This window comes from Sphaerodactylus townsendi, linkage group LG06, assembly GCF_021028975.2.
Source record: "Sphaerodactylus townsendi isolate TG3544 linkage group LG06, MPM_Stown_v2.3, whole genome shotgun sequence".
Lineage (NCBI taxonomy): Eukaryota > Metazoa > Chordata > Lepidosauria > Squamata > Sphaerodactylidae > Sphaerodactylus > Sphaerodactylus townsendi.
Genome location: NC_059430.1, coordinates 108,417,838 through 108,562,016, shown reverse-complemented (window position 1 = coordinate 108,562,016; position 144,179 = coordinate 108,417,838). Strand labels below are relative to the sequence as shown.

The 144,179-nt window shown below is 44.4% G+C and overlaps 2 protein-coding genes across 5 annotated transcripts in view; both read left to right on the top strand.

The window, feature by feature from the left end:
* The first annotated feature begins 30,247 nt into the window (after window positions 1-30,247).
* Window positions 30,248-132,129, top strand: ARID1A (AT-rich interaction domain 1A). The gene is made up of 20 exons (XM_048499798.1): window positions 30,248-32,021; window positions 57,544-57,756; window positions 58,465-58,950; window positions 61,472-61,585; window positions 105,772-106,012; window positions 107,129-107,218; window positions 108,132-108,299; window positions 109,229-109,547; window positions 111,321-111,466; window positions 111,560-111,669; window positions 117,488-117,697; window positions 118,168-118,372; window positions 122,518-122,650; window positions 122,787-122,959; window positions 123,172-123,313; window positions 124,101-124,226; window positions 124,347-124,443; window positions 126,204-127,074; window positions 127,764-127,894; window positions 129,094-132,129. Exons 1-20 carry the CDS (start codon window positions 30,858-30,860, stop codon window positions 130,819-130,821), a joined length of 6,867 nt encoding a protein of 2,288 aa, XP_048355755.1. The 5' UTR covers window positions 30,248-30,857; the 3' UTR covers window positions 130,822-132,129.
* A 10,028-nt stretch (window positions 132,130-142,157) lies between these two features.
* The window catches only part of PIGV (phosphatidylinositol glycan anchor biosynthesis class V), a 14,354-nt gene continuing 12,332 nt past the window's right edge, over window positions 142,158-144,179 (top strand). The window contains exon 1 of one of the 4 annotated variants that reach the window (XM_048502197.1): window positions 142,158-142,226. The gene's annotated coding sequence lies outside the window, so the exon portion shown is untranslated. Of the gene's footprint in view, window positions 142,227-142,469; window positions 142,571-143,436; window positions 143,633-144,179 lie in introns of those variants that run through there. The other 3 variants (XM_048502196.1, XM_048502198.1, XM_048502200.1) reach the window with 3 other exon arrangements.

Below are 144,179 nucleotides of genomic sequence, written 5' to 3'. Positions count from 1 at the left end.
ATTAATCGCCCATGGGGAATTGACCCCTGTTTTAGATAATAATAGTTTCAGTGTTTCAGAACTTATAGAACACTAAAGTAGCACAATTGCACCAAAATGTCATGAATGTGTAAAATGAAGCTCTCTTCTTTTAAAAATGAAAAACAGGGCATCTTTTACATAATCTGGGCCAGCTGAAAGATAACTGGAGAGTCAAGGATACACTGGGCCCATGTTTTTTTAACTAGTCAGTTAATTTGTGAATTAGTCAGACAGTGAGTTCACCCATTATATCCTGCGTTCAAGTTAGAATGCTGGTTATTACCCGTAAAGCCCTTCATGACCTTAAAGGAGGATCCACATATCTGGAGACCATTTCTCCTCTTATGCTTGGGTTGTCCACGCAAGACCTTTTAAAGGTGCCACCCTGCAATCAGGCAAGCTCAACAGTTGCCCGTACCACAATGTTCTCCACTTGGTGAAGTAACCCACCTGAAGAGGTTAGGAAAGGCTCTCACACTCCTAAATTGTTCAGGAGTGCATTTTTTAAATAAAGAGAATCAGGTTGTTGCCATTTATGAAACTTTAGGTACCTTTGCTTACTGTAGATGTTATCCTGTAAGTATTGCTCTTCAGTTTTGTAGTCCTACATCAGTGATGGCAAACCTGTGGCACGGGTGCCAGAGGTGGCACTCTGAGCCCTCTCTGTGGGCACGCGCACACAGAGTTCATCGGCTCAATGAAGCAAAAATCACTCACCCATTAACACATCTTAGGCTGGCCCTGCGCCTCTGAGCATTGATAAAGTGCGCTTTCTGGGCGGTGAGCAGAGAGGACTTGGCTGGTAGGCCTGGTGCCTGTGCTCTGGGTGGCTGCTGCCTGAGGGGCGGGGGGTGCAGAGGAGGCAGAGATGCTAGAGAGGCACAGAGCGGTGCGCCCAGGACTTGCTGGAGGCTAGAGTAGGGTGGTCCCTGCTCGAGCGGGTGGGGCAGAGGAAAAGGGAGCCAACTGGTTTTTTCTAAACTAAAACCTCAACATTCAGGTTAAATTGCCTGGTTTGCACTTTGCGATAAATAAGTGGGGTTTGGGTTGCAATTTGGGCACTCGGTCTCAAAAAGGTTCGCCATCACTGTCCTACATTGTTGGTATGACTTATACAGCTTTCATGGCATTGTCTGTGGCTGTGTTTTTACTGCACTGTAGTATGTTGTTGCTATTGTTTTAATTTTGTGATCTGCCTTGAGTCTCAGTGAGAAAGCTGTTGGCATTTTACTGCACAGGGAAGTGCTAACACACTCATTAACAAGGTAAAATATATTTGTTTATTGTGGGATTACATTTAGGATAGGAAAGGGTGGGAATATAGCATGCTGCTGCCTTGCCAGCTAGGAAGAGTCTCTCTTTCTCTAACTTCCAAGAAGAAGCAGAATATAGTGGAACCTCGGTTTTCGTTGGTAATCCGTCCGAAAAGAATCGATGAAAACCGAAACCAATGAAAACAAAGGCAAACTTTTCCATAGGAATCAATGTAAATCCAATTAATCCGTTCTAGGTACTCCAAAAAACATGAATAAACATAGTGTTTAATGCTGAAAACAGTAACAAACAATAACATTAGGACCAGCTTCAGAGCCAGTGGACCAATATCGCACGACAAAGCTGTCAAAAGATGTCTGTTTCTGACACCTCTTTAAGATTTGTCTGAAATGGGGCAAGACATTGTCATTAAACAAGTTGCAGACACAGCCTGCAACAGCTTTGTCCGGGTGATTTTTCTCCACAAACCCCTGCTTCTTACTGCAAATCGATGAAAACCGAGACAAATTTTTCACTGAAAAAATCGATGAAAACCGAAGGCAATGAAAACCGAAGGCAATGAAAACGGAGGTTCCACTGTGTTAGCCCTAAGAGAATAGGTCTAGGGACAGCCAGGAGGTGACATAAAAGGACAGGGGTCACTACACACACACACAAGCCTTTATTGGCATACACAGAAAGGTCACTAACCTTACAGCCCTCTCTAGCTAACCACTGGCCCATCCCCTGCTGGGTCTTTTTTCTCAGTTCCTTTGCACATTAGACATTGCTACTTCCATAAAAAGGCAGGTTGTAAATGGAGTAAATAAATATGTTGGGGAAAATGATACAGGAATGATTTTAGGGTTGGTAAGAGGAGCACTGTCCATTGCTTTTATACTAATTCTATGCATCAGGTGGCTGAAATGCCCCTGTTCCAATAGCTGGAGAAAATGTGAAGCCAGGTTAGTATTTCCAAAGCCATACACTTTTACACCGTGCTACACTTTAAGTAAGCTCTTATACCAAGCAGATATAACCAAAGACAATGTCAATACCCAGATGGTTAGAGTGTGAACGCTGCATGTCAGCTGTTGACTAAATCAAGTTCAACTCAGTTCTGGTCTGCAGTAAAACCATAGATGGACAATCCTGAAGCTTAAAGATGAGATCAGAGGGATAATGTGTCACAACCCCCCCTCGAATAAATTGCATATTAAAGTTTTTCCATATGGCAATCAACTAATAATGCACACTATTTTAATATATTCCCCGTTTTACCGACATGATATAAATATTTTCCTCTGTAAGGGAAATTCTGACATAGCGAGGCACTTCTGCTACCACAGAGCTATAAATGTTCAAACATAATGCCTCTGAAAGGGAAAATATTTTGACCATAGATTTAGTAAAAAAAAACAAAACACACTAGTGTTTTAAGTAGCATCATCACAGCAAAACTATGCTCTCTCTCTTTTGCTTACCTGCTTGTTTGCAACTGAAAATGTTGCAATAAATTTCAGAGAATGAATCAAGCCGTAAGGGCAAAAATCATTTTCAGTAGATATTAGATTAGAAATAATTAACATTTCTATTTGGACTAATCTCTGCTCATCAAGGCTTTTAGTTTCTTAGGTGGTGGAAAATCCAAACAGCCTCTCCAACTGTATCTGGTTGGCATTTCTGCAGTCATGCAGGCGAAATGTCATCAGTTTAACATACCCCAAATCAGTTTTATAACCCCAAATCATCACATTGCATAGAGCATGGAATAAAGGTGCAGACAGAAGATGCCACCCTTTAAAGATACCCAAACTGTTGCAATTACCTCCATTTACTTAATGGTAAGGCTAATATTGATGAATGAGCTCTATACATTTCAGAGTTGTACAGAAGGAAAAATCGTATCACGTGGGCAGGGAACATTTGAATGTGGAGTATTTTTCAGCAGAGAGAAGCGTTTAAACATTCCCCTTCTGTTACTGGTTCTGTAGTGAAAATTCCCCGTACTCTATTTGGTCTTTTGCTGGATGGAAATAGAAGTGAGCCCAGTCAATGGAGACAGGGCAGATTCTGGGGAGTCTTTGCTGGAACAGATATATTTATTTACTTAACCCCCCCCCCCCCCGTCCCAATCACTTTTTATCATGTCTATTTCTTGAAGTTGACCAGTATAAATAATATCTTCTGTTCCTGTGGTTGCTAGCAGGTCTGAAGAAAAATGCCTTGTCCCTTTAATTCACGCTTAATATGATCTTTTGTTGTTGTTGCTGCTGTTGTTAACTTCTATGTCCTGATAAGATTCAGCTGCCCCTTTTGACATATTAAGCCTTCACTAAAGAGAAAGGGCATTTTTTCTCTTGGCCTCTTGGCAGCGCTATGCTATCTGCCTATATTCCTCTACAAATCTCCCTGCCCCTACATGCACGCACATTTATGTTATCTCAGCAAAAATGTTTTGGAATTTTTAAAAAAATTAAGTCTTCTCAGTATCCTCCCCCCCCCCCCCCCCTCTTGGTTTAAAGTTGCACATGTGCTGAATTTCAACCTCTTCAGGCCGGTATATACACTGTGAGTTTTATAACACACCTTCTTGTCTCCCAGGGCAGGGAGCTTTAAAACTGAAAGTGTGGCAGAATTATAATTTTGTTTTAAATTCACGCAGGACTCTACGGAAATGAGAGGAAGAGGTAAGAGACACAACTATAACACTGTTACATTTGTACTACACCCATGACTGGACCTTCCCTTGAAACCAAGTTTTTTTCTCCTACAGTGCTACTGTCAGTGCATGTTTATTGACAAATAAATCCTGCTGTGTTCAATGGCACGCACTTCCTAGCAGAGGTGCTTTTTGGACGGTGCAATAAAATAGAACTTCATAGAAGTCCATTCCTGTAAGCTCCTTGTCCATATTTTCAGACTGCCTCATTTTGTTTGGAAAATGGCACTGTAGAATGTGTTTGGTGTAACCTTAATCCTGACCATCAGCATCTGGGCTCTGTTTTTTAAAGCTTCTAAGCGGAAAATTCAGTCTATGTTTGCATGCCTGAAGTCTAGAACACGTTAAGCTCAAAAATAAAATATGCAACATGTTACAGTGTAATGAAATGGTATCGAGACTGAGATGTTTAATGTTTGTTGAGGAAATGAGTTTGTTGAGCTAGCTGTCCCTCACCGTGGGGAGGGGGGGGGGAGTCTGATGGTGTGTCTGGGCATTTTCATGTGTGATGCTAAAGTGTCATATTGGGCCCTTCTTGTACTGTTGGCGTCATGTGTGAACGGTGGTAATGCAAAATGAAAAGGTGAAGAGAACAATTTTGAAACTGGAATGTTCATCTCCTATACATTTACATGGTAAACTGGAATGCGAGTGCAATACTAAACAGTTACACATTTGTAAACCTGTTGACATTGATGGATGTAGAAAGTTTAACTCTGTTTAGGATTACGCTGTAAGCCTCATGGGTAAAAAATCCTTTTTTGTTTGTTTTATTTTATTTAGGATAACTGTATCCTATCTCCCCATAGCCTTTGGCTTACAATTTTAAAAGGTCCTTTAAAATAATTTTAAAATCAATGCAAAAACAAAATAAGAAGGATATTAAACAACCATTGTCCTGTCCTATTTTGGATGCACTCATATTGAGTCTGAGTTGGGAATAAGTCCAATATAATACATTGGGGCTTCTTGTTTAAGTGGGCTTTGACAGATGGACTACCTGAGCATAAGAGGAAGATTTAAAGAAGACACTTCAAAGGTTTTTGTTACACAATTAATTGATCAGCTGCAAAACAAAAGGTATTGATAAAACAGTAGCAGAAAGGAAAAGTTCCTATTTCATCATCCTTTATGGGTTTCCCCATAATATATAGCAACATCATTTTTGTAGTACTTTGCCACAGTAACATTTCAATAAACGTCACAGAGCAAAGTAATGAAGATGGCATCAAAGGATTCCCACCTCCACCCCCCAATGTAATAACAAACACTGCAATTAGAAGCTGTTAAATCCTTCTTGGTTAATTTTTGTATGGCCGACCTCCAAAGAATACCAGGGATGTGATGTAGCAGGCAATGGCAAACCATCTCTGCACCTCTTACCTTGGAAACTTTGTGGCATTGCTATAAGTCAGCTCTGACATGATGACATGCATACATACATCTATTAGGGTTACCAGTTTCCAAGTGGGAACTGAATAGAATTGCCAGCTCTGGGTTGAGAAATACCTGGAGATTTTTGGGGTGGAGCCTGAGGAGGAGGGGGAGCTTGTAGAGAGTAAGAACTTCAGTGTGGTATAATTCAATAGGGTCTACCTTCTGAAGCAGATATGTTCTCCTGGAGGCGGAGGCCATCTTGCATGGGTCTTCCTAATCCTTCAGATAGGGAGGCAGGAACTCCACCTTCTTTCAAACTTCCTGTCCTGGCTCTGGCTAGAACTCAGTATTGTTCCTGCCTTGATAGGGACAGCATCTCCAACGTTTAGCTCCGCTTAGCTTAGTTGTCTTTGTCTGTCCATTTGCCTACCTTTGTTTGTCTTTGTTCCAGATATAGGCACTTCTATTTTTGTGTATGTTTTGGGGGGGTTGTTGGGCTCCAGAGCTCCTTTTTTTGGCTTTATCTCACTTTCCTCACACACCTCCCCCCCCAACATGGCAGACAGAGGTTTTTCACCTCAGAGGCAATACGGCCGTTCAATGGCAGAGTCCTCCAGAGCAGCCTCAGCAAGGAGGCTTGCAATTCAGGACGGATACTGTCAGGTTCTCCCAGAAAGTGGACCGGTTTTGGACGCCGGAGGTCCCCAAGCACCCGTGATAGTGGCTAGCAGAGGGATGGATCAACCACACAAAAAGAGATGCCTGGAGAAGACAAATCGCCCACCGGCCCCTCACAAGCATCCATGCTCCCAGAGCATGGCACAGGCTGGGCCATTGGTTATTCCCCATTGCTCCTTGGCTCCTATACAACAAACAGACACCGATTGAAGGCAAGAGCGATTTGTGGAGGAGGGGGTGGGGGAATTGGAGCGGGAAGGGCTTTCAGCTGCAGATCCAACTGCCCCTTTTAACTGGCTGAGTCTTTCACCCTTAGACTTTGCCAAGTTTCTTAGGCAAACAGTCAGGGAAGAAATTTCCTCTTGCAATCAGCAGCAGCCAGGGAGCTCCATTAGAGCAGGCGCCTATACTACAACTTGCTCCCCCCATGTCCTTCCACCACACCAGCATAGCTCACACAAGGGATATACTTCTGATCCCCTTGCTTTCCCAGGAGAGGAGGAATCCAGCAGTGGGGGGAGGGGATGATCACAAGGGATCTGAGCACTTTTCAGACACAGATGAACCCATCTCAGATATGTCTGAACAGTTTGCACGCTTTTTCAGGCTAGAGGAGTTACCCTAACTCATTTCTAAGACCATTGCTGCATTAGAGTTGCAGGAGGAAGAGGGGGCTGAGGACCCATCCACCTCTCATTCCTCTGCCAAACCTATTAAAGATTGTCCAAAAGGGAGTAAGAGCTATTTTCCGTGCATGGAATCTCAGCCACATTACTTCCCTCTACCAGAATATTTTGAACAAAAAATAAGGAAAGAGTGGCAACGTCCAGGGGCCAGCAGGGGGCTACCATCCTGCATCAAAAAAGTATATGCATTCCCTGAATATGTCCACAGCATGTTGCAGGTGACACTCGTGGATGCCCCAGTTGCAGGCCTACAATGGGGAGGACTGGTAAATATGGATGGCGATGACGCAATTAAAGATCTGATAAATAAACAGTCGGATGTGGCCCTTAGAAGAGCACATGAGTGGCTCGTCACATCCATGAAGGCACTAGCTCCTTCTGCCACCGTGACACATGCAGGGATAGTATGGCTGAAACACATCCTGGATATGCTCTCCCCTGAGGAACAGGGAGTTAGGGAAGGTGTAGAAAGGGTGCTGACCACTGTCTCCTTCCTAGCAGATTCCAATCTCGATGCCCTACTTCTAACAGCCAGGACCATGGCTGCTGCAGTTGTGGACAGATGAAACAGTTGGCTATGTGCATGGCAGACCAACTCCCATTCCAGGGTCCTAGTGTCAGGTTATTCCTTTCAAGGAGATATGCTCATTGGAAAAGAATTGGATCAGGTCCTGGTAGAATCAAAAGACAAAAAGAAATCCATGCCACAGTTTGTAAGAGTGGAACACCCCTCCTTCTTCCCTAGAATGACCTTTTGTTCACACCACGCCCTTCCCAGGGTCCACAGAATTATCCCGAGGTCCAACTGGAGGCCACAGACCTCCTTTTGGGGGCATAACTCCTTTCGTCCCAGGGGTCAACAGGGAAAATGTGACAAGTTCAACAAGCCTGACCAAAACCAAGCCCCATGACTACTCTTACATATCGGTGGGAGGTTGCCTGTACTTCTTTCAGGATCGTTGGAAGAGCGACCATGTGGACTCTTGGACAAGAGAAGTTATCTCCACCAGGTACACAGTAGAATTTCCCCTCCCACCACAGAGATTCTTCCCCTCCCCCCTCAATCTCAACTTCAAGAAGCATCTCAGAAACCAAGCAGTGATCCAACATCTCCAACAGATCAAGGCCATAGAACCAGTCCCTGAACAAGAGAAATCATACGGTGTGTATTCGTACTTTTTCACCGTTCCAAAAATGAACGGGGATTGGAGAGCGATTCTCAACCTGCGTTACATCAATCAATGCATCAAGTTGAAGCACTTCCAGGTGGAGTCCCTCTGCACAATATTGGAGGCTCTACAACCAGGGGACTTCATGGCATCACTTGATCTACAAGAGACTTACTTTCATGTACCCATACACCTCACCTATATCATGCTGTGATCAAAAAGCAGCATGCTGACCTTGCAAATAGGGCACTTACATGAAAGTGGAAACTGCTCAGCAGACTAAGTCAAGAGAAAATCCTTCCAATGTTCACATCTTGGACCTTCAGACTTCCCATCTATATTCCCTCCCACCCTATGACAGTAAAACTTTCAATCCAGGATGTAAGCTCTTTTTATTTGTTAGCTGAAAAAGCTGGGTACCCAGTTTGAATGTTTTAATGTCAAAGTGTTTTAATGACAGAACACAGATTTTTCATTCATTTGGACCTGGTCGTCTGGATAAGCTCTTAATGTGATTCTTGAAAAACTCTTTTAACATAGTTTAGCTTAGCTATATTGATGAATGGCTATTTGGTATTTGGCATATTGTGGTAAGGTTATAGATTTTTTAAAAATTCTATGCACTGTTATTCTTTAGCAAAAGAATGCTACATGTTTTAAGTGTGAATAATAAACCTAAAAGCTATAAAGAGTACAGCTCCTCACTTAGGTGGGGATGGATTTTCACAGTAAATATCTCTAGAATCTAAAATTGTATATGATGACATTGTAACTTTTCATCCAGCATTGTAGTCTTGGATGTAAAATGTAGAAAAATTCCCTCAGGTTTTAAATTGCATGACAAAGCATTCCACTTTCTTATACTTCTTACTGCTGGTTTATTTATCTATTTTCAAAACCCTACTTATGGCTTCAATGGAGCCCTCACCATATATGATACTTCCTTTTCATGGTATAAAATCTACACAATTAGCATACTCTTTCATGGCAATCTACAGTTAGTTCCAACCACAGTAATCAACCCAGATACAAACCATGGTTTACAATGACAGTTTAATACCCACCACCAAATCATAGTTTATTGGGCAGCCGTCATTCAGAGGTGAATTAAGCCATTCTTGGTGAACTGCAATTTATTGTGATGTCTGACTGTTGCCATTGGTACAGTGAAGACAAATCAGCTTGACATTTTTTTCAAGATGTTGTTCCATGAAAATTTCATAAAACACTGGGAAGAATTCACTGGGAATTCCCCTGTAGAATTCACGAAGATCTCAGACTTAGAAATTTGTTTTCAGTTGCAGGGCTCATTTCTTGAAGACTTGAGGTGCAAGGTGAATGTATGCATTTTCTGAAAGGTCTCTCCTGCTCAACTATGATGATATTCAAGTGCAACAATGTGATAAAGTCAGTGCAATATAATAGCTAGACTGGATGAGGAAAACCAGTTTTAAACTCCTACTCATACAAGAATAATAAAAACAAGATTTGGTTGAAATAATTCTGCTTGTGCTTTTAGACTTGCTAATGTGATATCCAATCCAATCCAAAAACCTTTATTAGGCATAAAACCAGAAGTACCATACATTCCAAGTACAATAACAGGATCATTGGTCGATTCCCCACCCACCATTAGATGCCCGCTCCTCACGGAAAAATACCCCGGGTCCTGCAGCACTCCCCACTACACCAGCAGTGACAACGCAGCGACAACGCAGTCACCCCGATTCTGCTGCTCCTCCCACCCCTCAGCGCACGTCATTTCGGATCCTGGTCGGAAGTACACCTTTTTGAAACCGCATGCTGAACACGGAGCAGGGGTCCCCTCCACTTTCAGTTTTGAAGTGGGGAAAGGCCCATTGTTACACATCATGTAGAACACGGATTTAAAATGTGGCAACTGCTTCAGAAATTTCTACATTAGGGCTGTTCAATAGCTTAGACATTTTCAATTTGTCTGAGAAAAATATAAATTCTAGAGGTAGTAAAACTCCCAGATCAGTTCTAGCTAATGTGACATGTTCCTGAGCACATGCAGACTGGTTTTGTATTTCTGTATAGATTTGGGATGAGAAAACAGAATTCCTAAACCACATGGTCTAGATTTCAAACAAGCTTCAGCTATAGCATTTCTCCTTTTACAAATTAATAGTTCTCCTTCATAGATATCAGATGTCACTGTCAGCAACTATTGTCTTTCCGAGGGTGTGCCATTTAACCGCATGCACATATATAACAGAGTTGCCAACTTTGGTTTGGGAGATAACTGGAGATTTTGGGGGTTGAACTTGACTTGAGGATGGCAGGGCTTGGAAGGGTCTTCAATGAGCTACATTGCCATGAACCCCACCTCCCAGAGCTGCTGTTTTCTCCTGGTGAACCTGATCTCTCTGTCACTTGGAGATCACTTGTAATCCCTAGAGAAGTCCAGATAACATGTGGAGGTTGGCAGTCGTGATATATAACCATGCAACCAATAAGTGTGTGTGTGGTGAAAGATAATCAGCAGTGTTTATGAGTGCACAGTATGTGGTGTGGGCTGGCCGTTTTCCTAATTTTCCTCTCCTCTGCTTTCCAAATGGATCTTTTTATACCCAGAGTTTCAAACTAATTTTAAAAAATGAAACCAAACGAGCTACTCTGCTGATGTCCAAATCAGATATTAATAGAGTTGTCAACTCCAGGTTGAGAAATTCTGGAGATTTGGAGGGTAGTGTTTCTAGAGCGCAGGTGTCAAACTCGCGGTCCTTCATACGTTATGGACTACAGTTCCCATCATCCCCTGCCAGCATCCAAAGCAGCCATTTTCTCCAGGGGAACTGATCTCTGTTATCTGGACATTAATTGTAATTCAGGGAGAAGTTCAGATCCCACCTAGGATTGGCAACCCTGATGTAGTAAGAATTGGGGGTGAGCATTGTGGTGTGCCAATTTGTGTCATTATGCTGACTCTTATCCCCTGCCCCAAGTGCAGATTGGTAGGGCCGCTTTTAGAAATGGTAGGAAGCAAACCTCCTCAGTGTAACTACAAGGTTGAGAACCCCAACATATTGCCTTAGATTTTAGTAATAAAACCTTGAACCTGATTCAGTACTCCACCTGAGCCTGTGGAGCTGATAGAGCACAGGTCAAATGTGGGTCCTCGGAAGGACATGTGCAGCTGCATTTTGTACCAGCGGGTGCTTCTGAATCAGACCTAAGGGCAGCCCTGCAAAGAGGGAGTTACAGTAATCTGTTATGTACCCCTTCCACCCTTCATCTTAAAACACGCATCCAAGCCGGGGGATTTATGGATAGAATGTATATGTGAGACATATTTCTGATGTTTTAATGCTAACATATATGTATGGTATGGCGCAGGATAAAACGGGCTAACAGCAAGCCTAAGAAATAGCAGTCAGTAGAAAATAAATCTACTCATTTGCTCCTTGATGTCCACACCCAAGCCAGAGCTGTAGTCAATAGAGTTGTAAATGTGAACTATCCCTTGAATTGAGATGCTGCAACCTTCCTTTCCTTCAGCTGTTCCTAAAACTTCCTAAAGTGCTCCCATCCCTGATGTAATCTCGCTGCCTCAGCTAAATTACAATAGCCAGTGACTCACTCTGCCGACCAACTATTCAAGGTGTTGCTAATGTAATCAAGGAAAAAATTGGCTACCAATCCCCTGGGTTTAGGACAATAGATGGAGATGCTAATTAGCTCAGCCCTGCAACCCAGCACAGCTGCAAGAAATGAAACCTAATGCAAAGGGTCTCTTTTCCAGACAAACTAGCGATCCACCCTATAAAAGCCCTGCTCACCTTAAGCTCATTGCTCATTTCTAACCTGAACCTCCCTTGGTCAAGTTGGTGTGAGACACGATATCACCCTTCTACAGGATCTCTGTACTGGCATAGAGTCTCTGCCTTCTACTTTGTTTGCTGCATTGGAACCATTAGGTAACATATCACCCTGCTGCCTTCCCAGCTTCCTCTCTATCATCCAAACCTATTTTTCTCACCTTTTTATATCTCTAGGAACTTGTGTGTATGTGCCTTCATATGTATGTGTGCTTGAAACCAAATTTATATAAACATTTAAAACTTGATTTGGACTCCCTGTGTTACTCTGTGGAATGCTCCTTGCCAATTTCCCTGTACACATAGTCTCAAAGATTCCCGCCTAGCCTTCTCTCGCATTGCCAAGCTAAGTTGTTTCTTTTCCAAAAGCTCTGCCAAGCTGAGTTGCTCTTCCCAGAATACTGCCAAGCTGAGTTATTTCCCCATTGCTACCTGGAGAAAGATAGTCATACTGTTAACCCTTTAACAGATTCAATCTGGAGGTTGCTATTCCAGAGATCACTGTAGCTAGGTTGTGATGAGACACGTAGGGCACCAGTTGCCTAACCTGGGGTGGTGGAAAAATGCCGGCCTGGGGCCTTTTTTTAAAAACAGGGCCTCCACAGAAAAGGAGGCAACCAGGATCATACCCAGACTTTTGACAGCTTCGGTATCAGTCAAAATGGCTTAGGTATCAGTCAAAAGCTGGGAACTGGCCCCACATTCCGGCATCTCCCCAGCCTAGCCACAGGACCGTCATCTTTGTTGGACTTAACATCAACCAGCTCTGCTTCATCCATTTCATTATGGCCTACCAACAACTGGCCAAATTGTCTGGGTGTGCTGGAGGCAGCCAGAAACTAGAGCGTGGCTGGACAAGCTAGAGTTAAGGCAGGCAGAACGTAAGGCGAAGTCAGTCCAGAGTCAGGGCAGGCAGTCAGCAAAGGTGTAGTTGTAACCAGTCAAGGCAGGCAACAAACAAAGGTATGGTCCAGGTACTTCAGGGTCAGGGCAGGCAGCAGGCAAAGGTGTGGTCAAGGCAGTCCAAACTCAAGGCACAGACAGGGTGAGAGCCAGAGGTCAGAGGGAGACCAGGTATGTGGAGCGTACCAGGCAGTACACTCGTTGCACACAGGCAGAGCCAAGGTAGGGTTTATTTAGAAAGTCCTGTCTAATAAGGCTGAGATTCTACAAGAGCTCAATCCTTACCAGATGTAAATAACTTCCATCTGACAGAGCCTTCTACCATACCTTGCAGAATTGCAAGTACTTATCCTTTCACTCTGCAGCTATAACATCTGTCTTTGCCTCCTTTGAGCAGCTGGTTCATTGCCTGGCCCTTCTGAGATTCCTGAAGGCTCTCCCAGCTACATGGCATCAGGCTCTGCCTGAGCTTGCAAGGTAGGGCTTGGAACTGGCTCTGCTGCCTGCATTTCCTCACAAGGAGCCAGCTCTGAATGCAGTGTCTTCAAACTCTACATCAGAGTCCTCAGTGCCCAGGGGCTGGCTCATGATAGTGGGGCAGCACTTGGCTGGCTGTTGATCATCAGATACAGCCGGGTGTTATCAGTATGTTGGTGACAAATCAGCCCGAACATCCAGACTAGCTGGGCCAGAGGGCACATAAAGGTGTTAAATAGCATTGGGGAGAGGACTGCTTCTTGAGAAACCCACACTGACTAAGTGGTGAAATGAGGGCATGTTCCCTTATACTAGCATCAGAAAGATGGTGGGTCAAAATATCATCATACCTGACCAGGTCAAATGCTGCTGTTAGATCAAGGAGCACCTGGAGTTCTGACCTGCCTTGGTCCAGCTTTCTTTGGAGATTGTCTGTGAGAGTGACTAAGGCCATCTTCATCCCATGACCAGGTTGGAAAACTGGACTGAAATATATGCAATGCAAATTAGTAATCCAGAACTGCCTGGAGCTGCTCTGCTGCTGCTCTCTCAACTACCTCATGCAGGAACGGCAAATGCGAAACTAGGTGGTAGTTGTTGAAGTCCAGAGGATGCACTAATCTCCCCCCCCCCCCAAGATCAGGCATACCACTACCTCTTCAGTTTCCCCAGAAAGAACCCCTGAATCCAGGGACAGATTTGTCTCTGAGGTGAGCCTGCCCGCTGCCCGCACTGGCTTTCACCAGCCATGACTTACATGGGTCCAAGGGGCAAGTGGTAGGTATTCTTCACAACTGCCAGGATCCTGTCAACATCAGCTAGGGAGATGGTCTCCAGTTACTTGATTGTATCAAGATTGGCTGGAAGGTCATGGGGAAACAACAATTCTGCATCTGCAAAGAACCTTACAAATGCTTGCAACTGATAGCCAAATTACTACTATTTTGAGTCTTCTCAGTGAGGGTATTTGAAGACCTCGTTATCTGAAACAATTGTGCCGTGCGTGAGCTTGCAGATGCAATGGAGGTTGCATAGAAAGCCTTCTTAATGGCCTTCACTGCCATCTGATAGGCTTTCATAACCATCCTGTAAGATGTTATTTCAGCCTTGTTGTGAATTTTCTGCAAAACTTGCTCTAGTTGTCTCAGCTCCCACTTCTTCCTCCATAGCGCCAAGGTATACCAGGGAACTAGTCTGGAGTCAGGGTGGGGAGAGGACATTGGGACATGATCCAGTGGTGGGATTCAGCAGGTTTGCACCACTTTGGCAGAACTGGTTGTTAAAATGGTGCTTGTAAGCAACCAGTTGTTAAATTATTTGAATCCCACTACTGGAACTGGTTGTTAAATCATTTGCATCCCACCACTGGCGTGATCTCATCAGTTGCTTCTGAGAGCTGGCATTGCTCATCCAGTGAGTTGCTTGGACGCATCAAATACCACACAGTGTTTTGGAAAACAATAGGCTCTATCAGTCTCCGGAAGTGAACATAAATTCACTCAACGCCTATAAAGGGAGAAGTTGAAACACTCAGAGTGGCCTATGGCACAATAGTCTGACCATGACCCTCAGAATCCAGGCCCAGGTATCTCCACGCCAAAGTTCAAATCCAGGGTATGGCTTGCTTAATGTGTAGGACTTGACACAAATTGCGAGAGTCCTAGTGTTGCCATGGAAGACACCAGATCTGTAGCCTGAACGTAGACAGTGCTGTTGATGTGGACCATTATGCAGAACCATTAGTTTGGGGAACTATAAGGTCCATCCAGTCACCACATCCAACAGGTTCGGTAGGATATCGACAGGTATGTTGGGCGGTCTGTACTCCAGCTAGATAGCCAAACTCTCTTCAGTACCCCACATGAGGCCAACACAATCAACACCTGGGATCTTTGGGGTGGAGAGTGCCCTGAAGAGAAAGACTCATGAATGAGTAATGCCAACCCTCCTCCCCTGGTCACTTGTCCTTGATTGGTGGAGGATCGAAAAACCTGGGTGGGGTGGAGTTTGCTCTTTCATGGCTACTGTTTTGCCCTCCCTCACCCAGTTCTGTCACACATGCCAAGTCCACTGTGCTCTGCAAAGTAATCTCACGGAGTAGCAGGCATCTAATGAAGTTGATGGGTACTAAATACAGGATGGACAAAGAGATATATTTCTTTATACAACTAGTGTTTCAAATGAGGAATTTGCTGCTAGATGATATACTGATGGTTACAGGGATAAACACTGCCAATGTAGGTCTTCATGAACCTGGCACAGCAGGCTCAGACTGACAGATTGCCACATTTAGCTGATCTTTAAGGTGTCACAAGTCTCTGCTATTATAGCTGACTTAAGGTGGGGATTTGTGTGTTGAAATGTGCACTGAAGTGTATCTCAAGTGGCAACTAAACTTAGAGAACTTTTAACTTCAAATGTAGGTGTTCCCAACCTTACCTAGCCTCTGGAACCTTTTGACATTTTGTGACAGCAAAGTAGATGTAACCACAAATTGGCTGCCTTGAAAAAGAGCCAATCACAAAATGGCTACTACTAGAATTGAGCCAGTCAAAATACGGGGGGGGGGGGGGGCCACGAAAGGTAAAAAGTTCCAAGCCAAGCATTCCCTTATGATGGAGACAGCTGTGTTCAAATGGGCACCCTCTGTAGATGCAAATGTGATATCTCTGAGGTAAGCTAGAGTTGCTACCTCTGACCTAGCAAATGTCTGGAGATTTGGAGGTGGTACCTGTGGAGGGGACATTAAGGCAAGGGTTTCACCTAGAATCTATGGCACACCAAACAGTTTGTCCTCTGAATCTGCCATTTTCTCCTAGGGAACTGTTCTCTGTGGTCTGAAAATCAGCTGTAATTCTAGGAGGTATCCAAGCCCATCTGGAAGTTGGCAACTCTTATTAGGTTATATTGTGAGGAGCTTTGAATTTGGTGATGTTCCCTTGCTGTATTGTGTAGGTTTTATAACATGATCCCTTAAGCAGAAAGCCTTCACTTTAGTTTAATTTTTCACATTTCACGTGTTACGTTATTTGCTGGCTATAGTTGATTACTGACTAACAGGGCCTAGATAAGGCCTTGCCTCTGTTCCAGTAAAGTCCTAAACTATGCTGTGATATTATTATCCATGGAATCACAAGAGTTTTGCCCTCTGGAGTATGTGAGCCAATCAGGAAGAATTCCACTGCTATGGAAATCCTGATGGTAGTTGTTGAGAAACTCTTTGATTTCCTGTTGGCTATTACTTGAATTGGAAGCCAGGTGGTGGCTATGATTTCCCATCTTCTTGTGTGGGGCAAGGAAATGTGAATGATAATACCAATATAATGGTAGTTATAGCTACATTAAGGCAATGTTGGCTAGTTGCATTAGGATTACCTGTAGTTTTGACTCTTCTATTGTCACTGTGTATTCTTGGGTGTGAAACCCTGACCCAACACACCTCGGTCTCTAACCATCTTAAGACCTATGTATATACAAAATAGCAACACTCATATACAGGAGTTTAGAATCCTTTTGTACTGTCCCTATGACTCTCCACATATTGTTGAGCTTCTCTCAGCGAAATCCTGCCAGCCCAAGTCTGTTCAATGAAGGAAGTACCCAAAGAGTGGGGTTTTATGTTATTTTATTTATATCCCACTTTTCTCCATTTTTCCCTCACCCTGTAAAATAGATTAAGCTAAGAATTATGGGCCCAGGTCACCCAGCAAGCACCCATACTGAGAAGAGATTTGAACCTGGGTTTCCCAGAGCCAACATTCTTAACCACTTTACTGCTACTGGTTGTCTCATCTGTGGCTGTTCAAGCTGCAGAGCCCTTCAAGGGTTGGGCAGTATATGAAATGTAATAAATAATTATAATATAGGCTACTTGACGTGACCTATTTGGAGACAGCCATGAGAACCTGGGCCCAGTTTGCTAAGTGGGAAATAGGAATTGCAAAGTGCCTTCCTCTAGTCCAGGGGTAGGGAACCTGCGGCTCTCCAGATGTTCAGGAACTACAATTCCCATCAGCCTCTGTCAGCATGGCCAATTGGCCATGCTGGTAGGGGCTGATGGGAATTGTAGTTCCTGAACATCTGGAGAGCCGCAGGTTCCCTACCCCTGCTCTAGTCAAACCAAAGTGGTGCTGGTGCCAGATGTACCCTGTCGACCCTGGAGATGGAAAGTAGAAAAGGGAGGCTGGAAAGTGCTGGCCTCTTCCTCTCAGTCACTCACAACCCTTCCAAGAGATGGTGCCATGAGCCACCCTGTGCCCTTCAGACGGGGTTGTTACAGGCATCTGTAGCAAGCACTTTCATGCATACTGAATAATGCACTTTCAATGCACTGTAATGGTTATTTGCAAGTGGATTTTGCCATTTCACATAGTAAAATTCAGCTGCAAGGTGGATTGAAAGTGCATTATTTGGCAAGTGTGAAAGAACCCTAAGAGCTATGGGTTGCAGTGGCGTGGCTACCATGGGAAGGGTAGGGACAAATGTCCAGGGTGGGGCCCCATTCAGTCACATGGGGTGGAAAATCACCCCCCACCCCCTTCCCCCCTCAGCCGGCCCCAGCTCCGCCAGGCTGCTCCTTCAGCCTGCGGAGGCTGAAGGAATGGCCTAGTGGGGCCACCACAGGGCACCCCTTGGCCCTGCCCCGCCGCGCCAGGCCCAGTGGAGGCCACAGCCAAGCACCCCTCAGCCCTGCCCAGCCCAGCCCAGCGGAGGCCGCAGCTAGGCACCCTTCGGCCCCACCAGGCTCTGCCATGCTGCCCAGGACTGCCGACGGGTCAGGTAAGTGGGGCGTGGGGGTCACCATTTTGCCCCAGGTGCCATTTTCCCCTGCTACGCCTCTGGTGGGTTGTATTGTGTTGAATTTGTGACCCTCTGTGTAAGGATGAAAAAAACCCTCTTTAATTGGAGAACAATATGGATGCTATTTAAAATTTGGGATATTCAGCATATCTTAACTGGGTCTCCATGTTTACAGTTCTAACCCAACTTGCCATCCTGTACAATAAGACAGAATTGCCCTTTCTTCTCATTCCAGTAGTTCATTATGTCCAGATGTTGAAATACTGCTCATGCTTTTTTTACATCTATTATTCTAAAGTATTAACATCAGAAGCGTCTAGAGGTCACAGAACAAGACTCTTAAAGGCTATGACAATAACAGAAATGACTCCTACACTTGGCCAGCCGCATGTCTTACTTTCCTAGCTCCTTCAGTTTGCACTCCTCTTTCGAGCCCCTACAGGTCGGGAATTATATTACAGAAACTCAATGTGTGCCAGGCTCCATTCCAGTTGTCTCTACAATATCCATTTCATAGTTTACTATGAGTGGCTAGGACTGATAAAAATAATGGTTTTCCTTGACTCAGACTGGTGTCCCCTTTCTTGTCTTTGAATATATGCAGCTCTAAAGTTTTGGAACTCATAGCGAAATCATAGCTGGAAGCAAATGGTCTATTTAGTATTATTTTTTTTAAGTCTTCCTTTGCTCCGTTTCGCCAAAAGCCTGTCGATCACTTTAGCCAAACAGCACACGAGTCAGATGTGGGAAAAATCCATGCCACGCTTTGAACGTTGCAAAGCCTTGCGCTCAGCAAATGGATAGTTACCTTTCGCCTTATGCTCAAAACTCCACATCAGTTTTCACTGTAACGATTTCTCACTCTACTATTGTGTCAGTGCGGGAAGGGGGGGGGGGGGGGGGGAAGATAATGGATCTTGGCCGTTCATGCAAAAAAGGTTTAGCAACAAGCTTTGACTGCTTTGCTTTTGCCCTCTGGAGTTGCTCAAAAACATTCCATGCTCTTCGGGGATCATTTTGACCTCTGCCAACCTTATAAAAGGAACATGCCACATAGAAGGCAAATAACACACGAAACCCATAAGTTGAGGATACAAATATCTAGATACAATCTTTGGCCAGTAAATAGGAGGAATGTTCAAAGAGAATAGTCAGATGCTCGACATACGGCCAGTCCTTTCATAATTTATATTTCAGCGTTAAAAAAAAACACAAAAACCCCAACCCTGGAAGTGCCCCCAGCCCGCCCCAACCCTTGAGTCCACGCCACGTTTTGCAATGCGCTCTATTAATTATAAATAATAGATGGCTCTCCTGTTCTTGGTCCTGTGGTATCTCAGGGTGCTTGTGCGCCTGAGTTAAGCGCAGGAACGCTCGCTTGTGTTCAGAATGTGCATTTGTCTTTCTTTTCCTCCCACCTCCGCGCGCTCTGTTCTTGCTTTCAACCTTGGGAAGCAATGCCTTGCTGCAAATGTTGCTCTCTCTCTGATTTCGAAAGAAAGAGAACTCCATGCCGCGTTTGCAAACTGCTTAGAGGCAAGGGATAATGATAAGGGATGTGTGTATGCGCACTGCATGTGCGGGAGAGAGAGAGAGAGAGAGAGAGAATGTGCGTGTCCCGATCCCGTTTCCATGTCAACGATTCAGTCCACGTTTGCCATCGCGCACTTGGCAAAACCAGTTTGAGGAGCGAAAGCCTATTCCGCCCTCCCCCTCCAGCACTCTAATCTAGACCAGGTTTTCCCGATGCTGCCTTGGGCTGCTGGCAGGACCACTTTTCCAGGCAACTCTGCTCCGAGAGCAGCCAGCCCAGCGGCCGTGGCTTGTACTGCCATCGGGGAGACTTGAAGTTGCTCAAACCTTGAGGAAGCAAAGCGAGTCAGAGCTGGCACGGCTGTGGGAGGCCATGTGCTCCAGGGCCAGAAAACAGGAGAGAGAGAGAGAACAGATCGCTTTAGCTAGCAGTCGGTCTGCTCATGTTCAGAAAAGCCACAGAGATCTCCTCCTCTGAGCTCCGTGTGGCTTCCTATGCCCACCCTTAAACTCATGTTTGTTATATTTCGAAATACTCTATTTTCTTATCCCTGAAGGGTGGTGGTGATAGTCAGATTGCATGTTCACAAGCGCCTGGCAGCCAAACTTTTTCTTTCTTGACGTGCTGGGCTGGTTTAAGCGGTTGCATCACGTTTCCTGGGAAAGGCTGAGGAATATGGGTCTTTCCACTTTAGAAACAAAGGCGACCAAGGGGAGCCATGAGTAGGAGAGCATCTACCCCCAGATGAAATGACGTCTGGGGGGGGGGGGGGTCCTCTAGGGCATCATATCTCAAGTGCCCTTGCCATGTCTCCAGGAGTTTCCCAAACCACAGTCGACAACTATAGACAAGGTCTATATCTAGATATAATCCTTGCAGCATACTCAGTAGCACCTGCTGAAGATGATGGATTGTAGGTTCAACAACTGGGGAATTCACTGCATGTAGAGATGGATTGCCACAGGCATGAATGGCTTGAGAGCAGGTGGGGATTACTCCTGTACCTGTGTGTTCATCAGAAGAGAAGGAGAGGATCAGTCTGCCTGTATGGTCCACATACAGCAGAATTCAACCCCACCACTACTGGCCAACATCTAGAGGCCAGTCTGACCCAGTCATACCTGACTGGCAGTAGCTCCTGTTAGTCAACTCAGGAGCAGAGGGACAACTCTGCATGGCAGAAGGAAGAAGTGGGCATACCAGGGACTGAGAAGTAATGCTAGTCCTTCCAGCTAACTGGCTAAAGGGGAAGGCAGTAGAAAAAGAGGAGGAAGATCTAGAGAGCTATTAATACCTCCCCCTCTCTATGAGGCTCCTTGAGAAGACTCTGGAGGATGTGTTGGCCTGATGGTGTTGCAGATTTTCCGGTCAGATTTATCAAGGTTCATGGTCCATCAGTGGCTACTACTTAAAATGCTTCAAGCTAATCTCCTCATCTGGAGCAGTGAGCCTCAGAATACCAGCACTAAGAGGCAACATTGGGGAAGGCCTGGGCCTCTGTGTCCTGTTGTTGGTCTGTAGGGCAGCTGGTAGGCCACTGAGTGAAAGAGGATGCTGAACTGGTCTGATCTACCAGTCTTCTCTTATGCTGGTTGTGAATGGCATTCCAAAGTGTTGGGTCAGGAGCCCAGATTACACTGAGCATATTGAGCCCAAACAGTGGAACTTATTCGATAAGCCAGGTGTATCTCTTGCTTTGACCTTTTCTGTTATGGCACCAAATGTCATTTTCTCCCTACTCTTGTTACCCCTTCTATGGCCAAGGAAGCAAATTGAGCCTTTTGGGGGTGGGGCATATTTTTCACCAGGCATTTCAGTAGGTTGGGTTGGCGCTATTTGTATCTTGAGTTCTTTATTTGGTTCCTGGTTTCTAGATGTTCATATTATTATTTTAGTAGGTATGTTTGGATTGACTTAAACATACACTGATTGAGTGGTCAGATATAATTGGTAACAAATACAATTTTAACTACATGTTCAATATTTTGAAAGTCACATGCACATGCTAACTAATTCAGATTTGGAAACACTCCCCCAAGTAGATGTGTACATACATACACATTTGCAGCTTCCCCTTCACACAAATGCAAATGGATGCTGACAAACCCATTTAGATTACTGTTGTCATTCACGGCTTCTGCGCTTCTGTGTTCATTTAGTATTCTGGCATTTAGTGTTCTGAACCTTTAAAATCTGAGATTCAGATAAATTAGCTGGGGTTGTCAGCATTTACATGCTAAGAACTGGTGCACTTTACCAGTGGTAAAGCAACTAGGCCAGTGGTGGCGAACCTTTGGCACTCCAGATGTTATGGGCTACAATTCCCATCAGCCAGTGCCAGCATGGCCAATTGGAAGGGGCTGATGGGAATTGTAGTCCATAACATCTGGAGTGCCAAAGGTTTGCCACCACGGAACTAGGCTGCTAAATCTTAAAGTCTCAGGAATTTGGATCTGCCATGAAATTGCTGGGTGGTTGTTGGTAAACCACTCCGTCTCTTAGGCTCAATCATCTGCAGTATGGGTATAATGATGTATCTGAAAGTGTTGTGAGGAGTGCAAAAAGATGATATGCAGGGGTGGGCAGCAAAGGTAAAATGGATCATATGGTTTTAATACTCAGTGAATCCCTGAAGCTGCCTGAAGCTGCCCTTGGTTCATCAATGACAATGTTGTCTACTCTGACTGGCAGTGACTCCCCAGGGTCTCAGGCAGAATTTTTTCATATCACCTACTGCAGTGGCGTATCTAGGTAAAATGGAGCCTGGGGAGGACTCCCAAGTTTTCCGCCACATCATGGGCCCCCACCCCCTCACGTCCCCCCTGCACCCTACTTACCTTAGCTGGGGGGGCTTTGCAGGGCTGGGACGGGCAGAGGGGGTAGCCGCGGCGTGAAAGGACTGCCCGGGTGGCGCCTAGCTGCTTTGCGCACCTCTGGTGCTGCAGCCGGCTTGGTTGCTGCCCGAGGAGTGGGCTGAACCAGGGGGGGTGGCTGCAGCACAGAGCAACCAGGTGCCACCCGGGCAAGCTGTGGTCCGCCCCTTGAGCACCAGCACCAAACTGGCCGCAGTGCAAGAGGACTGCCTGGGCGGTGCCTGGCTGCTCCGCGCACCTCTCATGCCACTGCTGGCTCAGCTGCTGCCCGTGAAGCAGGCTGAGCCAGAGGGGGAGGCTGTGGTGTGGAGCAGCCAGGTGCCACCCGGGCAAGCCTTGGACTGCCCCTCGAGCACCAGCCGAGCCAGCCATGGTGCAAGAGGACTACCCGGGCAGCGCCTGGCTGCTCTGTGCCGTGTATGGCTCATCGACTGGCTCGGCTGCTGCCTGAGGGGTGGGCAGAACCAGAGGGGGCAGCTGCAGCAAGGAGCAGCCAGGCGTTGCCCAGGCAGGTCTCGGCCCACCCTTTGGGCAATAGCCGAGCCGGCTGTTGGCCAAGAGGCAGAGGTGTTGCTAGACCAGAGAGCGCCCGGTGCACACTCTGGCTTTTGCGACCCCCCCCCCCCGCACCCCCCCCCTCACTTTTAGGAAAGGAGCAGGCCGGAGAAGAAGGCCGGAAGCCTGCCTGCGTTGCCTGGGCCTGGTGGGAGCTACATTTCCCAGGAGCCCTTGGGAAATGTAGTTCCCACCAGGCCCAGGCAGCACAGGCAGGCTTTTGGCCTGCTCCATTCCTAAAAGTAAGTGGGGTAGGGTGCCGTGGGGGGGGCACCATGGGGGGGGGCGTGGAGGTGAGGTGAGGGGGATTTTTTCACCCCCCCACGTGACTAAAAATGGTGCGCCCAGTGTGTCGCGCATCCCCCGCCCCCTGGTGACTTTGCCACTGCCAAGAGGCCTGCCTGAACAGTGCCTGCCTGCTCCGCGGCTGGCTCATAGGCCAGCTCAGCTGCTGCCAAGGGGTGGGCTGAGCCAGAGGGGGTTGTCGCGGCATGGTTTGGGGGGTCGGGAGGGGGGGAAGGAAGGAACCACCCCTTCTGCCTTGGCCCGCCCCTTGAGCAGCAGCCAGAGCACGCCTACCAGGCTGGCTGGTTCAAGGCCTGCCTGGACAGCGCACACACTCACGCACATCGCACCCAGGCCCAGTCAGGCCAAAAGTGTGGGGGTGATTTTCCAGACCCCCCTATGTGATTCCATGGGGGCTGCCTGGGACAATTGTCCCCAGATGTCCTCGTGGCAGCTACGCCACTGACCTACTTCATGGTCCTCTTAAGTGGAGATACTGGGGACTGAAGCTGGGACTTGAGCCCACCCGCTCCCACCCATTGGTACTGCCTGCAAAATGGCTGGTGTTAGATGAGGGTGACTCCAGTCAGTGGTGGCATTGAAGGGTCCAAATTAACTGGCCCCAGCAGCACTGACACCATTAGTAGTGCTTGACCCCACTTGTAGTAATGGCACAGTTAGTAGTGCTTGACCCCTCTTGCCTTATGGTGTCTCTCCAAAGCAGTGACCCACCAAGAAATTTCCCTGTCAATGAAATGCCCAATAACTAACACACACATGGAGTTCTTTCATAGCCTATAGTGTTTCCTGAATACTAGAGAAGGAGAAGAACCTGCTGTCAAGTTGCACCTGACTCATGGTGACCCTTCTACATTCCAGGCAAGATATGAGCAGAGGAGGTTTGCTATTGCTATTCTTCTGCGTGGCAACCATAGTCTGCCTTTGCAGTCTCCCATCCAAGTACTAACCATGGCCAACCCTGTTTTTGCTCCCAAGCCCTGACAAGCTCAGGCCAAACTGGTTTAATAAAGGCAATAATTTAAATCAATATGAAATTTAACTGAGTAATGGTAGACACTGAATACCAAAGCAGAACTCTTGTATCTTGGAAGGTTTAAAATGTGTAGGTGACATTTTTTTGCCTAAAAGCCACAAAATACAGAATGTCTACTTGTGCAAATATAGTGTGCTGACCAACTTAAGAGTGGGGGAATCAAGGCCTGTAATTGCTGTGATGCACTGAAAACATGCTGAGCCCCAGGACTGTTTCCTATGCATCTAAGGGCTCACCTCATGTGTGGGCTTTTGGTGAAGCATCAAGAAAAATGGTCTGGTATGCTGCATGAATGCTTTGGGTTGCTTATATCTATACTACGGCCTAGCTATGAAATTCTGTGTTTTTTTGGATGTTGATTATTTTAAGTTTTATGTTGGTTAAAATAGTAGAAAGACCCTTGAAGAGTATGGTTTTGTCTTTCTTAACCCACTTTGGATTTTGCAGCCCAAAGGTCCGAGTAATGCAGGCTAAGGGAATACCGGACTTCTGTTTTGATGAGGATTCTGTCTCACCGTTTAAAGAGAAATTGATTCCAAGATAATTTTTACATTTTTCCTTCAAGATTGCTTTCTGATTTTTATTGTACTTTATTGATTATAAGTTGCTTCCTAGAGCTGAAGGAGCTAGTAAGGGCAACTGGGGAGGGGGTGAATATATTTTCAAATAATTAATTTTACAATTTGTAACAATTTTACAATTTCTTGTTAAACTCAAAAGATTGCTGGCATAAGCAAATGTTGAGTGTGTGCTGTTCTTCCACCTATTTTGGAAGCCGGGAGCTGTTGTTTTTCATTCTTGCACAAAACTACATTGTCTATAGCTACTTGATCCTCAAAATGGTCACAAGCTGTATCACATTATTGGATTATGCATCTGTAAGGATTTCTGAATATTGTAACATCTAGTCCTTCTATGAGTTAGGTTGACTTGAATACTCATAAAGGAGACTTGAAGACCTGGGGTGTTTGTATGTGTGTCTGGGATGGCGAGAGATACATGTGTGCATGGATCCTACTAGAGAGACTGGAAGTGCACACCTACAGCCATAGTTAGCTAGACAGCTAGCTCATGAGTAATAAGCCCATGGGATGTATGTGATACCATTTTATTTGGCATGCAGGGTAGGTTCTCTGGCCAATTGCTGACCATTCATTTAATACCCAAAGGAGCAGCAGTGGCGTAGTGGTTAAGAGCAGGTGCATTCTAAGCTGAAGGAACCGAGTTTGATTTCCCGCTGTACCGCTTGAGTTGAGGAGGCTTATCTGGGGAATTCAGATTAGCCTGTGCACTCCAACACATACCAGCTGGGTGATCTTGGGCTAGTCACACTTCTTCAGAACTCTCTCAGCCCCACCTACCTCACAGGATGTTTGTTGTGAGGGGGGAAGGGCAAGCCCTTTGAGTCTCCTACAGGAGAGAAAGGGGGGATATAAATCAAAACTCTTCTTCTTCTTCTTACATTGTTCTCTTCCCCGTTTTATCTTTACAACCACCCCATGAGGTGAGACTGAGTCTGCCAGGCCCAAGGGCACCCAGTGAGCATTTATGTCAGATTGAAGATTTGAATCTGAGTCTCCCAGATCTTAGGTAGACATTAACAGTGCTGCTAAGGCCAGTCGCTTGGGAGAAGCAGTTAGTACAGCTTATGCCCCGCCCCCTTGTTATTTCCTGGACATTTGCAGCCACCAGCTAGGTGGTCAAGGTCTGACTTGCTCCCAATGAGTCTAACGAAGTCAATCCCTCTTTCCCATTTTGTTTGCCAGCACACACCACCATCTTCTTAGGTACACATTGAGGTTTGGGATGGCACTCTGGCCATTAAGGTGTCCATCCTGGCTTTGATAGGAAGTGAAATAGCCATCCTGCTCAAAAACCAGGAGTGTTTGTTATAGTTTACCCTTTTATGGTTGCATCTTACAATTTTTGGAGAAGGACATGTAAGACCAGCTATGTAAAATGGAGAACAAATTGAGCTTGGATCAGGAGATTTGCAACTACTGAAGCAAAATGTTTTCTGGTGTTTTTGGGACCGTGAAGCCAATGGGAGGACTCCAAATAGCTGTGAAGGTTCTCATTATTAATGCCAATTAGTTTTTAACATGGGTTTGGCATAATTCAGAAAGCTTCAAGTGGTATAGTCCTAAGGACACTTTCCTGGGGGACACTTTCCCCATTGAATTGACCAGTATAGGATTGCACCAAAATACACTAGTGAATGGGACAGTTACTGGGCACAGATTTATCTACTGCAGTGCCAAACGTTTTCCAGATTATTTTGATGTGGTGGATGTTATTTGTTCACAGTAAGGTTATGCTGATGGTGTTCCACTGGCAAGGGCTTTCCCAACTCAATAATTTTATTGTACAATAATTATAGATTTGTGGGTATCCAAGTACCACTTTTTGCATGCAAGGCAGAGAAATTGCATGCAAGGCAGGGAAACTTCAGCACTCCCTGCTGTCCTTTGTTGCTGTGGAACTGTGATCCTTGCATGCCCTCTCCTTCAAGCGAGCAAACCTATTGCAATACCAGCGGAATGTGGTTGTGCAAGTGTGGAGAAAATGTCCCAGGTAAGTCTCGTGACTTCAGAGATGACAAGCAACACAACTTCTCCTCCTCCCAAGCTGGTGACCTTTTAAATTTTGTTTTAACATGTCTCCTCTTAAGAGGGTGAGTGCTTTCCTATCAGTTAAGCATGGGGTGATGGTGGTTCTAATGAAAGCATTTAAAAGCAACCCCTCCATGAGACATTATCCCTTCCTTTCTTTCCTTTATTGTTCCATTCCTGTGACCAAAGATCTTGAAGCAAAGGGTATCCCTTCTTGCACTGAAGCCATACCTTCCTATTTTGTGATCTTCTTTTGCTCATTTTGTTTATTCCTTTACCTTGGAAGGACTGTGTGGGATTGGATGGAGGTCTTGGTTGATCATAATTTAAACTGAGCCAGTGGTGGGATGGGACCACCAGACAAATTAAAATTGAGGCACCGTTAGGTGTCTATTAAGACCTTGTGAACAGTGCAAGGTCCAGTTCTAGCCTTCAATCCAAACCATTCAGAAAGGATACTAAAAGCTCATCTGAGTCCTGCAGCTGGGAATTCACTGGTACCACTGCAGGGGATTCTAGTATCCATCTGTAACACAGAGAGCTGCACATGAGAATCCACTTCAGTCCTGAACAGTTTTAACAAGAGGATTTAATTTACTTCTTGGATTGTTACATTTGACCCTTGACACAAATGGGTCCTGGCTAGTGGAATATTTAGGCAAGTGTGATCATCCATGTTTTGTAATGCCGCCTTATAGTACAACCATAAGTGTGATCTATTCCAGGGATCCCCAGCAGGGGCGTACTGTCCAGGGGGACATATGGGGTCAAATGTCCCTGGGCTGCAGCCATTTAGTCATGTGTGGGGCGGAAGATCACCCCACATCCCTCCTTCTATCCCCTGGGGTCCATACACTGACTTACTGTGATGGTGACTTTGAGATGACCTGGTGCAAAAAAAGTTGTTTGGTCATGGTGGGGGAGGGCGGTCACCCATGGGCGGTCACACTCAAATTTTGCACCAGGCTACATTTTCCCTAGATATGCCTCTGATCCCCAGTGTAGTGCCTGTGGGCACCATGGTACCCACCAAGCATTTTTAGAAAGTAGGATGGGTCAGAATGGCTTTTGCCCAGCAAGGTTTCTGATGGGCACTGGAGGTTAGATTGACTGCAGGTTTTAAAAAATATTGCTTTGTAGTAGCTGCCACCACAGCGCAAGGATCTTCACTTTGTGACTGGAGGTAAGCTATGGCAACCATTTTGGGGCTGGCTATGCTTTATACAGCAGCCATTTTGTGGCTGTGCTCACCATGCCATGTCAGAATTCCAAAGATGTTTGCTGGCTCTAAGATTGAAGAGCTCCGTTATACTCTGTTCTGGTGTGAAAATTACACCACTTAAATTACACCTACTTTAAGAAACATTTGAATATAGTTGCATTATTCAATTCCAAAACCCAAGTGACCTACATCCAGTGTTAATAAAATAGCCTTTTGGTGCATAAAGATAATCTGTGGTGCATAAGAATCATCTTTGGTCTTTATGCACTCTGTTGTATGCTTCTTTTTTGGAAGCTTATCAATGCAATCCTGTGCAATTACTGCATTCCAAGCCTACTGAAACCAATGTTCCTCCATGTGCTAAGACAGCAACAGCCCCATACAAAGTGGGGGAGAGGGAGCAAATGGCTCTTTGGCAAATGTGCCGGAGGGGTGGGCAGTTGGATGCCATGGATTTCTGTGACACCTGACCTGCAAGAGCGGCTGGTGTCCAATTAGATGCCATGTTGGGGTAGGGCAGGCTGGGGTGTTCCTGAGGTAGGAATTGTTGGGGCGTGGTTCCTGGGCTTTGGGGCTGCAAGTGCCACAGTCGGTGCCCTGGATTCATGTCACCCAAAAGGTGGCATCAGTCCATTCAGCCCCATTAAGAGTTTTCGGCCAGCCAGGAAGGTTTGTTGTTGTTCCCATCTCCCCGCACTGACCAAAACCCTCTGGAGGCTATGGGGCAGTGCAGTAGTGGCTCTGCATCCTGATTTCTTCGACTCTGGATGAAGCAGTGCTAGGAGAGAGCAATAGAGAGGATTTGGACTCTATGCTCTGCTGGTTGACCCTCAGGGCAACTGGCTGACCACTGTGTGAAACAGGATACTGGACTAGAGGAGCCACTGGTTATACCCAGCAGGGTATCTCCAAATGTGGATTTATGTACAAACTAAGTAAACTAACTGGTTCTGGTGGGTTTTCCAGGCTTTGTGGCCATGGTCTGGTGGATTTTGTTCCTAACGTTTCGCCTGCATCTGTGGCTGGCATCTTCAGAGGTGTATCACAGATGCAGGCGAAACGTTAGGAACAAAATCCACCAGACCATGGCCACAAAGCCTGGAAAACCCACCAGAACCAGTTGGATCTGGCCGTGAAAGCCTTCGACAATACATTAAGTAAACTAAGATTCTCTGAAGATGCCAGCCACAGATGCAGGCAAAACATCAAGGGAAAATGCTACTGGAACATGGCCAAACAGCCTAGAAACCCTACCACACTCTAGTGATTCTGGTTGTGAAAGCCTTCAACAATAAGTAAACTACAGATTATGAGGGACTTCTAAATAAAAAAAAATGAACTAATTTTGAACTCATTTTTTGGTAATGCTTTGGTAATTCACTTGGAATCTTGGTCTGTTTAAATCCAGCTCTGGGCAGTTCTTAAGTCTTGGTGATGGAAAGTGTTGTCAAGTCACAGCTGACTTACCATGACCCCGTAGGGTTTTCAAGTCAAGAGATGAACAGAGGTGGTTTGCCATTGCCTGCCTTTGTGCTAGGAACCTGGTCATCCTTGGTGGTCTCCAGTCCAGATATTAAACAGGCCAATCCTGCTTAGCTTCTGAGATGTGGCCAGACAGGCTAGCCTGGGTCATCTAGTTTAGTGTCTTATGCCTTACACTGGAGTAATTCTGCATTGTTAAAAGCATATTTCTAGGTGGCTAACTGCATTAGTTTGTAGCAGCAAAATAAAACATGATTCTAGTAGTGCATTAATCACTAAATGCATCTAAGGAAATGAGCTCTGACTTGAGCGGGAAAAAATTTGTCAGCCTTCAAGGTGGTGCTCGATTTCTATTTTATCAAGGATGCCAGTTTTGGTCCTTCCTGGGAATCAGCGCTCCTTTTGTGTCCTGAACCAAAGAGCCAAGCGTGGCTAGTTGGGGGAGTCCAAACCTTGTGGTCTTTCCCAGCAGCATTTGGGTTGCCCCCCTCCCCAGTTTATCAGCAAAAGAAGCTTCCTTTTGTGGCTTTCGAGAGAAGTTGAGGAGGCCAGCGCCGCGCCTCCACGAAGGCTCCACGTCGGGTTTTGCGAGCGTCCTCTCCCTCTCTCAGTCGCTTCAGTTTTGAAAGCTTCCAAAGGGGCCTGGCAGCTCCTCCTTTTATGAGAGAGGGAGGAAGGGAAGCAGGAGAAGGGCTTCCAATCCGAGCCCGGATTCCAGTCCGGGTTTGGGAGTTTGCCGCGGCGCTGGGTAAAATGGCAGTGCTGAGCCTCGTGTCGGAGTGAGCAGCGCTCGGCGGACCAGAGTCGCGAGCCCCGCCGCCGCCGCCCGGCTCCCCGTGCTCGAGTCTCGACTCGGAGGACGGCAGGGGGGCCCCCGTCCGCTGCTCCGCCGCCCGCCCGCCCGCCGCGCCCCCTCCCCCTTCTCTCTCTCCCTTTCCTTCCTCTCCCACCCCGGGAGAGCCCCGTCCTGCCCCCCTCCCCCTTTCCTCCTCCTCCTCCCCCCTTTCTTCGCCGGCTGCAACTGAGCGAGAGAGGCAGGCGAAAGAGTGGGGCCAGGCCCCGCGCGCGGCCGTCCCAGCTCGCTTTCCGCGCCCCTCTCCGCCCGCCCGCTTCTTCGGCCCGGTGGCCGCGGGAGGAATGAGCCGCCGTTGCAGCCAGGAGGCCGCCGCCTGAGCCGGGGAGAGAACGCCCAGAGGAGGAGGAGGCGGCGGCGAGCGGTGAGGCCTTGTGCCGGCCGGCCGGCCAGGCGGGGAGTCGATCGGGCGAGGCGGAGGAAGGAGGAGGGGGCTGGCCGGGTGGGGAGGGGGGATCATGGCTGCTCAGGTGGCCCCCGCCGCGGCCGCCACTAGCCTGGGCGCCCCGGCCCCGTCGGACCTGAAGAAAGCCGAGCCGCCGCGGGATTGCTCGTCGGAGGAGGCCGGGGGCGAGGCGGCGGCGGAGAAGCAGCAGCAGCAACAGCAGCCGCCGTCGTCGGAGAGCGACGGTCCCCCGGGCAAAGAGCTGCAGGACGGGGCCGAGAGCAATGGCGGGGGCGCAGGGGCCGAGGCCGACCTGAAGAGCCCCAACGGGAACCCCAGGCCTGGTGGCGGCGGCGGCGGCGGCGGCGGCGCCTCTTCGCTGAACAATAACCTGCCGGAGCCGCCCGGCAGCGGGAGCAACAGCAGCGACGGGGTGGGCACGCCTCAGCCTCAGCAGCAGCCGCCTCAGCAGCAGCAGCAGCAGCCGCCCCAGCCGCCCCTTCCCGCTCCTCACCCGGTCGCCTTGGCTCCGCCGGCGTACGGCTTCGGGTACGGCCGAGGCGCCCAGGCTGCGGCGGCCGTCGCCTTCCACCAACATGGCGGACAACAAAGCCCTGGCATGGCAGCGCTGCAGAGCGGGGGGCTGGATCAGGCGTACCCGGGGCCCACCGGGGCTCCTCCGCAGAACTCCCACGGCGGCCCCGCGACGGAGCACAGCTTCGCCAACCACCAGTATAACTCCTACTACCCGGCGGCCGGGCGCAGTGCCTATCCGCCTCCCCCTCAGGCCTACGCCCTCAGCTCGCCTCGGGGGAGCGCGCAGGGCCCCGCGCAAGCCGGGCCTAAGCCTCCCTCGGCCGCTTTCCAGCAGCAGCAGCGCTTCGGGGCCCTGGGGCCGGCGGCCGGAGGAGGACCGGGCGGAGGCGCCACCCCGCAGCCCACCTCGACCCCCACGCTCAACCAACTGCTGACCTCCCCGAGCTCGGCCCGCGGCTACCAAGCCTACCCCGGGACCGACTACGGCACCGGGCCCCAAGACGGCGCCGGGGGAGCCGCCAACAAGGCCCCGGCGGCGGCCGCGGACTTAGCCTCGCAGTACGGCGGCGCCACCGCCGGGCAGGGCTGGGGGGCCGCCGGAGCAGGAGGAGGCCAACAAAGGAGCCACCTGGCGCCCATGAGCCCGGGCAGCAGCGGCGGCGGCGCTGGAGGGGGGCAGCCACTCTCCAGGAGCCAGCAGGTAAGGATACACGTGTGTCCCCCCCCCCAAAAAAAAAGATACGGGGGCGGCCGGGGCGGGGGTGGTGGGCGAGGGTTCCCCCCCTGCGTGGCCAGGCTTTCCTGCCCGGGTTGCTTTTCCCTAGGCCCCCATTGCTGGGGACCTGCCATTGTCTCTCCCTCTCGTTTCTCTCTTGTCTTTCTCTAAAATGGCTGCCTCTCTGCCTTCCCTTCCTCCCTGCCCAGCCTTTTGTGTGAGCCTGTTCGGAGAGGTGCCCTTCTCCTTTCCTCTGCTTCCCCGTGTTCCTTCTTCGCCAGGGTCGTCGAAGGGGGTTCTGGAGAGGGGTGGGGGGCCAGGCCTGCCACTTGGGTCGAGGCAGCAAAAATAGCTCCATGTTGCTGGGCTGGGGGAGGGAGGAAAGAGGGTGTGCTTAGGCGAGATTGCTGCTGTCTCCAGCTCTGGTGAGCCCCACTCTTTCCTTCCCCCCCTTTTCGAGCTTTGCTCCTCTCTGTGTGGGTCGCAGCCATGTCCCCATGGTGCTTCCAGGGGCTAAGGAGAGGGCGAGTGACCCTCGTTGACATCTTCCCCCCTTGCCCAGGCGAGCTGTAGCCATTTTCTAAGGTGGTCTTTCTCCACCAGCCCTGGTGCCTTGAGCTTTTGCTGGGAAGTGCTGGTAAACAGTTCAGCGATTGGAGTAGTAAGTGCAGATTGCTTTGGTTTGGGATTTGAATTATGGAGGTAAAATCCTTCTGTCAAAGCCAGGAGACAGTTGGTCTTAGGTTGACATCCTATCTGTGATCTGATTGGCTCCCCATCTCCTGCTCTTGGCCATTTATAATTGCCTCTGATGTAATGGTACAACAATTCTGATGAGCTCATAAACTTTTACACTCTGCTTTTTCTACCAGCCATAACCTAGAGCATCACTGCCACTTTTTTTGCTTTTTAAAAATTCTACAGCTGAAATTGGCTGTGACCTTGAGGAGGCTCAGCAGAAACAGATCCACAGACAGGCTGCCCTCATTGTACTGTGCCTGAAACAAAGAGGAAGGCGATGGCATTTTGTTTCGACTGTTCTGTTTTTCTCTCTCTCTTTGGCTTATTGAGCCTTATACATCCTGGAATAGATTCTGTGAGGCTGAAATAACAAATTTGTTTCTTGTTTTTTTCCCGTTATGTGATTTTCCCAGGGAGTCAGTGGGTCCATACAGATGCATCTGTGTGATTCAGGACTTCATCCATTTCAGAAGTCATCTTACTAGCTAGTTGCAGAATCAAATAAGTGCAACATTTGTGCCACCTTCAAACCATTCTGATCTAAGCAGCTCATTTTATGGTGTTCTTGACAAGGAGGAAGACTTGAATTTTCATTTTTAATATAGGGGTTTGGATGGCTGTTGTATCGATTTGGGATCAGGAATTGAGAGCCTGAAAATAGTTGGTGTTCATATGCTGGAAATATTAACACATTCAGCAGCATCTTAAGTGTTCTGATTCATTTCAGAAAATGGCTGTGGGATTTTTTGTTTTTTTTTGTTTCTTCAATAAGGAACCTACATGTATTAAGTTGTTTATTGGCTCTATTTGTTCAGTGGGTTTACTGAAATGATGGTCACCTGTGATGTCCCTGTTCACCTGATGGGCTCTTGGAGCTTTTAGGTTTGATGTTGGACTGGTGATAGGATGTTATGCTGTGACTTGTGTAATTAAAGCCTCACACTTAAAATAAAGTTTGATTCACTTGGTGATATCACTTAATGATAGCTTCAGATCCCTCACTCTTTTATGCCCCCTGTATAAGCTTTTGAATTTCCAATATCATATATTTTGCAGCTGGGCTTAAACTTAACTGTACTAAAGCAGGATTTCAAAATCGCACTGAACATCTTAACTCAGCCTGGGTATTAGTTGGGCGATTGAGCTTTTCAGTTATTTCGCGCATTGTGGATCAGCAAAGCCAGATTTGCCACTTAGCGTGTCCTGGACAGGGGAGCTGCTGCAAGTGTACTTGGATAATAAATGCAGAGTTTACAATTACACTTTAGATTTTTATAAGAACACAGAAAATAGTTTTACTCCTAAAAGCAAATGTGTGACACAGCCTTCTATATTGTCAAGGAATAAACTATGCATCACTTATTCTTCATTTTATTTCTCCTTCCAGGGAGTTGAGGGTGACAAGCATGGCTGCCCCCATCCCCTTGTATCCATACAACAGCCCTCTGAGGTAGATTTAGGCCCAAAGTCAGCTGGTGAATTTCACTGCCAAGTGGGAGTTCTGAACAAGTATCAGATATTTCAGGTTTATGTTGGATATTTTATAGCACATCAGATACATTGTGGTTCCTCTGTAGCACTTGCATCCAGTTCATGATTAGAATTGATTGGAACCTTGAGGAGTAATGCATGAACATCTGGAATTTTGGGAAATGAGTTTCAGGGCATAAAGATGACTGTTGTGCAGGTAAATTACTTATCAATGTATGAATTGGCCTCTTTGAGTGAGGTTGGGAAGGGATTGGGACAAGTCCCTCAAGCATCATTTTTAAAGCTTGTATTGGTTCTGTGTGGAATTAAGGGTGAGTTCTTTATGTCTTGGTGGTACAAAGTGCCATTTAGTTGCAGTTCACTTATGGTGACTCTGAAAGGTTTTCAAGGCAAGAGTTTGTGTGTATTTTGGGGTGGCGGCATACAGGCACAAAACAGTACAAATAAAATGTATTATTTATAATGTATCATTCCACGCCCACTGCTACATCTGATCCAGAAGACTCTGTAGTTTTACCTTTGTAATTTGAAAAAAACCCACTTTTCAGCAAGGCAGAGATGGGTCTCACATGTGTGTAGAAATTACTGCAATACTTCATGATTTCTGTTATCTCTCAGCATCTCAGGAATAAGGTTACAATGTACTTAAAAGCAGCCAGGAGAACTCTGAAAATATAACCTGTAAGCATTAAAATAAAAATTTAAAAACCTTTTCGGAATGGTTGTCTTAGAAATCTTGCATTCCTATGGCTCTGCATGGTTCTGTATCTGTCTGCTGCTAGGATAGATTGTTTCGCATAATATGACACTCCTGACCTGGAAACATCAAAGTGAGTAAAAACAACAGATTTTCTGTCTTGAAACATGGAGGGGAAATCTAGAGAGCTCCTGATCAATTCTGAGTGGTTAACGTAGACTCTGTGGGACTTCTGGAGAAAGTGGAAAAGGTTTTCTATTGTTGATTGGTAAATGTTACAGTTCCTGGATAAAACCTCTTTTATTTTAATTTTTTTACTGTGTGGAAGAAGGCAAATTGATCTTCTCAAATGGGTGATTGGATTTTTATTTAACCATCTGAGTCTTGCTTAAGTATTCCTCTTTTGGTGAACTTTAATGTAGTTGTGTTCTTGTGATTTTTTAAAAATTAAGTCACCCTGACATGTTAACAAAGAGATTTGAGACTTAACTGAACAAGTAGCTGAAGCATGGAGATATTAAAAACATAGTTTTCAAGCTAAATTGGTGCTGTTTGTTTCTGTTCTGCCAATCAGCTGAGACACCTTGGAATCAGGAACTGTGTCGTAAAATATTAATAGTTTCCCTAATTCCTTACTTTGATTTTGGGTTTGGGATATGTGCTGGCTGTAGTATTCCCCATTCCCAGCATTATACAAATAAGCTATACTGTAGAGTTGAGGTTCTCAAACTGAAGTAACGTTCTAGTTCTCATGGAGGTGCCAAACCATGGTTTGGTACTAGGTGAGCATACCTTCCTCTTGTCCTTCCTATTGAATGCTGAGAACAAGTTATTTCCTGATAAGCACAGCAGCAAACTACAGTGTTAAATTGGCAAATTCTGGTTTGTGCTTCCCATACACTCTTGGATTTGAAGATGATTTGAAGGAAAGCACAAATGATAGCTAGTAATGGCAATGTATACTGTGTACTGAATTAGAAGTAAGTCTTTGGGGGGCGAGGTTGAAGTGGATTGCCCAGGCTAGCCTGATCTCATCAGATCTTGGAAACAGAACAGGATCTGCTGTGGTTAGGACTTGGATGATCACCAGGGTTGTTATGCAGGGCAGGCAATGACAAACCACCTCCCTTCGTCTCTTTCCTTGAAAACCAAATGGGGTTGCCTTAAGTGGGCTGCAACTTGACAGCACTTTGTACCACCAGTCGAGGGGGAGTGTGCACATGACTTGTTCACATAGTGTCAGATGAAAATTTTATCTAACTAACCGTCTGTGTATGAGACTGCTGATTGCCCTGTGCATTTTGACCTTAAGTTCTTCAAGGAATCCTCTCCCTCCAGTTCCCCATGTAGTAGGCCCCATTGATGTCTACTTGGGAAGTGTATGCAGGACAAAATATCTCTAATATTCTGAAAGCCACACCAGGTCCTTTCTGTGCCTCAGAGGCTGTTCCTTGGAATAGTACATCAAGATGTATACACTTGTGTGTACGTGTGTTTCTAGGGCCCCTTCTGCACATGCAGATTAATGCACTTTCAATCCACTTTCACAATTGTTTTCAAGTGAATTTTGCTATTTTGCACAGCAACACCCAGCTGCAAAGTGGATTGAAAGTGCATTATTCTGCATGTGCGGAAGGGGCCTCAGTTAGGTTTTTATTGCTAATGAAGATAGATATCTGAGTCAGAAAAATTATCTGAAAACGTCCGTGTAGTAGAACTACGTTTTTGGATGCCTGGTCTTATATCCTGATTTTTCAAAAAAAAGTTATTAAAGAACCAGTGTAATAGTGGGTAGTTTGACCAGTGAGACTCAACGTTGAAAATCTTCCTCTGCAGGTAGCGTTTGACAATCAGTGGGGATGGGAAGGGCCTTCCAGGAGCAAAGGCTGGTGGTGGTGTGGTGACATCGTTTGTGTCATGCACCAGCAACATGAGGATTCTCTTGCCCAAATGACCGGCTTTTTTGAGCATTCTATGGTAGAAATAATTTTTACCATAGATTTTTGAGCCAAATACTTAGGTGTCCTTGTGTTGCTGGCAACATGATTATAATGCTTCTGATATGTGTCGAAAGCAACATTGTTGTTTTATTGCTGGTGCAGGCCTTGGTCTCCTTTTGCTGCAGGTAAGTCCTCCGCTGACCAGCTGATTAGTACCAGAAGAGGGGTCCTGGAGTGAATGATCCCTCAGCAGTGGCCTGGCAACTGTTCTCTGTAGTGAAGGAGAGCAATCCTATGCCCATCACCAGGAGAGCAATTCTAAGCCCATCTACTCAGAATCCTGTTCAGGTTTATTCTTACTCCCCAAGAAAAGCATTCTTGGGATGACCATGTCTGTCTTTCTTAGGCTAACTTACCTCACAGATGGTGTTGAGGATAAAACAGAAAATCTAGTCATTTGGGGAAGGGTTGGTTCAGGGGTCTGCAACCTGCGGCTCTCCAGATGTTCATGGACTACAATTCCCATCAGCCCCTGCCAGCATGGCCAGTTGGCCATGCTGGCAGGGCTGCTGAAATTATCCACAGGCTGGAGATCTGGAAACCTACGAACCTGGAATTAATTAAATATCTAATAAATAAAGTAAGCTTGCCAGAGTAACATTTGTAAAGGAAATTACTTTGACTCGGGAGTAACTATTAAGTGTCGGTCTGTAGTTGGTAATGAATATGTTATCTTTTTGAAAACACAGCTTGTTATCCAGCCTGGGATAAGTGACAGGAGCTATGAACAGATCAGTTTGGTATCTAGAGCCAAAGTGGAGACACAAACTCAAATGTGTAGTGTAATGTACAGATACCTGTACGTATCTTGCATGCCACGTTATTGAATATGTGGAATGCTGAGCTTGATGTGTGCAAAATCCTACAATAGCACATTTTTAGCACATTTTCTCCTCCTATCACTTAACAATCTTCCATTCTGTTCAAGAAACAAATCACAGATATGTCTTGGCAGCTATGAGAATCAGGCATTCTTGTGTTTTATTTATTCCGCCGGCTGGCTTCTTGATATTTTTGTAAATCTGTGTGATGTAGTGGTTAAAGTGTTGGACTAGGTTTGAATTTCTACTTGTGCTACAGAAACTTGCAGGGAGACCTTGGGATAGTCACATTCTCAGCCTGACCGACCTCACAGGGTTGTTGTGAGGATAAAATGGAGGAGAGTAGAATGATGTAAGCCCTTTTGGTCCCCATTGGGATGAAAGGTGAGATATAAAGTAAATGTTCAGAGGTGCCATGTTGCTCACCCTGAATTAAAGCATTCTGTTTTTAAAGGCACAATTCTCACTTACTAGCTTAGAGATGCTGAATTTTCCACAGGGATGTCTGTAGCACCTTTTTTTTTTTTTTTGCTTTTTATGTACAGTTGTTTTTATACTTACGATCTCCCAAGAGTTTTAATTGAGTTATGTCCTGGGGAGTCATTGGAACTGTTACTTCATGAACCGTTATTTAACCTCTTGCCAATTTCTGAACCAATCACTATCAGTTCATCCCACCCCTCTTTTAATGTGTAATGTTCACTGTTATACTGAAGTGGTTCTGTAATGATTTGAGAGCGTGTGTGTGACTTTAAGCTGAGAGCTGAGTTCGAGAGAGCAAGTGGGGTGAGGGGGAATGAAAGAGCGATATGATTGGCTGATTCTAGAGTCTGCCTGTGGGAGGGCTGTGCTGTGGCGGCAGAAGGTGACTGAGTTTCAGAGTGAAAAGATTGAGAGAGTCAAAACTCTAGTCAGAGAGAGTTAAACTCTGTGTGAGCCTGGCAGAATGTGGTAGGGCCTCTGTGTGAGAAGTTGGAGAATGTCAAAGCTTTGTGAGAAAGTTAGAAAGGCAAAAGGTACGTAGAGAAAGTCAGAGCCTCAATAAATTGTTAGACAAAATAAAGTCGGAGAGTAAGAGAACTATGAAAAAGAGAAGCTGTCAGAAAGTGTCAGAGTCAATTTATAAGAGAAGTCCTCATAGTATTTGTTGCCTCAGTTTTATTTTATTTTGTAAATATTTTGCTTAAAACCTTGATGTTATCTATCAGTTATAAATAAAATCTTACTTTGTTTGAAGAAACAGCGGAATCCCACCCTATTTTCCTTAGGACCACATAAGCCATCCCATTTGCCTTGTAAGTTTGTATACACTACCAAAAGGAGATAAAGGGTTTTTGTTTTGGAATTTATATTCCTGGTAACAGCTACCATCTGGGGAAGAAGTAAGGGGAAACAAATATTAGTTGTCAGTTGTTATATATTTATTTATAAAGAAAAAAAGAGTGGCATCATGTTTGGTGGCCGTGGATGGAAGGGTCACCACAGGTTCTTTCACAAATTGTGCCCTGTAGGAGGAGGAGATCTCCCTGGCACCAGAAGGTTTTATATGCAGTGGATAAAAGGAGGAAAGCCTTTTGAAATGTTTAAAGTCATTCCTTTTCCAATTAGACTGACTTTAGAAGGAAAGCTGTAGTTTTATCACACAATCCTCAAGTTGAGGAGACATATGTCTAAAATGAGAGGTTTAGAGATCTGTTTTCTGTGGGCATGGTAATCAGTGAAAACCCAAGGTATGAGTTTTCTGCCCCTTGCTCCTAAAACTCATACTACTTTTATTAAAGGATACTAATCTTAGCAATGCTGTACTTCTGAATGCTGGGCAAAAGACTGTTTGTTCAATAGTCAAAGACTAATGCAGGCATAACGTTATTGATGTTCCAACCATGATTCCCTTTTAAAGATAACCACGGCTAATCCTGCAGTTTTGTGCGTACTATACACAATTATCTTTCACCAGAGTCCACTTTAAATTCTGTCTTGAGCCATGGCTAGACTTAACACTAGTGCAAACTCTGTGCTGTGTACACCATGGCTGGCATGGTAAATATGAAGGAGGAGAGGAATTCTTGTGCAAGTGGAAGGATTGCTAGCTATGGTTGGGAAACCTTGCATCTATTCTTGGACATCATATTTTCCTTGTAGGCATACTATCAGGTGGGGATGCCATGAGCAAATTTTCCTGTGGTGCAGTGGATTAAGAGCAGGTGGATTCTAATCTGGCGAATTGGATTTGATTCCCCACTCCTCCACCTGAGTGGCAGAGGCTTATCTGGTGAACCAAATGTGTTTCTTCACTCCTACATTCCTGCTGGGTGACCTTGGGGCAGTCCCAGTTCTTCGGAAAACTCTCAGCCCCACCTACCTCACAAGTGTTGTAGGGAGAGGAAGGGAAAGGATCTTGTAAGCCACTTTAAGTCTCCTTACAGGAGAGAAAGGTGGGGTATAAATCCAAACTCTTTTTCTTCTTCTGTTGAAACAAATAGCAAACAATTTTTAAGATGCTTGTAACAAAACCAGCTTGTAAATAGTTGTTGAACCATAAGAATTTTTTGTGAAAATAGGTAGGGAATTCCTTATATATTGGATGAGAATGAATTCACTTTTGTGCCACTCCTCCTGTTATTGACATGCAAAACTGACTTTGCCTTTTACTTGTGAGCAGATGGGCTAGTAAAAATTGTGAAATTATTTGCAAGACAGATACCCCTTCCCTTGAGAGCATTACCATTGTGACTCCCTTTCCTCCACTTGGAATTGTTGTGCTATGCAAAAGAAATGTCATTGGACTTATGTCTCAAAATAGAGAGGAATAACTGTTTAGGGTTACTATTTGACTTCAGTGTTCAGGGGGAGTAATTGCCATGCTGTGGTGAATCTATAGTCCCATCTACCTTCACATTATCAGCCTCACAGGCTGCAATTTCTCAAGGATTCCATATGATTTATCCCCATGTCTGGTGGTAACTTGAGGTGAGCTATTGTTCAAGACCAGGGGTAGGGAACCTTTAACACTCAAAGAGCCATTTGGACCAGTTTTCCATGGGAAAAGAAAACACTTGGAGCCGCAAATAATTTTTGACATTTAAAATAAAGATAACACTGTATATATTAGGGGTTTTTTACCTTTTACTCGGCTCATTCTGAAGCATGGATCGTCCCGCCCTGCTGCCTGCAGAACGAAGATGTAGCTGGTGGCTGCGACTTCGCCAGCGCCGGGAAAACTTCCACGCCCGGCTTTCGAACAGGAAGACAGAGAAGCAGGCATGGCCAACCCGACGCGGGCAATTAGTCGCTGCCCTGCTGCCCGCAGGGGGCGAAGGCAAGATAAGGGCTGGCAGCCGGTTAGGTGGAGCCGCGGTGCAAGGGCAGAAGAGCATCGCGGCTCGAGAGCATAGATTCCCCCCTGTTCAAGACCCTGATGAGCAGGGTCAGGGGTCTGCAACCTGCGGCTCTCCAGATGTTCATGGACTACAAATTCCATCAGCCCCAATTGTCCTTGCTGGCAGGGGCTGATGGGAATTGTAGTCCATGAACATCTGGAGAGCCGCAGGTTGCAGACCCCTGAGCAGGGTAAACCCACTCCTTTACAGCTGTTCTATGCTAATGGCCACGAAAGCATCATGTAGTGACTTTCATAGAAAAAGGACCCATTTTAAAGATAAATGAAAAAAGTGTGCTCAACATTATGGCAAGGTGTAGTAATCAGAAACTTCCCACCCGCTGTCCTGCTTCATTTCCCATCATTGATGTGTTATGGGTGTGGCCTTGGGATTCTGTGTTGAGGTGATTGGGTGTGCTTCATGATACATAGAAATTCTGTTTTCTGAACTGAGGTGTGTGCTGTCTTGCCCTTGGGCCCGATCTAATGAAAAAAAAAGGTGGGAAAGAGAAAGTTGCATTTGCTTCTATATGAGGAAGGATATGTGAACTGATGTGGGTGGGTTGTGTTCATGTGCTCCTTTAGAAGGAAGCTTCAAGTGTGCTTGTGTCTGTGTGTGCTAGATAGTATGGCTGTGAAAATGACAAAGGTGGAGTAGATAACATTGGTGAGGACAGGAAGATAAAATCTGTATTGTAAATGGTAGCTTCTGATAAAACATGAAGTTTATGTAGATCAGCGGTTCTCAACCTGTGGGTCGTGACCCCTTTTAAAAGGTCTTTTTATATTTTATATATACCAATTTTATGGTTGGGGGTCACCACAACATGAGGAACTGTATTAAAGGGTTGCGGATTAGGAAGGTTGAGAACCACTGATGTAGACAGAAAACTTATTGACCTAAGAATTAAACTCACCAGCCCATCTGTATACATTGTTACTGGTAGAACAACAGTTAGCAGTTCTGCATTTAAGTAACATACCCTGTTTCTCCGAAAATAAGACATCCCCTGAGAATAAGACTTAGTACAGGTTTTGCTGAAGTGCTAAATATAAAACATCCTCCAAAAGTAAGACGTAGCGAAGTTTTTGTTTGGAAGCATGCCCGTCGAACAGAACAGCAGAGCATGCAGCTGTGGAGCGGAAAAATAAGACATCCCCTGAAAATAAGACATAGCGCATCTTTGGGAGCAAAAATTAATATAAGACACTGTCTTATTTTCGGAGAAACACAGTAGTAGCCAGCTTTTGCTTGTATAATTCAATTATATGGGCTGGCATCCTGCAACAGGTACATGTGGCAAGCAAGAAAGGGACCTTTAAAATTCCTTGTTTTATTCATGGGTCCTGGACAGCACTAAGGGGACCCTAGATATTTTTGGCAGGTGTACCTGCTGATCTTCTTCCCAGTTTTCCTTCCATGGTGTTGAACCAGATGCAAAGTTGAAAAAGTGTATAAATTCTATCAGATAAAGTTCAGTCACTGAATTGGTTAGCTTATGGTTCTCGTCTGCGAGGTTCATTTTGGATTACGTGTTTTTTTTATTAAAAAAATCACCTGGTATACTTCTTAAATGGAAACTGGAAACCCCAAGGTTTAGTGACATGGTTTGAATATGTACAATAGCTAAGAACAGGAACCAAAGTCTTTGGTTTCTAGTCTCTCTGTACCTGAATTTACAAGGTCATTCCACCTCTCTAATGCAGCAGTTGTTTCTGTCTTTGTTTGCTGTGTGCTTAAAGAAATAGTGCCCAAACTTGCCTTGTGAGGCAAGCTGAGGGAAGAATAAGCACCAACAAGACTGGAACAGGAAGAACTGCTTCTCTTGGGATTAATGCATTGCTTGTTACAGAACAGTGTAGTGATCTGCCCATGTGATATAATTAGGTATGGTTTGGGGAGGGGCTCGTATTTCTCTGTGCACCTGGAGTCCAGAACTTGCAGGTCTTGGCATTGCTCAGCAGTTTAGCAATGTTACTTTGGTGAAAAGCTTTGCTTCTAGAAGAATTGAGTGCTCCCGACTTTTCTAGAAATATAAAAGCTACAGCATAACAATATATAAATGTGCCTCTCCAAATGACCTCACTGAACTTCTTATTTAATCTTCTCATATCCATGTGAGGCAGTACCCTGTTTCTCACACAAGGAACCTGCGTCAACGCAGTGATAAAACTTATTGGAAATTAATCCAAGTTCCTTGGATTTCTCTTAAGCATTAGACTACTCTTATTTAAAAGTTTAGCAAATTACCTGACTCAGGTTAGTTACTGATCTTCAGTACTGGATAACATTATTGTTTCTGAAGAACTGAAATGGTCGTTAAGCTTTATTAAGTCAAAAACATTTTTTGCTTGTGACTTATAAAACTCCAATTCTATACTAAGATGGAATCTGCTGCCTTTGGGTCAGTTCAGCTATAGTGCCAACTATGATTTGTAATTACATGAACAAGTTTCGTGTGCCTTCTCTCCTTCCTTGCTAGTCCATAGTTTTATGTCCAAATCAGGCAAGGTATGATTTGCCTCCAAACCAAGATTGGGAAGAACAGACATGCAATGAGTTTTGGATAGTGGCAGGTGCCAGGAGGGAGTTGAAGTAGGTAAAAGGGAGGAAGGTGCACCTGGACTCAAGGCTTACTCGTGTTAGCATTTGCATGCTGAAACTTGGTTGATGCCTGTTGATATTGAGCATAAATGCTCCCTTGCATAGGTGTTTACCAAATGACGTGCTTCAACTTATTTCTTCTCGCTTTGGGTATTCAACTGTATTGCTGCATGATGATTGTGGGTGTTTCCCCGAAAATAAGGCAGGGTCTTATATTAATTTTTGCTCCAAAAGATGCGTTCGGGCTTATTTTCAGGATATCTTATTTTCCCCCCATTATTTTGTGCCCACCATGTGATCAGATCAGCTGCGCTGGGAAATCTGTATCTAGGGCTTATTTTTGGAGTAGGGCTTATATTTCAAGCATCCTTCAAAAATCCCGAAAAATCATGCTAGGGCTTATTTTCAGGATAGGGCTTATTTTTGGGGAAACGATATTATATTATTTATTTTATTTATACTCCACTTTTCTCCCAAATTGATACCCAAGTAGTTTTCTCCTCTTCTGTTTTATCTTCACATCAACCACGTGAGATTGAGAGCGTGTGACTAACTCAAGGCTACTCAGTGAGCTTTGCATGGCATAGTGGGGATTTGAAGCCGGAGTTCTCAGCTCGTAATCTGACATTAGCCACTATACCGTTCTGGGTCTTGCCTATTACATTTATTTATCTAAACTTTTATATCCTGCCTTTCCTCTTGGCTCAAGGGTCTCAAATCTTTACTTTGTATTGATTGCCTCTTTGAAGATGCTTTGAAATTGACTCCCTTAAGAGGTACATGGAGTGGAAGGAATGAACAGTGAAAGGTGAGAGTACATTCTGTAGGGCTACAAGACTAGCTTGGAAAATATAGAAAGTGCTTCAAACTTTCCACACAGTGAAAGCAGTCTGAGGTCTAACCCTTGTAACTTCCCTGTCCAGATGACATGGCTCTGGAGCCAAATGACTTAAATTGTCAAGAGAGAAAACTGATTTGTAATGAGTTTCCCATTTTCAGATTTACTTCCTAAAAAAAACATGCATATTAATTTCTAAATACTGCTGAATAACACTGATTGTACAATTAAGCAGAGTTGTACTGCCTTGGTAATTACACTTTCCTGAGCCAAAATAAAACAATAGCACAACTTAAGGATATATTCCTTAAGCGTTTTCTTCATTATTTGCTAGGCTATGTTGGCAATTTGGAAATTACACAACATGTATTTTTATTGCAAAATATGGATTTCTGTTGAATTTCTTCACACATACAGACGGAACAAAAATCTGCTTACTCAAGCACATGAAGCTTTCTACTGAGTCAAGCCTACCAGGTACACGATTACGTGCTCTGACTGGCAGCCGCTCTCCATGGCCTCAAGTAGAGAGGTCTTTCACATCACTTCACTGCTTAATCTTTGTAGATAGAGCTGCTGAGGACTGAACTTGGACCTTCTGTATTCAAAACAGATGCTGTGCCACTGAGCCATGATTCCAGCAAGGGGAATCAAGGTTCATGCAATCTGGATAGGAACTATCCTAAATATTTATGAGTGGGGAAATTTGCAGAGCCAAGGCTGGGTATATGAAATGCAAAAAGGAGATCATAGGTTTGGTAAAATATCTTGGGAGAGACTGAAATAGCCTGGACAGGTCAGGTATTATAAGTGTGGCACATCTTGTAATACTGTTGGTTGTGTACTGGGGCCAGACACCCCGAGCCTGGGGCTAAGAGCTAAATCTGGGTGTCTGACCCCAGTATCCAAACAATACTAGTACAAAATGTGACATATTTATAATACCTGACCTGAAAAAGCAAAGATTTCCTTGTGCCTGATCAAATGGGAGAAGGATATCTTGCAGTCAAGCATAAAAAGCTGTACAAAGCACAGGGGTTTATTTAATGTGTTTAGTCTTTGGTGTGGGCTTTTGTTTTTGTAGACATCCTATTCTGAGGAGGTTCTGCAGAGCCATGTTAAAAGCTTCCTGGTCAGCAGCGATGTTAAAAGCTTCCTGGTCAACAGTCTTGAGTTGGGAAATGTTTTGGAGACCTTTCTAATTTAAATCCTGTTAATAACAATTAGTGTTATCAAAAGAAGGCAGGTACACTGTGTATAAGACTGGTCTGTGTATAAGAACTGGGATTTTTCCATTCTTCATATCCCATATTTAGACTTTCTAATACAGTGGTTCTCAACCTTCCTAATGCCACGACCCTTTAATACAGTTCCTCATGTTGTGGTGACCCCCAACCCTAACATTTATCCATTTTACAGGTGGAGAGCATTGATGCAGGGAGTCTTAGGCGACCCCTGTGAAAGGGTCGACCCCCAACCATAAAATTGGTATATATAAAATATAAAAAGACCATTTTCCGATGGTCTTAGGCGACCCCTTTGAAAAGGTCATTCAACCCCCAAAGGGGTCGCGACCCACAGGTTGAGAACCACTGTTCTACTATGATTTGGCACACATTAGCCCTGACAAATACAAAGAAACAGACCATAGTTATGTGCACATGGTGGAAAATTTTCAGTGGAAAAATAGAGCATTGGAAAATACCGTAGAAAAATGTTTGCCCCACACCACTGCTGGTCAGTCCATGTAACAGCAGGCTGAAATTTTAGTGTCTGAAATGCACAGAGCCACGGGGTTATAAACACACATGAAGCTGCTGTTTGAGTAGCTCTCTTCTTTCTTCACTTGCCACAGTTGCATTGTGAAAAGCCCCAGCCATTCACTCTGCAGTGTTTATATCTCCATACTTTTTCATGAATGAATGTTGGATTTTCGTCCAAATGGCTATGAGACTTTGTACTCTGAATAGCTTTAAATGGAAAACGGGTGTTTATTAACTGGATGTAAATTATTAAACGTGAATACCAAGTTCAACAGTGGCCTGTTTAAAAGACCTGACTTTTTCTAGAACAGAAACTTAACCAGTAATTTGCTGATGATGGGGCTTCTGAAATGGTTGATATGGCAGATATTTCTGTTGGCTAAATGGTGGTTTCTAACTCCACAGACTTTTCGTGTCTTGTTTTCACTGGGTTAAAGTGTTGTCAATTGTAGCATGTGCCAATTTGACCAGTATCTCTTCCCAATCAGTCTACTATGGGGACCATTTCTAAAAAGTCAGCAAGTGGGTCTCATGCAGGACCACCCAGATGATATTATAACTGAAGCCCTGATCTGGATTCTTATCCCTTCTGAGCTGGTCAGCAAATTGGTGGTGATCTAAACTCTCAAGCTCTGCTGCAGGGAAACTGGAGTGATTTTGATGAGATATTTTATTCTCCCCAAAGATGATATCAGTCTAGCCATGTCGTAGTAAGACACTGAGATCACACCTCCTCTAACAGGGCCAGGAAATATCCATTTGTCACGGCAAACATCGAGTTTTGTTGTGCTAATTCTGTTAATGTATTTGAGTACTTAGGTGCTTAGATCACATTTGAATTAAAAGACAACTTTAGTTGACAGATGTATCTAAACTTGAAGCTCCTGTAGTGCACTATCTGAGCTCTGTGGAGTGGATAAGGATTCAAGTTTTTGGCTGTGTCCAATCCAGTTCTTTGTTACATTGCTAGAGTAGCAAGAGACAATTTGATTTAAAAAACATGCTTCCATAATTTTGTGTAAGCTGCTCTGTCGCATATGACTTGTCCTGAAATATTTTTTAAAAAACATGGTAAGATATAAACTGAAAGAGAAATAGCCAAACTTTCATTTTTCATATGGTCCTTGAGAAAGAACAATGGTATATGCCCAACCTTGCAGTTCCTCCCATGGACCAGCATTTGCAGAAGACTAGGGCATCACGTTCCACTAGATTCACTGCAGACCCTCATTTTTGCACAATGTATTTGTTCCTGATGGTCCACTGACCTTCAGGAACAAAATTAAGGGGTCTGGTATCTTGCAGTAGCTGGGGAAGTGGTCAGATGCCTGGTAGGATATATACATCCGTGGACATGGAACACTATCTAGAACAGGGATTTGAATCCATATGTCTTTCCCTTAATCTCGGTAAAATAGTCTAAATGTGATTTTCTAACCTGTCCATTCAGTATGAAGATTCAGTAAGCCACAACAAACACAAATAAAAACCCTCAGAACATCACAATGAAAGATTACGATAGGTAAATTCTAAAACAACGTTGCATATTAAAGTATCGTATATCAGATTAATATCCACATTGGACCTGTTAATGGTGGCCATTGAGAAAGTTGTGAATTAGCAGCCCTGGTTTAGATTTGCAGCATTGCAAATTTAAACCACTGAACTGAAACTCACTGTTGTTCATCTCCTCCTCATCTGTAATATGGGAAATCATCCTATCTTGTGGTAGCTTTGGCAAGGAATACTGAATTAACAGAAGTGAAATGCTTAAATGTTACAGGTTATAGCCACAAAATTATGGCAAAAGCTGTCTGGCACAACCTCGACCAGAAGAATTTGCCTTCATCTGACAATGCATGCTATTCGGTTGAAATGTTGAAACATTTACTATGACTGCAAATCAGTGTGAGAGTTGTCCTTCAAGACTTTCCAATCCTGTAAAAGTAAAATTGGCCATGCCTGATAGTGTGATGGCTTCTTGCTATACTTGTTCTGAAATCATTTAAAGGTTTTGTTACATCGGTTGTTCCTCCTCTCCCTCTGGCACTGGCATAATATGAATTTCTGTATCTGCTAATCTACAGCCAGGATCTATCTACCTTTCTTTTTGCTTGTTTTCCTCTCTAACTTGTTGAACAACTCCTCACATTGCTAACTTTGCTTTTATATGCAGTCTATCTGAACTGGTATGTAGATAGCTGGCATGAACAACTAGGCACAGGAGAGTGCCTGCTATATTGTACCATTTCAAAAGTATACAGAGAAAAATTTCCTAAGCCTTTCTAGTCCTTTGTGTGGGGCTTTCCAAGACTAGCATATACTGGGTTGTGCATGCTGTCCTTCTTCAAGGGCTGTTGACCTGTCCTGATTTGGCCTGATCTGGATGGCAACCTGAGCATCATAGACCAATTGTGAGTTGCCACTAGTGTCCAGGTAACATGCAAATTGTAGGCATAGGCTTGTATGGATCACATGACCTTGTTGACTAGTCAGGGCCCACTTGACACCAACAGATACTCAGCTGGATACATGATTTTTAAGTGCTGCTTAAAACATTAGAATATAAAGAAGGGAGAACAGTTATTACTACAGGATGGAGAAAAACTAGTAGCAGTTATTGCCTCTGAGCTACCAGGTAGGCTAGACTCTTGCTCCGTACCGTACATGGAAGCACCATTCCCTATTGTTCTAGTATTGCTCCGTGACTTAACATCATGGCTCCCCCCCCCCCCTTTCTCCCAACCAGTAGTTTTCTGAATTTCCCTCCTAGGTTGGCTTCACCTATAAAACAGTTAATTTGTTTACTGTCCTCCCCTTCTAAGGTAGATAAATTAAAAGCAGCCAGTAGCAAAGGTGACTCCAGTTAAAGTTTCCCTATAGCAGCTCCTCTGTTGACTCACTGCTCTTTCAAGGGCCTCTCTCCTCCTATACCTACCATGCAGATTATTATGGTAAGGACGTTTGCATTGACCAAACCCTGCTAGCTCCATTTTTTTCCCCTGTTTTTCTGCTATTTCTCGCATAGATTCTTTCTCTGTACTTGGTATATTTGGTCTGTCAGAAACATTTCCACTTTCCTTCTTCAGGATCCATTCTCTGACAACAACTCTGTTTTGCATTGTCTTTCTGACCACCAGTTTTGGATTGTCTCTTTACCAACTGACACTGAAACAGTCATCTTCTCTAGGAACTGATTGACTTTCCTCTCTGTTGTGGATCTTCTGTCTTTGGATCGCATTCCATACACTCCACCTTCTTGTGTTGTAACCTATCTGTGACTGCCTTTCTGAATAATTGATTCCCTTTTGGTACCCTTTTAAAGAATACTGTACTATAAGCCCTCCATTTCCTTTTGGTAATTTCAGTTTTATGATCAGCAGCCTTATCTCCTTTTGTGACCCAAGGGACTTGAAGGACTTATTTTGGTACCTGAGGGTTCATTGAAGTTCTGGAATGTTTGTGGATCTATTGTTTGCACAACCATGATTAGAAACTGTCAGAATTTTGAGTTTGAGATGAGTGAACTAGAAAAACGTGAGGTTCCACTGAACTGCTAAGTTTATGGCTTACTTTGCTGAGGCAGCAAGAGTTATTTACACTACTGTCATCTTGTGTTGAATTTCCTCTCAACATCTGGTTGGAAGTCAATTGTGGCTGATGGCAAGGCAGTCTCTTTTCTTCTGGGTGTTTAGACAATTGTCCCAGACTTGTTAATTGTAAGTCATCAGCTGGAGAAGAAGAAAGTGTCAAAGAAATCTGCATGTTCTGTGAAAAGTCCCCCTGGACTGGGTAGGAGGTAAGCTGGACCTAGTTCCTCATGATGGTCGTTCTTTATGGACACTTGCATTTTGGTGGCAATAACAAAATCGTTGTGGACCTCTCATCCCAGGGCGTTAACTGTAGTCGAGCAGCAGTTGCAACTGTTGTGGTACCTGGGATAACATTATCCTGCCACTGGAGAAGAACAATTTGTTCAGTCAAATGCACTAGTGTGGGGTTCCTTTTGATACTGACTTCTGTAATAGTTTACCACCAGACTGAGGCATTTGTTGTGATCTTTCTTTAGGAGCTTATATTAGCCATGAAGAGAAGTGTCTTTCTGCACAGGGGGTTTAGTCAGATTAATAAGCACCACTTTAAAAAAACCAGGTGACAGTTCGGTAGCCATTTAAAAACAGAACACATAATATTTTCTTACTTAACAAAACCCATCAGTGGAGATTGTCACCTTGGAAAAGATATCCATCTTTCCTTTACCGTATGAAAAAGGTATCCATATTTTCCTGTGCAGAAAAAAGGAATGGTTTAGGTGTATCAAAAAACTGGAAAGGGAGTACTTTGTATTTAGAACAATTCTTTTATTCTTATACAGATTGAACCAGTTTGTTTTGTACAAATAATATTTCTTTAATATTAAGCTGTGGACAGTATAGTACTTTATAGAGATCCTTGGTTCGGTATTTGCAACATCTCGGGAGCCTGCAAAACCTGGTTGAGGACTTCAGGGGTGTTGTAATAGCTTTGTGTACTTTTCTCTGGCATAGCTCCGGAGCCTAACCTCGACACAAGGTGCTGCTTGTGCCAGTGAGAGACTCCATCCCTCATTGGATCCTTTAGATCCAGCCTCTTGTGTTTGATTATAAATACTTTTCATTCTGGTAGGAGGTAAAGGCTAAATAGGTAAACCAGTGGGAGAGGTCATGGCAATTTCCTGGTGTAAAAAGCAGCCACAGAGATCCCCTGTAATCTCTACCCAGCCTTTTTGGTGATTGCTTTCCGTATCTACATGAGAGCATATGAAAGATTTATTGGTTGGTTTTGTCATGGTTGCCTCACCCTGAATCAAATGTCTAGCTTTAGCCAATTTTGTGGTGCGGGCTGAACTTATAGTGCAGTTGCTGAACATCAGAGTCATGGGGGGCGGGGGGGAAATGACACCTGGGGCAAAATGGTGCCAGGCCCCTCCCACCCTGACCTTAGTTTAAAGCAGTCTGGTGGGAACTACACTTCCTGGTGTAAAAAAAGCAGAATGGTGGGAACTACACTTCCCAGGGGACCTCGCAAGCCTCAACGGGGCTCACAAGGTCTCCTAGGAAGTGTAGTTCCCACCATTCTGCTTTTTCTACACCAGGAAGTGTAGTTCCCACCAGGCTGCTTTAAACTAGGGGGGAGGGGGGATTTTCTGCCCCCCACATGACCCACTGGTGCACTCCCAGTGTGTGGCGCACTGCCTTATAGCTCTGCCATTGCTGAACATATAGTGCAATCCCACAGAGAGTTACTCCAATCTAAGCCCATTTATTTCTGTGGGCTTAGACTGGAGTAACTCGACATAGGATTTAGTGTTGTATGTTTGTGCATCATGGTTTAAACAAGAGGTACTGGGAACTTCCCTGCCTTTCTGCTTGCCATGCTTGCACATGTGTAACTAGGTGCCATGACTGGGAAGGCTTTTGAAATGCGCAAGAGGGGTAGAGCTTCCTCTTCTCTTGTGAATAACTACCCAGATAAAAATGGCCCTAATGAAGTATATTCAAAGGTTTTTGCTTGTCATGATTCAGAGCGCCAGTTGGTGGGCTCGCAACACAGCAGGGGGCCTGGTTATTCAGTTCATACAAGCAGTTCCTTCTGTGCTCAGCAAGACAGCTGTGAACCTGGGAAGCTTCTAAAGTAGTGTTTGATTCAGGGTGAAGAACATTTGTTTTTTTGTTTTTGTTTTTTTAAAAAAACCCTGCACTTGTGTGCTATAGACTGCTTGCTGAGAGTGTTTCTGGAATGTGTCTGGTTAAAGCAGAATCAAGCGATGAGTTAGAAGGGCTCCAATGTTGGTGTCCAGCCATGAACATGATCTGGTCATACCAATGCCAATCAAGTAAAATGGTTTGATACAGACGACCCTTGGAGAGAGCTGAACTTTGTGCTTGTAATATGTGGACCATTAATGCCATCACAGTGCTAATAGTATTGTTCCCTGTATATTTCTGCAAGTTGTGGAGTATTTTACCCAGTGTGTCTAGAAGAAGAAGAAGAAGAGTTTGGATTTATATCCCCCCTTTCTCTCCTGCAGGAGACTCAAAGGGGTTTACAATCTCCTTGCCCTTCCCCCCTCACAACAAACACCCTGTGAGGTAGGTGGGGCTGAGAGAGCTCTGAGAAGCTGTGACTAGCCCAAGGTCACCCAGCTGGCGTGTGTGGGAGTGTACAGGCTAATCTGAATTCCCCAGATAAGCCTCCACAGCTCAGGTGGCAGAGCTGGGAATCAAACCTGGTTCCTTCAGATTAGATACACGAGCTCTTAACCTCCTATGCCACTGCTAGTGGTTAGATCCTGTGCTAGGATCTGGGAGATCCTCACCATGCCATGGAAGCTCTCTGGGTGACCCTGAGCCTAGTCACACGCTCAGCCTCACCTAACCCACAAGGTGGTTGTGCGAGTGAAATGGAGGTGTGAAGAATAAGCTGCTTGGGATCCCTATTTGGGAGAAAGGCAGGGTGGAAATAAAGACAGTTTCTCCCAAGTAATGTAGTGGAAAGAAAAGTGATGAGTTCCGTTAAAACTTTTTCCTGGCAGCTGTTACTTGGGTAAGTTGTATCCCTAGAAGATTATCTTCTGTTAGGGTGGATATTATGGGTTGGATCTGGACTATCTTTCCTCAAAATGTGGAGTCAAACTTTTCTGCCTCCCATTGCAGCATTTCAAGAAATGCAGCGTCTGGGGGGGACAGGGGACCCTGAGGAATGGCATGAGGATTGTTTGTAGCAGCAAGGGAAAGAATGGAAATTGCCAATTTAATCTGGATCCATCTCCAGGAATTGGCAGCGAATGAAGGGGCTAAAGGCATGTTCCCTAAACAATGGTATAGGGACAAGTAGGAGTGAAATTTGTGTGTGTGTGTTTTGTTCCATTATTTTGAAGATAGCTTCTTTTCTCCTTCTTGTGTGTGTGTTAGCATGTACTGAGTTCTAACAGCTAAATTAAAATGCTCCTACTTTAGGAGTCTGGAATGAGAGATTGGGGTGGCACATTTTGTTTGTTTGTTGTTCCTTTTGGCTGAGTGAGTTGTCCCTTCTGTAAGCTACAAGAGGCTGAATTCAAAGTAATACAGCCTTGTTTGTTGGAGCTAGTCAAAATGATGTTTTTGTTTATTCTGTTTGCTCCAATTATAGTCTTCCACAAAAATATTTATTGTTTTAGCTTTTAAGATGAAACCCTTGAAGCCCCTTCTGTTAAAAGCAAGTAGGTAGCAGTTCTAGGAATGAAATCCATCCTTGTTATCAATATTTATAGTCTGGCAGAGTGAATCTAAAATTTTGTGGGAGGGGAGCTCAAATAATGTAGTGCTTTGTGCAGAGTGGGGAAGATGACCGCTCCCTTTTGAATAGAAATCTAATTTCTCCCTTCCATTTGTCTCTGATCCCATCTGGGTTCAGCTGTGGGGAGTTGATGGAGGCTACATCTGCGCATTTGCCAAGGTGCATTAAATCTGTAGGGTGTTTTTCTGGGGTCGTATTCGTTGGTGAGAGCTTTCATCTGTTTGGTGGCTTTTGGGTCCCAGGGGTTCAGTGGGCTCGCTCCTCTTGACTAAGTGTGAGCACTGGCAGGGCCCGATAGTAAAGAAGCTGTCCTAACAGCTGCTGCTTCTCCTCCCCTGAATTGCATGGGAAGCGGCCTTTGCTGCCTTTGTACAGCAGCCCAGCCTCCAAACAATAGTTTTCAGCTTTCAAGGCCATGTGGAGAGTCACATGGGTGCTCTTTTTTTTTGTGGTTTGCTGCTGGGGTCCTTACCCATCTGTTCTCTCGGCTTTCTGGGTTATCAGGCGCTGGTCCAAGTCTTTGCAGGTAGCCAGCCCTCCTGGTCAGAGATTACATTCACTAACCTTCCCGGTAGGGGTGGAGTGGCTTTGCTTTTTATGCAGATTAGCCATGTGCTTCAAGGCGTTTGGAGGAAAAGATATTTCCTGTGTTCAGCTCTCAGTGGGTGGTTCCTGGCTTTACTGTACTGGGGCTGTAGGGTTGGGGCCTATGAACTGAGCGCATGCCAGGGAGGGATTACAGTGCGCTGCCCCCCTTCCCATTCCACCTCCACTGCTACGTCACTGCAACACAACCACTCGTGCTCTCATAGTGTTGGTGTCATTCATTCAGTGCCAAGATTGCTTTAAAAAATTCCCTTGGCCCCAGTTCAAACAGGAGTACAGCTGGGATGTGTTAGATTTTAGGCAGTCTGCCCTCAATTTGAGATGAGTTATAAATAGCTGCACTGACTTCCTTAACTAGCACACTCTGAGGTAAAATGCAGGTTAATTACTGTGGGAATCAATTAGGGCTTCTCTCCGTTAAAGAGCCAGCGAGGTTCTTTTGAAATTCTTTAAAATTTTATTATAAATCAGATGACAAAAACTGGGCAGGAATAAAATCTAGATTCAAGGTGAGGAAGGCTTTTGTTTGCTATATAATGAAGGGACCTGATTCTGGTTTTAACTTAAATTGCCCTGCCATTTTCAGATGCTTCGGAATCCGTGTTCTGCCTCCCTCCACAGTTAAGCATAGAGTCTAACATAACCCGAGGCAGCATTAAATGCTTCATATTCTCTTCTGTTTGCTATTATTCTTTTGGTCTGTTGTAGCAGGCTTCAGAAAAAAATGGTGTTGGAGGCTCCCCTAGAGCTTCTCTATCAATACTGCCCATTTTGGGGGGGAGGTAATTTAATAGCTAAAATGCACACATGTCTCCTTTATGATATTTAAATTGTGGGGGTGGTGGTTGAGTGCTTTTTTACTTGAAGGTTGCATGTTTTTCTGGGTCTGAAAACTGACCTGCACAACACTTGGGTACTAGATTTTTCCTCTTAATTTGCTGCTTCTAATCCATATTTAAGATGGATTATATATACAGACAGACAGACAGACACAGATATGTACACACACACACACACATTAATATATTTAGGTGAATGACCATGCTCCACCCCCAAAATCTTGCATGTCATAGCACTGATGCCAAGCATGGAATAAACACCTTGATTGATTTAAGACCAGATTTCCAGAGGTTTCTTTAGTGTGCTTGATGGTCATGCTGATTGGCCTGAAGGATTACATGGTGGTGTTCATGTTCCTTTTGACAGTCCATATTCTTTAAAGGCCAAACGGGAGCAATTGTGCCTCCAGCCTTGCTCAGTTTGCTGCTCATTTGTCTGAGAAGTGCTGCCCATGGTCGGGATAGCACCGCTTCTCATGTCTACATGTGAATTGGCATTGTATAGAGATTAGTGTCTTCAGTACAGCCTCAGTAATAAAACACCCTGTTGTCTCCTATGGAACTCATTACTGTTGCTATTGATGAAACCCAGGTGCAAGCTTTGACCTACTGGGACAGATGAGATCACTGAGTGACTGGGAGGGAGACATTTAGTGCCACTTGGTTAACTTTGATCTTGAAGATTGGCCCGACATGGACTTCCACTTTGTTCCGATTGGGTTTGTAGAATTGGCAGCACTGTGATTTGCTTCCACTTTCTATGAATGTGGGTGAGTTGTAAGCAGGGGGTCAGGGTTTCAATGAGCATGGAGCACTGCTTTCTTCTGTTATGAGTGTCTGTGAAGGCCTTTTGCTTTTGAAGTGTAATCATGGTAATCTACTCCTGTGGTTTCCTTTTGAAAGGATTTCCCCTGTGTCAGTCCAGAGAAGAAGCTGTAGCGCTTTGCAGTCAGGACCGGGTATTTCCTTATTTCTCCTGAAGTGTTCTTGCAAATGAGCCAGTATCACTTTTCCCTCCCCAATAACAGCTTCTGTCTCTTGTCGAATATCTGCAGTAGATACATTCTGCTTTTTGGCAGCAGTTCCTCACACCAGCGCTTACTGATAAATGTAGAGTTCAGACTTAGTTGTGATTTTGAACTTGTGAGAATAGGATGGTTTAATTCTGAGGATGATGGGATGCAATGGAAAAATGGAGGATGGCATCTTATTGCTATATTAATAGATTAGTTGTAGCACACACACCCCTCAAAATTATTCAGAGCTGCTGGCATGCTTTGTTGACCAGTTAGGTTGAGCTTTTGTGGGAATAAATAACTTGCTGGCATTTTATAAATAATGGTATTTTGGTCAATCCCTGGAAATGTTCAGGTTCTGTAAATGATCTGAAATTATGCATTTCGCACTTGTTTCCATGTACTAGTTTATAGTTGTGTGACTTCCCTTTCCCCACTAGGAAGCTGTTGGACACTAGGGTTGCTAACTACCTGGAGGGGGAAACAGCATATGTCCCTGTAATGGAGGCTTAATGGGACACTCCCCACCCAGTCTTTAAATATATATTAATTGGCAGTGGGGCCAAAGCAGCCTGAAAAATGCAAAGAAAACACTGGGATCCACTTTTCAACTTCTTTTAATTTATTGCCATTTTTTGGTTCGGCTTTGCCAAACATAACACCCCTAGGATTTCTGTATGCAGTTATTTGAGAATTGACTTGTACCAGTTGTAAGTTTGCGAAGATGAGAAAAGTGAGACACTTCATTTATATAGAATAATTTGATATGGGTCTGTCTAAGAAAAGCATTTTAATAGTTTTGTTATTTTTTAATCACCGTCTGTTCTTTTTGGGCTGCAGTTACTTTCAGGGCCTTAGAAGTTCTTGGATTTTCAAATGCTGAAAATCAAGGAACATTTATTTACTTAATTAGAAATAATGCTTATAATCCCAAGTTTTCAGGTATTGAGACATGGCTTTCTATTTTGGGTTCCAAAGAACTGGCCTTTTAAATTTGGTCCTTTTATAGCACAGTCTTTTTTGATTGGCTAGCAGGTTTTTGTAGTGGAGAAAGTTCTTCACTACAACTTTCACCTTTTGCTGTTGTGGATGAGTCTTTTTCTGCCTATTTTATTGTTCCCTTACACCTTGTTTCCTTTTAATATTTATTCTCTTTATCCAGTCTCCCTTATGTTCCCATACCTTTTTGTGTGGATTCTTTTAGATATATATATATACAGTTTTAATATAGTTTATTCTTTTAATTGTGTCTTATTTACTTTGTTTACCTTATGCTGGTATATAACCATAATAAAGATTGATTTGAGGAGCAAGGGAGATTTTTTTTTTTAACTTGGGCAGTTTGGTATGCAACTGAATGATCTTCTAACACTTATTGTACCTTTCTTTTCTAGCCCTCCAGCCCAATGGATCAGATGGGGAAGATGAGACCTCAGCCTTACGGAGGAAACAACCCATATACACAGCAGCAGGGACCTCAGTCAGGGCAACAACAAAGTCATGGATATCCAGGGCAGCCATATGGGCCACAGACTCCTCAGAGATACCCAATGGCGATACAGAGCAGGACGCAGAGTGCGATGGGCACTGTCTCTTATGCACAGCAGGTAAATAGGAGCAAGTTTTTCGATCCCTGAAACTGCCATTGATTATAACCCAGGATTCTCTTAAAGATCTGTGCCCCATGCTGGCAAACTGAGAAGTTACTGTTTGGGTGAGGTAACAGGAAATAGGTGATCAAATCCTTAAAGTGATGGTCAAAGATGTGTAAAGTCCCTGTATTGGGACATGGTGTCAATATAGAACCAAAAATTGTATCGTAAGGAGCAGCAATGGTGTAGGAGGTTAAGAGCTCATGTATCTAATCTGGAGGAACCGGGTTTGATTCCCAGCTCTGCCGCCTGAGCTGTGGAGGTTTATTTGGGGAATTCAGATGAGCCTGTACACTCCCACACACGCCAGCTGGGTGACCTTGGGCTAGTCACAGTTTTTCGGAGCTCTCTCAGCCCCACCCACCTCACAGGGTGTTTGTTGTGAGGAGGGAAGGGCAAGGAGATTGTAAGCCCCTTTGAGTCTCCTGCAGGAGAGAAAGGGGGGATATAAATCCAAAACTCTTCTCTTCTCTTCTTCTTATGGTCATTCCATTAGCACTGATTTGGTTGTAGTTGTTTTGATAGGACGGGCATGCAGTAAACCACCTAAGTGCCTTTGGCTTCTCAGATGTCTTGTCATTTTGTTCCTGAGCTCTAGGTCTTTGTTCAGTGCCTTTCGAATCTGTAGTTTTGATGCCCCTCCTCTTCTCCTCCCTTGTGTAGATTCCTCCTTACGGACAGCAGGGCCCTAGCGGATATGGGCAACCGACCCAGACTCCCTATTACAACCAGCAGAGTCCTCATCCCCAGCAGCAGCCTTCATACGCTCAGCAGTCCCCATCTCAGACCCCTCACCCTCAGCCTTCTTATCAGCAGCAACAAACTCAGTCTCAGCCTCCGCAGCTCCAGTCCTCCCAGCCCCCATACTCCCAGCAGCCATCTCAGCCACCCCATCAACAGTCGCCATCTCCGTATCCTCAGCAGCAATCTTCTGCCCAGCAGCATCCACAGAGTCAGCCTGCCTATTCGCAGCAGCAGTCTCAGTCACCTTACCAGCAGCAGCAGCAGCAGCAGCAACAGCAGCAGCAGCAGCAGCAGCAAACTCAGCAGTCTGTTACCTCGGCGCTTTCTCAACAAACGGCATCTTATCCTCAGTCTCAGTCACAGCAGCAATCGGCGTATTCTCAGCAGCGCTTCCCACCACCACAGGTAGGACTTCTATCTTGTGCTCACCTATCCTCTGATGGGCAAGCATGGGAGTGAAATTCTCCTTTTGTTTTTAGAAAAGCAGCAGTCATGCAACCTGATTTTCTTGAGCCATGGCTGCCTTAAATGTGTGTTTGTTCTCTCTCTCTTGCTCTCCCTCCCTCCCTCAGTGCTGAAATGAGGTTAATGCGAGGGGGCAGGTGACCATCAAGTCTTTAAAAAGAATGGCAAGGCTCTTACTACTTCTAGCTGTCGCATTCCACGTAGATCAGGCTTACTTAGTTGTATCCTGCAAAGTCAAATACAGCTTGTAATCACGTATAGTTGCACTGCAGAAGAAAAAACAAAGCACCTTAGTTTGCAGCCCATCTGGGATTGCAAAAACCACAGGGATGTATGAGAGAGAGAGAGAAATACATGGGAGTCCTTTCCTTAAAGGATTCGTGTTCTGCTTTGCTGCAGAAGTTGGCCAGACTTATGTATGACTATGGATTATACACACACGGATGGATCAGAACGAGAACTTAGAGGAGTTCTCTAAGCTTCTTAGAGGAGGGATAATGGGAGAATTCTTCCCCCATCCCCTCAAATGTTAACTTCTTTAAAGAAACATAAAAATAAAGGCCCGAAGACCAAATTGGAATATGGCCTTGTAGGAAATTTGGGTCAACTAACAGAACATGGTTATTATAAATTCCTCATCAATACCTCGATAACTATTCCCAGAACACTTGGTAAGGATTCCTACCCACCCCCATGCCCCGATGGAACAGAATTTCATCATTTTGCTTTGAATTATTGTCATTCTTACTCCTGGCATCTCTCACCCCCCACCCCCAATTTATCCTTAATAGTATGTGGAATCTTTATGTGTCTGTTTGATAGGGGCTCTTCACCTTATGAAGCCGACTCATGATACATGGAGTGGTTGTCAAGAGTCTTGTTGTGTTTCTTGATACTTCCTTAACAATGGAGGCTCAAGTCACACATGCTCATCTGGCCTTTTTATAGTTTTTGTCAGGTGACACCATTGGCATCCTGCCTGTCCTGGACCAACCTGGTCATAGGGGCCCTTGCCACAGTTACCTCTAGATTGGACTACTCGTCCTACACAGGGCTACCCTTGGGCCTACTCCGGAAACTCCAGCTGGTTCAAAATGTTGCAGCACAGGTCCTTACCAGGATCCCTTGGCAAATCCACATTCAACCAGTGATCCACCAGCTGCATTGGCTCTGGGTGGAGTACAGAATTAGGTTCAAGGGTTTGGTGCGTATGTTCCCCAAAGAGGTCTGCGTTCAGCGAATAACAATGTACTGGAGATTCCTGGCCCAAACAATATCCAGCTGACCTCAGCCAGAGCCAGGGCGTTTTTGGCTCTGGCCCTAGCCTGTTTGGCAGGACCTGGACCCCATGGGATTTGATGCAGTTCTGCGAGCCTGTAAGATGGGGCTGTTCCACCAGTCCTATAGTTGAGACTGCAGTGGTTTACTATCAATAGCCTACCTCTCCTTCCCTCCTTTTATAAACAAGAACATCTTCTTAATCATGAGATTTTAGTCACCATCTGGTTTTTAGTGGTAGAGTAGTTGTTCATTTAATCTGAAATTTTATTGTATTTAATCATTTGTTGGCAGCCTCCCTGAGTCTGCATGGGGAAGGGTGGCATACAAATGTAATAAATAAATAAAAGCCTTATACCATTTTTCCTCAGTTTTCTCTTTGAGCAGTTGCTTTCACTACACAGATTGTTTTGTAGTTCTTCTGATTGTTCTGTTTCGTTCTATGACCCCCTCAGAACATGAAAGTTTGGCTTTTTGTGGCCAAAAGTTTGAACTTTGAATCTTCTGATTGTTCTGTCTCGTTCTATGACCCCCTCAGAACATGAAAGTTTGGCTTTTTGTGGCTGAGCGCTCTTGCTGGAGTCGTTTGGAAGGTTCCAGTTTTAGCAAACACAGGAAATGGATGTCAGAGAAATCCTGGAAGTATTTATAAGAAGGCTGCTGACATAGGATGTAATTTCTGCATACCAGTGGTTCTTAAAACTTTTTGCTGTCACATGTCTCTTGGGAACGATCTTAAGACCCACACCTCTCATGAATCTGGCTTAAACTTTAGGCAGGGTGATTTTTAGGTCCCAAAAATGCAAACTTTTTTTCATCCAGAGCCTAAAATTTAAGTTCTGGATTAAAAAATGCATGCTCGTGAACACAAGCAGAATCAATGAAACAGTTGTGTGGAAATAAATTTTGTGTATGTAAAATACACATTACAAATGTATAGTTAAGAGGCAATTCACACCTCCCCTGGTGGCTGTCTGTACCTCCCTTGTGGAGACTTACCCCGCAAATTAAGAACCCCAGCTCTATATGCACAACGTGAATAGTAGTGATGATATCACTGAAACTACATCCATCAGCTGAAGAGGTTGAGAGGAACATGGCTGTTGTGGGCTATGTTACAAACTGGGATTAAAATTTTATAAGCTGACTCCTGGTTTCAGTGGCCTAGTCTTTTGTATTTCAGGAGATCTCACAAGACTCATTTGGGTCCCAAACATCATCTGCTGCCTCAATGGCTTCCAGTAAAGGGCAAGAAGACGTAACTTTGAATCTTCAGTCAAGACCATCTAGCTTGCCGGTAAGTCAAGCAGCCTAGTTTTAAGAATGGCTTGGGATCAAAGATTGGAGACACTGTGGGGGTGCTAACTGGACGCCCTGGTGTTTTGGAAGAAAATAAGGAGGGGCATTCATGTATATTTCTAGGCCAATCGTATTTTGGGCTTCCACTGGAAAAGAGTGAGTGGGTTGAAAAATGATGGGAAGTCTTTGGAAACACAGCCCTGCATATTCTGTAATGTCAATGACATCCCACTCAGGCTATAGTATATACATTTCAAAGTCTGTTGATTTATACATACTGGCCTTATTATCTGGAGGCATGAAAACACATATTATGTGGTTTCATCTGAGTCCTGAATGTTTTCTGGCTATTTTTGTTTTTCGCTTTGCAGATATTTGCTAATATTCTCCTTAATATCAATTTTAGCTGTGGAAGCTGTGGGGATCTTCATGGCGGTCATCCATTATTGGTGGCCCGTCAGTATGCGGTAGCCAATGAATCTGTGGATCACATGCACATTTGCCTCTGTATGGCCACTTCTATCTCTCGTGTGTCTCATGAGGGGAATAATTAATATGTTAATGATTTTATATGTATAGTTCTGAGCTGTTCCTGAAAGGAATAGCCTTGACAGCCTTTTTGTAATGTGTTTGGGAAAGTTTTGTAGTGCCTTGGCCCAGTGCCAAGACTCCTTGAGAGACTGCCCCCTGCAAGCTCGAAGGGGGAGTTTGAGCCGCTCACCTAAAATGGGTTGTTTCCACTTGTGACTGCTTAAGCAGCTCTGAGTGGTGCTTCTCCCAAAACTTCAGCTGCATGAGTAAAATGCGAAATAATAACAATAATTTAAAAAAATGGGCTACTTAAGGTATAACCCTCACTTTTTAAATGGAAGATTTCTGAAGAGGAGCAGCTGGTCAGTATTTAAACCTAGTGATGTTGGGCTATACAAAATGTAGCAGGCCTTTACTTGAGGGATTGCAGCGGGGCAAATCAAAAAGGTTTAATTGTGCAATGGTTACCTGTGACATCAGCTTCAGCCTACACTCTCTTAACCTTTTTACTGCAGAAAGTTTTCCGTTATTTGAGGTGTGCCTTCATTCATATCATATTGTATTTTCTGGACTTCCCTAGACTTTTTTTATAACAAACTGAAGAAATTGCTCAGGTTCCAGTCTGTGTTAGGGGCTTGCAACTGTGTTCAGTAGCTAATGCCATCTTCCATCGATAACTTTCACTGAATATTTTAAGTCAGTTTTCAGAATTAGTTGCTCTTTTTATAGTGGGAGTGAACCAAGTAAGTGAATAACCCAAAAAAATTCTTGTTGGTCATGATAGATCAACTTTTTAAAAAATTGTCTCCATCTGGGTAACTGAGATTCAGAGAGATGGAAATGTTGGAATACTCCAAAATGTTGTTATCTGTCAGGAACAACATGTTTCATCTTTTTTCTTTTGCAAAAGTACTTTTGTGCTTCTCCTCAGTCCTTAAACCTCTACTAAAGCACATGAAGCTGTCTTGTGCTATTGGGTTTTCAAGGTTAGTACTGTCCGCTCCGACAGGTAGTGGTTCTTCAGGTTCCTGGATGGTCTTTCACGTGACCTGCTACCTGATGTCTTTTTTGAAAAATTCCACAAACAACATTCCCAGAATTAAACCTGGGACCTTCTGCTTCGAAGCTGGTGCTGTCCTCCTGAGCCACACCCCACACCTCAAAGATGACACAGTCCCCCAAGTGCCATATGAGATCCACTTTTAGTTTTTTGAGTGTCTGCCCTTCTGCCATCTTCCTCCATCTTTTAGCTTTTAATCCAAATAAGGAATCAGTACTGCTCTGTTACCAGTTTTGAGTGGGTTTTATCAGCCATTGAAGATCATAAACACAGGTTAGCCAAGAATTACTTTGTCATAGGCAGGTTCACATCCTATGGCTGTTTTGTGCACACACAAGTACTGTTCTGCACTCACCCAAGTACTTTGAGCTCTGGGCATCTGGATGGAAATTTCTGCTTCATTATAAAAGCACATCATGGGGAACCCTCAGGGGGTTCAATTCTGGAACTCAACTTCTAGTTTGGTTTTAGTCTGCAGGTGAAATCAGTATCTCTTCCCCCATCCCATGTCAGCTTATAAGAAGTAAATTTAATTCCATGTTACAGCTATGAATGGAACCGGCAAAAAAGGTACTTAATTAAGATGGCCTTTGATTTTAAGGTGGTGGAATTCATAATGAAACAGTTATCTGATAGCAGGAATGGCGGGTCAGTGTTGACCTGTAATTTTTGACGGGGTCCCTATAATGAAACATTCAGGCCTGGTCTTGCAAATAAGTCATGAAAAAGTTTCTAGCCCGTAGATGTTGCTGCCGACCTTCCTTTCCTTCTTTTCTAACCCACAAAAGGTTGCTTCTTGCCACTAGCCCATAGGAGCATTGCTATTGAAAAGCCTGATCAGTGACTCGTGTTCGAGATCCATAAGGGCATGAAAAGCAACACTCTTAGATGTTGTCACTGAACTAAAAGTCCCCTCCCACTACAAAGCATCTTTCAGAAGTGTTTAGGAGGACCCACCCTTGTTTGTTTTTCATTGCTGGCCTTTGGGTTGCATGAGATCTACTTTGACTGACAGTGGCTTCTCCAGGTCTTTCTCATTGTCTCCTCCCTGATCCATTTTAAGCTGGAGATGCGAGGAACTGGATCTGGCGCTTCTGCATGCAAAACAAATGCTCTACCTAAGCCATGCCCCACACCCCTGGAGGTGATAAAAATCAATAATTTTTTAAAAAATGTTAAAAATCAAGTTTTTTTAAAAAATCTGTTTTTAATATAAAATGCTACTGTATATACTCATGTATAAGTCGAATTTTTCAGCACATTTTTAATGCTGAAAAAGCTCTCCTCGACTTATATGCGGGTCATTAAAAAAATTGTGTGATTACTTTGCCAGCCAGCAGGGGGCGCAGTTTTTATGCTAGCGGCACCAAAATTTCAGGGTACCCTCAGAAGACACTCCTGATGATACCAGCCAAGTTTGGTAAAGTTTGGTTCAGAGGGTCCAAAGTTATGGACCCCCAAAGGAGGTTCCCCATTCCCCATTGTTTTCAATGGGAGCTATTAGTAGATGGGGCTACCCTTTTGAGGGTCCATAACGTTGGACCTTCTGAACCAAACTTCACCAAACCTGGCTGGTCTCATCAGGAGAGTCTCTGCATGATACCAGCCAGGTTTGGTGAAGTTTGGGTCAGGGGATCCAAAGTTATTGACCCCCAAGGGGGATACCCCATCCCCCATTGTTTACAATGGAAGCTAATAGTAGATTTTCCATTTCTGATAATATCCCTCTTTAAATCTAAGTTGGGTTACATTTGGACATACAGATGATGATGAGGAATCCAGTTTTGAAGGATTTTAACTCTTGTGTTTTAGCTTGGTTGCTGATTGAGCTAAGGTTTTTTGTACTTTTAAAGTTATTGTTGATACCATATTGTTCTTGTTGACCCGCTTTTCCACTTACAGAGCCAGTTTACTGTTTTTCTTTGAAATAAATATTCAAAAACATTTAACCTACTGATGCCTCAATTGATGTAATTTTATTGGCATCTATTTTTATTTTTGAAATTTACCAGCAGCTGCTGCATTTCCCACCCTCGACTAATACGCGAGTCAATAAGTTTTCCCAGTTTTTTGTGGTAAAATTAGGTGCCTCGACTTATATGTGGGTCGACTTATACACGAGTATATACAGTATTTGAGGAAAAATGTATCTAAATACTGAATCTTGTGTTGTTCACCGCCCAGAGCCCTTTGGGGATTGGGCGGTATACAAACCTAATAAATAAATAAATAAATAAATAAATAAATAAAATATAGTCTAAAATGTTCTATTTAAGATACATTGTCATAAGATTATTAATCATAAAATAAGGATTAGTTTATGTAGCACAAGACTGTATATTCATGCAATGTTCAATTTTTTTGGTAAATGAATGCCATGCTCTTCTAGAGGATTCTGTGAGATTATTTTGGGCAGTTTTTCTGTCTTAGAAGATATTATCGCAGGTGTTTGGTTGTGCAGTTCTGAAAATTGAATTTGTGTCTGCAGAGGTAACATGCCTCTTCTTCACAGTAAAAATGTTATAAAATAAACATACAGAGTTGAGAAAAAAGACCTTAATCCCATTGTTCCTTTGCAAATCTGTGCACAGAATCAATTCCTTACCTCTTAAGTACTAAGTTTCAAGAAGTTCAATGAATCAAAGATTGTTTGGAGTGGAGTAGATCTGCACCAGGTGCTAAGTGTGAGGAGGGAGGGGAAAGCAGTAAAAATGAAACAAACCTCTTGAGCAGAACACTCCACAAGTTTTGGGATCTGTGTGTGTAGTGCTCTCTGTTTATCATATTATTCTCTTCCTGGAGAGAAAATCTATTATGGCAGCAGGCTGTAAAAAAGACCCAGTTTGGGAATATTTTAATGAAATTCCTTTACCTATGGGTAAGTTAGGCTTGCATACAAAATGCAAATGCTGCAACAAAGGAAGGCCTAGTGGCGTGAATAAAACTGAAGATAGTTCACATTGCAATAATTTCGTAATCATGTATGTATTTACAATAGCATAACCAATTTAGTAATTTTTGGTGTAACTGTAAAACCACTCAGAAAAGTTATTATTCTAAAAATGAACCCTTCATCTGGTTATAGATATTAAAACATTAAATACAGTGGAACCTCAGTTTTCGTTGGTAATCCATCCAAAAAGAATCGATGAAAACCGAAACCAGTGAAAACCGAGGCAAACTTTTCTGTAGGAATCAACGTAAATCCAATTAATCCGTTCTAGGCACTCCCAAAAAACATACCAAAACCACATTTTTTGGTGAATAAACATAGTGTTTAATGCTGAGAACAGTAATTTGATGAAAACCAAGACAAATTTTTCACTGAAAAAATCGATGAAAACTGGAACCGATGAAAACCGAAGGCAATGAAAACTGAGGTTACACTGTATTAAAATTACATCAGCAAGAATATGTGTTAATGTAGAAGACTATGATATAAATCTGGTCTTACTGACTAGTGACTTGAATCACGGTTTGATTTAAATCAGTTTGATTTAAATCAAATCTACTGTTCTCGCCCCATGTCACACCTTAGCTTTCTTTGTATCATAGGAATGTTTTCAACTGTTTTCCCTGCCAAACCATTTTGTGCCTTGTGAACATCCCTGGAAAATGTCACTTGCTTCTTGTAGCTTGTGCTCTTTTCCCTTCTCCACAATTACTTTAAATGCGTTTGGTGCCTGTGAGAGGTTTCCTGCCCATTGTTGACACCTAGGCCTTTGCAAGGGGTTGAACCTGCTCCAGGTTTTGCCCCTAGTTGCTGACTCCTGATTGTGATTATATAGTTTGTTTACTATCGGCAGTCCATGTTGTAGGACAGCTAGACTGTTCTGATATGGTGTTAATAGTATAAGTAAAGAGGGAGGATTTTTAGATTGGACCTTATGAGTTCCTTAATTTCAGTTTTATTTGAAAACTGCACTGTGGGAAGTCTGTTACGGAGCTGATGGGGAAGACATTAAAACAACCATTTTCTCCTGGAGGCGGCGGCCATCTTGAGTGGGTGTTTCCATATCCTTCTGTTAGGGAGGCAGGAACTAAATTCTTCAGCTTCCTGTTCCATAGTTGTCATTTTCACTAGTTACTGCTTTGTCAGTTGATTACTGGGGATAAAATGGAGGTGGAGCCCAGGACAGGAGGAGGTGGAGCCCAAGAATTTAGTTCCTGCCTTCCTAACAGAAGGATATGGAAATACCCACTCCTAGTCTACCCGGAGAAGGGCTCTTCATGGTGAGTATCCAATGGACCATTCTGTTTTTTAGTTCCTTTTTTATTCCCCTCAGTGATGTTTTTTCTCCTTTAATTCTGCCTCCTGATCTCTCTGTGGGATGACTTCACCATTCCTCCAATTGTCCTCATCCCTTAACAACAGCCCCTATCTCTTCTTCCCTCCATCGTAACGTTCTCTTTCTTCAGAGCTTTCCCTTCCTCCATGCTTTGGTTGAATACTGCACATTGCATCTCTTCCTCTTCATATCCTCAGTCCACCTCCTCATTCCATCTTCCTCTTATCTGATTCCCCTGATTGTTTCAGCAGCGCCCTATAACTTGGCTATTGCCTTATACGTAGGCAAGAGAGTTGAACTGTCTTGGAGGCCTTTGCTGTTTGCCAGTTCTCCTGGGGGCGAGGCTCGGGCATCCTGATTGGGTGATTCCCAACTCATTCTCAGGGAGGCAGGACGAAGTTTGATGTCACTTCCTGTAGATGGGTTGGGCACACCCCTTTGGCCCCAGTATTGTTCCTGCCTCAGGACAGGGAGGTCAGGTCTTGGAGCCTCTCCAAGCCCAACTAGGATTTCTCCTACAAAACTTCGTTTCTTCCTTGTGTCTTCCTATTGTAAGTCTCTTTTCCTTGTTTGTTAGCCCACAGCCTCTCCCTTAAAAAGGAGCAATTTAACTGGGCCCTCTTCACAATGGCTTCTATGCGCTCCTTCTCCCCCCCCCACCGGACACCTTTGCCAAGTCCGCGGCGGAGGGCACACGAGCCTCCACCCGCGCGGGGCCAACACGCGCGGATCTCACCCGCACCACTTGTAGCCCTGCCAACACCACAAAGGGGAAGAAAAATGCGGCAACCAAAACGGCCGCAAAAGAGGCGCGGAAAAAAGCCGCGAAACAGAACGAAAGTGCGCATGCGGCAAAAAGAGCGCACAGCGCAGATGCGGCTCCCGCAAAGCGCTCGCGCCGCCGGGAGAACGCTGATCCTCCGCCTTCCCCAAGGAGCACCACCGTCTCTCGGGACGAGGATGGCGCAGCTCCCATCCCGCCCCCCCCGCTGGCCCCACGCACCAACGACCAGGGCAGAGAGCGTTCCGGCTCTTCTGCGGAGAGGGGAGGTGGGGAAGGCTCAGGCAACGAGGAAGACGCTCACAGCCTGAATGCTGATACCGACGGTCTAACGGAGGGCCCAGCCGCTTCCCACAGGCAAGATCGGGATGAGAGGGGAGGGGGATCCTCTACCACCCCATCTCTTTTTGATATGAATGCTTGGGCCAATTCTTCCCCTGCAGCGCTAATGAAAGCCTTTAACAAACACATTAGACAGGAAATGTCTCTGCGTGACAAGAAAAAGAAATCCAAACGCAGGGAACGTCACAGATCTCACCACAGAGATAGACATAGGAGACGTAATAGGTCCAGTTCTGACTCTAGATCCAACAGTCCCATTTCCTCCACGTCATACAGGGACCCCCTTAACCTACCAGAAGAGAGTAGTAGTGATGGAGAAATAGCAGATTCTTCTGATCATTTCTCTGAGGGAGAGGATACCAGTGTAGAACCCAATGAGCAGTGCCAAAGATTCTTTAAACAGGAAAATCTGGCACTTATGATGGCGAAAGCCATCTCGGCTTTGGAACTCCACGATACCCCAGATGCAGAAGAACCATCCACTTCTTCCGGACCCAAAAAGCCCGTTAAAGGCGTTCCCAAAGGGAGAAAAGAAATCTTTCCTCAAATAGAGGAAACCCCTCGTGCTCTTCCTCTCCCCGAGTACTTTGAGAGAAAAATCAAGAGGGAGTGGACCCATTTAGATATCAACAAAAGCTATCCCTCACTACTGAAGAAAATGTATGTGCTGCCGGACCATGTCCAAGCCATGATTCAAACTCCTCTAGTTGACGCCCCTGTAGTGGCCCTACAATCAGGGGGCCTAGTTACCAAGGACGGTCAAGGCACCTTAAAAGACGCCTTCGACCGAAAGGGAGACGTCACCCTTAAAAGGTTACATGACAGATTAGCCCTTTCCACCAGAGTCTTAGCTTCCTCAGCCACCATGGGCAGGGCCGCCATCGTTTGGGCACGCCGCATTCTGGAGATAATTCCCGCTGAACATAGAGGCATCAGAGAGGGCATGGAAAGGATGTTAATGGCTGTCTCATACTGGGCAGATTCTACCTTTGACGCCCTCCTGTTAGTCTCTAGAGCCCTTGCCCTAGGAGTAGTTGTCAGAAGGCAAGCCTGGCTCCGTGCATGGCAAGCAGATTTCCAATCTAAACAGGTCGTGTCCACCTATGACTATCATGGGGCACGCTTATTTGGCCCAGAGCTAGATGCCGTCCTGGTCGAATCTAAAGGGAATAAGAAGTCCATGCCTAGGTACGTCAGGCCTGAACAGGGTTCATCCTTTAAACCATACACCACGTTCCGTTCACAAAGAACACTTGCTAGAGCCCCTAGGGATGGAAAAAGATGGACTTCCTCCAACACTTTCCGTAGACGAAACAACAATAATTACAACAGTAATAACTCTTCCTTTCGTACCTCCAACTACAGACAGGGTAGGGGCGGAAAACCTTTCCAACCAGATCGATCCACCAAACCGTGACTATCACGATCTCCCGGTCGGCGCCCGTCTGCAGCACTTCCAACACATATGGGCGGGAAATCACGTCGACCGCTGGACCTCAGAGGTGGTCTCCACCGGCTACCTAATAGAGTTCTCCTACATCCCAGAACCTCGCTTTCAAGCCTTCCCGGTGCACCGCAATCAACAAAAGAGACTCAGAACACAGCGGGCCATCCAACACCTCCTCAAAATCCAGGCCATAGAGCCAGTGCCGGCTTCGGAGCGTGGATCAGGAATATACTCCCATTTCTTTACCGTGCCAAAGAGGAACGGGGACTGGCGAGCCATCTTAAACCTTCGGTACGTAAACAGACACATTCGCTTGCGACGTTTCAAAATGGAGACCCTGAGATCCACGGTAGAGAACCTCCGACCGGGGGACTTCCTCACCTCTCTGGATCTCACCGAAGCGTACCTCCACATCCCCATAAATCCACGGCACCGATCCTTTCTGAGATTCGCAGTAGGAAAACAACACTTCCAATACAAAGCTCTCCCCTTCGGGCTCGCCACCTCGCCCCGTGTGTTCACAAAAGTCCTCCTCGCTCCCATCATGAGCCTCCGGGAACAAACCATCCACGTCCACCCTTACCTGGACGACATCTTAATCCGATCAGAGTCCCAGGAAAGAGCCGAGGCGGACCTGTACAAGGTCATCGACTGTCTCAATGCGCATGGTTTCTTAGTAAACTTGCAGAAAAGTTCCACCGTTCCCTCTACACGCATGGAACACCTCGGAGCAGTAATAGACACACGTCTGAACACTCTCTTCATCCCTCACGCCAAGGCCCTCAAGATCCAGCGTCTGACAATGGCCATCCTTTCAGCCAAAACAGTTTCTCTTCTTCAATTAGCCAAACTGATGGGACTCTTCATATCGATCATAGATATGTTGCAATGGGGCCGTCTCCACGCCAGAACCCTTCAGAAGTTCCTGCGACCTTACCAAGGCCTCATCATGCAGAAGGCCAACAAAATGCTATCGATTCCTCCAGACCTCCGACGCAGCCTAAGGTGGTGGTCACACCTCAAGAACCTTCTAACGGGCAAGGTCTACCTACACGGAGACAGAATACAAATCTTCACCGATGCCAGCCTCAGAGGTTGGGGAGCACACCTCCAAGACAACATCGCCCAGGGCATGTGGACTCCCACTCAGTCCAAACTCCCTATCAACCTTCTAGAGATGAGGGCAGCACGCCTGGCTCTCCTTCACTTCCGCCCCCTCATCCGGGGACGACACGTCTTACTGAGAACGGACAATGTGGTGACCAAAGCCCACATCAACAATCAGGGAGGGTCTCGATCCCGTCGTCTCTACCAGGAGTCCCTCCACATCCTCAACTGGGCAGAATCCAACCTCAGCTCCCTCTCCGCAGAACACATCAAGGGGAACCTAAATGTCGAGGCCGACTGGCTAAGCAGACAGACGGTCATGGAAGCGGAGTGGATGCTGCACCCTTCAATCTTCCAACTGATCATCCAACGATTCGGAACTCCAGAGGTCGATCTCTTCTCCTCAGAAAAGAACCACCAACTGCCAACATTCTTCACCAGATATTACCATCACCTGGCAGCGGCAACAGACGCATTGACCTCTCCTTGGCCTCAGACTCTTCTTTATGCCTTCCCTCCCTTTCCCATCATCCCCAAACTCCTGAGGAAAATCTGGAGGGAGAAGGCAGAGGTCATACTAGTGGCTCCTTGGTGGCCGAGACGACCATGGTTTTCTTCCATTCTGCAACTCTCCAGCCAACCGCCCTTTCTGCTCCCAGCACCTCCAAACATGCTGTCTCAGGGCCCGATCTATCACCCAGATCCCAGCTGGTTTCGCTTAACCGCATGGTACTTGAACGCGCAGCCTTAAAAAAGAAAGGTTACTCCAAAAAAGTAATAGACACCATAGTGGCCTCACGTCGCCCCTCCACCCTACGCATCTATGACTCTTCATGGAAAACATTCGTGAGATGGGCCAAGTCCAACAATACAGACCCGGTATCCCCCCAGGTAGCCCAGGTTCTAGCATTCCTTCAGGGGGGCTTCGAGAGGGGCCTCAGAAGCGCAACACTCAAGAGACAGATATCCGCCTTAGCGACGGTCTGGGGCCGCTTACAAGGGGTACCAGCCTCAAAACATCCGGACATAGTGCGCTTCCTAAAAGGAGTTCGTCAAAAACAGCCACCAGTACTTCACCGCTTTCCGTCATGGAAACTGAACTTAGTCCTGAATGCACTCACCAAACCCCCCTTCGAACCAATCCAATCGGTTCACGTCAAATGGCTCCGCATGAAACTAATTTTCTTAATCGCCATCACCTCTGCCAGAAGAATTTCCGAACTAAGAGCCCTATCGATAAACTCTCAACTGTGTGTGTTCCACAAAAACAAGGTGGTGATGCGCCTAGACCCAACATTCATACCAAAAGTTGGCTCTCCATTCCATCTAAAACAAGAAATCGTGCTCCCCACTTTCTTCCCTTCACCAAAACACCCCAAGGAAATTCTGTGGCACACCTTAGATGTTAGGAGGGCTCTAAAAGCTTACATCATTCGCACGGAACATATCAGAAAGACAGAATCGCTTCTAATTAATGTGTCCGCACCTAACCTGGGAGCACAAATGTCACACGCTGCTATCAGCACAGCAATCAGATCTTGCATTGTAGAAGCATACAGATCGGTAAACATACCCATACCTCCAGGAATCACAGCACATTCCACGAGAAGCGCTGCAGCTAATGCAGCACTTAGACGGCTCATACCAGTGGAGGACATATGTAAAGCAGCTACTTGGTCCTCCATCACAACATTCATTAAACACTACAGGCTACAGTCACTAGCTGACAACGAGGCCGTCTTTGGTCAAAGAGTCCTAGAGCATATTTTTGGTGAATAATCCCACCCTATAGGGACACTGCTCGGGGAGGTCCCAATCAGGATGCCCGAGCCTCGCCCCCAGGAGAACGGTCCACTGGTAGACTTACCCTGAGGGGGCCTTCTCCTGGCGGGCGACGAGGGCATCCTGGCCCTCCCAAAATATTCACCAATTCCACATAGGACTCAACACACCGTTACCTAATCTAACAGAGCATCTGGACTAGTTAGTCCCCAAACTTGGGTCAATCAACCCTTCTAGTTAGGAATACACAGATAAGTCAATTAGACTCTATGTTGTGCACGTTAGACACCGTTAGTGTCAGTTCCTTCATTGTTACCCTATGTTATGGTTGTTGCTTCCTGTTATATTCACGTGTTGTACAGTTTTCTCTCTCTCTCTACTACTACGTTACTCCAATACTGGGGCCAAAGGGGTGTGCCCAACCCATCTACAGGAAGTGACATCAAACTTCGTCCTGCCTCCCTGAGAATGAGTTGGGAATCACCCAATCAGGATGCCCTCGTCGCCCGCCAGGAGAAGGCCCCCTCAGGGTAAGTCTACCAGTGGACCGTTTTCAGCTGAACTCTCATGTACTGTGGGAACTCTGCAAGTAGCCATATTGGTTTGCCCCACAACCTCTATCTTATGGTGAGGCATTGGCTTCGAATTTTGCTCCAAGTCCAGTGCATGTGCTATTCTGACAAGTCCTCTTATTTAGGCACTTCCTCATATGTGAGAATCATGGGGGGAAATTTTTATTCTTCTGTGTCCCTGAGAGGTTTCACTAGATATGAAGAAACCTGTGTGACCTCTCCATCCAGCACCCTTTTGTTACCTTTACAAGGGCCGGGTCTCACTATTAGGTGTAATGATAGTAAAATGTTGGACGCAATTAAACTAGAGCCCTGATATTCACTAAGTAGAAATGATTTTCCCACACCTTGAAAACCTGATGGAAACGTTGATCACACAAGGAATGAGGAACTTTCTTCCTCATTTGGCATGAACAATTTTAATTTATCAGATGCACAAGCTGGAATAGTAGTTGTTTGGGGTTGCTGTCGTATAACTTGGCAGCCAGGATGTTCTTTAGAGCTTTTGGCATGGCAGTGTAAACTATCTTTACTAGTTCTCATATTTCCATAGCTGACTACTGGCACTTCATTACTGTAATACAGAATGGCACACGTGGAATGCTTTTCCGGACACTGAAGGAACCAGCTCAGGATGTACCGTGGCAGGGCTCTGATTTCACAAATGCAGTTTCCAAAAAGTTATGACATCATGAGCTTGACGGTCTTTTAGTGTTACTACAATAGCGTAGTTACCATCATTGACCTGTTGGATTCTGAACTGTTTCACATTAGTCCTGTTGAGCTTAAGAATGCATTTGTTGTTAAGACCTATGTACATTTAACAGTCCTGATTTCCTTAACTGTGGTTAGATTGCTGGAAGCGGATTATGGAACTCGAAGGGGGAGTGTGTGTGAATTTTATTCTTCCAGATATTCACTTTGGTTAAACATTGTATAGGCACCAGTGTTGTGTGCAGTCAAGGTGAAATATGATTCATGTTTCAGTAGGTCTTGAAACCAGCTTCTTCAGATACTAGGTTATTCTTTCTGAGGCCCGTTGTTCCCTGTCTGCAATTTTTGTCAAAACGGGAGACCAGTGGCACTTCGGAGACTAACAATTTATTCCAGTGTTTATTAGTCACCTCATCTGAAACAAGCTTTGAAAAAGTATGCTGGAATAAATTCACTTAGTACTTTGCAAGGTGCTACTATGCTCCTGTTTTGTTTTTGTTTTTTGTTGCTACAGGCCAGTGTGGCTACCCATCTGGAATTCCTGTTTTAGACAATCCTTAACAAATAATAGATGCACCTTGGAATTATATAAATGCTCAGTTAATTCTGTTATAAATCTTACATTAGTCCCATAAGGATGTACAGTCAGCCCTATATTGAAGTCACATAGTTGAGGCTAAGAGAATACATCACTGAAAACACCTGGTAAGCTCAGAGCAGACTTGAGAATGTCTGATTCATAGCTCAGTTAGAGATGATATAGTGAAGTGACTAACAAACTATGTTGCTAATACAGTTCTCAACTGTGGTGAGGAGTTGGGCGTAGGGGTGGCCATCAGCACTCATTACGGACTGTGATTCTGCCCACCATTCTTAGTTGTTTACCCAAAGTTCAGCAAGTTCTTATGCACCTGGTGTTAAAATATTTTATGCTTGAGTTCCACTACCAGTTTTAAGCACATGATGGCAGAAATATCGAAGAACGAGGAACCACACATAGTCCAAACTGAGTCAGATAATCAGGTAACCAAACAGCTTCTGTTAACATCTGTGGGTTTGTGTGGCTGCTGTTTCCAGAGCCACTTTGGTTGCAGTGGCAGGATAAGTACAAGTGGGAAGCAAAGCTGAGAGGGTCTACTGCTGATGTGGTACTCAAAGGTGGGCATCAATTGGCATCAGTTATAGTCTAGAAATCCAACTGTGTGAAAATGCAAGTCATGGAATAATAAAGAGAGACTGGGGGACTGAGGGAAAGAAAAATAGATCTTGGAAGGGCAGTATTATGTTTTAGGTGTTCATAATGGAAAAGGCACCAAGAGGAGGGCTAATGCTCATTACGCAGAACCATGGCAAGGCACGGTTTGGAAACAAATGAAATTTTAAGCAACTTCAGTTATTTACAACAGTGCTATGCAAATGTATATGAGCAGAATTTGAGAACGAGCAGTAATTTGGTTCTCACCTTGTGACCCTAGAAACAGCTTCAGCCCTCAGCAGTTTATTTCAAGACCAACTTGCCTACCTGATTCTCTAAAAACATGTGAAATGAAGAACTATGATTATCCCATTATGCTTCAAAATCCATTCATTTCAGTCGATATTGAAAATTGTAAAAGACAGAAAAACAGCAGCCAATTGTGGTTGTACTAAAATTCCTGGAAATGTTAATAAACTGTAGTCCAGTCCCGTCCCGTCCCCCCAAATCTTAGTATGGTTCTATGTCAGACTTCTGAAAGGTGAATGTGTGTAATGTTGGGAAAGCAGAAAAAATTCTTCAACTAGTTGACTGGTGCAGCAGTGAAAAGAGCATTTTTGGCTTTATGAGAGACAAATGTAAAATAATATTCTAGTAGTTGGCCTGTTAATGCCATTCCAGCCCTCATCCAAATTCTGATTCATTGAGATTAATGTCCATTATGTACCTTTTGAATTGTTTTTCTGTTAATTTGATGCCCCAGATTGCCCCAAAACATGTGCTCTCACCTGTTTCCCCCATGTTTTCTCTGTACCCCCAAATGTTAAAAGGTCCGTTGAATAAGTTGGCTGTGGACACTGTCACAAATGCTGTTTAAAGTATCACTGTATCCTAATAGTCAACAGTTACCTTTTGCTGTTGTTGTAATCTAAAAACTCCTGGTTGGATCCAGACTAAATAGACAATTCTTCCCTGAGCTGGAGAACATTTTCTAAGTGATTCCCATCACTTAGCTGGGGAGGCAGTATTAATTCTCCAACTTCCTGTTTCCTGTGGGACTCACCCATGCCTCCTTCTCAGAGAGAGGAGCAGTAGATCAGTTGCCCATCTTAACTCTTCATCTATCTTTCTCTTTAAAACCTTGCTAAATTTCTTATACTACTATTCCTAGAGTCTATTTCTCCTTCTCTCCTATTATTACTCTTTGAAGAGTTCTCCCTGGAACCATGTGTGGCTCTCTTTCGGAGCTCTTGATGGCGACAGACAGCTCTAGCAACAGAGCCTTTTTTGCAATAGAGAAGAGCCATTTGGCAGACGGATTCCTTTCTGAGGAGGAAACTGGAACACCTATTTCTTCCATGGAAGAGTGGTGCGGGCACAACCCAAGAGTGGGCTGCCTTGATCTTGTCTGCCACATCGGACGTTCCTGCAGGACACAAGTGGAGCAGTCTCACATAGCCCTGTGGGACACATCAACAACAGAGCAGGGAACCTTCTGCACCAGAAGCCTGAATGCAGTGAAGAAGATGCTTCTTGTGGAGCTGGTAACCATTCCGACTCTGGCCCTGATGGAGGTTTGTGGCCATGCTCAAGGCTTTCCAAGCCTCTATGGGGAAGGACATGTTAGCCCTGCTAAATGAGAAGGGCTTTGTTCCAAGTGCCCCAAGCCCTCATTACGATTCCTGTCCTCCTTCAGTGAGAGAGAAAAGCATTGATACATTCAGCTGTTATCTAAGCCCAACAGAACCTGTCCTCTGGATCCGTGCCCCTCCTGGCTAATTAAAGCGTGCTGGGAGGAGTTGCGACCCCACATGTTGAATATCATCAATTGCTCCCTTGAGCAAGGAGTGTTTCCAGGGGGGTTCAAGGAGGTGGTGGTCCGCCCACTCTTAAAAAGACCATCTTTAGATCCCAGTTATCTTGCCAATTACCGCCCTGTTTCAAATCTTTCATTTCTGGGGAAGGTAATTGAGAGAGTGGTGTTGGAGCAGCTTCAAGGCTTTCTGGAGGACACATCGACTCTCGATCCCTTCCAGTCCGACTTCCGTGCTGGGCATGGGACAGAGACCATCCTCGTTGCTGTCACAGATACACTCCATATGCAGCTTGACCAAGGTGGATCAGTGCTGCTGGTATTACTAGACCTTACCGTAGCGTTTGATGTGGTCAACCACAACCTTTTGACCCACCGCCTGGCTGTCTTCAGGGTATGGGGCACTGTCCTTCAGTGGATTGCCTCGTTTCTCTGGGACAGGAGTCAGCAAGTGTTGCGTGGGGATCAGGATTCCCAGAGGTGCCTGCTTAATTGCCTTGCTGTTCCAGCTGTTATTTAGCATCTATTTGCAGCCCCTTGCTCAGCTGGTGCAGTTTTGGGCTGATTTGTCATCAATATGCAGATGACACTCAGCTCATTCTGTTGATGGGGTGGGGGGGCAGCCACTGCCCCAGCAGCTCTACAGCATTGTTTGGAGGTGGTCGCTGGGTTTTTATTATGTTGTACCATTGTTTGTTGTTGGTTTTATTGTACACTGCCCTGAGCCCTCCAGGGGCAGGGCAGTCTACTAAATCTAATAAATAACAACAACAACATGCTTACATAAAGGGGTTTCCGGGATCCTTAAGGCGGTCTCCTTTTCAGTGGACACCACTTTAGATGCCATCATGTTCTTGGTGAGGGCTATGACCTCAGCAGCTGCTACCAGGCAACTTTCACTGGTCCTGAGTATGGCCTGCGGACTTCCAATCAAAAACTTTTGTAACAGCCTCCCCTTTCAAGGAGATAAGTTCTTCACTGAGGCTCTGAACTGCATTTGGTAGAAATGAACAGCAAGACCAAAGTGATTCCCACAGCACTGGATGATAGGCATCCAGTCCTTGGACATTCCTTTCACACACAACACATGCTGCCCTGCTTCTGACAGGACTTCAGAAAGCTGAACTGGAATGCCCCATGTCAGTCCTGCAAGAAAGGCTCATTCAACTGGAAGTTATCACCTAAAGTCGACCCAGCTGATTGCAAACGAAAATACAATAAGGCATGACCTCTTCCTGGTACCAGTGAGGGGAAGACTGATGCTGTTCAAGGGGACTTGGTGCCAGTCCAGTGTAGGCTCATGGGTACTGGACATTGTGACAAGAGGTTACATGACAGAGTTCAACCTCACCCCATCAGATGCATGTTAAAATGTCCCCTTTCATCCAACAGTTCCTAACATAGGAGAATGTCTCAGATTGTAGAACATATAATCTCCATCTATATAATAGAGCCAGTGCCTGTTTAACAACTAAGCCAAGGGGTATGCTCCCTGGTCTTTACCATTCCCAAACGCAATAGGGACTGGCGGGCAATACTGGACCTGAGATATCTGCTCCCAGGAGAGTACATGACCCCTCAGTAGATCTCACCGAGGCGTGTCTACATGTCCTGATGTTCCAAGGCCACAGAAGGTTCCTTAGGTTTTACATAGCAGAAAACAATTATCATTTCCGGGCCCTGCCATTCGCGTTTGCACAGCCTCAAGGGTTTTCCCCAAACTCTTTATCAGCATCATCACCATCCTCAGGTATAAGGGAATTCACATCCATCTCTACTTGGATGATTTGCTTATCAGGGGCCCAAACTGCTCATCTGGGTGGAGAAGCACCTGTTATCCAGCAGAGCAGAGCACGTTGGTGGAATATCGAACACCTAGGCCAGCTGGCTCAGTTGATGACCGACTGCAAGATGGAGAGTGGAGCCTAAATAAAGAGGTGTTCCAGCTGAACTGCAGACAGTTGGGATTTCCCTCAGTGGACCTTTTCGCATCCCACTCCAACCACCAGTCACCGTGATTTTCTCCTGGTTCTTCCACCTAGTGGTAGAGGCCACAGATGCTCTGATGACAAATTGGCCCAAGTGGCTATTGTATGCCTTTTATCCTATTCCATTTCTTCCAAAGCTCCTGTAAAGGTCAGAGAGCAGCAAGTGGACATAGTGATAGTTGTTCCCTTTTGGCTCAGGAGACCCTGGTTCTCCATGCTACAGGAGATGGCAACAGGACCGCCTCTCAAGCTGCCAGGCTGTCCTGATCTTATGCAGCAGGGCCCATCCAGACTGGAATAGTGGCAGCTTGTCACATGCAGATTGAAAGGAACATTTTCTCCAGGATAGGGGTACTCTAAAGTGGTTGCTGAAATGATCTTAGCATCCAGGAAACAGTCAACAAATACAATTTATAATGTTACCTGGAAGGTATTCATCCAGTGGTACCAGAGAAAATTGGTAAACCCCTTGAATCTGGAAGTGGTTAACATTCTGTGTTTCTTGCAGGACAGAATCCAGGCCAGCTTAAGGTTGTCTGCATAGACAACTTGCCACCATATCCAAAGTTGTTCCATTGTGTGATGGGTGGCCAACCTGTTAGCACCCTCACTTGATCAGGTTTCTTAAAGGAACAGCCTTAAGCGACAAACTGGGGTGTCATAGATTTCCAACCTGGAAACTAAACACTGTTCTGACAGCTGAAATCCACAACATTGCTGAGAGATACACAACACTTTGTGAGATCATTTGCCAATGGAATAGCTAGGGTGTTCTTTTAGTGTGCTGGAGTCATCACTTAACTGAGATCTAAATGTGCCCTTAAGAAAACCCTGTCCACTTGATCAGTTTTTATATGGCTACCATTGTGCCAACATAAGCTACTTGTCTTGTATTCAGCCATTGCTCATGCACCAATATGATGACAATGGTAAAATAACTTCAATTGTAGGAATGCGGACCATTCACTCATTTGAGCACCCAACAGCTCTGCAACCCCTCTACTGATCTCAACGTCCTGTCCAGACACTTCCCTTAGCAGCAAAGCTCCAGTTCCTACACAGGACCATGTTCGGTATTGCTTACACCTTCTCCAGCCCACAGGCCCATGCTGCCTTTGTACTGTGAGCTAACTGTCAACTCTCTAGAGATATTGGACATCATCGATTAGTGAAATGATATATTATAACAACCTCAGTGTAGAACCTGCTTTTATGAAAGAATGGCATGTCGCTGTTTGAAGAGTTTGTTCCCTATCTCTGTTTCATACCACATTGTGGCCCCAACCATAGTTCTAGGTGGTATGCGTCTGCTCCCCATTCATGAGAGGGATGTGGTAATTTCTAGTCAGTATCTTAGCTTATCTCTTGTGGAATATGTTGTGCAGCCTACACCCTGGAATCCTGCACCTCAAGATTGCAAAGGCTACTTGTGAAGATTTTGAGTAGCCATCTTGCTTATTGGGTGCTGTAACCAGCCAATTAGACTTGCTGTGTATCCTGCCAAGACATCAGAGTAATTTCTTTACTCGCCACATTGTTTTCTTTTAAACATTGCCAATACACAGGTTTGTGGCCTGTAGAAACTAAGAAGCTAGCATATTTGCATAATGTTGCTTGCTTGTATAATTCTGCTTCTGTTAGACACAGGGAAGGAAAATATCAGGGCACGGAAGTTCTCAGGTACTTTTGTTCTCATTGGTCAAATGTTTCAATGCATCGCTTAGGTGGTTTTGGGTTCCTTGCTAGGGTTTATGGCGTGGTCTGTACATTATTATTATTATTTGTTATTGTGCTACCTTCTACACTTGCATCTTACTTTTTTCAATTAACCATTTCTAAAAATCAGAGGGCTTTTCTTTTGGCTAGGTTAAATACATCTGCCTCCGCTGTTTTGCTAGGTAGATTCCAGTGAATAGCTTATTTTGACAGACGGTATCCTTGTGGATCTGGTATAATTGAAATGTTGGCCCATGTCTTCTTTCATAATATGCTGGGGACCCCTTTGAAAGAGAGATCTGGATTCAGCCACTGATTGTTTGTGGTGCTTCTAGTTCCTGGGCATTTTCTAGCTGGCACTGATTTTGGTATAATGCTGGCTGTGGCAGAATTTTTGTCTGCAGCGGCTTCAGCATGAGGGTGGAATTATAGGGTGGTATTAGTATAATTTATATTGTCCAAGGCCATTGGGGTCATCAGATTGTTTGAAATTAAACAGTGCTTTCAAGTTTGTCTCTCTTGCCATAAAGGCAACATGTTTAAACTAATTAAGTGGAACTGTAAGGTCTCAAACTGATTCTTTCGCCCAATACTACATTCCACACCTTCCATGCATTTGTGTGGGGAGCAAGCAGGCTGCTTATTTATTTGGCTTGTATGCCTCTTCCAACATGTAACAATAATAAAAACATACATTAAATAGCATTTAAAAACACAGATGGTGGCTAAAACGTCTAATCTTAACTATACTAAAAATTCATAACTAAGTAACATCCCAACCAAATGGAGAACAGAACCACAAGAAGGAGGGGTAAGGGTGAGAGAGGCATTTTTAGATGATACACAACCATAGTTGCCTCAGCCATATGACTAGTGGAACCTCTCTGTCTTACATCCCCAATGGAATTGCATCAGGCCCCTGGTCTCACTGGACAGAGCATTCCACGAGGTTGGGGTCAGGGCTACTTATCTTCCCCTTTATGCAGGAACACAGTCATACCGATACTGAACAGGCTTAGCCATACATATTAGTGGTTCACCACCTGCGATTTCACAAGTTATTTCTATTAACAGTGTTACAGGTCCAAGCAAAGAGATAAACAGTGCACCCAGACTTGACTATACTTGGCACCCACAGACTGCCATGCCTGAGTGAACATTGACTCCATTAAAGTTCCTGTCCACAGACCGTCACCCCAGCGGATTGGTACTAAATATTTAATGGTGACAAACTGTAGTCATTGCTTAAAGACTCAGGGAAAATCGGTTCGTCCCCAAAGCATTCCATTTTTTATACTATTCAGCTCAAAAATACTTGCTGTGGGCCAGGGTTTTCTTAAAGGCTGATTGGGGAAAGGCATGTAAAGAGATTTCATGCTCTGAAACACGTAGGATGTTCAAAGTACCCGCCTTGAGCAGAAATTCTTTGAGGTGGGCAGGGAAGAAGAAAACCCGCAAGAAGATAAGCTATAAAAATCTTCAGAAGTTGAAAAACAAAGAGGTGGAGGACTGGCATGCATCCGAACTCCTGTAATGGGTCTTTCTTGAATATACAAGAACGACATCCATGTAATACCTTTGTTAGGACCAGCCTAATGACATGTTATAGTTTTTAAGCTTTCGGGTTCCCCAGAACTCATTAGGCCAGATGTTTTAAAAGATGGAAAATCACAAAACTTATTTGGCAACATCTGGCATGATGATCTTGAAAGCCTGCATAAGTTTGTGTCATTTGACTTGGTCCTAATAGAGGTATTACGTAGATGGTGTTTTTGGCTTTTATTGTAGGACCACACGGTTTAAAACCAGATACATACAATAATATGAAGAGGTAGAATTGGGTTAACAACATTTGATCAGATTGTTCTAAGCTGATGTATTTTGTCCCTTTTTATGGAGTTTCCTGCTGTATTTGGGTTCCCTTAGTCTTTCTGCGTTCTATTCATGGCATGGAAGTGATCCTACCAATTTGTAAATTCATGGGAAAGGAAAATTTGCCTACTAATTATAACTTGTCTAAGCATTGCTGTAAATTGTCAGACTGGACTGTGCCAGAGATCCATATGGCATTTGAAGGATCACTGCGTCCCAAATTGTTCTGGCAGGAAGGCTCCCATAAAGCCTGTATGTTGAATGAGTCCACTCATTTGTATGAGAGGACACACATTTTTATTTTTGCTGTGCACGTGGCTGTCCATTTTTTTTCATTTTTTGTTTCTCTGGAGCCCAAATCCTTTCTGAATATTTTTAAAACTGCCTTTTACATTGGAACGAGTTGAATAACACTAGCCAGCTTCTGAGTTGCTCTGGTGCTGAGATTTCTAGTTATGATCTGCTAGGGGGAAAGGGCAAGGAGATTGTAAGCCCCTTTGAGCCTCCTGCAGGAGAGAAAGGGGGGATATAAATCTAAACTCTTCTTCTTCTTCTTTTTGGTACAGTCTGCTATTTGACCATGTGGCACTCCCCTATCTCCTAGTTCTGAAATACAGCAAGTCTAACCTGGTACTCAGAAGGAAATTCCCCACCCCCCATTGCTGTGTCAGTCATGGCTGTTCCGAGCAGCGGAGAATGCCGTGTGCTCAATTCTCTCCAAAGGGGCAGCCAATCAGCGCCCGCCTTATAAATCATGCTTCTCTGAGCCGCTGATGCAGTTTGCTGTCCCTCTGCTTCGTGCAGGGAGGCTGTGTTTGCAGCAGATCGCTCTATGCTCGATCCAGGGCCCATTTCCTGTTTCTATTCTAGTCATTGGTGGCTCAGCACTGCTTCCTGCCTGTATATGTTACAGATTCCCCTGATGGGAGCTTTTGTTTTCTTAGGAACAATTTCAGTTAGAAAATTAACTGCAACATGAAGACAGCTGCGACTTGGAAAGGAGCAGATTAAACAAGAGGCACGTGTTCTCCAAATGGTGCTGTTGTTTTGTCTCTTGTTCTGTCTTGAGCCCAGCTCCAGTGAGTGAGGCAGGCCAGTATTTAATGAGGAAATTGCCAGAGGATTCCCAGATCTGATCTTGGATTCCCAGACATGGTAATTTCTTAATCGTGTGTAACCAACTGAATTGCCAGAGCCAAAATGGCATTTGTTGGTTGGCCTATATAAATAAGTCAAGTCAGTGCTTTATGTCTGTGGATTGAGGAGCATAAGAGTAGCCGAACTTGGGGAATGGAATATGCTGCGAAAAGCATCTTGAATACAAATCTCTCATTTTTCTGCACTGAAAAAAATGAAGTAATTTAAAATGGTTAAAGTGCCTGCTGTATTGAGGTTTTTTGTGTCAGAGTCAAGTTTTATCTGAATTTAAGATTCGAAGGGGGGGGGGGAGCTTAATTTAAAACTAAATCCATGACCTACTGTTTGATGCCCTCCAATGAACGCAATTAGCTAAAGATTACCCTTGTTAAAGTACATGGCATGTGTGGAATCAGATTTTTGAGACCCGGGATTCATTTTTGTGGTTTGAATTGGAAAGTAAATCATTGAGATCTACCCTGGTAATCCACTGAGACCTCCTGAATGGTCTGTGCTGATCTTAGTTCTGTAAGTTTGCTCACAGCTATAGTTGTCTTTTTTTTCAGATTATGAATATTCATGAGACTGCTGTCCATCTCATACAGAAAACCCGCATGTCGATTAACTACAATTTGGTCTGTCTGGGCACCTCACAATTGAGGGGTAGATCCTGTGTGGGGGCCTTGTGTGTGCAGAGCCAGTGTTGGTCTCATATCCAAGTAGCATTTGTCTGGTGGCACTATTAAGTAACATTCGGATGCACAAGGCTTTGAGTTTAGGAAAGATATTCTGTGAAATCTTCCGTTTTATATGGATCCTTAGTAAGAAGAGAGGGGGGCAAGTTTAATTTCAGTGATGTTGGTACTGCCCTTTGAGAGCCACTGCACATGCACAAATTGCAGTTCCTGTTAAATATCCCCCATGGGAGGGGGTATATGATGGGGTGGTACTTCCCTGCCCAGTCATATAGCAGCAGTCCTAGATATTTTCTGGAGGATACATACTACATTCGATTGAGACCCAGCCCTTAAGTCTTTAAATAAATGGTCTTGCTTGTTTTCCTTCTGCTGTGTGCACACACAACACAACCATAGATGTTTTGCAATATGTGAGCAGTTAACTTTGTTAACCATCTCATGCACTTTGAGCCACATCACGGGCGTGGGTTGGTATGGAGCCTTGTGATAAATTAGCAGTGTATCCTGTTCAGTTTTCTGAGTCAGTAAAAATATTAGTGCGCATTGAACCATTTTCTACATTGATTTGCCTTTTGCATTTTGCCACAGAGTTTTTTTACATGCTGCAGCAGAGTAGCTTTTTTGTGGTGCATTCTTATTTTACTTGGACTTTTCTGTGATATTACATGACAGTGTGCCCTAAAACACATTCCATCCCCAGAACTGTGCATTGTGGGGGCTGGGAAATAATGGTGGCCATATTTCTCTTTTCTAGGGAACCATGAGAAGGTTAGTTAGTAGTAATGGATGCTGAAGAACCTCAGATTACTTATGAGACACTTTAAATAGCAAAATTTGACAGTGATGGTTTAGTAACATGGGGCATCCCAGTTTAATTTTTAAAATTTCATGGATCCCCAAGGCCTCAATGAAACGTACTACATAACTGGTAGTCCCCTTTCAAAGGTGCAGCAAGCTGCAGATGGCCCTGAGAGGCCTCCGTCCTATATTGCTCTCAAAAAATTCAATGAGACCTACATCAGCTATATTTTAAAAGCAATTTTTAAGTTCAATACTTGCTCTGTAGCTTCAGGTATCAAGGGGTAACTGACAGTAGGGTTATAATTAAAAAAGACACTGACTTGACCCAGGTTCTAATAATTATCATCCCTTTGAGTGCACAGGACTTTGTGCCAGAGACAGAAAGAAACTTCCTTATCGGTTAATAGCTCGTAGTTAGAGGCTGGCTGAACAGGTGGGATGGGGCCTGGGAAAACCTTCACTACTACTTATGAAATGACCAGCACTGCACAAAACCTGAACTTCCAGTATTCAGTTGAAAACTGCCATTGACTATCACCTGGGGAGGTAGAGTGGCACATCTCTATGGTTAAATGTATCCTCTGAAAAACAGGGAAAATAGGTTCAGTTTTATACTTAAAAGTTGCTGATGACTGGACTAACAGTGCCATTTTCTTCAAGAGTTCCAGAGCTGTTTGATCCACCACCTAAATCAGTTTGCTTTCTGGTAAGTTCTCTAAGTTGATCTAGATCTTGGACGGATGCTGTTCTCTGAGTTTCCACCCTTCTAAATAGGGGTAAGTCCCATTCGATTTCTTGAAGGCACCTTCCATTCCTCAGAAGCTCTATGAACTCAAAGTAGGAAAAGTTGGTAGGAAAAAAATAGGAAGGGGAAGGAACACACGTGGTGACTAACCCCAAAGTGCAGCATGGGGCACTTGTAGTCAAAGATGTACCCTGTGTCTGAAACCTATTCCTGTGGAATGCAGGTCATTGTCAGAAAGCCATGCCCTGAAGGAGCAAGGATATTGTTTGGGCAGAGTTCAGACTTAGAAATGCCTGTTCCTTTGCTAAAAATCATTCAAAGTAATTTTTTGTAGATTTTAAAAAATCTTCTGCAAAAACATGTCCATCAGCACTGATGGAATTTCCTGGTTTTGTTTCCTCATTCAGAGGAAATATATCCAGAACAGAGGATACCCCCAAAACAGGTAAAATAATAAAAAGTGGTTTGAATGTGATCATTCTGCTTAACCAAGTTTTGAAACCACTTGTGTTGAAGAGTGGCTCTTTAGGTGGAAGAAGGGGCTGGAAATAAGCAGATGACCTCTTTGTTAAATGATTTGTCCAGCCACTACTGACCTCTGTGACTAATAATTAGCTTGGCAGGTCTCCATGTAGGCAATAGGCTGGTTACTATAGTTACATTAAAACTGTCTTGGGTATATAGCTTCTGCTTTTGAACTAGCCTGTCCCATTGAGATGAACAGTGTATATGCAAGATTTTCAGATCTGTGACTTTGGGAGATCTGGTCAGCCCTATGGCATTTGCATTTCCTAAAAATAATTTACTGGAAAATAGGATAAAACCATAAAGAGGTTTTGGAAGCAAAGGTTCTAAGATAACTTTCAGCCAGTTGCCACTTTTTAAAAAAAGATGAACTCCTCACTCTCCGGCGGAGTCTCCACCCATTATTGATTTACAAAACGTGTTGTCTTTCCAGCAAAGTAGTTGAAATCCAAACACTACTACAAAATACACATGCTTAAAATGGGTGTGCATGAGAGTTGCCAATTTTTAGTTTGCAAATTCATACGAATTTGGTGGGCAAAGTGTCAGGGGAATGGAGTTTGAGAAGCGGAGGGAACTCATAGAATTGCCCTCCAGATCTGCCATTTTTCTCCAGGAGGGAACTAATCTCTCTAATTGGAAGATCAGTTGAAATTCTCTGGCCCACACCTGGAGATTGGCAACTCTAAAGTACATCATTGTAAAAAAAACCCACAAAACATGTTAACTCTATGAAACCCAACCAACTCAGTTAAAAAGAGATTTACCTTTGATAAAAGGAAAGTTGCACAGATGTAGAAAAGGAGAGTTGCACAGATGTGGGGCCACCTGCCAGAGATGGCCTCGTGTTCTCAATTCTGTCCAGTGTAAAAAGTGAGGAATGAAACCTGGTCTGTGTAGATGTTATTGATAGGGAGGTACATAGTGGACAAGATGGCAATTTAAGACTGTTAATGGCCTTTGCCCTATGTACTTGAATAGCTGCTGGGCTTAAAAGCTGGTCGACTAGTGCATTGCATCCCTCTTGATATGATGATCTGTCTATATTCCTAGCTACATGACTTACCTGTAGCATTCTGCGCTAGGAGAAGCTTCCAAGCTACCTTTAAGGATAGCCTAATGTAAAACGTGTTAGTCATCTGCTTCAGAAGTTACAGGTTGAATCCAGACTAAATTGATAGTTTCCTGCAGGCCTCCTTCCTGCTGAAGAGCTCCTTTCTCACTTTTGTTCTTCAAGGTCCCCTATTGTCCAGAGGCAACATTTCTTAGAAATCATTGGGCAGGGGGGAGAGGAGAGAGAAGAGGCAAGAAAGTTTTATTCTGCTGATGGATCTTTAGCCTGGATTCAATCCTGTAAGTACATAATAGTAGCAAGATCCTCATCTAAGCAGAGGGCCCTGTGCAACCATAAAAGAGGGTGTACTTCTAGGTCTCCACTGCCTCCTGTGAACCAAGAAGCAAAGCAAGATCAATGAGGAACCAGAGTCTTCATCCATTCTGTTTTCTAGTGGGAATGTAACCTGCTACATGACCATGATGTTTGCTAATATTCCAAACGGAGCAGTTGAATCTTGTCAGTTTTGTCTTGTTAGCACTCCTTTATTCCCTAATATATTTTGGGTCCTTGATAAAAAGAACCAGTAACTTCTTGTAGAAGCTACTGTAAGTGAACTGTGGAGTTGGTTGTCATTAGCCTATTGATGCTGTATTCCTAAATAAGTGGATCATTTCCCACAGGATCAGCATTTGAATGTTAAGAAATATTGGGCACAAGATAGCTGCTTTTTATAATGGAAGTTATCCTACAGGATACAGCAGTTGTCTGTTACTGCTGATTGGCAAGGTTGTGTAAACAGAAATGGAATTACCAAAGAGCAGTGCCTTCAGATTTCCCCATTACTTCGAAGCTGTTTGATTAGAGAATCTGCACCACAGACATTTCCAGAACTAGCTGGACCGCTTCATTTGAAAATCATCTCCTCGAGTCTCCAAGACCAGCTGTATTCAGATTCCTCGCCCTGAACCTCGATTGAGTTGAGAAAATGCGTTTCTTCTGAGGATCCTTGGAGCTGCCTCACCTTTGCCCAGATACCAAAAGTTAAGAAAGGTCTAAAACGGTTTCTGTTGGATAAATCTGCTGGGGATTTTTCTGTATTAAGAGATGTGCAGCTGCCAGTTTCAGTGAAGATGGCATTGCTCCTTACAGAAAAACTTAAATTGATAATGGTAAAAAAATGGTTCAACTGTCTCTGCACTAGCAGGCCACCAAGAATTCTTCATATTTAATAAATAAGTTTGACTGAAGCAAATCTTTTTATTATTTAACATTTCCCCTGAATGACAGTTGACTGGGGCAGAAGGATATGATGTGTGGTTTTATCACAGCCACATAGTTGGCACTCAGTTACACTCTGATGTATTAGAACAGGTTTGGCATGACTTTTCTACGATTTGTGTTCAAACAGTCTTCTCCAAAGTTTGATAAGAGTTCTTTATAAGAACTATTGAAGGGTCAGTTCTTCTGCTGGATAAGAAGAAATTGCACTTAAAATCTAGGCCAGTTAATGCCAACAACCAGCAAGGCTTGAAGAACAAGAGACAGTGGTACCTGCTATATCCTGCAGCAAATTTAAGATTTCAGTAAGATCCATGTCTCTTAATCGACCACCTGGATTCCCTCCCCCCCAAGTGTATCGAGTCCCTAATATCTGTGTCCTGGCAAAGTAATGATTTTAATAATGCAGTTGCACTAGAACATTTCTCTGTTAGCTGCACGCTAAAATTGCAATTTTAATGTGGCAATATCTTGCCACACTGTGGCAGTATACCCCACTTTTCTTCTTGGCCTAAGATGGAGGGTCCATTAACTGTTCTCTTAGTGATGAGCTAGATTGGAAAACAAATTGGGGTCAAAAGAGCGCAAAAGCTTTGTGTAATCACTGTATCACATGTATAGGGTTTATGCTTGCTCATGGAGACTTATGAATCCAATAGGTTTTCAGAATGCTCTGCAGGATCCAGTGTCTCACAGCGACTTGTTAGGTGAGCTGATAGAACAATCAGCCTTGCTGACACCATCATTGAGATTGCACCCCAACGTCCTCGTTCCAAACTAGCTCCCTGGTATACCCCGGAGCTATGGAGGAAGAAGTGGGAACTGAGATGACTACAGTGATCTTGGCAGAAATCTTGTGATGGTGGGACAAGAACATTTTATAAGCAAGCAAGCCTTTATTGACATAGACAACAGTACAACAATAGTAAAAAACTGATTAAAAAAACATACAGTACAGGAAATAAATGTTAAGTGGTGGGAAATCTACTGGCATTTAGTAATTTCCAGGAGAAAGTCTGCCACTATCATACAGAGAGAAGGATCAGGATTGTCCTAACGTTTTATAAGACATTTATGAGATCTTATGAGGTGGCGATGAAGGCCGTTAAAAAGGATTTCTATTCGGCCATCATTGCATCCTCAAAGTTCTCGCCCGGCACAATTGTTCAGGGTTGATTACCCTCACAAATGGATCAACAAATTGTAGGAATATGGCCATTTTACTGTGAGGTATTTGCAAGCTAGGACCTTCCTGCCAATATTGATACAGTTCATAAACTGGAGGCATCCTGGCCATGTTCAAGCATTACAATCTGTCCCTGAGTTCAGGGGTCTTTTGGGCAGAGGTATGAAAGAGGTTGTGGTATGTTCGCTCTTGAAAAAGAAACATCGTTGGACCTGTGGATTTAGCCAACTACCACCCAGTTCTTCATTTGCCATTTCTGGATAAGGTAGTTGAGAGAGCAGTGGCTGAGCAGCTTCAGGTATTCCCGGAGGACAAGTTGGTGTTGGACCCATTCCGATCTGGTTTCTGACCTGAGCACAAAATGGAGACAACTTTGGTTGCATTCATGGATGATCTATAGAGGTAACTGGATCAAGACAGGTCAGCACTACTGTTATTTCTTGATCTCACAGTAGCATTTGACAGTCGATCAGGAGCTTTTGGCTCACCTTCTTGCCACCACTTGTATATGGGGGGCAGCCTTACAATAGCTGGTCTCTTTTCTCAAGAGTTGGGGACAGAGAGTAGCATTGGGGGAGGGAACGTCAGCATGCCATTAATTGGTGTGTGGAGTGCCTCAGGGAGGAATCCTTTGTCCAATGTTAATTAACATCTATATGCACTCTTGTACAGTTGGTCCAGAGATTTGGACAGGGCTGTCACCAGTATTCTGATGATATTCAGCTGTATCTATTGTGCTACCCAAGATATGTTGGCCTGTTGTTTGGAGTCTGTGGTGAGATGGAGGAAACAGAGCCAGTTGAAATTAAATCCAGTAAGTTGGCCGTCCTGTGGTTGGGCTAGGGAGGGGCAGGGTTGGGATGCCAATTCCTGGCTCTTGATGGACTGCAAATGACGCCTAAGCTCTCCAACAGTAGTCTGAGCTTGATACTGGATGCCTCTGTTTCGATGAAGGCCCAAATCGCAAACATGGCTAAACTGCTTTTTAAATCTATGCCAGGTCAGATAACTGGCACCCTACCTGTCCCACGCTGACCTAGCCACAGTGATGCACACAACAGTCACCTCAAGGCTAGGCCTCTGTAACTCACTCTTATGAGAACTGCCCTTGAAAGTGTTGCAGAAACTTCCAGCTGGTGCAAAATGCAGCTGCCTAGGTCCTAATTGGGATGCCACAGAGAGCCCACATCCATCTTGGGCACCATAAACAGCATTGGCTAGGGTGGAGTACCAAATCAGGTTCATGTTTATGGTGGCAACCTTCAAAGCCCATAATGGTCTGGGACTGTCATATCTGTGAGACTTCCTCATCCAGTACTCCCCCAAAGAGAGTTCCAGCTGGTGCAAAATGCTGGAAACAATTTTCTTGGCAAATAATTTTCTGGTGGTCCCTGTCCTAAAGAATATGAAGCTTGACTCAGAACCTGGTTTGCTCTGACCCTTACCTGAGGCAATGCTCTCTCCAATGAGGCCAAATCCTGTTGGATCTTACACAGTTCTACAGGGTCTGTAAGACAGAGCTGTCCCACCAGACATACAGCGAGAACAGCAACGGTATCCATTCTTCATTAGCTTCCCTGTCTCTTTTCTTTTTTGAAGTTTAAGATTTAAGTTTAAGAAGTTTAAGATTGATTCCCATACAATCTGCTGTTCTGTATGATTATTTTATTCACTGTATTTGAGGAGTCATGTTGGAAACCACTACAAGCATGCATAGGGAGGGAGGGGTGGGGCGTTAGAACCAATTGAGTGAATAAATATGTATAGCAAATACTCACAGGAGGGATTAATGTACTCTGTATAGTTCTTAAATGCATGGTGGAAAATTTGGGGGTTGGAACTGTCTCAACTTCACCTCCCATTGAGATCAGTGCGCACTTGTCATGTTTTGTGTTTCTAGGAGGTACTACTGTCTACTGAGTAGGGCAGAGTCATTGAATCCTCCGCTGTTCTCCCATGAAGTGTTGGAGTAGGCATTACCACTTTTGTTCCCCTGAAAATTCTTTCATAGTGATCCTGGATTCTAAAGATGGGGCTGTGTGTTGCATATTGCTGAATTTGGGGAACAACTGTAGCATTGCCTTGGGAGGGAAATGTACAATTGTGGTTTAGTCCTTCAACCCAAAGGGCTAAATCCTGTGCCACATTCTGCCTCCACACATCTACCTACTGTCCACAGTCAGTATTTTCATTATATTGCGCAGCAAATGCAGACTGTCAATGTCTTATCTGTTATAGACAGTATATTTTGCAGTTCATGAAAGGAAGATGGAGGCACTAGTCTGGCATCCCGTTGCTTTGTTTAAGCAACTTTGAAAAAAAAACACCATTGCTTTGACCATGCTAGTGAGAATTGCATTTTTAAAATAGAAAAGTTGCAGCAAAAAAAATCGGGCAGAAGATCATTTATTTAATAGCTTTCCTTTTAATTGTTCCCGAGTTATGCTACTTCTTGCCCTGAATTCCTCCTAAGTTCCTTGCAACTCAAAACATGGCCTCCCTCACATTTAGCATGCATTGGGGCAGTGACAAACCACACTGATATGAGATCCAGAGTGTAGTCTGTGGTGTTGAATGGATTGGGGTAGAATGAGGTGAGTGAGGGGATCTGAATGTGCTGCTTTCTCTGTGTGATTGGAAGTGCGGAAGATGGAGACAAGAACGGGATACTCTAGAATGCAGTTAAGAACATAAGAACATAAGAACAAGCCAGCTGGATCAGACCAAAGTCCATCTAGTCCAGCTCTCTGCTACTCGCAGTGGCCCACCAGGTGCCTTTGGGAGCTCACAGGTGCCTTTGGGTTACTACAGGTGCCTTTGGGTTACTACACAGATGTGTTAATATTGACCAACGTCAAATGTGCAGTGAACATCCCTGCATGTGAAACAGTGGCGCCTGGGGGAGGGTGTGGGGGAGGGGGAGGAGATGATGCATACATGGCAGTAGGGAACTGTGCCTCAGTTGTCCCTTTGTTGGAAGGTTTCCTGGTTATTTTGGCACGTGGCTGACAGGAAGTAGGCAGTGCAGGTAAAGGCTGCCAGGTAGATGCCATGTGTCCTTTCCCAGCCCCAAACATGCTGGTGTTTGGTAGCGGGGGGAGGGGCAGAGAAACTCAGTGCAATGGGGCTAGCTATGTTCCTTTTCATATGCCCTTCATAGATGCTTCCTGTTCATCTTGGTATGGGGCAGCCAGAAGTTGAGGTGGTTTGCCCAGATTGAGGCAGGCCTCCTTTCTTCCTTCTCTGATTGGTGGTGGCAGTGCTTCTCCCAGCCCAGCGGCAAGGCAGGAGTGACTCGGACTTGAGGCTTTGTCGGTAGGTCACAGAAGGCCGGCCAGCTTGCTTAAGTGGTGCTGTTGGTAGAACAGTCCAGTCCTTAGAATTGCTACGTTCTGTTCAGGTCTCTCCAGTTACTGACATTTTGCAGTTTAAAATGCAGAGTCCCCTTGAAGGGTTAACCAGCAAGTAGCGTTTGGAGGGTGGTTGCTTGCAGGAAAGATCCATATCCAGCTTTCCCCATGGAGGAGGAGGAGGAGGAGAATGCTAGCTCTCTTGCCTTGTGTGGCTTTTTCTCTCAGCGACATTTTGATGAGGACATGAATCATGGTTCTTTTTTCCCCTCCTTGCTTCTCCCAACTCCAAGCTTTTTGCATCCCCCCTTTAAAAGGAATACAAGGAAGACACACAGCACAACTGCCTTCTTTTCACCATTGGTTCTTTGAGGGGTTTTTTCTTTTCCATCAGGCATTTCTTTAAAAGGAACTGGAAGGGGGGTGGGGAAAGGAAAGGTGGACCGACGTTGAACAGAAGCCGGGGATGTGATTAACGTGCCTACTGAGCAGTTCTGTGGGAGTGGAGTATCGACCTCTGTTGAGAAATCAATGGCTGCTGCAGTACCCAGAGCTTGCTTTCCCCCTCTCTGTTGTTTTTTCCCCCCAAGGTTTCTAGTTGAAGGAGTGTGGTAAAACCAGCAGCTCTTCCCTCTTTCTGTATTCGGTTTCACCACGACAGTGGAAGAGAGCCCCTTTCTCTCTCCCCCTCCCCCATTAACTTGCTGAGATGGGGTTTTTTTGCAATTAGAGTTAAATTCCTCATGTGACACAAGCCAGGCTCCTCCTCCTCCAGAGCCTCCTTCCCAAGCCCGTCTTCCCTGCACTGCAGATACAGCAAGCAGTTTCTGCCAGTTTTGTCTAAACTGACTGGAAGAAGTTTTAGCTTTCTTTTCCAGCAAGTAAACCCTCTGTCTGTTCCAGGTTTACAGTCCTGAAGCACAGATATACTGTGGAGAGGCTTAAACTCCCGTTGGAAGGGAGAGAGAAGCAGAGTTTTTCTCTGTCAGTGGAGAGACCTAGATGCAGAATCTTTACTTGAGATCCTTCTGTTGTTTGCACACATTTAAAAAGAAAACGATAAGTGCATGTGTGTACAGTGGTGGAGAAATTGCCACTACAAGAGAGTGTCATCTGTGCAGTCTTAACTCTGTAAAGATCCTAGGGGCCGTTTTTTTTTAACTTAACGAAGAAGCTGTGAGTTCATTTTAAAGAAGGAATCTAAAAGTACAGCTCTGTTTATGCTTGGTTCTTGCTGAGAGTGGAGTTGGCAGAGGCACACTTGGAAGCTGAGGTTGTCAGTGCTGTATGTTAAAATAATAAACAACAAACTCCAAAGATTGTTTGCAAAGAGGTGGAGAGCGTAGTGGGGACTGGGGGCTTTTGTGGTGGGAGCTGCAGAGGTACAGGTTGGAGCACAGAGGAGGAAAATACTGGAAGAAGAAGAATAGAGTTTGGAATTATATCCCTCCTTTCTCTCCTGTAAGGAGTCTCAAAGTGGCTTACATACTCCTTCCCTTATTCTCCCCACAACAGATACCTTGAAAGGTAGGTTGGGCCAAGAGAGTTCTGAGAGAACCATGATTAGTCCCAAGGTCACCCAGCAGGCTTCATGTGTAGGAGTGGGAAAACAAATCCAGTTCAACACATAAGCGCCTGCCTCTCATGTAGAGGATGGGGAATCAAACTCTATTCTGCAGATTAGAGTCCACCACTACACACAACACAGTCCCAATCAGGTATTCATAGGAAGTGTGTAGCTCTGTTCAGGATTGCATCAATGGAGAGCTGATGGACTGAGTCACTGTTAATTTCTAAGTTTGCATGTCTCCTTGAACATAGGTGCCAAGTTGAATTTCTTAGGTGTATTTGCATGATCTAGTTTGGAAATTGTTCTCTGTTTTCAAAAAAAGAAGATCACTCAGAGGATGATCATTGTGCAGCTGTTGAACATGGCTCTACAGCTCCAAGGTGAGGAACTGTCATCAGCCTCCAGCAGCTTCTGCCCTATCCAGAACTCCCCACGCTGTCAAAGGCAGTGATGATACCAAGGTTCCCCAGACTTGCAGCTCCTGGTTGCAGGTGCAGCTGTTAACTGAGCTATGGGAGCCACATGGTATTATGGCTTGACTGGCAGGATCTGTTGCGCTTCAGCTGGGTTCTGAGTCATGCTTTCTAGACCTGGAGCACGCCTCTGCGCCTTGGAGACAGCACTGTTGGTTTGCCCTACCTGCATTAGGCTCCCTCTGGCGGCACCAGATGGGAACCCCCCCCCCCCATTCCAGTGAGCCTTCACCAAGAGACCTGTTGTTATTGCAATGGTCTCGTGGTACTGCCAGCAATGATGCGTTCCCCCACCCGTGGTTAGCCCAAAGCAGTCTCGCCATTTACAGCAGAGGAAGCAGAGCTGGGCTGTGGATGGTGAGAAATTCTGGAGCAAACTGAGCCCCCACCTGGAATCCACACTTTTGCAAGCAGTAGCTAACAAGGCTGTTAATAAATAAAGAGATAAAAATGGATAAATGCCTCTTCTGCCTCTTCCAATCTTAACTGGCATTTAAAATGCCAACTTTGGTGCCCATTTGAAGTCAATTCTGGTGGACTATCTGGAGGCCCTTTGTGCACTCACCTCTTTCTAATATAAGAATTAGTCATTGTGAACCCAAAGATAGAGGCACAACACCCCTCTCCCCCCAGTTTTGCATCTGGGTTCATTGTGGTCTCCCTAATACGAGAGCAAGCTTGGGCTACGACACAGCCTTAAGTTCTAAAACATTGCATTCATCTAATAATTTTAACTGAATGTGATAACTTTTAATGTAGAATAGACGCTGTGGTCTGAAAGATTTTGGTTACATTTATTAAAAAACCGGGTGTGTGGTGTGTGTGTGTGTGTTTGGTAGTGTATTCGAATACAAATGACTTCAGCTTCCTTTTCCTGTGCTTACATTTTGATTTCCAGTTTTGTCTCGGAGGCAGCCTTGTTTCCCCCTCCCTTTTGGAAGCTGTTTGATTTCAAGCATGGTTTTGTTGTGGTGTGAAAAGGTGGTGTTAGCAGCCGATTCCCTTTTCACCAGCAGCATGAACAAACTCTTGCTGGCACAAGGCTGGATTGGGCAACCAATCGCAGCTGGAACAGTTATAGTTTCGGAGTCCCTGTGGGCTTCCGCTATCAGGTCACATCCCAAAATAACACTGGGCAGTATTTCAAGTGAAGAAATGAAGGCTTTGGGGTTGCAGCCAGCCTGGAGTGTGAGATTTCTGTGTGAAATACTTGGAATTCCTCCATTTTTTTTTAATCTGCATGGCAGATGAGCAATAAAATGCATAAGAACACATTGGAAACGCGTGAGGAAATTCTCTAGCCCAAGATGCTGTGTTCATGCTGGCAGAGTTACTGCTGTTGATTTGCACCTCCTGTCTTCTTATGCCATGATTGGCTGCTCTGAGGGAAGAGGGAGCTCTGTTTGGCTGAAGTTGTAAAGTTCAGGTTTTTTCTCTGTTTGAAAAGGAAGAAAGAGACCCTTAAACTGCCCTGTTGGTTTGATCCTTTGGCAGTTTGTTTTTAATCCTGCAGGCACTTCCAGTGCAACATACACTTTTTATTACACTTGATCTTAGCCATAAGGCCGAAACACTTTAATTTGTTGTTTTTTTAAAAAAAATTCGACTTCTTGTGCCATTTTTGTGCCCTCCAGAATGGCCCAGAAGGCATCTGTCGCTTACGCTCCATAAAACCTCAGGTGACTCTGCAGTCCTGATGGTAAAGTTCATTCAGGTTGCAAAAAAGTGGCCCAAACCGTTTAAAATGAGAGATTTCATCAGCACATTGTTTTGCCCTCCCTTCTTTCATCCATTAGTCTTAGGAGATAATATTTTAAATGATCAGACTTCACAGAGCTGTTTCTTAAGCTCTCCACCCCTGTGGCTTCCCCTGTAGGTTTGCAGTCAGCATCAACTAAATCATGACAGGTTATACCCTTTTGCTAGTAGATTTGTCAATCAAAACCTGCCGCATTTTATAAGCACAGTTCAAAACTGTGTCATCCTTATCAGCAAGCAAATAGTTTACCCCCAAATCATCAGGGTGTCCAAGCTGGCCGAAGGATCTCAATAACAGAGGTAAAATTAAATAAGCGAGTGTTTCCACTACACCAGTCCTGCAGGAGCATATATATTTCCTTGTCAAATATGTTTCATCAGTAGAATTGAAACCATAAGGAAGTCAGAAGTGATCTTCATGTCTGTGTCACCTCCCAATCTGGGTCCAAAAATATCCAAACCTACCATTGGCAAAACAATAATAGCCTGCATAGCAGAGGCCTACACATCTATGGGGAAAGAACCCCTCAAAGGATCACGGCACACTCTCTCAGAGGTACAGCTGCTAATGAAACCTTTAAAAGACAGACTTCAGTTGAAGAAGTGTTCAAAGCTGCCACTTGGTCCTCCCATTTCCTCATTGACACGATTCTATACGATTCATACCTACCAGCCCTGAGATTCTGCATTTGGCAGAAGGGTTTTCCAGGCATTACTGGAGACTTGAGACAGTGACCCACCCTCTTAAGGATACTGACCGGGGAGGTCCCAGCAAGATTTCATTTCAGTTTTAATTTGTACCCCACCCTATCCCCAAAGGGCTCAAGGCGGCTAACAACATAAGTAAATAAAATACATTATAACTAATAAATACATAAAACTGAAATAAAGTCAAATTTCAGATGGCGACTACAAACCTGACAATGTATTAATAGCAATAACAGCAGCACTACGTTAATACACATCAACATACATCATACTAAATCCAGACTATTAGATACATTAACATCAAAACAATATATTAACAGTATAGTAATAACAATACATAAGAATTTGCAGTCATCAGCATATCAAAATATCAATACATAAACAATACCAAATAGCAATATATCAGTACATTCACAACATACGTTTCCAGCGTATCAATACATACTACATAACATTAACATTATCAATACATAACTCCATAACATTAACAGTAATACGTAACTCTATAACATTAGCAATAAAACAAAAGCTACAGCCTTAATAAATACTAAGACTAGTCTACAGTAAACTATAACTGCTGCACAAAACAACCTGATCGCACTACCTAGTTACTCCAAAGGGGTGTCTACGTCCGTCTGACTTACATTCCTGACAACTAAGAGGAAAAAGCTAACTACATTCCCTAACCGTATACATTTATAGGGGAAAACTAACTAGCTAACAAAATACAAAAGGAGCAAACTGCTCCTAATAGCCCACACTCCTAACTAACTACGTTAAGCAACGGCAAAAAGAGCAATGGTGCAAAAGCCCAGAAACGAATAAGGCCAATGTTTCCCTCGACCAGTTTACTGGGGGTTTCTGCCACCAACCCCCATTGTTTAGTCCATTGCTGCTGGTCTGCTGGGAGTCACGATGGTAATCAGTGCAAAGGCTCAAATCCAGTTCTTGCCCACTGGCAGCATAAGTCACATCAGCAGGATCCATGTCTGCTCTTATTAGTAGTCTTAGTCTGCCACTGTGGGGAAACCTCTGCCACCAATTCTCTGCCATTCGGCTCCTGGCTATCCGATGTAGTAACATAGTCCTACCACCAGCTTGTACCTGTCCTTGCCGCTGTGGTGAGCCTTGCCTTCTTTGCTGTGGGGGAGGGGGGGAGGTCTCTGTCACCGACTCTCCTGCATCCAACTCGCTGAGAAGATGTCCTCTGCCTCAGATGAGAACAGCCCATTGGGCACATACCATGAAGGGTCCTTCTCATCAGAGGATAGGGCCGTGGTGGCGAACCTTTGGCACTCCAGATGTTATGGACTACAATTCCCATCAGCCCCTTCCAGCATGGTCAGTTGGCCATGCTGGCAGGGGCTGATGGGATTGTAGTCCATAACATCTGGAGTGCCAAAGGTTCGCCACCACTGGGATAGGGGGACATCTTGACCCTCCTATTGTCATCATCATACTTATGATCTGTAACCGTTCTCGTTATCTTTCATTCTTCCTTTTCATGACTGCCCTGATTATAGTTACAAGACCTAATTTTACAGTTATTAAAAGTTATTGATATTGATGTAGTTACAGAGTTAATTGAACTGCTTACGGAGTCACAGAAAGTAGGATCAGAAACGGAGGCAAGGATGACTCCCGCAGGGAGAAAGAAGCAAGAAAATCATTTCCTGCTTCCCTGATTAGATGGTGGGAGTCACTCAGCAAGATGTCCCCCTGATAAGGACACTTCACAGTAAGTGCCCAATGGGCCTTTTCCATGAGGCTTATACTATGGAGAAATACAGTAAAGTGTCAAATAGATTCATTCAGGCAAATATTCCTGGATGTCAGTGTTACAGAGCAGTGAGAGCTATGCTGGACATTGCCTCAGGCCTAGTTTTTAGTGAAAGAGGGTTTATAGTTAGTTTACACTGAGAATATTGTTTTCTAACACACATGTTCTCCTCAAAAAGATCATAGGATCTTGTAATAGTTCTGTTTATAGGATTTTCAAAAGCATCTTTCATTGCAAATGTTTTCTTTGGGGAAACTAACGTTGATATCCTTGAAGGAAGTGGTCAGCCTACAACCAACTTTCAGCGACAACAGCGATCTGTATTGCACCCATTATTTCCTAAGTGAGTTGCACTGGAGAGCGTTTCTTGGTGACAACTGATGATGTAGGGTTTGGGAAATTTATAAAATCCTAAGCAGATCTACCCAGAATCGTTGGTCTGTTCAACAGAGCTTCGTCCCAAAAAAGCGTTTTTAAAATTTCACCACTAACAAGATCAATTTTCTTACTACTGTGTATGATCAGTGACGATATTTGCTTTTGTATTTTGGAATGAATGGACAATATTATGTTATGTTCCTTTGCAGTTGATGACTTCCATGTAACATCTAAGTGCTTTTCAGTTGTCCTCTAGCCAGGCTCCATCTGCTAAAGCATCAGCAAAACAGGATCTTCTAACAAATTATGTATAATAGAGTTAGGGTATATACGAGAAGCTTTCTCTGGCTGCATGATGTTTTGTGAACTTGTCCTCTTTGCTGCAGTGTTCTGGCAGGGCAGCCTCGGTTATTGTAAATGCATTGTGCTGTGGTGGTATTTTTTGAACTGGTTGCATTGAAGCCTATTTGGAACATGGTGTGCCATTCTGGTTGGCCCATCACGGCAGAGACACTGTATAGAATGGAAAAGCAAATGGAGTCACCTTTGCATGCTTTACAAAATGGCTCCAGCAGGATCAAGAGGAAATTGGAAGCATGGCTTTCATCTTAGGGAGTAATACTGGTTTTGTGTAATAGAGGGGCACTCATGAAAGAACTTAGTATAAGAACTGGGGGATGGGATGTCATGTTGACACGGTAAAAATCGGTGTGTAATCATTTTTTTCCAGTGAAAGTATCTGAGCTCTTTCACTGGAAAAAAAAAAGACAGAAGTGATTGACTAAAAAGATCAGCCAAATTCACAAAGATGAGAACGAAGAAATAGATTTGTTTGCTCTGTGGTGTAGAGTAAATTTTGCTAAAGTAAGGCTGTTTTAAACCTTGAGGGGTTCCTTGAGTTTATCTTAAGCAGTTTCTTAGTCCCTAATTACAAGACTGAGTTGCAGTTAATCTAGGACTTTAATTTTTTTTTGTTACTTCTGGTTATAAGAAGAATATTTCTAGGTGCAAGTCACTATAGATAATGTTCTTTTAGGATTTTAATTTTTTTTATTTGTTATTAAAAATTGATCATGGGAATTGGACCACCAGGTTATTTGGTGCAGTGTTTCTTGCCAGCTAACTGTGTCCTCCATAAAAGTTTCAAAGATGACTGGAATATTTAGAGTTCTTGTAAACATGACCAGGGGAAAAAATAGTGGTGACTTGTACCTGGCAGTTTGCTGTGGCTATTCTAGTGACTGCTACTTGCAAAATCCTTGAGGAACAATGAATAAAAATTTTCAGCCTACCAAATGTAAACAGTTGGACTTAAGCAGTTGCATATTCATGCATACTGGCAAAAAATACATTAACACCAAAACATCTGAAATCCGCCTTCTCTCAAATATTGAAGTAAGTAAATAAATATTTATCATCATGGTCTCTGCACAGACTTGCTGCAAAGAAGTACGTTTCAAAGCTTTCTAGAAGATTTATGAATAAGTCCCCCCCACACACACACACACCTTGCATGTTTCCCATCCAAAGGAGTGTGATGGAGTGGGGAAAGTACGCATCCTTCAATTCTCTCTTTGCTGCTGTGAGGAGAGGAACATTTTCCGAAGCTTTCTTAGTTTTTTACCTCAGGCATTGGAGTTTTTTGGTGTGTGTCCGCTAAACATGGTTTTGTTTTTAAAAATGTGCCGAATGTGGTACAAAGATGATGCAGAATGATGGTCATGACTCATGTCTGTTTCGCTTGGGGAAGATACACATAACTTGGGAGCATGTAGTGCCTGTGAATCACTGATGCCAAAAGCCTGGAATGAGAGGGCTGTGTGTTTAAAGGTGGCTCTGTGGGAAAATGCCTTAAAGGCTACAAACTCTCAACCAAAGGCACGAAAGCCAACTGAGAAACAGGGAGGGAAAAACTCCCATCAGTTTTCTCTGCCCTCACCGCCAAAACTACAGTTTTGATGCATCTGAGTCCCTGTCTAAGAAGGCAAATAAAAAGGTAAAACATACGTCTTCAGCTTCTCCTTGGAGATCTATCTTCCATCCCCTTGGTGCCAAAGGAGTCAATCGCCTTAATGTCAACAGACTCCTTCTCTTCATTGCCTCAATACTGAGGGTCTCCATTGATTCGATACCAAAAGAGACTTTCCCCTCAAGGACAGCAGTCTCCATTATATCGACACCAACAGACCCTGTTGCTTCCAAAATGACTGTCAGCTGTTAGGATCTACACATCTCTATCTCTGCACCATAAAAGAGGTTAATCTCGTTCATCACCTAGCTGTCAAGAAAGATCTCCACTCAGAAATCAGCAAGCATTTTATACATCATGCCAGTTTTTGTCACCTCAAAGCTGGATGGCCTCTCTTCCCTTAGAGTCATGTTTACTAGTAGGGCACCTAGATTGTCCCCCTTACTGTAGAATACTTTCAGTCATTGGGAGGCGCTCAAGATTGACACACTCTTCAGACAATGAAATTTTGGGGGTTTCAATGCCTTCAGCGCCATCCAGGCATACATCAGAGTCACAAGAAAAGTTGTCAGGTGTATTTTTTACAGGCTACCTTCTGCAGTGGTTCTGGGTCCAAGCCCCACAAATGTTCCCATGCAATGGAGATGAGGGGATATCCTACTGTGGTTTGTCCCATATGTCCCACAGACTTCAACAAAACGCTGTAAGCAGCAGTCAAAGACACAAACAACATCATCCCAACACACTGATCATCTGTCAGAGTTGGAAGATACTTTTGAACAGGAATCTGAAAGTGTATCTGAGACCACTTCACTTCCACCCCCAGAAGATGTAGTAGGGAATGTGGCAACAATTTCCCCTTTGAAATTTGCATTTGTAATTGCATTCAGAGCAAATTACAAGGATGGCAAAGGCATTGAACCAGGAATATTGCTGACACCAAACTTGCTGATCCTATAATGGATATCCTTTGTGTTCCAGATAGAGGTCCAGTAACCTGACCCTAATTCAGGACATGTGTAACATTGTTCAAACAACATGGGCCAAGCCTCCAATACAAGCATCAGATCAGAATATTGAACATCTCCACAAGATCAAAGATGGTGTCTGTGAATACTTGTTTCATCATCCACAGGCAAACTCACTTGCCTCTGAGGCCTTCCCGTTCAGACACAAAGGGAGCATACATTCTTCCGCCATGGACAAAGAAGGATGAAAATTGGGCATGATAGGCAGAAAGATCTATTCATCAAGAACTTTGGCCCTAAAAGTGTCCAAATTCACTGCAATAATGGGACATTATCAAGTGTTCCTCTGGAACAAGACTGCACAGTACACAAACAGCCTTCCAGAGGAAAAGCAGCCTCTAGCCAAGGTTATCCTCACTGAGAGCCAAAAGTGAGGAAAATAGCAACTTAATGCTGCTAGTCGTAGTACTGACTGCTGCAGTAGGTCTATGGGTTCTAGTATTGTCTTGAGAAGACATTCCTGGCTTAGATCTTCTGCCCTTATTCCAGATACTAGAACCAAGTTGGAAGATCTCTCATTTTAGGGGAAAAGATATTTTCAGTGAGCAGACAGAATCTGTAAAAACAAAAATCACAGCTAAATCGTTGGATATTATCCCAGCTTTGACTGCTCCTTTTAAATGAAGATATTTACTGGGACACTTATAGGGCATATTGCATAAGCACCAGGTGTCTGTGTACCAGAATGCACATTATCATCATCAGCAATTGAGGTCTGTTTATAACCAACAACAGGGAAAGTGTATCAATAGGCATAGAGGAAAGTTGCCATCACAATCACCCTGTGATCAACAACGGGGACTAGATTTGGACGTCAGTTTTTTAAACAGATTGACTTGTTTTAGCCATGCTTGCACCATTATTACCCAGGATCAATGGGTATTGAGTATAATAAATGTTGAATATTATTTACACTTTAAATTGTTTCACATATTTACTGGATGCTTTGTCACCCTCTACACTTTTGTTATGTCAGGAAGCCTCAGAGCTTCAGAGTAAAGGCGCCATTAGAGAGGTTCACAAGTTAGAACAGAGTATCAAAGGTTTTGATTGTGTCTCGCAAACTGGCATCACAAAAATCTTATGTTGCTAAGTGGAGGAAGTTTTCTAATTGGGCAATTCAGAATGGCTTCGATCCAGAGTTATGTCCCTTATTTCAGATTTTGACTACCTTTTGTCACTCAAAAACATTGGTCTGGCAATCTCATCCTTCAGGGTTCACCTAGCTGCAGTCTCTGCATGTCATAATAGTATAAGTGGTTTTATCTGTGTTCTTGACATCCCAATCAAAGAAGTTTCTGAAGAGGCTCCTCAATCTGTACTCACCAGTAACGCCTCCTGTACCCCAGTGGAGTTTATCATTAGTGTTGACAGGACTTATGTAGAAACCTTTTGAACCTATGACCATTTCTGAAGTGTCTTTATTGTCATTCAAGACTGGCTTTTTGGTAGCTTTTATATCAGGCTGCAGGGTGGGGGGGATACGAGCCTTGATCTCTGACCTTCCTTTCTTTAAGTTTCATGCAGACAAGTCTTACACCCCAGTGTGGTAGTCTTCCACTTACACCTAGTCCAAGACATCACTCTACCAGTGTTCTTCCCATCCTTGACTTCATTGGCAGAACAAACATTCCATTCACTAGACATTTGAAGAGCTCTTCTTTTTTATTTGAATTGTACAAATCACTTTAGGAAGAAACACAGTTTGTTAATTTGCTGCAGTTGTCCCAAAAAGGGAAAGGCACCATCTTCCCAGACGTTATCCAGATGGAATGGTCTCAGCTATAAGACTGGCATAAACTGAGGCACAGGCAGAATGCCTGGCTCTTCTGAACGCTCACTCGCCCAAGGCATCTTCCACAGCATTCCTTCTGAAGGTGTTCCGCAAGGACATCTGCAGAGCCGCAACCTGGGCCACCCCCTCAACCTTTGTCAAACACTATTCCATTGATGTGGATTTCAGGAATGAGACAGCTGGGAGAAAAGCTGTACTTCAGTCACTCTTTTTCTAATCAGCTGTTGCCCACCTCTTGTTAAGTGAGCTTGCTAATCTGCCATGCGGGACTGCACAGAGACCATGATGATGATGATGAAAACAGTGTTGCATTTACCTGTAACTATTGTTCATCGAGTGGCCTTCTGTGCAGGTCTGCACCCCTCCCTCCTTTCCCTGCTACCGGCTAACTTGCTTCACACCTCATGGCCTCTCCATGGCAGCAAAGGGAGAACTGAGGGATAAGCTGTCTCCCTGCCTCCATCACATGTTCATTTGGGCAGAAACCACCAGTGTGAGACAGGGGAACATGTGATGGGGAGCACTCCTTCTACAATGTATCTTCTAGAAAGCTTTAGAAAGTCCTTCTCCGCAGCATGCCTGCACAGTCCCGCGCCTGCACAGAAGACCACTCGAGGAACAACAGTTACAGGTAAGTGCAACATTGTTTTTTTAAAAATGAGAATATGTTAAACTCAGTGAGTACACTTGAATAGTGATCTCCTTTTTACCTTCTCCTCCTGCTCTGTGTGTTCTGTAGGATCTCTCTGGCTCGATAGATGATCTGCCCATGGGTACAGAAGGAGCACTGAGTCCTGGCGTCAGCACATCAGGGATTTCCAGTAGTCAGGGAGAGCAGAGCAACCCAGCTCAGTCTCCTTTCTCTCCGCATACCTCTCCTCATTTGCCAGGCATCAGAGGACCTTCGCCATCGCCTGTTGGATCTCCTGCTAGTGTCGCGCAGTCACGTTCTGGCCCACTCTCTCCTGCTGCAGTGCCAGGTTAAAAGTTCTTTTAAAAGATCTCTTATGTGGCTTTTGCTGTCCTTACTTGAAACTTCTCTCAGGGAGTTGGGAATAATGGGACGGTGCGTCATTCAGAGGGTTTCAAACCCTCTTTTTACTTCTTGGGTGGTCTTGGACATGTTAGTTGGTAGCATCTTACCACTGTGTGTGTGTAAGGTTCAGTTAATCCTTCCGTGCTTCTCTCCTTTGCTGTGGCTTTTTCTAACACATGGAGGAACAACTGGGTAGGTTAGGGGATGCAGGAGTGTCGAGAGACAGCAGCTTACATGATTCGCTTCTCCCATTTTATTCTCATAACATCCTTGTGGAGTAGGTTAAGCTGAAAATGTGTAGCAGGCCACCCAGCAAGTTTCTATGGCATAATGGGGATTTGAATCTGGGTCTCCTAGTCCAACTCTAATCACTATGCCACTCTGACAGTCTCAAGTGTTCCAGCAAAACATGGAAAAATTGTATGCCCTCACACAGGTGATAAGATACTGCCCAGTGCCTTTCACCCTTGTCACCCTGTGATTTGCTTTTGTAAAGGGGAACGGTAACAAGTTATCTCTGCAGTATGCTATTCAGGCCTGTAAAATGGACCATTGGATACTCACTGTGAAGAGGCCTTTTCTTGGTAGGCTAGAAGCTGAATTCCTTCCCCTACTCTGCCTCTCTGCTACGCACAGACAGGCAGTGAGACAAACGGGGAGAGACAAACAAAATCTGTAACTCCAAAGAGATTTAAAAAATTAGAAGAAAAGTAAGGAGTCCCAAAAAAAACATGCTTTCCCTAAGAGGCAGGAAAAATACTGGAGAAATGGAGTCCGGTCACCAAACAGGAAGTGACACAAAACCTTTTCCTGCCTCTCTGGAAGAGGGGTGAGGAAGCACCCTTGCAAGATGACCTCGACCTCCAGGAGAACCTTGTTCCTTGTCCTCAGCCTTAGGGTAAAGCAGACTATAAATCCAAATTAGAGTGTTTGCCTTATATAATTTTCCTGCAGAGTCTTCCCTTTGAGCTTTTCTAGCACAGAGGTGATAGTGGGGTATAGAACTATTTATGTGGAAAGTGTGTTCTTATAGCAGACTTGTTTCTTTCTTGTGATGCAGGCACCCAGATGCCCTCTCGACCACCCAGCGGCCAGTCGGATAGCATCTTACATCCTTCCATGAACCAGTCAACCATAGCCCCAGATAGAGGTGTGTGTGCCATGAAGGTTATGCCATTTGGTATGACTTCTTAAATATATATATATATTTTAAAATGAAAGTTGGGCATTGGACTTGTAGAGCTCTGTTCCATATAAAACAATTGATATGTGTGTAAAACACCAAATAGGAAATTAGGGCCATCCTTAATACCAAATCTGCTCTTTGAAAACACACATTTCTTATGTTCTGGGTGGAGGGAGGGGGTGAAAGAACTATTACGTGGGAACATCTTCCACCTTTATCCAAGTTAAACTACATAACAGATTGTAGTTGTCTTCTAGAAGATACTTGTTTGTGTAAAGTGAACTCTCTCAGACAGCTGCTAAGAGGGAAGTCGGGAACTCGGAAGTTACCTTTTACTGTTTTAGCACCAGAGCAAAATCTGGAAGTCGAGCCCAAGCTGTTGCTGTTGCTTGCCAATTGGGTATTAGGCAAAGGGTTTTATATGGATAGAGTGCATGAAATGTATCAGAGGGCGCACCTTTATGTTGAGCACTAAATTTCAGAGAGTTCCTTTAAAACTTCCTTTGAACAATATGGAAGAATCTCGTTTTCTTTCTGAGCATGGGAAGGTTATTGAGAGGGCGCTATTCAGTATTTTTTTCTTGCCCCTGGGTTCACTGGATGCTGGCATATGGTGCTGAGCATAAAATAATTCTTACAGCAGCAGTGAAAATACAGTCTGTGTGGTTTTTTTAATGTGAGAAGAAAATGACCATATTAGAATTGTCATTAAAGCAGTCGTGTTGAAAGTTTTTAATGAGAACATCAGTGAGAAGTTTGTATAGAAATTAATGCTTTTGGAGTGCTCTGTGTGTATGTATGTACATTTGGTTTTTAAATACGGAGCTCACTTCTGTACGACTTTTATAACAGTCCCGTTTGAAATGATGATTCTTAGGTTACATACAGAGGAATCCACAGATGCCCCCGTATAATTCCCCTCAGCCTGGGTCCGCCTTATCGCCACGTCAGTCTTCTGGAGGACAAATGCATGCCGGGATGGCGCCTTATCAACAAAATTCCATGGGCAGTTATGGACCTCAGGGAGGTCAATACGGGCCACAAGGTGAGGGTATTAATCTTCTGTTATTAACTTGTGTGAGCAAGCATATCTTGCCCAGTAGTTGGGGAGAAAGCATCTGCATGCCCAGGAATGTGAAAAGTTTGTTTCCTGATCTGGAAGTTGTACGCTTTCCTATTTTTGCCCATATGTGAGGTTTGAACAAAGGGAAGGAGGCAAGGCATACACATTTTCTGAACCTGAGAACTGATGAACCTGGGCTTAATTCAAAATAAAATATATGACCAAGCTTTTAAATTGTTTTGAGGAAGCTCTTTTTGAAAATTTAGGAACCAGAGACAGTTAAGTGGCGGTTTCTGTGCCCTGCAGAGTGTTGTATGCCTTTTGTGATCAGTAGTTTTGAGGTTTGATCTCTTACCTCGCTTACCTAGCCACTGTGGTAAGAACTTCAGTTATTGGCTATGGTCTTCCATACTGGTAAAGCTTTGTGAGTCAGAACAGTTTCTGAGAACAGTAATAGTCTGCTCAGTCATAATGAGATGATGCAGCATAATATTTGGTACTGTTTTGTGGCAAGATATCCCATATCCAAGTTGAAGTGAGAATGGGCTAGCATAGATATTAATGGGGTGCTGTGTGGTTTCCGGGCTGTATGGCCATGTTCTAGCAGCATTCTCTCCTGACGTTTCGCCTGCATTTGTGGCTGGCATCTTCAAAGGATCCAGCCACAGATGCAGGCAAAACGTCAGGAGAGAATGCTGCTAGAACACGGCCATACAGCCTGGAAACCACACAGCACCCCAGTGATTCCGGCCGTGAAAGCCTTCGACAATACATAGATATTAATGTTATGACTTTTATGCCAAGGGGCAATCAGATGTTCTTCCTTATCTGTGTTTCTTAACACAAAGGCTGAACTTTTAAAGCATAACATCTTTCTGTCTTGCTAATACCTTGCCACTTTTTCCCCGTAGGTGGCTATCCCAGGCAGCCAAACTACAATGCTATGCCCAATGCAAATTATCCCAACCCAGGAATGGGGGGAAGCCTAAACCCAATGGGAGCAGGAAGCCAGATCCATGGTCAGACTGGTGTCCCTCCCTATCCTGGGCTTCCTCCAGGAAGAATAAGCCACGCTGCTATGGGGAACAGGCCCTATGGACCCAACATGGCAAATATGCCTCCCCAGGTAGGGACTGGAATGTGTCCTCCTCCAGGTGGCATGAACCCGAAAGCACAACAAGCTGCTGCCGCTGCTATGCATGCTGCTGCCACCAACTCAATCCAGAATAGGTAAGCAACTGGGGGGCTTGTTTGGTATATAGTTTCTACATTATCAGTTTTTTCCCGACTGAAACAGAACTTGCCTGTTGTGGTTCTTGAAGTATGTCATACCAAACTTCCCAAAGTTCTGAATAAAACTTTGCCAGCCCTCCCTATTCAAAACAAGGAAAACATGCAAGGGTTAGTAGGCCTCATTATCGTCTAGGGTACGAAAAAGAGAATAGAAAGAAGGCCTTTAAGATCCAAACGTGTCAAAATGTTTCAGATGTTGTGGCTGGCGAGCCTTCAGCACTTCCCATTGTCATGAGGGCAAGTGCAGTTGCAAACAGCAGTCCTAGGTAGTGTGCAACAAGGCAAATGGAGGAAGTGTTGGCCCTCCTGTCAGTTGACTTCTCAGGGTATCTTTCTTAATAATTCTTAGCACCTGCCATTTGGAGAGCTTTTGGTTCATTTATTAGAAGAGGTTTGTTGGATGTTGTTGTCTACTCTCTGCCCTCGTAATTTTTTTTTTGAGAGATCAGTCTCTCTATTCCAACCCAACTTTTATCTGGAAGAGGCAATGAAATAAACACTGCTTTGGTTGTCTCCTGCAAAGTGAGAAGGGAGGTCTGTTTTCAGTAGTACCGACTAATACAGTTTATTCTGGACTATTTAACCCACACTGTGTCAGACTGATCTTGAAGACTGCAGTGGCTCAGAATGTAACAGCCCTACTACTACTGCTGTCAAGGGGTAGCTGATGAGAAGACATCTCACCTGTTTTTAAACAGGTGGTTGCCAGTTTGTTTCTAAGTTCACACGAAGGTTGTAACTATTAAAGCTCTTCATGACCTAGGGCCCCCAGATTGTAAAAAAAAAAATCTTGTCCATATATCTCCATGTGCCAATTATTATTTTAGCTTTCCCCCTTATAGGCTATTTCCTCCATTTAAGGTGGCCTATCTGGCATCTACCAGAGCCTGTGCTTTAAGATTGTAGATCCAACCCTGTGGAATGGGCTGTTTGGAGGTTCGGAGAGTGCCATCTTACAGTTTTTAGGGAGTGCAATACAGTCATTTTATTTGCTAGGACTGTTAATAGGATGTGGGCTACAGGCATTGGATGAGTTACTGCCATTTTTATTGTACTTCATATGTTTTTAAAATTTGGAATTGTAAGCTGCCTTGACCTACAAAGGCAAGGTTATAAATGGTTTAATTAATAAATGCATAATACTGAACAAGCTGTTTACACAGAATAAGGAGACTTGCAGAAAAAGAGAGAGAGGCTACACTCTGTCTTGCCAAAAGATCAAAATAAAATTGTAGCTTCATTCGCCACATGCTGGACTGTCTTTGTTTTAGAATGCATTATATAACAAAGATGATCCAGCATGTGGCGACTGAAGTTAAAATGTTACTTTGATTTTTGGGTGAGACAGATTGTAGGGGACTGTTGAGGTTTGAGTTCTGATAAGTGTGGAGAAGTTGTGGCTTTCTGCAATAGGTCTGACTTTTCCCAACTCCCATGTAATAGGACACAAGGTCAGAAGTACAATAAGTAATATTAGCTTTGGAGCTTAATAATAATATTAAGCTATTAGCTTAATATTAATCTAATAGCTTAATATTAGCTTAAGACCTCCAATCTTAAGCAGTATCTGCAGAGAGTTATAACCAGAAAAAAATGTGTATCCAGGTGGAAAAAGCCCCAGAGTTGCTTTAGCAGTTGTCCAGACTCACAACAACAGCAGTATACAGAGCTGCATTTTTTTATATTGCTAATATATCTTGTTGTTCTTAGGCCATCTGGTTACCCCAATATAAGCCAAGGTGGAATGATGGGCACTGGACCTCCATATGGCCAAGGAATCAACAGTATGGCTGGCATGCTCAATCCGCAGGGCCCACCTTATTCAATGGGTGGAAACATGGCCAACAATTCTGCAGGTAAGTCCAGCCAGCCCTCCACCAAGAGGCTTGGTTTGTATAACAGTGCATTGGTAAACATGCTAATGATGACTATAATTTTGATTCTTCAAGGGATGGCTGCGAGTCCTGAGATGATGGGACTTGGGGATGTCAAGCTCACACCTGCAGCCAAAATGAACAATAAATCAGATGGGACACCAAAATCTGAATCCAAGTCAAAGGTAAAAGGAAAAAAATGGGGGGAAGCAATTCTCATGCCTTCGACAATATATTGATGATCAAGTATTATTATTGTTAGCCTTACAGAGCCCTCCAAAGGAGAGGGGGTAAATCCACCGGTGGGAGTGACACTGGGCTATGTCAGTGGATTTGCCGGCTTGGGGCACTTGCCCTGGCAGAGGGGTGAATCTACTGGCTGGGGGTCCCTGCAGCCTTCCCTGGCAGTGGGATGCGGTGCCAGCATCTTTACACCCCCTCCGCTGCTTGCATAGTGGTTGTGGTCTGGGGGTGTGGCGGGGGAGGAGTCGGCATTAGTCATCTTCCTCCTGGCCATTGATCCCATTGTGCCAGCAGCCGGGGTTTCGGACTTAAGTCCAATGGGGTCTTCCGGGGGCGGGGGGAGCTTTTTTGCATTTCATACCTCCTGGGAAGCCTCCTTGGGAGCAGCAGGCTGGTGCGGCCAGGCGCCTAGCCTGTTGGTTGGGACTTCCCGTTTGTCAACATATTATCTGTTTATGTGGTTGGGTTATGCAATAAGTGAGTATTTCCCCCTTCTTTCTTTCTCTCTACTCTTCCTTCCCCATTGAAACGGCCTTTTGAAGAGCTGTTCTGGCAATTTTGCACAGTTCCCAGATGGCTTGCTTGTTTGAGCAACCTCAGAGCATAGCTGAACTCTACAACAATGAAGTGTCTTAAGCATTCATTTCAGATTCTTACGTATGGAAAAGTGAAGTACATGTTACCTCTAACTTACTGCCTTTGCAGTAATGGAAGTCAGCTTAAGTCTTTCTCTTTAGAATTAAACCCAGGAGCGTCCGAATGACAGACAGTAGTGCCAGAATCTTAAATCGTTGTGAGCGCAAAGGACTTAATGCATATTTTAGGGTTGAATTTCAGTTTTCTCCATGTGGTGATTGGTCTCAATGAGAGGCTTACACTACTTCCTTACTGGCAGGGCTTATGAAAAAGGCTTCTAGATCTGGTTGAAGGCAGGTCTGTTCCCTGCCTGCTCTAGCCAGGACCCCACTTGCAGGGTTTGCTTCTTTCTTAAGTCTCTGACCTTTTCTAAAAAATTAAAATTAAAAATCTTTTTGGCATCTGTGCTGGCATGCCATGCCATGCCATACAGGCAAAACACTGGCAACTTGCTCGTTCTTATGACTTATCAAGAGATTGTCCTTCGATCCCTTTTAGGACATTCCTTATTTGCCACAAAATTCTATTCCATCCTGAGTTACAATGTTGCATCACAGAGCAAACATAGGATTAGTGAAGGATCTCTTATGGACATGGATTGCTTTTTATCCTGATTGCTTGAGATTCCTGGTTAGCGTTAATGTTGTAGATTTATATTTTGATTACACTGTAATGCTTACCTGCTGTTAAAGGTTGGATCAAGGCATTTGCTTAGGATAGGGCAGGGAGCATGTGCCCATGCACAGTCTTAAAAATATACCTTTGCCAGCCCAAAATGATCTGATCCTGCACAGAGCTTGCTGTACTGAATCCCATGGTATGGGTGCATGGTGTGCTACACCTGGCTGACAAACTTTTCAGTCCTCTGGCTTCATTTCACTGTTCCTGAGTAGAGACTTATTTTTTCCCAAGGACTGTTAGCAACTCTCGAGTGTTAATTTGATAAGGGAATTACACATTACTTCAGTTTTTTCTGACATCTGTAAAGCATCGACTCTTGGAGATTTGATTGCCTCGGTGTTTGACAATAGCAGCAACTTAGCTGCTTAAGTCAGCATCAGGAATTGTTCATTCGCTTGCTTGGCTGGCTTGACTTGTCCAAGAATATTAGGGGAGAAAACCTGAAGATCTGCTACGGTGCCAGTTTAGAAGTCTTACTTCAGTGACCAGCAGCAGTGATTTCTATTTCCATTTCATCTGTCAGTGTTTACAGCTTGTTGGATACAACTTTGGGTTCGGTCGCAGCTAGAATGTAGCTAAGGTTTTATTAAATAAAACGGTCTGTAACCAGTGATCCATGAATCTCTCTTGCAAAGCTTGGATTTCCTGCTATACTATTCTGCAACCCACTGAGTCCGTTGCAGTAGTATAAAGGACAAACTTGGGGTCTGCCGTGGGAGAGTGGAAAATTGGTAGAAATTGGGGCTGCATCTTCTGAAGACTAAAGTGTCCTATGTGGTTAAATACTTTAATGGCAGAAAACAATTCAAGGACTCCTGCATTTTCCTCGTGAGAAGCATGCAGGGTCTATTCCTTACTGTCCTGCAGCAGAAGACTTCTAAAATAAGATTGCACTGATTGCAAATGATGCAGTTAATCTGAAGTGAGGAACCCATGCTAAGACATTCTTCTGCTTTTCTCAAGCAGGAGATGTAATTTTTTTTAGTGACTATTGTTCTCAGAGAGAAACTGACTCCTACTTCAAAAAGGAAACCTAATGGTAATGAACTTGGTCTTTCCAAAAGCAAATATTCCACACATGGAGAGTTCATGGATCCAAACCCGTTCTTATGGGATCTGGTCTCAAAATATAGTCAGCAGGGTCCAGTAGGTCAGTAGATGGTATGTAATCATCATGTCAGAAAGCTTATAAGGTTCCAGTGTGTGTTTCAGGGACAAAAAGGTAGAACAGTAGGGTGATTTTAATGAAATGTTATACTATCTCTAAAATTCAGGGCTGCTGCTCTGCACAACAAGGTACCTCCTTCCTTCTGTTACAGAAATCCTGTTTCAAAGATTTCTTCCCTCTGTCCTTCAAACTTCCTCGAAGCAAAATACTAGCAAAGCTAAGCAAGATGGTTTCATTGATCTCTCCTGAGTTTTTCACTAGGCTAGACAGGGATTGTTTTTCATCCCTCTTTCAAATAAGCGTGATCCCTTTAGACTGAAAACTGGCCTTGGACTTTGATTGCCTGGCATGTCTGAAGCCTTCTGCCTGAAAACTGCTGCAACTCCAAGTGCGAAAGAATTGTGAATTAATAAAAGGAGACTGATGTGGGGAAAGGCCTTGTGCCTGTTATGACTACACTTGTCTTTGAAGCACACATTCAGGCAACTGGGCTGTTGTTTAGAAGATGATGACTTCAAAACAAAATAGGCATTTCCCCTTACCTAGGAGAGTCTGTTCAAAGTGCAGAATCCACCAGGAAGACTGAATATTTCAGATGTGGATCAAATCAGTGGTGTGCCGGTCCTAAATGGTGCCCAGGGGCATGACCGGCTCCCTGAGCGCCCCCCCCCATGCCCCACTTGTGGGAGCTAGCAGGCAGATGGGGCTGCTCAGAGGAGGCTTGGATGGGAACTGCAAGAGCAGGCCGCAGCACCCACCTGGGCTACCCACCGCTGAGCTCCCCCCAGCCTCCCTGCAGGCCAGCTCCTATCCTCGCCAGGGCCTGAGGAGGGCAGAAGCCGGCCTGCAGAGAGGAAAGGGGGGCAGGCTCGGCAGTCATTCATCTAACAATAGTTGAAAAGCAAGCCTGCGGGAAGACTGGGAAGCGGAGCTTGGTGGCCCAGGCAGATGCTGCAGCAGCAGGCCAGCTCCTGCCCTCCCCGGCCTCCCTTAGGGGGGGCGGGAGCTGGCCTGTGGCCACAGCAAACAGCTCAGCCGGTGAGCGGCACCCTGGCACGGAGGGAACCACCAGCCACCGGCAGGGTCACTGCACCTTGGGAGAGGCCAGGCTCAGGGACCTGGCCAGCACCCAGCACCCCCTCACCTGACAAAATGGTGTGTGCCTAGGGACATGTCCCCATGGGCGGTACACCCCTGGATCAAATGGACCTGTCTTATCCCATCAGGGCGAAGCTTTATTACTCTGAGTGATTTCGTTGCTGTGGTCTTTTTTCAGTTTCAGGGCAGGTTTTATAGATATGTATATTTGAGCAATATTGAAAAATTCAGGAAAATTCGGATTCAGCTTGATTTGGCTGTAAAATTATTGGTATAGCCGAATCAGCTGAATCCCTGAAAATTCGGGTTCGGTAGCATTTTTTGGCATTGTTAAGGTTTTTTCCTTTTTTGGCCTGTAGGGGACACAGTTTAAGCTAGCGGCACCAAACTTTCAGGGTATCTTCTGGAGACTCTCCTGATGATACCACCCAGGTTTGGGGAAATTTGATTCAGGGAATCCAAAGTTATGGACCCTCAAAAGGGGTAGCCCCCATCTCCTATTAACTCCCGATGGAAACAATGAGGGATGAGGGCATCATCTCAGTGGTATAATTTGGAGTGTCTCCTGAAGATACCCTGAAATGTTGGTGCTGCTAGCTTATAAAATATGTCCATGACAGGCACCCCCAGAATTCCACCAGATTCTCTCTCTTCCAGCCATCATTTCTGTCCCCAGATTCTCTCTCTCCCTTCCTTCCTCCAGCCAGCATTTATTTATCTATCTATCTATCTATCTATCTATCTATCTATCTATCTATCTATCTATCTATCTATCTATCTATCCATCCATCCATCCATCCATCCATCCATCCATCCATCCATCCATCCATCCATCCATCCATCCATCCATCCATCCATCCATCCAACCAACCAACCAGTGTTTCTCTTCCCTTCTCTCCTTTTGGCATGCATGGGGCTTGGCAACAAGCGTTTCTCTCCCTTTGGCATGGCATGGGGGCATTAGTTCAGACCAGGGATCTTTAAAGATCCTGACCTGAACAAATGCCCCCATGCCATTCTGAAGGGAGAGAAACGCTTATTTAAAGATCCCTGGCCTGAACGACTGCCAATTCTAAACAGCAACAATTTCCACATAAAGGGAGCCCAGAGCTCCCTTTAAATCCACCCCCTTCCGCATGGATGGGGGGGGGGGTGATTGAAGAGAGCAAGGTTCCCTTTAAACACCCCCGAATCCATTTGAATGCCCGAATCGCAATTCGGATTCAGGCATTCAAATGGATTCGGATTCAGCTTGCACTCATGTGGCTTGAATTCGGCCCGAATGCAAGCCGAATCGTCCTACTGTATGCCGAGTTTTGGAGTCATTCATCTAACGATAGTTGAAAATACCTCAGTATGGACTTTGGTGGTATTAACTAAGGTACCTAAGAGGGATAATATCACAAGGGTCGATCAACTCTTTTGAAAGGTAGGAGGTCTGAAGACCTGGACCTGAGTGAGAGTTGAGGTGTTATCGATACCCCCATTCCGAACTTGTGTTAACTGATCACATGGGGTGGAAAGCAGGCTTGGGCATGTTGGCCTCACTCCATGTGATTGGTGAATTCTCTGCACAGGGCAAAAGCATCCTGTGCAGTGTGATGATGCCTACCTTTCAGGGTTCAGCCCCCTTCGGGTGCAGCAGTTTGCTACAATCTGGAAAGCTAAGTAGCTCAAACATATTTTCTGAGGTAGATTTTTATTTCTATTTCCAAAAAAGTTGCTTAAACCAAGATTATACATTGAGAGGTGTAAGTGTGAACATAACTCTGTTTGCAATGAGGGTATAACTGGTACTCATAAAGGTTAAGATGTCCTCCCATTTTTCTTCGTTTTCTTTTTAAAATTATTTTTCATAGTATATTAAGCAATCAGAAAAAAAGAATAGTAGAAAATAGTTGAGACTACAACATAAAAAGATACCTGCCCACCATTATATTAAGTACATATTGCATTATAGATCCCAATATAACATTTTCTGGTCACTGCCATTTTTCCACAGTATCTTTGAACCGAAGCCGCTGTGTAATGCAGTGTAGGATGATCAAAGCTTTTAATTTTCTCAAATTTTTTTTCTCTGCCTCGTGAGACGATCCTGGCAGGATGGCCATTCAGAAGTTATGTGTGAACACTTTCATTGCTGTGTGATTATCTAGCACCCTTTCCCTCTGTTACAGAAATCCAGCTCCTCCACTACCACAAATGAGAAGATTACTAAGCTATACGAGCTGGGTGGTGAGCCAGAGAGGAAGATGTGGGTAGATCGCTATTTGTCCTTCACGGAAGAGAAAGCAATGGGCATGACCAATCTTCCAGCTGTGGGCCGGAAACCGCTAGACCTGTATCGGCTCTATGTCTCAGTGAAAGAAATTGGAGGACTAACTCAAGTAAGTGATCAGACTTAAATGAGGGATGTATCTATTCATATGGCTAGTAGCCTTTTTCTGGGACGCTCTTAGGAGGGTACACAACTACATGTAGATTCTGAACTAGAATCTGATGAATGTTTCCATACCTCAATTCATGTTTTCCTGGTCATTAAAAGTTTCTTAAGTTGAAGAGGGCCATTGCTGTTTGTAATGTGGTTTGTGCCGTTTATTTCTATACCTTCATCCAGCCTGGGCCTGACCTGGATAGCCCCAGGCTGGCCTAATCTCATCAAATCTCAGAAGCTAAGTAGAGTTGGCTCTGGTTAGAATTTGGATGGACAACCTCCAAGGATTATCTTGTTGGAGTAAAATCTCTGTGCTTCCTTCATTAACCAAAACCCTCGTTGGGAAGTGCTTTCACTGTAGCACCTTTTGGTAAAGGGAGACGTGACTTGGATTTAAAAGCTGGCCTTTCTGGCTTTGTGCAGGTGAACAAAAACAAGAAATGGCGCGAGTTGGCTACCAATTTGAATGTGGGCACCTCTAGTAGTGCAGCTAGCTCTCTGAAGAAGCAGTACATCCAGTGTCTCTATGCCTTTGAGTGCAAGATTGAGCGAGGCGAAGACCCTCCTCCAGACATCTTTTCTACTGATTCAAAGAAGTCACAGCCCAAAATACAGCCTCCATCTCCAGGTGAGTAGAGTTTGGCTTTTGAAGCCTAGTGTGTAGTCAGCCTGCCCTCTGTTATGTTAGTGTCTAATAGACCATGCAGTCCCTTTGAATTGACCACCACTGGTCAAGAAAACTCTGTATGTCTGCCATAAAGTAGGATATTGTATCAGCCTTAGATAGTTCGAAAGTGTCCCTGTGTAATCCCTTTTTATGTCCTGGAAACAAATGTATAAGAACTAGAGGCAGCCTCTACCTGCTCCTGATAAAGCAGTACTTTTAGAGAGAGAAAATAACATGCTAAGCTGACAAGTAGGCATTTATATATGAACCAGGATGGCAAGGTATTTTGCTGGTTTTTCTTTCTGTGGTCAGTTTCTGGCATCTGCCTTTGAGCTGACTACTTTTTTTTTTTTTAAGGCCAGTAGTGGTCTAGAATAATGGCATTTGTGGTGGCTTTGATGCCGATGTATGTGGCTTTTTTGTTTGAACCAAAATTGTGTCTTGTGACGATATCAGGACATAACAGAACTGCTTTTGACCTCTGTAAGGCATTCCTTATGTCGCGGTACCGCGTTCAGTAGTCATTGTAAGCCAGAGTTAAAGTCCAGTTTGCTATCCCAAGTACAAACATGACTGATTTCTATGCATGGACTCCCATTGCTCTTCTTCTCCGGAGCAGAGGAAGAAACTCCCAGTTTCCCATGATTCCCAAATGCAGGTGCCTGGATGATCCGGGGGTTGTTGACTCCCCACAACCTTGGATTCCAAGCTAGAATTCAATCCTACTTTAGAATCCCAATCCAGGCACCTGCATTCAGATGTCACCGGCAAGGGAGGTTTGCTTGTTTGTTTTTTTCACTTTGTGCAAGAAGGGAGAGGAAGGGGCAGGATCATGACGCAAACACAGCTTCTGCTTGTTGTGGCAACTTTGAGTTAAACTGTGACCTAGCCCCATGTCTGAATGGACCCATAGTGTGTTGTCCTTACATCGGAGCTGGGTACTGCAAGTGTTGCCTTTTTGCAGACCTGTGTTGTCATCATAGTATGTTGTTCAGCAGATGAGCAAAATATGTAGCAAAGGTAAAGCCTTGTTCCTTGTTTGGTGTCCCCAGGTACCTGTGTACTTGCTTTGCTGTGCCCCTTGTATCTATCAAAAGAGGGCACTGTTAATTGCAGTTAGTGGGGTGCTCTTACCCTAGATCTGTGGTGGCAGACCTATGGCACTCCAGATGATCATGGACTACAATTCCCATCAGCCCCTGCCAGCATGGTCAATTGGCCATGCTGGCAGGGGCTGATGGAAATTGTAGTCCATGATCATCTGGAGTGCCATAGGTTCGCCACCACTGCCCTAGATGGTGCAGACCATAGCTGTGCTTCTGGGAAGGAGAATCAAAAGTGTCCTCACCTGTTGGACAAGTACTCCTATATATTATGCATGTGCTTTAGCAGTCTGGGTCTCGATGCAGGAAAAGCTCCAAGCACATTTGTGCTTTTGGCGGATTGTCCCCTAACTGTTTTTGTGATTAAATGCTCTTTTTGAAGAAAAACTGGCACTTCTGTTAGACCAAAAATGCTTTATTGCAGCAATTCTTTAGTTTTTGCAGTTCCAGATAGTGTTCGTTAATGCTTGTGCCAGTAAACGTCCTAAGTCTTTTGAAATCCTGCTACTTTCTGTATTGCCTGAGGAAAAGCTAGCCCTTGGGTGGTGGTCGCACTTTTTTTGCAATCCTGTGTATCTTCCTCTTGAGGAGTCAGTCTCTGTTTTTCACTGACCCAGCTGCCCTAACTCTGAGTTTCAGATCTGCAAAGAGAGTTGAGCAACTGGGCTGTCTTTGCTGTTGCAGTCATGAATTGGCAAAGCATTGAAGACTTGCGATAAGGCAACTGCTAAATGGTGTGAAGGACTGCATCAAATATTGCTTTTGGCAACAGCACCATGCAGAAAAAAAATGGCATGAGAAAAAAAACCACTCAGGGGTCACTTGTGAGAGGAGGGTGGCATCTGACAGAATCCATCAGTTAGCCAACTTCCACTGTCCATGCCCTTTTGGAAGAGGCCTCAAAAGTTGGACATCCAACTGAAATCCTGATGTGTTTCTGACTGAACATTGGTGCTTACAAACTCTTATTGAATGCATTGGATGGGACTTCAAAGAGTTTGTCACTATTTGGGAGTAGTGGTATGCTTCCTTTGCACCTGGTAGCACAGTTTGTGGCCTATGATTGAAAGACTGAAACGGTGAGGATTTGAGCTTAGTGGTTTGGTCTGTCATATATTGTGGTGGCTTTCAGAACGAAGGATCAAAATGTACAAGATCTCTCGCCTCTTTTGCGAAAGAGACAATAATGATGACCGCTAAACATTCCTCTACAAGGGGCAGTTTTAGGCTTTGTACATCATAGGCTAATATATGTGGGTACAGATGGCTGCTCTTTATAGGTTCTGTGCCTGGTAAATGGCCAGAAACAGGTTTCTTCTCTATGTACAGAGCATAGTACAGAGCATAGCTTGCATGGGGTAAGGCTTGTGTGCTGGACTTGGAACACATTCTGAAGGAAATACATGGTGGGAAAGTCTTGCTCGCAGAATAGACCAAGGGCTTCAAAGTAGAGCCAGCCACCAAAAGCATCTTGCTGTGCATGTAAAATCTCTATTTGCAAAGCCTCGATTCTGCCAGCTTACTCTCCTTTATAGTACTAGTATATACGCTTGTGGGTTAGCTGATGTCTCTTGGACAGCTACTGGCATGAGCTTCCTCTCCCCACCAGCTTTTTCGCACTCGTGGTTATAAATGAATTGCAACATGTGCCCTGGGAAGTGCAGCCAGTTAAGCTTGAATTCACACTGCATGGAATTGGCACCCCTCCAGCAGTTTGTAAATTTGTGAGTGGGGAGGGCCGGCAGGGGGTGGGGATGCACAACAAATGGCAGCGCTGGCAGGGAATGTCTCAAAACCTCTTCCTGCTGATGTCAGTGTATTAGAATGCAGCACAGACTTTGGCTTGCTGGATTCCCAGGGGAACGGAATGGAGCTGAAAGGCTAATGAATGGGGGAAAGGGTGTGGGGGAGGGGTTATGAATGAAGCGCCCTGCTGGGCCTGCCTCTGCCCTTCCTTCTCCGGAGATGTCCCCAGACTGGGAGGGAGCAGCGAGCTGAGGGAGAGGGTGCCAGGAAGGTGGGGCGTAAACAAACATGACCTGTAGGTGACCTCTAGAGGATTTTAATGAATAGCTAAAATGACTCATCAACTTGCAAGGCTGACGCGACAGGGATATCTGTTGCCGACACTGGTAACTAATGGAAACCTTAATTAAGAGCTTAGCTCTTTCTCACTCGGAGGGTATGTGCAAACCTGAGAGATGGCACCGAGGCTGACAAGAACCACTGACTCTCCACTTGGCCTGTGGTACTTTTCAGCAGAGACCTCCCAAAGACTTCACAGTCTAAAAGAGTTGCTCTATTAGGGGAGTGCATTTCCAGGGGAGAGGGAAGGTTGTATTTAAAGTGGAACTACAGAGTCCCACTGATGAGAGGTGCCACAGTGTTACCTTCTATTCAGAATTTGAGTCTAGTAGTGCCTTAAAGACTGACAAAATTTTCCAGGGTTTATGCTTTGCCAAGTCACGCTCTTTTTGTCAGACGGTGCATCAGGATCAGATGAAGTGTGCTTTTAAAACTTATACCCCTTGGAATTTTTTTGGTTAGTCTTAAAGGTGCTCCTAGGCTTGCATTTTTGTTCTACGATTACAGATTGACACAGCTACCCCCCTGAAACTCTTGTGTCCAATTACCCTTCCTTACCTTGCATAGAGGAGGGACCACAATAGGGCATCATCTGTGCCTCTGAAAGGTACTGCTCAGCATGTTGCTTCTCCCTAAGTCTCATCAGTGTGTGCATAACATAGTGCCTTTCCAATGACACTTGGGAACGTCAAGGGATGTCATCAAATACAGGCAGGGTAGCCTAGAGACTATTCTGGCAGATTGAAAACATCTTGTTAATTCTAAAGTGCCTGGGCCTTTGTAATACATTCACTGTAGAGAGTTGTAGAATTGTAATAGGAGTTATTGGGTCCCTGTTGTATCTGAGTTAGCAGTATTGAGGTCCTTTACATTATTCTACTTACTGTGGAGCTTCTGACGTTTCTTTTCTCCCTGCAGCGGGTTCAGGTTCCATGCAGGGTCCACAAACACCTCAGTCCACCAGTAGCTCTATGGCAGAAGGAGGAGACCTGAAGCCCCCAACTCCTGCATCAACCCCACACAGTCAAATGCCCCCTTTGCCAGGCATCAGGTATGGCACGTTTCCTTTTCTGCTACTGGCCAAAACAGTTGCTGTGTCCAACCACAGCCTCGCACAGGTCTGTTAGGGAATGCGTTGATGTGGGATATTTTGGCTAAAATACTTTTCCTTCCCTTTGTTGAATCAGGAGTAACTCAGTAGGACTTCAGGACGCCTTTCCTGATGGCAGTGACCCCACTTTCCAGAAAAGGAACTCCATGACTCCGAATCCAGGGTACCAGCCCAGCATGAATACTTCCGACATGATGGGCCGCATGTCCTACGAGCCAAATAAGGATCCATATGGCAGTATGAGAAAAGGTGATGATAGCTTTTGCAATTTTTTGCATACAGCTGTTAACGCTTGGTTCACTAGCCGTATGAAAGCAGCAGCTATGTATAAAGTTCAAGTTGGTTACTGTAAAGCAGTGGAGTTGTATTATTTATTCACCTCCTCCAAAAGTTGAGAACGTATCGTTCCTGTTGAGATACAGTTTTTCTGTTCTGATCATTTTTCTTTTCTCCGCTTTCAGGAAGTGATCCCTTTATGTCCTCAGGGCAGGGCCCTAACACTGGTATGGGCGATCCTTATAATCGTGCTGCAGGTCCAGGGATTAGTAACATGGCTATGGGGCAGAGGCAACATTATCCTTATAGCCCATATGAGAGAGTGAGGTGAGTCCTTATGCCTGCCTGATCCCATTCTGCTGAACCCACGCAATTTCAAGTTCAGGCATAAAGGTTAATTCTGCTTAATTCTGAAATGTCAGTTTGTATGTGATGTGTGTGTGCTGGAATTGGGGTGGTTTGAGGAACAGGGTGGTGTCAGGATGTCTGGTCTGGGTAAACAGACAACTGAAAGGGAATGTGACTGGAGGCTAAAACAGAAAGGTTGGAATCTGGCCTTTATCCCCAGCATACAGGAATCTTGTACAAACCTAGCCTAGATTTGTCGACAATTAGAATTAGGAAATAAGTTTAAAGAAGAAGAAGAGTTTGGATTTATACCCCCCTTTCTTTCCTGTAAGGAGACTCAAAGGGGCTCACAATCTCCTTTCCCTCCACCCCCTGCCCCACAACAAACACCCTGTGAGATGAGTGGGGCTGAAAGAGCTCCGAAGAGCTGTTACTAGCCCAAGGTCAACCAGCTGGCGTGTGTTGGAGTGCACAGGTCAATCTAGTTCCCCAGATAAGCCTCCACAGCTCAAGTGGCAGAGCAGGGAATCAAACCCAGTTCTCCAGATTAGAGTGCACCTGCTCTTAACCACTACGCCACTGCTGCTGTTGAAGAACATCAAAATCTGCAGGCGAAACATCAGGAGAAAATACTATTGGAACATGGCCATACAACCCGCAATATCCTAGTGATTCTGGTCGTGAAAGCCTTTGAAAAAAAGGACTTTCTATTTGATAAAGGGTCTGTTTCAAGATGGTACCTTTAAGTACGTTCCTCTTTCTATAGAACTGAAGCAGGAATTGGACCTGAAGCCAACTTAGGCAGTGGAACGCCCCAGCCCAACATCATGCCTTCCACTCCTGATTCAGGGATGTATTCTCCCAGCCGCTATCCACAGCAGCAGCAGCAGCGGTAAGTGCAAATTTGGCTTCCTCCCTCCAGTAATGTCAGTTACATCATCAGTACTCACAGATGAATGTTATGGTACTCTGTGCATCCGGGCAGCAAAGTAATAATTTGATCTTTCTGCAGACATGATTCCTATAGCAATCAATTTCCCACTCAAGGTACATCCTCTGGCAGCCCCTTCCCAACTCAACAAACCACCCTGTATCAACCGCAACAGCAGGTGAGCTTCAAACGTTTTTGAAGTAGTGGAGAGTATGGTGAAAATTGTAAGGGAGGGGTCTGGTGGATTTTGTGGATGTGGTGGGGCCTTTTGAAATCTTCCAGTTCACGTCTGAATCTTGCAGAAGAAAACTTATATGAGCATTCCAAACCTGTAGAACTCTAAGCTTAATCAGGTTTTGACTGACTTGACTGGGTTTTGCTGGAGGAACAAAACACATTTCATGCTAGATAGAAGTTTTTGTGTTATTTGAGGAGGAAGCTAATGTTCTGAAATATTTCCCGTTATTAATGTAGCTGCAAAAAGGAAAATCTTAGTACAGTGATGTTCATGTAGATGACCCCCCCCCCCGCTAGTGATTTACTGCCTTGTACATACATTAGTTCTCAAGTCATTTTGAGCAGAACCACTTTTCATTAATTTTCAGATCCCACTTGCAAAGTAAACTCCTTTCCTCCTCCGCCACATAAAAACCTGGAATTTAGCATCAGTTAATACTCAACAAGTTTATATTTTAATTTTTAAATGTTTAGTATTTCTAGTGTTTCTGGACCATAGGCAGTACATTTTGCAAAGGAAAGTTTGCCATTAAGTTCCCCTAACCTGCCTCCTTTTTCTGAGCCATATGACCAACCTATCAGAAAATCATAAACCACTTCTGAGTCCTGACGCACAATTTGAGGATTACTGCTCTAGACAGCCAACATGATGTCATTTTGTATAGAATGTTCTCTCTCTGTCTTGGTGATATTCCATTTTTTACTTCTGCCATGAAAGGAATAAAATATCATTACATATTATTGGATGTTAGCTTACTTTACAGCTGCAAAACCTGGTCAATATGCAAAGATCCAATATTTTTGTTACCCCCAGTCTTTGTGTTAAGAATTAATTATAGCAGGATATTTGAAGGGCAAAAGTTTGATAAACACCCATAGAACTAGAGGGATCTTTCTTGTTTATGACCTTATTCCGCCATCATAGCTTCCCACTTAATCCAAAGGATGTTAGTGCTCTGTAGGAAGTGTCCCAGTCACGTGCCTGTTGTCCTGGTTTTTCATTTCTGTGATCATACCAACCAAGATCTTTGAACACAAGCATAATTCACTGCATGATGGTTCAATCACCCAAACTTGGATCCAGCTTCCAGTCTGAATCCTAAGACAATGCTTTGCACAGTAACCTTTCTGATATGTGAAGGAAACCATGTCTGCCTCTAGAGCAGGGGGTCCCCAACCCTTTTTGAGCCTGGAATTTTAACACAGCGTGATGGGCTCAGCAACAAAATGGCCGCCACAGTAAGCAAAGCCAGCCACAAAATTATTACCACAGCTTAATTTCAGTAACCAGTGGTAGATCCTTGTGCTGTGGTGGTAGCTGCTGCCAAGCAACATTTAAAATCATCTACACACCCAGTAAGAAGACTTGCTGGGCAAAAGCCCTACCCAGCCCCACACACATTCTAAAACACTTGAGGGGCACCAGAAAAGGGCACCATAGCACCCACAGGCATTATATGGAAGACTCCTGCCTGACCCTTAAACATATAGTATACATATGTAGAGGAAAATACTGCCGATCATTTATTTGGTTTGAAGGGGGTACCCACGCCAAAGCTTCATAGTACATAACAGAACTCTTTTTTTGAAGGGTGGCAGGAAATTCTTGAAGTACGTAGGCTTTGTAAAAGCAATTGCTGCCTGCCTTTATCCTGAAAAGAAAGCTGCTTACAAATGGCTGACTTTTTTTTCCTCTTCCAGAATTACAAACGGCCGATGGATGGCAACTATGGCCCCCCAGCCAAACGACACGAAGGGGAGATGTACAGTGTATCGTATAGCACAGGACAGGGTCAAGTCCCCCAGCAGCTGCCTCCGGCACAAACCCAGCAACCGAGCCAGCAACCAACTGCTCAGCCTTCCCCGCAGCAGGAAATGTTTAACCAGTTTGGAAATACATACTCTGCCACTGACCGCCGACCCGGTGGGCCACAGAACCAGTTCCCATTCCAGTTTGGCCGAGATAGGGTCTCTGCTCCCCCGGGTTCCAGCACACAACAGAGTATACCGCCTCAGATGATGGGTGGTCCTGTTCAGTCCACTCCAGAGGGCCCTCAGCAGGGCAGCATGTGGCAAGGGCGTAACGAGATGAGCTACGGCTATCCTAACCGGCAGAGTCCAGGCTCTGCGCCACAAGGGCCTGCATATCACGGAGTGAATCGAACAGACGAAATGCTACACCCGGATCAGAGGGTCAATCACGAGGGACCGTGGCCTTCTCATGGGAACCGTCAGCCTCCTTATGGTCCCTCCGCCCCTGTGCCCCCCATGACAAGGCCGCCGCAGCCAAACTATCAGACCCCACCTAGCATGCAGAATCACATTCCTCAGGTATCTAGTCCAGCACCTCTTTCCAGGCCGGTGGAAAACCGCACCTCTCCTAGTAAATCTCCATTTCTGCACTCGGGAATGAAAATGCAAAAGGCAGGGCCACCAGTCCCTGCCTCACATATAACACCAGCAGCCGTACAACCTCCTATGATACGACGGGACATCACATTCCCACCCGGATCTGTGGAAGCCACGCAACCTGTGCTGAAGCAAAGGCGGCGCCTGACCACAAAAGATATTGGTAATTTCTACGCTCTTGCTTTTCTCTTGTGTTACTGGCAGGGTAGTGTCATCCTGTTGGTGTCTCCCTGAAGCATTACACCAAGAGAAAGAGCTCACAGACACATTTTGACAGTTTTGAAAATTGATCGTTTATGATGATCTGAAAGTATACTAAGGTTGTTTGCATATACTAGGTATGATTCAGTAAGTGGACCCCTCCTCCCATTTTTGTCCAACCTTGCCAGTTAAGATCTGCCTCACAAGTCCTTTCATATATTCAGTGGGTGGCATCTAAGGACAGGGCTTTTTCTGTAGGGGGACATTGCTCATGGAATGTTTTTTTCCCGATCACGCTTACCTGGCACCTGAATTATTTGTTCCCTTTTAGGTTCCAGGCCAAAATATTTCTGTTCACCTAGGCTTTTAATTAGGATTCAATCTTTTACCACCGGTTTATAAGATTCTTTTAGCCTAAAACTGTCTATTTAGATCTACAGGGAATTTCTCCTATGGAAAACTTGTAAGACCAACTGAGAGCACAGTGGAGATTTCCTTATGGGCTGGAATTACTGCAGGCATGCATAGTCCTCCATATTCTTGCTGGACGGTTCCTGCTTCTTTTTGAATTTAGAAAGAAGAACTAAGGAGCTAGTTGTGTTAATATTGTGGGAGCTGATGAGAATCAAATGTCTTTTCTGTTTGCGGCAGGAACGCCAGAAGCCTGGCGAGTGATGATGTCTCTGAAATCTGGGTTATTGGCTGAAAGCACGTGGGCCTTAGATACCATCAACATCCTACTTTATGATGATAACAGCATCATGACCTTTAACCTCAGCCAGGTGAGTGAATAGCTTCTGGGAAAAGGACTAAGGGAAAAGGTCTCAGAAGCAAGAAAATGGGCTTGGGAAGCTAAGCTATAAGCAGTATTATTAAGATACAGAACAATACTGTTCTGTCTAGGACCCACATGTGTTCTGCACAGTATAGAATTCAGTGTCATGAGACCGTTTTAAAGAGAATGAGTTTGTGGTCTTTATTCTGTGAGAAGATTGGGGGGGGGGGGTTGAGGTTAATAGTAATACCTGGCTCTTTACCTCTTTGCATGACTAGGAAAAACAAAATAAATCATGCAAAATAAGCAAAACTTGTGTTATATAAGATAAACAATTGAGCTTTTTGGGGTATAGATTTTTAAGTGGTGAATATAATGCAGCCCTGGGCCCACTATCACTGTGGCTTTCCATTCACACACATACATTGTGTGTGAAAAATCTAGGTAGTCACAGCACAGCTGTCCTATCTGTATGGCAATTTTCTGTAGTAGATTATCTGCAGTTTCTTACTAACTGCGCAGGGAGTGGGGGACCACAGAATGGTGAATTGCTTTTTCCCCCCCTTCTAAATATTTTTATTTCCTTTAAACTGGTTTTTGACAAGGAGGCTCTCACTAAACTGTCTTGCAAGTGCATTTTCTTTTATGTGTTCCGTTTTAATGTTTGTTAAAGCTACCTTGTACTGTGGGAACATTGATCACTCTAGCCGAGTAAGAACATAAGAACATAAGAGTATTGTCCATGCAACCACTAATGGTTCTCTGGGATATTCAGGGGTCCTTCCCAGCCCTACTGCCCAAGTTCCTTTTAGTGGAGAGGCCAGGGAATGAATCTGCAGAGGATGGGCTGTGGAGCCAAGACCCCTTTCCAGTCCATTTCTCATTCTCATTCTAGCTACTGAGAGAGTTGTGTCAAACGTTAAATAGTTGTATTCTTTAGTATTGTATTGGTTATAGAATAAAAAGTACTGGATTTTTACCTTGATTGGAAAATGTATTAACTGATCCTGCGATAGCTTTTATATGTAATACAGATAGGTAGTATTCTTAGAAGTCGATAATAGTGACAGAATAGTCCTTTGTAGAAACTCTGCTCCTTTTTAGAAATTCTGCCCACCTACACTTACGCATTCTTGCCTGTATTGAACTATTTTTCTCTCCTACCTGCTCTTTCACATGTATCTTTTCTCCGCTTAAATCTTGCAGCTGCCTGGATTGTTGGAGCTTTTGGTGGAATATTTCCGGCGTTGCCTGATTGAAATCTTTGGAATTCTGAAAGAATATGAGGTGGGAGATCCAGGGCAAAGAACATTATTGGATCCTGAAAAGGTCTGCAAGTCTTCAAGTCCCTCTCCTGAAGAGGGGGAGAAAGACGACCCCCAGAGCCCAAACTGTGCGAAAGAAGAGGAAGAGGAGGAAGAAGAGGAAGGGGAGGAAGAGGCTGCCTTCACAAATAAAGCTGTAGCGCCCTTAGAAAACACCGAGGAAAAACTGGTCAGTAAGTTTGACAAGCTTCCAGTCAAGATAGTGCAGAAGAATGACCCATTTGTGGTAGATTATTCAGACAAACTCGGCCGGGTACAGGAGTTTGAGAGCGGGCTGCTGCATTGGCGGATTGGTGGGGGAGACACCACTGAACACATTCAAACCCACTTTGAGAGCAAAATGGAGCTGCCACTGGCTCACAAACGAGCTTCCTGCAACTCTGTTCCACGGAAACGATTAGTAGCTGAGAGCAACCCCGTCGCCCAGGAAGGAGGGCCCATTCCGTCTGATGGTCCTCCAGAGAAAAGGATAACAGCGACCATGGATGACATGCTTTCGGCACGGCCGGGTGCGTTGGCAGAGGAGGAGGTCAGGAATGTGGAGGTGACCAAGGAGAGCAGTAAATTTCCATTCGGCATCAGTCCTGCTCAAAGCCACCGAAACATAAAAATACTGGAGGATGAGCCTCACAGTAAGGATGAGACCCCTTTGTGTACTCTTCTAGACTGGCAGGACTCGCTGTCTAAACGCTGCATCTGCGTGTCTAATATCATCAGGAGTTTATCATTTGTGCCAGGTAATGACTTTGAGATGTCCAAACATCCTGGTTTGCTGCTGATCCTGGGGAAACTGATCCTTCTGCACCATAAGCATCCCGAACGCAAACAGGCACCACTGACCTACGAGAAGGAAGAGGAGCAAGACCAAGGAGTGAGCTGCAACAAAGTGGAGTGGTGGTGGGACTGCTTGGAGATCCTGCGCGAGAATACACTGGTCACGCTGGCCAACATCTCTGGGCAGCTGGACCTCTCGCCGTACCCAGAGAGCATCTGTTTGCCTGTCTTGGATGGACTCCTCCACTGGGCCGTGTGTCCTTCTGCGGAAGCCCAAGATCCTTTTCCAACCCTCGGTCCCAATGCTGTCCTCTCACCTCAGAGACTAGTTTTAGAAACTCTCAGCAAACTCAGCATCCAGGACAACAACGTGGATTTGATCCTAGCAACACCACCCTTCAGTCGCTTGGAAAAACTCTACGGCACCATGGTGCGTTTCCTCAGTGACAGAAAGAACCCGGTTTGCCGAGAGATGGCTGTGGTACTGCTGGCCAACTTGGCGCAGGGTGACAGCTTGGCAGCTAGAGCCATTGCCGTGCAGAAGGGCAGCATTGGCAACTTGTTAGGCTTTTTGGAGGACAGCCTGGCAGCTACTCAGTTCCAGCAGAGCCAGGCCAGTTTGATGCACATGCAAAACCCTCCCTTTGAGCCAACGAGCATGGACATGATGCGCCGGGCAGCCCGAGCGCTGCTCGCCCTGGCCAAAGTGGACGAGAACCACTCCGAGTTCACGTTATATGAGTCACGGCTCTTGGACATCTCCGTGTCACCCTTGATGAACTCATTGGTCTCACAAGTTATTTGTGACGTACTGTTTTTAATTGGCCAGTCATGACAGCCGTGGGATGCCTATTACCCCCCTGTGTGTGTGTGTGTGAGTGGAGGACTTTAGAAAACTGATTGTTGCCCCTTTATTTATGCAAAACCACCTCAGAATCCACTGTCTGCCCTGCGCTGTCCTGCTTCTACCTTGGGGAAAAGATGTCCCCCCTCCCCTTCAGATCTGTCCTAAGCCCCTGTTCAAGGAGACAAAGCCCTGCCTACATTTAAAAAAAAAAGACTTTTTTATTTTAACCAAAGTTACTGTTGTTTACAGTGAGTTTGGGGAAAAAAACCAACTTTGTCCTGTTTATCGCATTAACAGGCGCTACTTTCATAACAGTTTTTAATGGTAAACTCTGAAGGACAAAAAAAAAAGTGACTGCTGAACTCTTGTGTGGTTTATCGTTGTACATTCACAATCTTTGCAGGAACCAAGAAGCTACCAGTTCAACAGGCCTTGTCCAAATGGAGGCCTGTGCAGTAGAGTGTAGAACTTCATGTACTGTACACCTTAAACTGTAAACATACTGTAATAATGTCTCACATTGAAGAAGAAAAAGCTGGATCAGCAGCAAGCTGTAGTTTTTAAAAATGTTTTTAGTTTAATTGTTGAGGAGAAAAAAAAGGCTTTTCCCCCAAAGTTATCATGTGTGAACCTACAACACCCTGACCTCTTTTTCTCTCTTCCTCCTTGATTGTATGAATAACCCTGAGATCACCTCTTTAGAACTGGTTTTAACCTTTAGCTGCAGCCGAATCGCTGCCACGTGTGTATATATATATGACGTTGTACATTGCACATGCCCTCAAACTCCTTGCAGTTCTGTTCCCCTTCTCCCTGCACCCCCTCCCCTTTATAGTATGACGAGTTAAAAAAAAAAACGAGTTGATGACCTGCGGAAACGAGACACCAATTATTTAATCTCTTGCCAGACATTTCTCTCTGTCTCTCTCTCTCTGTCTCTCTCTCTCTCTCTCTTTGGAGGATATGCTGTACAGGTCTCTGTGTATAAAGTCATTGCTGTCTCTGCAGCCAATCAACTTATAGTTTTATTTTTTTTTCCTTTTTGTTTTTTTTCTTTCTAATCGAGGTGTGAAAAAGTTCTAGGTTCAGTTGAAGTTCCTGATGAAGAAACACAATTGAGATTTTTTCAGTGATGAATTCTGCATATTTGTATTTCAGACGATGTAGCTAAAAAAACTTGATGTAAATTCCTCCCTTTTTCCTTTTTTTGGCTTAATGAATATCATTTATTCAGTATGAAATCTTTATACTATATGTTCCACGTGTTAAGAATAAATGTACATTAAATCTTGGTAAGATGTTTGTGAGGGTTTTCATTTGGAAGGGCTGCAGCTAGCTTGCTAGTGACTTTTGCATTATTTGTCAGGTTTCTGCTATTCTCTGATGTATCATGTAATGCAGGGTGACAAATATAAAAAGAAACTTGGCAATGAGCAGTAAAACAGCCTTTGAAGGAAGAGAGGACCCTGTTTCAAAGGGCATAATGCATTGTTTTTCCTTTTAAAAAAATCAAATTGTTTTGAATATTAGAGAAGTATTTATCTTGGTTTTGGAAAATATTTGATCCAGTTTTGCTTTACACTCCTGCCTCCAATCCTGTGGGCTAAAGTCTCTTGTCTGGTGTTAATATCTACATTAGTTTTGTTCCTGAAAGCCTTCCAATTTTTAGAAAGGAATTAAGTTTTTCTATATAAAGTGTATTTAGGGTATTCAGTAGTGTCCTCCCTTATATTCTTTAGCCCTTCTGCAGCTTTGCAGCTTTGTATAAAGAAGTCAGTTTCTTTAGCCAAACAGGAAAATGGCAATGATCTACTTTAAGTTACTATCAACGAGTACCATAAAAACACTTTGTGCTACTTGAATGCTGCTTTAAATGAATGGGGCTTATCTGTCAAAAGTTGGGAGTAGAGGAGTCTTTTTAAAAAATCTAATCAATATTCTGCTGGCAAGACTACCAGCTAGAGGGAAATATTTCTAAAAAGGCTTGAGGCGCATGTCTGCTTGCTCAGTGACTGGGGCATAGCAGTGATTTGCATGTGTGAATGAGCCACTGCCAGAGATAAAATGTTTATTGCTTCATTTCAGTGTGTTTTCCCCTGCTTTAATTAAGAATGGTTAATAATTACAACACAACAATCCACAATTAACATACGTTGAACACAGGATTTTCAATTCCCGTCTTTATAAAAAGCTGGATTTCTTTCTGCATCTGTTACTTCATTTCCAAATCCATGTATCTGTCCAAAATCTCACCATAAAAGGATTCCACTTCCTCTGAAGTGACTTATCTGAATTCTTGATTTTCTTCAATCTAACAATTATTAATCCCTGTCATCCTCCACCTCTGTTATTGTCAAATCCTGCAGCATCAATGATCAACGTCCAGCATTGTTTGCAGCTTTGAAAGCTTAACAATACACATCTCTCCTACATCCTGGATTTTCTCTCTGATTGGCAGTATACATTCAGATGTAAGCCATGAAGCAAAGAGAAATTATGTACTTGTGAACTAGGCTTGAGAAGCAACAATGGCTTAATGAAGACCTCTGGAGGAGGGGAAGGGAAGAGATACCTATTCTTTCCCTAACACAGAGCTTCCTTTTCTATTTATTTTGAGAGTAAAAATATATTTACCCACCTATACTGACTTCAGTTCTTGTGTCAAAAATATGCACTGGTGTGTAAAATGAGCTGGATGGTCTTACTTACTGTGTGTAAGCTAGGCTTCAGGGGTCTGCAACCTGCAGCTCTCCAGATGTTCATGGACTACAATTCCAATCAGCCCCCGCTAGCATGGCCAATTGGTCATGCTGGCAGGGGCTGATGGGATTGTTGTCCATGAACATCTGGAGAGCCGCAGGTTGCAGACCCCTGGTGGGCTTATTTGGACTCCTAGTGCAGGGTGAAATCTGCATTTCTTCAGTAAGGCAGCAAGAAACAGACAAGTAGTATAGATTCTCTATTCCTTTTAAAGGAAGTCCTCTTCAAGAAGTGTCACCAAGTTAGATTTGCCCTCTGGCTTTTTTTGTCTTCAGACATGGAAGATACAGCATTACCAAAGGGGTAGAGGATTACCCTTTGAAGGCAAAAAAGGGTTTGTGACACAGTTTGGTATAGGTGAAAACTTCAATAGCTTTCTCATTCCATAAAAAAGAGAACTTTGGCCTGGTTTTTTGTAACCGATTTCTGTCCTGCCTTTGCTTCCAAGAGCTTAATTAGCTCTGCCATTAGTAACAACCCTGTATGGTAGTTTAAAGACAAGGGCAACCCAATCCAGAGCCCACAGTGGCAGGATGCAATGCCATTTTGGGGTTGCCCCACCACCTCCAAGAGGACCTCCTGGCAGTGTGGGAAGGCAGAGAACCAAAAAAAAGCCTCCCCCCTGCCGAAAAGCCCTTCCATTGGGCTTATGCCATCCAAAATGATGGCATAAGTCCGAGCCCCTGGCACCAGCATTCCGGCAGGCAAAGGCCGGTTGGTAGCTGAATAATGTTGACTTCATCCCTGGCAACGCCCCCAGAAAGCTGGCAGAGGTTGCCAGGGCACAGGAATGCCAATGTGGAAGCCCCCAGTGGCAAATCTGCAACAGATTTGCCCCTCTGCCAGGTTAAGTACCCCGGGGATGGTAAATCCACTGGCACAACCCCGTACCACCTCCATCAGCAGATTCACTATCTCACACCCACCCACCCAGGTAGGGTTGTCAGAGGCTCAAATCTGCAAGATCCTTTTTGTGATACCACATTGACTCCTGGGTATTCACCACTTAAGTAATTTTTTCCCCACGTGAATTCTGTGACAACTTTTTAGGCAGAGGTAAGGTGTTTGTGATTAGCATGAACCCCTCCCTCATATCTGGAGTGTAATTGTAAGTTTTCTGGTGATGAAAGCCTTAATGAAATTTCCAAATTGCTGTGATGTCAGTGAATATACCTAGCCACACTGGAAGTGCTCTCCCCACTGGAATTCTCAACAAAACCCAGTTTGTAGAATGGCAACAAACTTGATTTGCCCAGTCACCAGGATGTCACAACAAATGTGGTGTTAGAAGGCTTTCCAAATCAGCATTCTTTCCAGGGCATTCCACCCACAGTCCTAGCAACCAGTTATATTTGCTTCAGTCCCTGAGAGGTGTGCAATAATGCCTGAATGTAGTGTTAGTGTGCAAAGCGTAGTTCTGCTGACTATTGGCCACAAAGGAGGCAGTCTCCCTTTTTAAATGTTGAAAAAGTCCTCCCAGGGAAACTTGAATGTTGCTCGCAAATGCTGTTTGATGAAATGAAAAAAAAACCCAGTTTGGATTCTATCAAAGCTGCTTCCAGCTCCGTAAAATGAGCTTGAGTATGAAGCTGGACCTTGGTGCCAAAAATTAGTCCCGTTGCTAAGAAATTGCTACTTTTGAAGATGGAAGAATGGAAGGTTGCTGCAACTGGCTAGCTGAACCCATCTTCTATGTCTCACATCTTTATCCTACCTTTCTTTCAGTTGGCTCAAGGCAGTGTCTGTAGGGTTCCATTCTGCCACTCCATCACCACCATTTTCTCCCAATAGCCCTGTGAAATAGGTTAAAACAGTGATGGCGAACCTTTCGAGACAGAGTGTCCAAATTGCAACCCAAAACCCACTTATTTATCGCAAAGTGCCAACATGGCAATTTAACTGGAATACTGAGCTTTTAGTTTAGAAAAAACGGTTGGCTCCGAGGTGTGTGTTACTCAGGAGTAAGCTTGGTGGTAATCGGTGGCTTTGCTTTGAAGCAACTGTGCAACTCTCCCAACGGGTGAATCACGAACCTAGGAGGGTTTACTCAGAAGGAAGCCCCATTGCCAGCAACCGAGCTTACTCCCAGGTAAAGGATTGCACTTTAGTTATTTGCATGAAAATCAGTGGGGTTTAACAGCGCTTAACGGAGTTACCTACACTGCTTCCCCAAAACTAGGTCTTACGTTTAATGCTAATAACCAAGACCAGCAGCCCAGGCCAGCCTAGATTGGGGGGGGGGGGGACCTCTGTTTGCGCATGCCCACAGAGAGGGCTCTGAGTGCCACCTCTGGCACCCATGCCATAGGTTCGCCACCACTGGGTTAAAATGAGTAAGTCAGACTGATGTCAAGGGGTCCAGTGAGGTTCACAGTGGGGCAGGGACTTTGAGCCCAAGTCTTGCCGGGGCACTGGACAAGTATCTGGAAGACCCAAGTTTGAATCCCCACCTGTGCCATGGAAGCTTGCTGGGTAAACTTGGGGCCAATCACTCACTCTCAGCCAAACCTACCTTACAGTGTTGGAGGACAGGAGAATACTGTTTTTGGTCCCTGCTGGGGTTCCAATGAAATACATAAATTCAAGTTCTGCACTAATCTCTAGGTTGTGTTCAAGTAATAAACTGTTTCATTCAATTTCCCTCGAATTTTATTTAAATTGAAAAGTTGATCGAAGGGCTCTGAGTGGACATAGTTGTGGGAAGATTAATTTTATGGTTTGTATCCAGGTGGGCCTTTTTACCCTCTTGATGCTGCAGAATGTTTGGTCAGCCTTAAGTTTGAACCTCTGCTTGCTGAAATCTGACCCTGGTCTGTATGTAGAATTATTTTTCCTTTTAAAAAAATACTTGGAAGACTGGAAATTGGACCTCAGATAGACTGCTTCTTGACATTCAGTCTCAGTAATATTCTGTAAAGCCAATTTCTTTGGACTAAGGGGGAAGCATTTATTTTGTTGCTGCCTGAACTGGTTTGTTACCGGTTTCCTCTCTGTGTTGCTTCATTTTGTGTATAAACATGCTACTAGGAGTGGCAGAGGACTATGTATTGGGTTTCAGCATATGAAGATGCTTTACCCCATGACAGAATGTTGGCTCCACTGCTGGCTGCAGCTTCCCCAAGTTCTCAAGCAGAGAAAGGTCCTTCCCCAGCACTTGCTGCCAGATTTTTTTAAAACTAGAGAAGCCAGAAAAGGAAACTGGGACCTGCATGCAAAATGCGTTTTCCGCTACTGAGCTATGACTCCTTCAAGACTTGGAACTGAAAGAGAACGGTTTGGTTCCTCTCTTAGGACAGTTAAAACATTTTACGCTAGAATATGAATACCGTGAGAAGTGAACCCTTGGTGAATGGCATGCATCACGAGCCAGCTTCACAAAATGGACTGAAGCCTGACTTAAGTATTTTATTTATCTATATTTATTCCTCGCTCTTTACAACAGTCTTTTGCTATTTAACCTGCATGACACGTAAAACCAGCATCTCATTTAAGCATGGCTGCTGTATCTAGATCTTTATGTTCTGTTTTTCATCCTAATGGGGCACTGAAAGTGGCTTACAGTATTGTCCTTCCCTCCTGCATTTCACCCTCACTGCAAGGTTGGACTGAGAGCGTGTGATGGGCCAAAGGTCATTCAGAGAGTAACCTTTGGCCCAAGACAGACTAGGGATTCAAAGATGGGTTTCCCAGATCCTAGTACAACATTACACCATGCTGGCATTGTGTGCAGAGCCTGCGACAAGTGGCGTTTTAGCATGACAGCTCAGAATCTGAGCATGATACTGGTCATGTTATCCCTGCATGGATGATCTCCATGTAGGGGGGAAAGTCACACATCCCCATCCCTCCATTTTCATCCTGCCCTCCCTTCGAGGAACTCCGAGTAGCGTATATGGTTCTCCATTCTATTGTACAGCAACCCTGCAAAGTTGATTAGGTAAGGAATGATTAGCCCAAGATTACCCAATAAACATAAAAGCAGGAAGCAGATCATGGCTCATTCCGCACATGCAGAATAATGCACTTTCAAACTGCTTTCAATGCTGTTTGAAGCTGTGCGGAATGGCAAAATCCACTTGCAAACAGTTGTTAAAGTGGTTTGAATACGCATTATTTTGCATGTGCGGAAGGGGCCCTAGTCACAGAAAGGTCACAGCATAATTCTCCTCCAACACATTGAAACCCCTGATTATGCCTGACCAGTGGAACTGGTAGCAGTTCTGACAATTCTACCTTTGAGGTTCTGGTCTTTAACTTTCTGCCTACTAACCTACATTTTTTTCTCCAGGGCTACATAACTACATTTTCCAGTGGTGGCCAGCATGACTGCTGACTCTTCCTTAGCACTATTTATCAACCTCTCTATCATCTGTCTCAGAAAAAGATATTAGTAGGGTTGTATATTACTCCGCCACAAAACTCAACATGCCAGACCTTTGTTGTCAAATGCTCCGTCTGGGTCCTAGTGTGTACCTAGCCCTGCTCCCCCCCCCCCCAATCATTCAATAAACTATAAATGTTCTTGTATCAAAGTACCATGTTCAATAATGCACAAATAATGGTTTTGACCAAGGCAGCACATAAAAATGAATGATAATTCTCATATTTGTTTGGAACTATAATCTAATGCAGAAGTATACAATTTTATCAACTGCTGCTGCTCAACTGACCGTACGAACATCTTTTTCTGAAACAGAGTATAGACAACCTTCACACCAGGTAGGCAGGTCACCATGCTTTCAGAATGCCTGTTTACAATCCCCACTTTCTATATTCCTAAAAATCAAATAATCTATTACCAAAAGCCCAACCCACCCAGAGATATCCCTGGTATGAGAAGATACTGGTCTGTCATCTGAGGAAGGGTTTCTTGTAAAGGGTAAAACAGAACATGGTGGAATAGCGGAAATCAATGGGATACTGTCATCCTTGGGTATTAGCTCTAAAGGCAGGACAGGGAGGAATGTATTGGGAGATGTGTTGCATTGTATAAAAAAGTGTTTAAATATTAGAAGAATGAACTTCCTGTCAGAAGTGATGAGGGTGGGGATATTGGGCCCTAAGGGTTACTTGAAAGTGGGGTATACAATTGCTCACCTGATCAAACCCTTGAGGCTGATTTTGAAAGACAGAAGAAAATAACAGATATGACTAATGGTTCAATCCAAAGGGGGGGAGGCTGAATCAGCCCATGGCTGTGCCCCCGGATTTGCTCTCTCTGAGGCACTGGAGGCGTGGCTGGGGGTGGAGCCGATATTAGTTGACTTCAGGGGCTTAGAGCCTTAGAGTCCAATGGAAGGCTTTTTGCTGGTGGAGAGGCTGTGTTGGTTTGTTTTTTGCCTCCCCACACCATGAGAAACCCTCTTGCAGGTGGCATCCCACCGCCAGGGGCTCTGGATTGGGCTGCCAAGCAGATAATGCTGTTATATTGATGATCTCAACTACCGTCACATTCACACAGCTGGCCACAGACCCAGCTAGAGGGGAAGTGATATTGGACTTCATTTTCAGGAGGACTCAAGTAGACCTGGTCAGAGATGTAGGTCTTGTTGCAACAATTGGGAACAGTGACCACAATGCTATTACATTCAGCATTCACTTCAATAGAAAATTATCCCTAAAGGCCAAAACAGCAACATTTGGTTTCAAAACAGGGAGCTTAAAATGAGAGGAACAGTTGAAAGAAAACTGAAAGGGAAACATGTTTGTAAACTATTTAAAACCTCACTTGTTGAAGCCAAAGAATGTGTTTCGCAGGTTAGGAAAGGTACTGCCAAGTTCCAAAGAATACCTGCATTCTCAAGTCAAGGAAACCATTAAAAAGAAAAAATATTTCCTTTTAAAATCGGGAGGTTTATCAATGTCTGTCTGAGGCAAATTACTAGATAATGCAGTTGAAGATAGAATTATCAGGCATGTAGAGGAACAAAGCATGCGGAAGGATAATCAGCATGGCTTTTGTGAAGAGATGTTCTGCTGCACCAGCTCTTTTGAGTTCTTTGAAAAAGTGAACAAACATGTAAATAATTACAATCTGGTATGCATTGTCTTCTTAGACTTCCAAAAGGCTTTTGGCAAGGTACCTCACCAAAGACTCCTGAGTAAACTCTTGAGTCATGGAATAAGAGAACAAGTCCCCTTATGGATTAAAACTTGGTTAAACAACAGGAAGCAAAGAGTGGGAATAAATGGACAGTTCTCATGATGGGGCCCCTCAAGGGTTGATATTGGGACTACTTCTGTTTTCCTTCTGTTTATAAATTATCTGGAACTAGGGGTGAGCAGGGTAGTGGCCAAGTTTGCAGCTAATACAAACTTATTCCGGATAACTGTGGAGAGTTCCAGGAAGATCTCCACAAATTGGGTGACTGGGCAACTGTGTGGCAAATGATTGATGGTAAGTGTATGGTGATGCACCCTAGAACAAAAATCCCCACTTTTATTATATTGTTATTTATTGAATTTATAGGCCACCCATTGCCATCCAGATGGGCTCAGAACAGCTTATAACATTCCATATGCAAATACAACAATAAAACAAATGTGTATGATTTACAATTTTAAAATAAATATTTAAAACACAATTGCTATTTCTGGCACCATAAATCATGGATATATAAACCCCAACAGTGGGAGAAAAAGGAAAGAAAAGGGAACAAAAAGAGGGGGAGGGGCCAGCCAAGATGGAGTACTGTTGCTTCTCTTAACCATAAGCCTGGTAGAACAACTCAGTATTGCATGCCCTGCAGAACTGATACAGATCCTGCAAAGTCTTCATCTCATTTGAAAGTGCATTCCACCAGGCCGGGGCCACAGCCAAAAAGACTCTAGTTCTGTTGGAGGCAGCCAACATCCCAAACGTTTTTCGGGACAGGGACCACCACTATGTTGTTATTTGCTGAGTGTAATGCTCTTTGGGTTACTGGGAGAAGTGGTCCCACAATTACAAAGGTCCCAGACTGTGTAGGGCTTTGAAGGTTAAACCCAAACCTTGAACCTGATATGGTCACCTGGAGCCAGTGCAATTTACAGTGCACCGATTAAATCCCCATAATGTCCCAGTGAGGACCCATGCAGCTGCTTTCTGAACCAGCTGGAGTTTCTGGAGCAGTCTCAAGGGCAGCCCTGTGTAAAGTGGATTACAGTAGTCTAGTCTGGAGGTAACAATTATATGGATCATCATGGCTAGGTCAGGGTGAGACAAGTAGGGAGCCAATTGCCTAATCTGAACTTGCTAGAGGTCGTAGCAATAAAAGTGTCAATCCAATCTGCCACAGCAGTGAAAAAGGCAAACTTCACTGGAGATTATTAGGAAAGGGATTGAAAATAAAAAAGCCAATTTTATAAAGTCCTTCTATAGGTTTATGGTGTAGCTTCATTTGGTGTATTGTGTACAATTCTGGTCACCACATCTCAAGGATGTTGTGGAACTGGTTAAGTACAGAAGAGCACAACCAATATGACGAAGGGGTCAGAGCACCTTTTGTATGAAGAAAGGAAGAGTCTGGGACTTTTCTGTATAAAAAAGGGATGACTGGGGAGTGTTTATAAAGTTATGTATAGGATATAGAGAGTGGACAGAGAAATCCTCCCACTTGAGAGCATCCAATTAAACTAATGGGCAGTAGATTCAGGAAAGATGAAAGGAAATATTTATTTACACAGTGATTAAAATGGTGGATTCACTGCCAGAGGATGTAGTGATGGCCACAGGCACAGACAGTTTTAAAAGGGTATTAAACAGACTAATGGAGGATGGGTCTATTAGTGACTACTAATCATGGTGATGAAAGTGAATGTCTACATTCAGAGACAGTAAACATCTGGATACCAGTGCCAGGAAGGGGAAGGCTTTGGCCTGTGTGCCCTGTTGTTGGCCCACCAGAGGAACTGGTTGGCCCCGTATGAGACAGGATGCTGGACTAGATGGATACAAAGTTGACACCTACCATTCTTCAAGATTACAAAACGGAATGTTTATATCTGGATCAGTACAGTGTTTTCTGTTCCAATCACATTCTGAGGGAGTTCTGGATGGCACCCATAATTATCTTTTGCTGTAATGTGTATAGGACTCCCTGAAGGTCAGCCAGTAAGATTTACAGCAGAGGGCACATTTGAACGTGGATCTCTGATCAATAATGGAATCTTAAACAGATGTGTCTTTCTAGGCCCATTTACTTTAACGGGGTCCCAAAGGATATAACCCTGTTCAGGATTGCCTTGCAACATCCTAAGCACCTCACCACAATGATGTGCCTTTTTATTTTTCCTATCAACTGATTGTGTGCAGCTTTATTTTTCAAATTCCTTGTTTCTCTCGAGTGACCCTACGGCGTCCTTTGCCAAATTATTTATTTTGTGCATTGCTTGGAAATGTTCATATTCCTATTTTACAAGGTTTTTTAGGCGGCGTCTCCCGGCAAAGGAAAGGGCGAGTTAAAAGATTAACGGAAGGGTGAAAAGAAGCGTTTTGCTCCCAAGGTAGCCCCGCCCGGGGGTTGGGCGGAAGTAGGCAATACCTGGCACTGAAGCCTTTCTCTGTCCTTAATAAAGATGGTTCCGCCCCCTCCGCCCTGGTCTCACGTGGCTTCTTTCCTAGGTTTGCCTTAATGTTAATGTTACTGATACAGGTATGTTATTATTAAATTAAATGTGATATTGTTTCATAATATTTAATGATCGAATAATGGTATTGATATTTCCAGCATCAAATTACTGGTTTATCTACTGTAATTTTCCAATGAAAAAGTATGAGGCCTTTCCCAGAAAGGTTTCTCCAAGTCTTAAAACGATTGATAACCGGAAGTCAGGCTGTACGGGAAACCGATCTCTCCTCCCCCTTCGCTCTATGATTTCCTTAGTTCTCAAACAGGAAATGGGTCTACTCTGCGCATGCGCTAATTGACCCTTGAACGGAAGTGGCAGGAACCGTATGGGATGGAGGTGCAACGGCGTCCGTTCGCTGAGTGTTCAGGTGGGGGGTGGAGTAGAAACCAGAGCCCCGGCGCTGCGGGCCTTGGAGGGAAAGGGGGCGGCCCCGGGACCATTTTCCATGGACTTATCCCATAAGCGTATATCTCCAGGGTATCGTTCTCCGGGTTGCTCTAAGTCGACCCCTCTCTGCTCCCTTAGACCTCGATACATTTGTTTAGTACATTTTTCTCCCACTTCTCATAAGGGAGCGTTCATAATTTCTCCTTCCCATCCTCCATTTTACCCTCCCAACAACCCTGCGGTGTAGATCAGGCTGAGAGAGCGTGACTGCCTCACACAGTAAGCTCAATAGCAGAGTGGAGATTTCAACCCGTGTCTGCCAGCTCCGAATCCACTAAGTTGCCCCTAGGCCCTGCTGATGCTTACAGTGTCTTGCTGAGTTCTAGAAGTATGCATTTTTAAAATAATTTCCTTCTGCTCCTGGCATGCATGAAGCTGGCTTTATTCAATTGTATCTTCATACTCTCAGTATGCATAATTTTACTCCCATGTACCTGGGTTATAGATATAGGCTGCAACAGCCTTATACTGAACTAGTATGTTGATACTGCCTAATCTAGTGACTTTTTGAGGTCCTAGGCAAAGAATGGTCTTTCTCAATGATTTGTAATTGAAAAGAGTAGAAATTTGGGTTTGGAACTTTTCTTTGTGAAAGAATATGCTCAGCTACCACTTGGTTCTATTTATCTGGTCTCATTCCTCACTGCTTTGTGGAACTGCTCTGATTCAGTCACCAGCATCTTGAAAGGGTTTCAGGTGTTAGGAAAAACTTCCTGCTTGAAATCTTGAATAACTCCTGCTAGCCACACTAAACAGAGTTGAACTGCACGAGCCAGTGGTCTGATGCAATATAAAGCTTAATATGACGGGGTTCAGCTCATTGTGAGAACATCTGTTTTACATGCAGAACATCCAGGGTTCCATCTTCAGCATTGCCACTTAACAGCATCAGGTAGGAGATGATATGAAAGACTTCATTCTGAGATCCTACAGAACTGCTATCAGTCAAATAGACCTTGGCAGACCAGCAACCTGACTCAGTGTAAGGCAGCTGTTCTATATTATTATCTCCAAGATCTAAGGCAGATGTGTTGCCTTTCTTCCTTGGCAGAATGAGGGATTAAACTTGGAGTCTTCTGTGCACAAAGTAGGACTATTGTTCCCCTCATACTGACTTTTTTGCGGTATGCTTTCTGTCTTGGTCCTTAACCACGTATCCTGTTCTCAGACCAGAAAGGCTTCTTGAACCCTAGCTAACTAGAGTGCTGGCTGTAATCGTTCATTCTTGTAATCTAGTTGACTGACTTCAGTGGTATGTGACATAGAAGTAAATACACATAGGAGTACACAACACAGGGAAGCAGGCATCCTGCTTGAGAGTCCGTTGACAATATGCTGGCTCAATTTTGGATCTGTCATAGCTTTGTAATTGTTTCACTTTTCACAGTTTTTGTTATTACCACGTGTATGATAGATTGCCACCATGAAGGGAGCACATGCTGTGGTCTAGTGCCAGGAAACACAACCTGATGTGACTCTATGGTGTAGTAGGTTCATCACATTCCCTGACTATTTGTGGATATTCTATG

Excerpts from the sequence above, each read along its gene's own strand:
- ARID1A (XM_048499798.1), top strand. The coding sequence starts at position 30,858 with ATGGCTGCTCAGGTGGCCCCCGCCGCGGCCGCCACTAGCCTGGGCGCC. Across the intron at positions 109,548-111,320 it reads ACCAACTCAATCCAGAATAG|GCCATCTGGTTACCCCAATA; the intron begins GTAAGCAACTGG and ends TGTTGTTCTTAG. Across the intron at positions 117,698-118,167 it reads AAATTGGAGGACTAACTCAA|GTGAACAAAAACAAGAAATG; the intron begins GTAAGTGATCAG and ends GGCTTTGTGCAG.